This window comes from Tenebrio molitor, chromosome 1 (assembly GCF_963966145.1).
Source record: "Tenebrio molitor chromosome 1, icTenMoli1.1, whole genome shotgun sequence".
NCBI lineage: Eukaryota > Metazoa > Arthropoda > Insecta > Coleoptera > Tenebrionidae > Tenebrio > Tenebrio molitor.
The window spans coordinates 24,418,296-24,544,997 of record NC_091046.1 but is presented as its reverse complement, the minus strand read 5'-3'; the positions used below and the strand labels follow the sequence as shown (position 1 = coordinate 24,544,997).

The 126,702-nt window shown below is 34.9% G+C and overlaps 3 protein-coding genes and 5 long non-coding RNA genes across 13 annotated transcripts; 2 read left to right on the top strand and 6 right to left on the bottom strand.

The window, feature by feature from the left end:
- Window positions 1-5,588: 5,588 nt before the first annotated feature.
- LOC138123445 (uncharacterized) lies at window positions 5,589-7,885 on the bottom strand. The gene is made up of 2 exons (XR_011156790.1): window positions 5,802-7,885; window positions 5,589-5,750 (listed from the first exon to the last, which is right to left on the bottom strand). It is a non-coding gene; the product is annotated as an uncharacterized lncRNA (long non-coding RNA).
- A 14,598-nt stretch (window positions 7,886-22,483) lies between these two features.
- Window positions 22,484-89,200, top strand: LOC138122949 (pleckstrin homology-like domain family B member 1). Of its 4 annotated transcripts, XM_069037400.1 has the most exons (13): window positions 22,484-22,583; window positions 22,651-22,813; window positions 45,281-45,433; window positions 45,916-46,089; window positions 55,090-55,919; window positions 55,981-56,111; window positions 56,160-56,504; window positions 56,554-57,908; window positions 57,966-58,107; window positions 63,951-64,008; window positions 85,334-85,523; window positions 87,332-87,519; window positions 87,579-89,200. In XM_069037400.1, exons 3-13 carry the CDS (start codon window positions 45,283-45,285, stop codon window positions 87,765-87,767), a joined length of 3,753 nt encoding a protein of 1,250 aa, XP_068893501.1. In that variant the 5' UTR covers window positions 22,484-22,583; window positions 22,651-22,813; window positions 45,281-45,282; the 3' UTR covers window positions 87,768-89,200. The 4 variants fall into 4 exon arrangements, with proteins under 4 accessions (XP_068893501.1, XP_068893510.1, XP_068893494.1 ...); XM_069037409.1 differs by having other exon boundaries at window positions 22,540-22,813; window positions 45,281-45,430; XM_069037393.1 differs by having other exon boundaries at window positions 22,540-22,813.
- On the bottom strand, window positions 23,009-25,754 carry LOC138123497 (uncharacterized). Its single transcript, XR_011156816.1, has 3 exons — window positions 25,005-25,754; window positions 23,502-23,604; window positions 23,009-23,279 (listed from the first exon to the last, which is right to left on the bottom strand). It is a non-coding gene; the product is annotated as an uncharacterized lncRNA (long non-coding RNA).
- LOC138123433 (uncharacterized) lies at window positions 74,640-83,811 on the top strand. The gene is made up of 2 exons (XR_011156783.1): window positions 74,640-79,143; window positions 79,194-83,811. It is a non-coding gene; the product is annotated as an uncharacterized lncRNA (long non-coding RNA).
- Window positions 83,803-85,144, bottom strand: LOC138123428 (uncharacterized). The gene is made up of 2 exons (XR_011156782.1): window positions 84,170-85,144; window positions 83,803-83,986 (listed from the first exon to the last, which is right to left on the bottom strand). It is a non-coding gene; the product is annotated as an uncharacterized lncRNA (long non-coding RNA).
- On the bottom strand, window positions 88,199-90,094 carry LOC138123369 (UPF0488 protein CG14286). The gene is made up of 3 exons (XM_069038052.1): window positions 89,730-90,094; window positions 89,539-89,673; window positions 88,199-89,486 (listed from the first exon to the last, which is right to left on the bottom strand). Exons 1-3 carry the CDS (start codon window positions 89,917-89,919, stop codon window positions 89,242-89,244), a joined length of 570 nt encoding a protein of 189 aa, XP_068894153.1. The 5' UTR covers window positions 89,920-90,094; the 3' UTR covers window positions 88,199-89,241.
- Window positions 90,095-101,174: 11,080 nt separating this feature from the next.
- LOC138123515 (uncharacterized) lies at window positions 101,175-101,720 on the bottom strand. Its single transcript, XR_011156824.1, has 2 exons — window positions 101,503-101,720; window positions 101,175-101,451 (listed from the first exon to the last, which is right to left on the bottom strand). It is a non-coding gene; the product is annotated as an uncharacterized lncRNA (long non-coding RNA).
- Window positions 101,721-104,036: 2,316 nt separating this feature from the next.
- LOC138123032 (serologically defined colon cancer antigen 8 homolog) lies at window positions 104,037-114,969 on the bottom strand. Of its 3 annotated transcripts, none has more exons than XM_069037534.1 (12): window positions 114,578-114,969; window positions 113,825-114,133; window positions 113,666-113,774; window positions 113,457-113,609; window positions 113,172-113,398; window positions 112,287-112,503; window positions 112,021-112,237; window positions 111,728-111,966; window positions 111,534-111,669; window positions 111,250-111,367; window positions 110,670-110,755; window positions 104,037-105,289 (listed from the first exon to the last, which is right to left on the bottom strand). In XM_069037534.1, exons 1-12 carry the CDS (start codon window positions 114,712-114,714, stop codon window positions 104,400-104,402), a joined length of 2,838 nt encoding a protein of 945 aa, XP_068893635.1. In that variant the 5' UTR covers window positions 114,715-114,969; the 3' UTR covers window positions 104,037-104,399. The 3 variants fall into 3 exon arrangements, with proteins under 3 accessions (XP_068893635.1, XP_068893646.1, XP_068893654.1); XM_069037545.1 differs by lacking the exon at window positions 114,578-114,969 and adding an exon at window positions 114,210-114,417; XM_069037553.1 differs by lacking the exons at window positions 110,670-110,755; window positions 111,250-111,367 and having other exon boundaries at window positions 114,578-114,967.
- Window positions 114,970-126,702: the final 11,733 nt, after the last annotated feature.

The window sequence follows — 126,702 nt, the reverse complement described above, 5'->3', positions numbered from 1 at the left end:
ACCATCTTTCATAGGCTACCGTTTTAACGCACCATTAGAGTCTTCAACCCGGCACCTCCGCCATTTTCCATATGAGCAAGATCACATGAAGTAGAGAAGAAAACATGAAGGAAATGGAAAATATACTAGAAAAGCTGGAGGAAATGAAAGTGGGAATAAAAGCGGAAATAAAGGAGCTGCGTCAAGAGAACCAAGAAGTCAAGAGAGAAACAGAACGGCTAAGGGAAGAATTTAAGAATAAAGAAAAGAAATGGGAGGAAGAGAAAAACAGCATGGCTGAGAAAGTAGCACGGCTAGAAAGGAAAATGGAAAATGAAGAAAGAAGAAGAAAAAATAACATAGTAATAACAGGATGGAGGGGTGAAGGAAAGAGCAAGCAGCAAACCAAAGAGGACATAGAAAATTTCATAAAAGAAAACATAGAGGAAGCTAAAGTCAAAGATTGGTACAACAGCTGTGCGTTATCAGCATAGTATCATCGGCGTATTGCAAGATGTATAGTTGGCTGTTTAGAATTTTAGATAGTTAGCTTCTTTGTGGCTGAAGTTATAGATGTCGTGGCAGTATATGTTCTACAAGATTGGTGCCAGAGGAGACCCCTGAGGAACCCCCTGCTCTGGCTTGAACTCTTCCGATACATGATTATTTATTCTTACTGATAGAGTTCGGTCTTCTAAGTAGTTCTTTACTATTGACACCAGGTATTTTGGGCAGTTTAATTTGTTTGTATAAGTGCTTATTCACAATGGACATAAGCTTGACATAAGGCATAAGAAATTCATGATACATGCAATGGATATACTATTAATTTTTACGTAACTTATGAGAAGTAACCTTAGTGAACATTATTGTTGTGTACAAAAAGGCATGAAGAATCATATTCGAGTTATATGGACACATAAATTATTTTCCAGTTGCCCAAATTTACAAATTATTCTTACGTATCTCTTAGGTATTTCTTATGTCTTATGTCCATTGTGAATAAGCACTAAGAGACCCTTGTGCCAAATGCTGTCGAAAGCCTTATTTATATCAAGAAACAGAGCCACTGATTTTTTCCCTACTTTCTTATTTTCTTGCACGTTGTTGACTAAAGTAATTAACGGGTGAATGGTTTTCCTTAAACCCAAATTGATAGTTAGGAATATTGTTTGCGGTTACTTCAAACTTCATTTTAATTATTAATTCAAAGTTTTTGAAGTGAAACTTTTTATGGGAGGGTTTTGAAATTCTGATCGGCAACCTTTTTGTGTGACGAAAAGTGGAGGGGGTAAACACTGTCTCGCACAACGGTTGCGCCAATATTTCCATCTCAGTTAAATGTAAGTTACTATACTTCTGTCTTTGTCACACTCACGGCATTTATCGAAAATGTCCTCTCTTTAAATTTGGAGGCTTAAAAATGAACAATGAGTTACGCATTTCGATATTGTTTAGTGTTATCGTTGTTTATAATTTATTTTCTTCATTAAAATATACAATTTTGTTGTGAATATGCCTAAGTTAGGCGCAGAAAGAACAAGAGCGTGGCGTGAGAGAAAAGGTACGAGTGAAGTGACAGTTCAGAATGTGAAAAAAGAAAAAATAGATCTGAAATTGAACGAGATAGTATAGAAAGGAGTAGAATACGTGCTAGTTTGGACGGTGTAAATAATAAAGACAATGAACCAGCAACTAGCACCTCGGCTCAGCCACCTCCTCTTGAACCTATCAGTGATAATTTACAATATTCTGATTTCCCTGTAATACAAAAGTTTCACTTCTATCGTGCGTCTTTACGACACACTCTCTTTTTTTTCCTAACACTGGTAGCAAAGTAGTCGGACGATAGCCAGACGGTTCCTGATGGTTTTGATTTGGTTTGGGAATAACGATGACAATTCCTTTTTTCCATTATTTTGAGAAGTATCTTTCTCGTAGGCAAAAACTGTATATTTTTATTACGTGTTCGTGTATTTTGTCGTAAAGCTTGCGTAGGATATTTTTTGAAACTAAATCGTGTCCTGGCGCTGTACTCTTCCCTCTATGTAGAATATTGTAGTAGTCAGTCGCATCTATTTCTGAAGTGTTGTTGTCCGTAACGCTGTCATTAGCAAAATATCGGTTATATGTACAAATTCGTTACTTTTTGAAAGGTCTGTGTATCAAATTTGGGATTAATTTCTTCACGGAATGCCGTAGTGTAGTAGTCCTTGAATATCCTTGCTTTGTCTGCGTCCGTATCATAGCATCTATTATTTTCTTTGATGGTTTGGATTAAAGTAGAGTTCTTGTACCGTGACAGTCTCTTGACAGTTTCCCAGTAGTTTTTCTCTTTCTTTTCATTAATCGATGCACACATGCTTCTACCCATTTAGAACTTCTGTATTCTTTGATCAATTTCTGGATATTTTTGTTAAGATCGTTGTACTTTCTTTTTATTTCTGGGTATTCATTCTGTCTGAAATCTCTGTACATTTGTCTCTTTAGTCGTATAAGTGAAAGTATGAATGGAGGTAACTGACTTCGATAAAAGTTGATCTTCCTAACTGGTGAGTTCTTTTCCAGTAGAGATGATAGTGTTTCAGAAAATTCTCTTATGCGTTCAGGATTTATTGCTTCGTTTTGCCACTTCATAGGTCTTGTTAACATTTCTTTGTTTACTTCTTCAATCTTGCAGTTTCTGATGTCTATTTTGTGAATTTCTTGATCATCCTGAGGGGAGATTTCCATGGTCATTCTGACTACCATGGCAAGATGATCTGAGCAGAGGTCACTTGTTAGTTGAACATCTTCTATAGAGCTTGTTATGTCTCTTGAATACAGCAAAACATCGGGGGTAGTGCTTGGGTTGTTTTCCATTATAAATGTGGGGAGCGTGGTATGGCGTTTGAAGTTGGAGTTATCAAGAAATGTTTTGAGTTGTCTTTTTTTTTGTTTGTTCAGATTCAAATCACCAATAATTATGCAATATTTATACAAACTTGCTTTTGTGAAGATGTTGTTTTCGATTGGTGCCATTGGATGAATGTAAACTAAAAATATGTGGAGCTTGTCATTCTGGTACGGAATTGTGAAGTGAAGTACCTCATTAAGTGGATTTGTAATGTGCAGTTGATTTTCTTTACCCATTTTTATACTCTGGTGTACCTGGATGAGACTTCCTCCACGGGAGTTTTTGTTGGTAATGTTGCCTTTTTTTTAAATTTTATTCTTTTTCCCCATAATGGCAAAACTGTATTTATGAATACAGAAAGATACGCTTGTTTAAAATTCACACAAAAAATGTATGGGTGCTATTTAAAAAACCAAAGTAGGTTGCCATAGCAGCGAAACAAAAGAAGATAGGAACAAACTAGAAAGACCAGATGATGCAGGATAATACACCAATCAACTTTTATATTAAACATTTTTTCATAAATTGTCAAATTAAAAAGTTACAGCCAATATTTGATACTTTTGTTCCACCCTGTATAAAGTTTTTGTGTGTTATTTCTTTCATTTTGGTAGAAAAATTTCGCCGTTTGTTTTCGTGATTTGGTAGATTTTGCGAACTTATTTGTGGTGAATTTTGATGTGTGGACGGTGTGTAATTGCGAGTAGGTCCATTTGGTCACCCTCGTTTGCGTTTTTTAGGCTTCTTCCAGTCCACGGCAGGACTCTCCTCCAAATCACTATCTTCCATACCCGATTCTGCCATTTTTTAGCTCACAGTGGGTACTTGCTATTCACGCTAAACACAATTTCAATCCCTATTAATTGAAATCAACTGTACGGTCTCGCAACGGACACCGAACTGTAGTAAAAAACAAATAGTCAAAATCTTTTTTAATATTTAAAATAAACGAGATCAAAGCTGCACCTTTTGAGCCCCCATATCTTCAAATCTAAAAGATTATAGAATTTTTTTATTATTTTTCTAATAAATTCTTAACATGAGTTGATATTGTTCCACGAATTTTGGGGCACCCTGTATATACAGTATGTCCCCGGATTGTGTTTATAAGAGGAAAAAATAAATCTCGCCAGAAAGTTTAGACACGAGGCTGCACGGCCGAGTGTTTAAATTTTCAAGTTTTATTTGCCGGTAATCCACAAACGCAGTACAACATTTTATCCACAAGGTATTTTTGATTTTACGCAAGAACTTCAGAAGAATGACATTTTTTGCTTCATTTAAAACCACCATTTGTATTATTAAAATCTCAGTATTGTATTCTTAGATTAACATTTTCTGTTAAAATTTGGACTAATTTTTATGTTATAAAGTTTATTACAGATGTCCAAATTAACAGGTTAAATTTGACAAAACCATTAATATTAAAAATTGAATTATTGTTGCTATCGTTTTCAAAAATTACATGTTTCTGTATCTTAGGAGCTTTGCAATGTTGTAACATTGACGAATTTTCTTTGGACCCAAGAAATGGTACTCTAACATCTTTAATAACGTTGGTTTCGATAGACTTTTTGCATTTTTTACTTAAGAACATTATCAACTCGACCAAAATCTAGACTTCAACAATAAAATTATTAGTAAACGGTTAATCATATAGATTTCTATTGTCTAAAAAGGAAATCTTATATCTTGGCGAAGAGTGGACAAATTTAATTTTGGATTTCGAATTCGTGTTTAGTTAAAAATACTTTATAACGTGCAGGTTAGCACGGGCACTTTTTTTTCATCACCCTGTATAACGGTATTAGGCCGATATGGGTTATATAACAGATGAGGTTGAGATATTGTAAAATCGAGGCGGAGCCGAGACTTTATAATCAACCGAGTCTGTTATATCCATATCGGCCGTATGTTGTTTTATAGTTTTCTTTATACCAATAATACTTAACATTTAACGATGATTTATTTGTAAGACTGACATTTCTCTTTACTTCAAAAATAAAATTTAGTTGTCATTTGTGCCGTAACCGTAGCAACGGCAGCAAAAATAACGGCCTCGGTCTGATAATTTTGAATAACGGCCTATAATTTTGAATAACGGCCTAGTCTGTTATAGGTGTCATATCAATCAAGCATTGAGTACTGATAAATCCTAATAACAGTATGGTATAAAGAAAAATCCTAAATGCGACCAAACCGTGTTTTCTGTTTCATATAATAGGTACAGTTTTCTTGTTTTTTATGTACTATTACGATCATAAAATTTTGGACATCAAACTTCTGTCACATTAAAAAATTTACTCTAAATCATGCTTTATTGAAACTGTCACATGAAAGATGAAATTGTTGTCAATTTGACACCGGTTTAAAATATAATTTTTTTAATATACGAGTACATTTGGGTATTTGTTTTATATTTTTTATTAATTAAAACCTGGTTCTATTCCATTTATCTGATTTTTACAACTTTTTGAATATTTTCTCGGTAAATCTGACATTCACATTTTCAAAATTGACACAATCAAAATTGAGGTTATTAATACATAAAGATCGTTTTAGAATGTATGACAGCACGATGACATTAGTGTCCAAAATTTTTTGATCGCAATAGTACCTATTGATTGCTACATTTGTCAAAGTTGACAAGTGATTATCTTTTCGAAGTAATTTTACTGCAAAATGCCTAGGAATGATAATAAAACAACAACCATTGAATTGTTAATTTTAGCCAAAATATATTTTTTAATAAAATGTTAATTCATTAACTGTTTGAAGTCACATTTAAAACACTGTAACGGGTTAAAGCGCCCCATTTTTGACAAAAAATTCCAAAGTCGTGATTTTTGTGTTGAGGGTTCCTTTGCGCTACATGCTGAAAAACAGTTTTGACTCTGCCTCAGAAACAATTGTTTAAAATACTCACATCCGGTAATTCGATGGATACTTGATATAATTACATCATCAACCTCTTTCATTTCCGCATTTTTCTCTTAAAGTTCCTCATCTTCATCGCCCTGTGGTGAAGGGCTGAAGAATATCGCCACCCTTTGTGATTTAGGGGAAGTAGGAGTCTTCCAAAAGTTAGAACAAAATTTCACCGTCACCTACGGAAACAGCTTTACTAGCAGGGTAGTTTAGCCACCTTGTTCCTTTCAACTTTACCCTGGGGGCCCACACTTGGGCACCGTGAGCCTCAATTTGAGTGCCTTCGTTCCTTCGTGCCGCGAACTAGTCCGTGGGCGAAACTAGTTCAATTTCAATGCCCATTGTCCTCTCCGTGTGACTCAGCGAGCAAAGGTTTGCTGATTTCTCAAATTTCCATCCACAATTTCATTTAACTAAACCTCACTTCTTTGTTTATTTTGGTCTGTCAACTGTCTTCTCTCATTAAAATCCAACACCGTACTTTTCCTGCGACTGCAGCATACGGCAGTACACCATTGGCCCACTCAATTTCACGTGGAGTTAACAAAAACACCGAGTTAATAAAAGGGACAGATACGAGATTTTTAGCTCTCTTCCCGTTTTGCGTGTACACCAAGTTTGTTTACGTTTACGTGGTGAACGTTACCGTCATATTACCGTTAAGTGCCGCAAAAGGGAAGCAGCTACAATCCCGTAGCCGCAGTCGAGAACACCCACGACTGGACATCTCGCTGAACAATTTCCCGAGAAAGGCAAGAGTAAAAAGTCAGGTGAGACCTCCAACCTTCTTATCTTCGGCCTTCCGCCTTTTTTTCTTCAGCTGGGTAATTTTCTAATGTCTTCCCCAGGCCTTTTTTTTATCTCGTCACTCTCGCTTTTTATCTTCGTTCTACCGCTGAATAACGTCTTCGTACCCCGGACTCTCCAGAGGCAAGTCCGTGTTCCTACAGGAACTACCGCCGCATCCTTGAGGCGAGCTACTTTCAACGCTCCGCGCAGGCGCAATCATCACCGCCAAAGCCACCCTCACCGGAGTCCCGGAGTCCAGCTTCCGGCAGCACCGCAGCAACTACGGTCAGAGCTTTTTATTCATAGCGGAAATTTGCCATCAGGAACGGACGATTTGTTCCGTTAATCTGCGCAATCCAAGCTATCTAGCTGACGCGCAAGTTCGCTGAATTTTTATAAACAAACTTGTAATAAACTTTGTGAAGGGTTAGCTACTTGACGCGTGATTGTTCGCTCGTATCACTCAAATATTTTTGAAGTAAATTAACGCCCTGTACGACACGTGGCCACGCGCTCTAATATAGGACAAATTCCCGGGTCAGAAACCGAATCGAAATTTATTTTTACTTTTAAATGGTAGCGGCTTGCTAGAATAGTTCATATTTTATTTTTACAATTTCATTAATCAAACCAAATACTCTTTTTATGTTCATTTTTCAAATTTTTCATCAATACACATTTATTTCAATGCGCTTGTATCATTGAATTGCCGGAATTTTTCTTCTGAGGTTTTCGGATTTGAACCCAGAGTTAAATTTTTAAACTTTTTTTCAACCAAATCCTTGGCGCCCTATTTTTTTCGAAAAGCAACCCCCCAATACACAAATTGCTCTACGACTGATGCCGAGGCAGTGGACCATCCCCTCAGGTAGGTTACAACACAAAAAAAAAGTTGTCCCAGATTTATATTAACAAGTGAAATTGAGAGTTACGTTACAATAGTTGTCCCAGATTTATTTGAACATGACTGTACTTATTTTTTTACTTTACTTTTTAAACTTAGGGTACTTAAAACATTAAGAAAAAATACTTTCATCAAAGAAACAAATTCAAAATTAAAATTTCTTGACCAGTGTAATTAAAATTCTGAAATTTTACAATCAACTTATGACCATCTACACTCTGCGCTTCGTGAAACGCTTCAATTAAAATGAGAAGTTAAAAAATCCCTCTTGAAGTCCAAATGCTCGTAGTGTTTCTAGAATTTACATCTCAATATCTCTAAATATTATCAAAATACACAGAGAGTGGACGTTATTTTGATTAAAAGACACACATACAATAGAAATAATAGATTTATTTGCCCCACTGTTCAAAATTAGCATTTATAAAATGTTCAGGTTTAATTTTCTTTATTGATGGTGGTAAATCCAACCTTTGTTCAAGCTGTTCTGGGTACGACCAAGGAATGTGTACTAAATCCGAATTTTCCTTGCTATGTTTTTCATAATATGTCTGCAGCCATGATTCTATTGTTGGAATTCTAACTTGGTTATTTTGTTCTTTGCTGTCCACTAAAACAATGTAATATAAAAAATAACAAAGTAGGTAGGTACTAAGAAAATTTTGTTACGCGATTTTGTGTTAGTGTTAATGACGATTGTATACCAATTACCACATCTATAATATATTACTTTAACAAAATGTGTAATCTGTAATTAATGTCAATTCAATATGTAAGTATAATACAAATTTTGCTATTTTTTGCAATTTTACTTTCCCATTGTTAATCACCATCATCATATCCCAATCTTAATTTTTCTAGAAGTTTTTATTTACAGATATTGCAACGAATCAATGTATTTGATTTTTGGGTGACTTATATACAGAGTGGCTACGAAAATTGGAGTCACTTTTATTCATATTGCCAAGAGATGTCGCTGTTTTTAGAAAAAAAATTTGGATCAAAAAAATTAATTAAATGGCAACAACGAATTCGATATTTCCTGCAATTATTACTATTTTTAACAATTGTCGATGTCACTACCAATTTAAAATTATAAATTTCAATATTGAGCAGCGAATAAGTAGATATCACAAAATGGTATTATCCTGCTAAAGAAGGTCGCTCTGGCATAACAGCAGCTGTAAGAGTCCAGAATCGTTAGCGTGTAACATATCCTAATCGACTACAACCAACATTTAGCTAAATTTTTTGAAAACATAGTTACGAAAAAAAAATTGTTGCCAGCAATCCCATTTCATTTTTTCTTGTAAACTTCGTCCAGCGAGAGACTGGGAGATTTAAATTGTAGGCTTGTAATGTAACCCAACACTACAAAATGCACTAGAAAATTTAATTAGAGCATAATTTCAGGGTAAAAATGTTACTGCTTGAAGGATTTATTTCAAATTTTACGTGCGCTAGGTACAACTTTCTCTACGTATAATTTAGTGATTGTTATATAAACCAATCTCTCACTGGACATGGCCTACTAAATCTGAACTGCGCTGCGCTTATTACGGCCGTAACAAACTAGCTGAATGATTGATTCGGCTAACCTCAAAAAATCTACCCTTAACTAGCGCCATCTCTTTAAAGATATTAAACTACAAATCAACTAAATTGCCACAATAATTTAAATTTCCTTGAATTTCATCACGGTTGAAGTACTAACAAGGGCAAATAGTGCGTTGCATACGGAGAAAATAACAACAGTTATTTTCAAATTCCCAGAACCTCCAAACCAAATCCGAAATTAATAAAATTATAAAAAAAATAAATGAAACATTTCACTGTGATACATGTCTCTTCTTTATTATCTACAGCAACTCCAGGACCCTTGTTACGATTAGTTTGGCTTCAAGACCGTGGGGTCTGTAAATTTGTGGGGCTTTTAAAAAACTTTGTTAATATTACCACACAAATTTTATCATATTTAATTCCAAAAAATCCTTGTCAGCCACTGGTTACTACTTTGCATCCACATTTAATACAGAATTCCATATTTACCTGTGATAAACACAAAGATAAAATTTGTAAAGTAGTAATTATTTATTAAAATTTAACATAAAATAACATTTTTAATTTACAATGCGAAAATTTCCGATAATAATGCGGAATCTGGAAAAGTGCCCCGAATGCTTGCAGCGTTTCCACGTTGAATGGCAAGGGAAATCCTCTCAAAAAGGAATTTCTTAGATTTTGAATCCCCTGATTCCGCGATAAGTCGGTCTCCGATGACATTAATGAAATCTATTGTTTCTTTGCAAAGTTATTATCCAATTATTAATGAAACCAATTTTAAACATTTGTTTATAAAAAAAAACAGATTACATTAAAACGAAATCCATTCAGAATAAAATCACAAGTAGGAAGGTTTTAAAATTATAAACTTACAAGAAAAGTATTGTCTTCCTGCAGATACATAGTTTTACTTTTAATTTTTCTACTGTGCTCTATCCATTTTCAGATTTTGCAATTCCATTTTATATATAAATATTACGTTTCATAATTTGATTATTGTAATTATTAGGTATTCTTACGTTCATGAAACGTATTCGTGAAAATTTATTTTGCGTCAAAATGACAAAATAGAAAGTGTTAACCTAACAAAATAAACACGTTATGTGATTGTGATTGGATAATTTCAATTCACATTACATTTTTCTTTTCCATTTGGCTAACAGATGGAGTTGGTTAAGGGTACATTTTTTGAGGTTAGCGGAATCAATTGCTCCATTGAAAATCCGAGCTTTGTTACGGCCGTAATAAGCGCAGCGCAGTTCAGATTTAGTAGGCCATGCACTGGACAAACTATAGTTCCATCTTTTGGGCAAATGTGGAAAACTGAATCCAATTTTCGTAGCCAGTCTGTACAGTAAGATAGAGAGTGTAAATTAATTCGATGTTTTTTGTTTGAGCCATTTATTAAAACAATTTCGAAATCAAAATATTTCCTGCTTAGTTAGTGTTTAAAATGTACCTATAACAAATACAGTGCATCAATTGGTAAAAACCTAATAAGAAGAACAATTAAGACCAGAGAGAACGATACCAATTTGCGAACAAGGTGTATATTGCAGCTTTTACAATAATTAAGGTAGAAGGGTTACACATACACTGATTAGGCTCAATATTTAAAATGAGTTTTAATTTGTTTTCAAGTCAAAGTCAAGCATGAGCTACAAGAAAAATTGATCTCTTTACAATAGCGATTGTACCCACACTGACAAAAGTTCTACGGCGAATGTAACACACTGTTATTATTATACAGGGCTAAAAAGTATGGATACAGCTAAATATTTTCAGAACGGTTTAGCAGAACTCATTGAAATTTGGCACACAGAAGATACAAGGCCAACTTGATTTTTTTTTAATGGCACGGGGAGTCAAATTTAATATTTTTGAAGAGTATTTTTTGTGAATTCAGTGATATAACACCTGCCCACATCGTCATTTTGAAAATCTTTGTAGCATAAAAATTATGTATTTCGCGTTCTTTAAAAAAAGACAAAGAATTGGCATCTTTGTGTACGCTTTACCTACATCAACGGTGGCCAACCCGCGGCACGCGTGCCACTACTGGCAGGCGGTCATAATCTAATCATAATACTTACGCGAAGTAAAAACTTTTTTCCTGTTATTCGATTCAGATGACTTAGTAGGGCAGGGGTACATACGCATTATCTTTCAGAAGAATGAAAAAGAAATGAAAAAGGGACACGTCAAATATTTTTAGTCAAATAAAGTGGCACTCAAGAAGAAAAAGGTTGGCCACCGTTGACCTACATAAATATAATATCTGGTAGCCTATGAAACAAAAACAGATTGTTTACTTTTAATTGTCAAATTTTCTTTTGAATAGTCAAATCTGATTTTGAGTTGCAATTATGAATACGCTACCAGACTGGGTACAAAAAAAAGCTCAAAAAGCAACGGAAAGTTTACTACCTTTTAAATCAAAAGATAAATACGAAAAAAAGTACGAAACATTTAGGATATGGCAGTCAAACTATGAAATAACGACTGTAAGTGCGACTGTACAGTTGGCTTAAAAAAAAAACGGGAAATGAAATTTGACCTAATGTGAATTGGAAATTTAATTTGTCAATTTATGTCAATTTGTGTCTGTTTGACAGTAGTATTTCTGTGTAAAATTTTCATTTGGAGTTGGCTTTGAAGGAGTTTTTATTTTTTCTGTTACTTTAGACACACGCAAGAACGAACGACAAATGTCACTCAGTACAATTGAAACATAACCAAATTAAGAGAAAAAACATTTATTGCAATGTCAAACTTGTCAGTGTTTAAGGTGCAAAGCAGTGGCGGCTGGTACAGGAGGGGCAGATGGGCAATGCCCCCCCCAAAACAAATTGTAAAATAAGGATAACAATAAATATAAAAATCGTTATATGTATAGTCTATTCAAATATTTAAATTGTAATAAGTTCGAATCGCCTTTGTAATGTGACAATGGGAATGGGTGCATTTTGTATTTTGCGCGCCGCTCAGCGTCATTTGGATCTTGCGTTACAAAAGCGCCTCGCGGCGTAGGCAAGTACTAGCTTGCCCCGCTTCGTTTATTTTCCCCTACGACGTACGACGCTTCTACAAGTTCTCCGAGAACATCATGTTAAAAAATCCCTATGACGCCGATGCCCATCTCTGTGGGCAAGGGCGACTTTGCCCACAGCGAATAAGAACACATAATTTACCGGACTTCATCGAACGTTGAATTCTTTTTAGCTCGATTGCATCCGAAGTTATGAATTTCAAATTTTAACAAGATTAACGAGATTTCAACTGATTTGCAAGTTCGCAACACTTGTCTAATTCTTAATCAAACGTGTGTTTAATGCTTTTATTTTCTGCTTTCAAGTGTAGTTTTTACTAGCATTCTGCATTAATAATAACATTAGGTTTCAGTCGTGCTATTTAAGAATATTATCATGAATTCCGTTCAATCAATTAAAAATTTAAAAACCGCCGTTGGACTTGGATTTGAAGAGCGGACAGAAATTAAACAGTTAGGTCCACCTCGTCCAAACCTGAAAATTTGTGAACAAAATTTGATCAAGGGTAAAATTTTGGTAAGAAATTTTAACAGAGGTATGTACGAGTACAATAATGCTAGTTGGTTATGTGTTTGCGATGTAAGTAACTCATTTTATTGTTTCGTGTGTTTGGTAATGGGATCCGCTGATTGCGATCTTGCCTGGGTTCAGACCGGTGTTACAGATTTAAAACATTTGGGCCAAAAAGTTAAAAAGCATGCAATAAGCCAAAAACATTTATTTTATTCAGTCGAGTTTGGAATTTTGGGCAACACGGACCTCCGTAACCAGCTGAGTGGGGTATATCGCCTTGAAATTCAAAAACATAATGAAAAAGTGAAACAAAATCGATATATTTTAAGAAAACTTATTGACGCGATAAAATTTTGCGGGGCATTTGAGTTAGCATTACGTGGACATGATGAAGGGGTTGAGAGCAATAACCCAGGCATTTTTCGAGGATTGATAAATTTAATTGCGGAAGTTGACGATATTTTAAAATTACACATAGATCAATCTAAAAACGCCGTGTTCACTGACACTGACATGGATATAAACAGCAATAAAAAAGTATTGGGTACAATCCGAATTGATCCAAGTGTGCCCTCCCTTTCAATTTTGTCACGAGCCGCCACTGGTGCAAAGGAAAACAAAGAATGATCCATAGCCAACTCTAGGTGAAAATTTTAATAGTCACCCGTTAGTAAAGTGAAATAGATATTTATGCATTGAGGGTGACGTGGTTATAAATAAGTTAAGTTAATAAGTCAACCGAGGGGAAAAACATGAATATCTCCCATGGTGCATACAATATTTTATTTTTTGGTGTCTCTATTAAAGGCTAAAACTTTCTTAAAAATATTTTGCAGGGAAGATTGCGTGAATATAATTGATTTCATATAAATGTTCATCAAGTGAGCTGTGCATTTGTAAAATCACCTTTAATTTAGTTACATTACAAAAGTCACATTTATGAAGGTCATGTCCAATAAATCTTTACTTGGTAAAAATACAAAGACAAAAACAAATAAGAATTACTTTAATTTAATCAGTAAAAAGACGTAACATTGCTGTTGAAATCAGCAATGTTAAAATGGACAAAAACTGAAAAATTAGTTAAATCGGGTTCGCGCAGAGCAAGCAAATTTGAAAGTCAAAGTCACTAGCTTTAGCTTTAATACCAACAGAAAATCAGATTTTCATGGCTTGCTTAGATGCACATTTATATGAAATTGAGTATATATGGTTGCTATAGTTTTGTTTTCATGAGTTTGTTGTAAATAATGTGGAGGACGAAAAAATTTGAAATATCCCAAGGGAGTTATGAGTTGTTTTTCATAATGTGTATCTATGATGAAAAGAAACAATATCGTGTTACTAAACAATAAAATAAATACAGCTATTTACACAAATCCATAAGACTTGATATACGTTCTTTTAGTGACACTTTGTACAATACAAACATTCTGCAATTGCAACAATCAAAATCTTTGGTAATTGTTCACTTTAACTACTTCTGGAATTTTCGCGTCTTTTCTGGCTAGACAGCCTCAGGACGTCCTCCTACATCGTTTTCCACCAGTCAAACCTTGTGCAAATGAAAATTTTCCTTACCCTTTAGTTATAATCGTGGTTATACTAAGACTTGGCGCGAGCTTGATGCGACCTTGAAACACAACAAGAGAGAAAAAAAGGCATTTGCACAAGGTTTGAATGGTGGGACACGATTTAGGAGGACGCCCTGAGGTTGTCTATCTAGAAAAAACGCGAAAATTCCAGAAGTAGTTAAAGTGAACAATTACCAAATCTTTCAATGATGATTTCTATTTTGTAATTATCTTATTAAAATATTTACCCTGTAATTTTATTTCCCATAACTGTTCTGGTGTGTAATGTGTATATTTACAAATTCCTGAAAACTGGCAAACACCATTGCTTAAAAATCTTCTACAAGGTGTTTTCTCACATTCCTCTTTCAGTATAGTTCGAGGGTCTGAAAATACAGGTTACAAGGTTTTACAACAATGCATCAGTATGTATATAGTTTTTGTAAATTAATAACATAAATGTAAATTACCTCTATGATGTTCATAATGTAAGTTTCTTAATTTTATGTGATAGGAACTTTGCAAATGTTTTTTTCGAGCGTCCAAATCATCAATGAATGATTTTTCACAGTAATCACAATAATAGCGTCTGCGCATTTTCAGAATTTGTTTCGTCTTCAATAAATTGTTCTCTCAATTTGCCTTCCTAATATTAAAACAAATATTTGTTTTGACTTTGGAAATTGATTAACAGTTAACACATACCACCACAGAACATACCACTGTCTTGCGAATGTGTCAGGTGTCAGTCACAGACTCACAGAGTGTCAGCCAGTCAGTGTTGTCAGCTGTGGTTGTCAGCACAGAACACGTTGTCAGTGTCACAGTGCCTAGCACGTGCCTAGATAAATCACAGTGGTCGAGTGGTCAGCACAGGTCGTCAGTGGCTGCTGGCTGAGTGGCCCCCTAAGTGGCCCATAGATAAAATAAAATACTATAGAATGCAAAGAGTGGATGCATTAATCGTGTCCTTGGTTTGCGTCTTGGATTGTGCGCACCGACTACAAGCCGGAAGAGGACGCTGAAGTTGTTGCCGAACCATAGATGTGCCAAACTTGGTATATTCTTTGTTGCCAAACCACAGAACAGAAACAATCAGAAGGCAAAGTCGGCAAAATCGCCTTTTTGATCTCAGTCAAGGCCCATACACAATGGCGTTAACGTTACGTCGATGTTAAAACGTTAATGTTAACGTTAGATCTAGAAATTCAAAATTACATGTATTTCATAGTGCACCGTTCACAATGACGTTATGATGAAAATTAATGTTGCATGATATTGTTAGCGTTAACGTTAGTTCTAGAAATGTTCTGGATTCTTAACGTTACATTCTAACATTAGCCAACGGAAATAATTTATAAAAAGTATTGAAATACACGTAATTAGATCTAACGTTAACATTAACGTTTTAACATCGACGTAACGTTAACGCCATTGTGAAAGGGCTTAGGGAAAGGGCTGTCAGCCAGCGGCAGGCGGCAGCCATTAGTATAGCGGTATAGCCACAGATTACTCATATAGACTACGTCCACTGATAGAATGCATTTTTTTTAAATATCCTTAGATAACAAAATCCCCAAACCATAACATTAAAATATTAAGAAAGTATCATAGATTGTGTTGGTAATATCTTGAAGCATTCGCGCCACTGATTCTCATTGGTTGTTATGAAACCCACGCGAAAAATAAATTATAGTCATTCCTAAAATCCTGTAATTAAATAGAAACTTCTTTCTACCTGTACTTGCTTTCAATATAAGTAAATTTTAAACTGTGAAAATCTGAATTATTTAACTCCATGATTTATTATTAAGGTGTAAACATCGTTAACTCATTTTTGAAATTATTTGACTTACCTACTTTTTCACGACCGCCGCAGTTTACCTATTCATTTTCAGAATCTAACCTCCAATCGTCTTCCGAATATGATTCTGCGGAAGAGGAATGTCCTCAATTGATAGATTTCCCATCAATTTTTTCCAGTCCTCTCTAATCAGTTCCTCGCAGTGACGAACCCATATATTAAATGAAAATACCTCGAATATGATGTGTGCATCTTTACTGCAATTTAGCATGGTCGGTTTTTCTGTCTGCATTTCTTCACGTAATCTAATCATAGCCAATTTTTCTCGTTGGTTAGATCCTTGTTTTCGGAAACGCATTTAACTTTGTATTTTTATTTAAACGTAATTGCGCCTTCAATAGCGCAAGCGCCTTTACATCAAAATGACTGACATACAGTTGACATTTTACGTTGCCAATCTAATAACTATCAAATAACCAGTGGCTTATACCAACATGACAACACTTTGACAATTGATTTAAAAAAAAATTGGAGTATACGTAGTATTGTTGTAAATGACGATACACCAAACGTTTCTGGAGCTGGGCTTAACATAGGCGGAGATATAATAAACCTTGTGGGAGACATAGACGCAGAAAGAAGTGATAATGAAGATGTTCAAACATATTATTAAATTATCTAAATAACAGAACCAGAGCCAATAACAATGGATGCACCTATATGACACAACAGGTACCAGAGAGACAAAGAAAACGGAAATTGCCTCAAGTGTCCCTGCAAGACAATTTTAATCCAGTTGATCTTATAAAAAGCCAAGAAACATTGGCTTCATCTACGAAAAGTTTACCTGAAGACATCAGTGACTTGGTCGAAGCTATAAAATAAACTATATATCTGTAAACGCATCTCTTTTCCTTTGTCCTTGAAGGAAAAATATATTTGAGCATTATTTACCATAATGGTTTGCGAAGTTGTAAATTCCACCATGTTCTTCTTCATTTATGTCAGGATCAGGCCAAGGAATTCGAAAATGTTGACAGATGTTATGAAGCACTCCGCAACTGTAAATGATTTTGGCTGCTTAATGTAATGTAAAAAGTAATGTAAAGTTCTGTCTTTCAGAAGACATCTAAACCTTCCTTTTAGTCGAGGAGATAATAATTTATAACATGATGTTAAATTTTAAAGGCACATAAGGAGAAGTCGTTAAAATTTTATAATAACAGGACATATTAACAGGGGCTGTCAATTTTTTAACATAACATCGTTTTACAGAATACGATTTGCGATTTTAATGGCCGTTATTTTATAACATCACGTTAAAAAATAACATATTAGTTACAGAATAGGCCTCATTATCCCAAGTGCAAAATTTTTTATCGGAAAATTTTTTGTTAATGAACGAAAACATCCATAAATGAGGTCAGGTCAGGTCAGGTCACGAGGCGTCAGCCAAGTGCTGCAAAACAGGCCGAATACCTGAAAACTGACAGCGCACGAATATTGAATAACATTTTTCGTGTTCGTTTTCGCAGTCGGAAAAATGATAGTTACTCCATACAGATTAAGATAAATTTCTCTTGAAATAAGTTTATGTAAATCGCGGATACTGAATATCCTCAGGAAGTATAAATATCATCCCTACAAGACACAGTGTCATTAACAGATTTTTGCTCTTGATGAAGAAAGTAAGAGTGAAACTTGTTATGAAATGATCGTGGCTTTCTGTCGACAATTTGCTTCACAGACGAATCTACTTTTACACTAAATAACGAACCAAATGTTCAAAACACGCGATATTGGGCTCAAGAAAACCCTCGAGTAAATATTCCTACTAGAACCACAGTACACCTTCTAAGCAGTAGTCTCACTCGACATCGGCACTTTGATGTTTTCTGAAACCGTTGTGCTTTCGCGCAAGTTACTGCGCAATGAATTTAACAGGCGTTTTACATGAAATTAAACGTTACGGACAGGTATTTAAATCGGGCGTATTGGATCTCTTATGCGCAGTAACTAGCGCGGACTTACAACTGAATACAAAGATTTTGCGGAGTGCGACTACTGCTTAGAAGGTATATGTACAGAATGTTCGATAAATAGACGGCCATCTCTTCACTGCTACCTCACAGAGTCCAAAGAAAATATACTGTGTATTTGCTTTTTTGTTTTTTAGTCCAGTCAATATAAACATAAAAAAGGGTCCAAAATTATCGCATCATTTCAAAACTCGTGTTTTTGAGCCAAATTTATTTCCAGTTACAACATTTCGAACTGTAAGGTATTAAAGAAGTAAATTTATAAAAGTAAACACTACAATCATCAGAACACAACAAAGAAATCAAGAAAACAAAAAAATAAAAAAAATCAAATTCGGAGAAAACAAAGAAATTTAACATTTAATAGTGCGTGTTGGCAAACCGTGCCTTTATCACAGCTGCACAACATTGTCTCATGCTTAAAATGAGGTTTTGTATAACTCTTTGCGTAATTTCTTCTCAAACTTGAGTTAGACCCAAAGACAGCTGATGAAGAGTTGTTGGTGGATTTGGTAACCTTCTAACTCTTTTATCTGTAGGATCTCACAATTACTCGATGAGGTTTAGATCTGAACTCCTTGCTGGCCATTGCATTTGCCCAATTTCGACCTCACGGAAATAATGCTGCACTATTCCAGCAACGTGCAGTCGACCATTATCATGCATAAAAATAAAGTCATCCTAATAAATGGTCGGAATGGGACAATATGAGGATCCAGAATATTGGTAATGTACGTCGCCGCATTTTGGTTTCCTCTTTCTAGCACCACCAACTCTGTGCGAGCGTCGAAAGTGACACCTGCTCAAACCATAACGGAACCTCTTCCAAAATTGACTTTCGGGATAATGTTACATTGAGCATATCGCTCGCCTGAGCATCGGTTCACCCGGACACGTCTGTCACTTTGATCCAGGCAAAATCTGGACTCGTCAGAGAACATTACTAACCTCCACTGATCCAATTCCCAATCAACGTGATTTTGGGTAAACAGCAATCGTACTCTTCGGTGAGCCGCTGTTAACTGTGGGCCCCTTGCTGGTATCCTGGGCCTTAAATCGTGTTCAGCAAGTCTTCTTCTAAGAGTATTTGCACTAATTTGGAATTGATATCTTCCTAAAGTCATAACTTGCAAAGCTGGAGCAGTCAGAGTCCTGTGTCTCAACGACTGTAAAAGCAGAAAACGATCCCGTTGAGCTGTTGTTGTTCGTCTGCGTCCTTGTCCAGGTCTTCTAGAGTATTCTCCTGTCTCGTGGAAACGACGCAAAACTGTAGATACCGTTGACTGGTGCAGATCAAGACCATTTGCAATATCTTGTTGATTAATACCGTCTTCGGCTAGTACAACAATGTGTGCACATTGTTCGGCTGTTGTATGTCAACTTAAACGTTCGTAGGGATTCATTTTCGAAATTTATGACTGAAGGAACCAAAACTTCTTACTAACCGTCTCTCAAATCCACAATCAAAATGCTTTACGAAATTGACCAATAACACTAATATAATAAACAACTTTAGAAGTTATCAACATGGCGATTTTTGCTACTAAACAAAAGAAATACGATAAAATAAGAGATTCAGCATAAGGAAATCGCAGAAGTAAAATACAAAAAACTAAGGTTCATTTTTACTTTATGCGATAATTTTGGCGGGCAGTGTATGTTGTTTGGATCTCAGCCAAGAGTAAAACACCAAATTTGCAACTTCAAAAGACTTGTGCGCGCTGCGTGGTAGCCAAAGAACAGCAAAATGTTTGCACTATTTTCAGTTTTTGCTCAATATCTCCTAAGATATGAGTCTCACAGAAAAAGTTGAAGTTACCTTTTTTAAACTAGATTAAATTCGCTACAGTTTGAGGCCCAAGCGAACATTGTGCATGCAGCAGTTTCCGAGATAGAGCTCTTCAAAAATTGGGTATTTTTTCCAAGAAGTGAAATTTTTATGTTTACGTCTCTTACTTTATTAAATATCATCAAAAATACTCGCCCCATGAGAAAAGTCATGGCCAATGAACTTGAAGCGTATTTATTTAGCTTTAAATTGAGATCTGACAGGCAGCTGCAGGTCCAATACTTCTCTCAAAAGTGGCATATAACCGAAAACCTCGAAAGATGGAATTTGGGAAAAATAAATGAAAACAAGTTTTCAGCGCATCAAACATCACGTATAGGGCCTAAACCGATCAAATAAGTTATTTTAACGTAATTTAGTATGTGTGGTTAACAACTTGAAGAGAGTCTGTGAAGTTGGTGGAGAAATACTGCCCTCAGCGCCAGACTTGTTCTGGTTCTGATTGAATGGAAAATCATCGAACACCCCAATAATGCAAATTATGAAAAATTGAATTGGCCATTTTGCACTTCAATTTATTATAAGCCGTGTCAATGTTAAAGATTGTTGGTTCGTTATCATAACAACAAACAATAATCAGGTTCGAAAAAGTTTGCCATGGAAGTTTAAGCACATTTTATCCAGATGCAAAGTTAAGGCTAACTTTATCCGATGTCAAAGTGACAAATGCATCGCGGCTTATGGGATTTTTTATACATGAATTAAGGATGAACTGGAGTAACATTGAAAAATGGCGAAATTTGCTTAAAATTGGTACAATAGTCCTTTCATCCATTCTAAAGTACTGTGACAAATTAAAAAAAAAATTGGTCGAGAAATTTTAAAGTTATTACCTTTTAAAGTTTCGGGATATTTTACACGTGTTCTTATGAGAAATGGAGCAATGGTCGCATAAAAATTGATGAAAAACATATTTCAAAAAGGCCAATTTTTCTTAAATTTTTCACACATAAAGTATCGATATCGTAGAATTTTCTAATGAATTTACAAAAAAAGTTGGTCGAGGATTTTCCTTGTAATCGCTAATTTCATGTGGAAAAACACGGTTTTTGAGGTTATGTATCTGTTTTAATTTCAATAAAAGTGAACAAAATGAATATAATTGACGTCGGTATGCAACATTACACTCATATCGCACGTTTTACTGCAGTTACGTTATAGTATTTTACAGTAGAAGTCCGTTAGGATAGCCTTTACTGCCGAGCCAGAGATTTTGTGAGACGAGCTCGCAGAGCGAGTCGAATAATACTGGCGAGGCTGTAAAGGCCCTAACGGACGTGTACTGTACTATGGCGGACAATAAATTTAGGCCGGCCTGTCATTAGCTTGACATCAAAATGTGAAGCTGGCATTATGTTCAACTAACCCCATTTTCGATTTTTGTCATTCTTGTCATTGTGACAGCGATAATCAAAATTAAAATTGGGAAAAGAAGCGTGTACCAGAGAGAAGTGCATACTACAAATCAGTTCTGGTAGTGCGTCATTATCTGTAAGTTACGAAAAGGGCAAAGGAAACGCCAAACAGCTTGAAAACCTTCAGTTTGACAAACTAACACATCAGTCATAATGACAATAAATGGTCGCTTGCATTGACTTTTTTGAAATGTCAGAAATTTGCCGGCCTAAATTTATTGTCCGCCATAGTACTAATTATTCCAATGTGAATGAAACTTTACTCTCGTGTCAAAAATGGATTACTCCCTAGGATTTAGGGATATTCATTACTAGGTTGCCAATGTTGCCATAAATTTGGTTAGGTTGGAGGCTATGTGGTTTCTGGTGACAAACAAAAGATATCCCAAAAATGTAAGACAGCAAATTAATTGTAACAGTTGCAAATGACTAATTTCTCGCTAAATGATACATGATTTTTCGTTTCACAATCAATTTTGGTTACTGGCGGCATATTTATTTGGATTTAATCTCTCAATTCAAAGTAACCAACCTTAGGCATTCAAAATAACTTTTGAAAATTCTAGTTATACATAACATGAAAAACGTTATTTCCCTAAAAGTTCGAATTCTAGGGAGTAATCCATTTTTGACACGAGAGTAGCTATTTTTTTTAGTTTGTTACGGTCGTAATAAGCGAAGCGCAGTTCAGAGTTAGTAGGCCATAAGTGTCCAATCCTATGGTGTCATCTATCATTGAATGCATTGACCAAAAAAATTTAAAGGCCTCTATGACGTAAGGGTGTATTTTTATTACTTTTACTTACATTAAGGGGTAAAATTTAATTTTAAGTAGTAGGATACGAGAACGGTAACATTTAGGATTAATATTTATAAAAATGAAGCAGAACTGTATCAAAAACGGTTGAAAATAAAATATCAAAAGTATTGCTGGCGTTTTAATTTGTTGTGAAAATTTGCGATGATAAAAAAAATCAAAGGAAAGGTAAACTCATCCAGTAGGCTGTGATTTTGCACCCTCACCAGGATAAGAGATGGCGGTAAACGCTTTGTGCACAAAAAATGTATAGGGAGTTTGCGTTCTATATGTTTTTATTTTATCTATGAGAAGTTATTTAACGTAGCGCTATCTGTCGGATAATCTAAGAACTCATGTAATGTAGGTATCTATAAAAACTAAAACCAGCTATACTATCTTCTGTTCATCTGTTCTCTATCCTCTATCTCATGTTATCATTCATGACAATAGTTTTGAGGTACGGGTACGGCTGTTACGACGGGTACGACACAAAGATCAAAACAAGCATGTAGTTCGAAAACGTTAAATTTTTCTGTTTATGTTCTCAGTTCTAGACCTCAGCTGCAGTACCTATTGGATGTGTGCGATGTGTTTGTTGTGTTTAAATATGATAATTGAAACGTTTAGAAACTTTAACTAAATGCCTTTCACGTCTATTATTCGTTTTTAAGGATTATGAAGTTGTTTGTCGCTTCAGAAGAAACAATTTTGGTATGTAACGTTTGTTTTTTTAACTTCGAAATACTTTTGTTGTTTAGTATTACATGTAGGTAACGTAAATTGTTTGCAGTAGCACTTGATAAGTCCTATCCAAGTTTGCAAAATGTATAATATTTTTAACTTTATTTTATTAATCATCCTGTTATCTGTAATTTTTCTTAAATAAACAAAAAATGTTGCATACCATGTATATATTCATCAGTGTTTAATGTGTGTGTAGTACCAGTAACGAAAGCATTAAAATGCTAAAATATTTGTTAGGTTGAATTTCTTCACAACTTCAGGTGTTTACATTCTGGTTTATAGCTGATAAAAATCCTGTTACGTTTTGTTTATTTACTGAAGCAAATGAGAAAATGCAATGTCGAAAATAACATTTAGGTTTAAAAACAAATTATGTTGTCTTTGTTGATGAGAACTTGATTCCTTCGTCGTACCTAGTCGATTGTGGTGGCTACTGTGAACAAAATGCCATCAATATAAGCAATTTAGTTAAAAAATATTATTATTAAAAGTTTGCCGAAAGTTTGAATTGCTTCAAAATGATTTTGAGATGCTACTAAATACTTTTAAAAATATCGCTTATTTAATCTGTTGATTAAAATTGAGTGAATGATTGAATTGTTATTCAAATAAAGTGTATACATAAAATATGATGCACCAGAAAATGTGTACTTACCACATGCTTCGTCATAGCAGAGACAATTGATATGACGAAAACAGTTTCTTTTTTCTGCTTGCAGTTATAAATAAATGTAGGGTAAGGTGGGGCACAATGTTCTCTAGAAAAAAATGGGTAATTGTTCACTTTAACTACTTCTGGAATTTTCGCGTTTTTTCTGGCTACACAGCCTCAGGGCATCATCCTAGATCGTTTCCCATCAATCAAACCTTGTGAAAATGCCTTTTTTTCTCTCTTGTTGTGTTTCAAGGTCGCGCCAATGACTTAGTATAACTAAAGGGTAAGGAAAATTCATTTGCACAAGGTTTGAATGGTGGGAAACGATCTAGGAGAACGCCCTAAGGTTGCACAAGGTTTTAGTGGTGGAAAACAATGTAGGAGGACGCCCTGAGGCTTTCTAGCCAGAAAAAACGCGAAAATTCCAGAAGTAATATCCGTTCACTTTGTATTGACCGTCAGTGGTGCAAATCGCACACACTTGGCATTAACTTTCATATGAGTTGTCATAGCAACAGGTCAGTCATTTGCACCACTGACGTTCAATACAAAGTGAACAGATTTTAGTTAAAGTGAACAATGACCAAAAAATGTATTTATTTAATCAACTTAAATGTGGCAACAATATTATCTGTAGTTATTCTATTTTATACAGGGTGTTTGAGGTATAAGGTAACAAACTTCTCCTGTGTAAAGAAATAGACAAAATAAAACTTTTATTCTAGTAACATTTTTTTAGTATGTGTTATAATTTTCTAGTAATCATTTTTTCAATTTGAAGAACTACTGTGTAAGATCCACCGGATTTCTAAATTATAAAGGTGGCAGCTAAGGCATTTTCCTTTGTAAATCTTTATTAGCTTGGTATTAATAATTACAGATACGAACAGTGGAAACAGAGTTTAGTCAGTTTAGTTCAGCATAATAAAAAAAGCAAATTAAAAAAAATGTCACTAAGAAAAGTTGTTCATTTAACCTAGCTGTGTATCTTAGAAAAGTTTGTTACCTTAAACACCAAACACCCTGTATTATAATTATTAAACTTGAATTAATATAACAAAAAAACTAATAAAATTGGTACTTTAATGAAGATCAGTCGTTTGTCACAATGTACCCCGTATCAGGCTGGCGCACATTGTTACAGTGCTTAAATCTAAGAGATCTTTGAGTAAATTAATAAATGAAGCACAAGGAATACAATTTCAATTTTCAGTAACTTATGCTAAATTTCCTTAGCCGATTTTCAGGGAATCCGTAGACACCTGCTTGGCGTTTCGACTTTCTTGCAGTAACGTTTGAGATATAAAGCACAATTTCTATGTCCCCTAATCCTATTGGCGCCATATAGAAATAGAAAGTGTTATCTACATTCCACTGCTGGGCAAGTAGCTCAGATCATATTCATCGTCTTCATTGTGACACGTAACATAGTGCCCCGTAACACAGTGTCCCAGGCCGTATGAATAGAAAAAAAATATTTGTTTTTAGGTAATAATCACTTACCTAAATCCACAACTTTAGGAAACAAACGGAAAAGTTGTAATTTTTTATTATTTCCAATGCCGAAATTTGTTTTTTTTGACAAAAATCTACATACTATCCAATGAGAAAGAAAGCCACGTTTATTGTTATTACCATGGATACATAAAATATTTCCGGAAATATTTTTGACAACTAGGTGGAAAGAAAAATATTTCTCCACGACCATTAGTGAATGTAATAATTTCGAAATCATTTTTAATAATAGAAAGTAAAAATTCTCACTCTTGGGATTGGAATATTTATTCTGAAACACTTGCTTCTTATGTGTTTTGCATGTATTTTCATTCCATAACAAGTAACTGAATGAATATTCCATAATTATGCTCAACCAAATACATAGATTGCCATGGATTTCAAAACTGTCAGTGTCAGAAATCAATGCGATGTCCTAATTGTTTTGTGACTTTCTGGTCGTGGAGAAAATACAGTCTGTTACCCGCTAATGCTCGCGCTTGGAATCTTCCATTCGTAAATCGAATTTTCATTCTAACCTCGTTACAGAATATACTAAGGTACCTGTTCCAAATAAGGCCCGCTCGAAAATAAGGCCCACTAATGATATTGACTTAGTTATAGACACCTCCAAATATACGACAACATAAGGGGTTCGTTTAGCATGAGTGCATAAAATTCGTACAGATGACCGTACCAGATATGTTCAAATTTCGCGGTAAAATAACATTGCAAAGTTCACCCACCAGTGTTGTTAAAAAGCGGGAAAAGTAATAGTGTATGTACTCCGGCAAAATTTCCGTGCCGCCTGGTGGTGGAGGGTTAAGAAAAATAATATAATAAACATTTATTTGGGTATTTCATTATTTGTGAACATTTAACGTATCTAATTTATGTTGGTTGATAGCTTAGTTTTTGTTAGTCTTAGTTCAAAGGAAAACAAATAAATTGCTTTCACGCGTTCACCAATTTTAAATGTGGCAAAATTCCGTGTTCTACGTAAAGAAAATTAAACAGCCGTATGTGATTAGACGTCAGTTTAGATATTTTCCCCAATTTAGTATGTGTTAGAATTTTTCGAATGCATAATACGAAGTAATTACCAATATTTACGATATGTCATATTCCTAAAATTCAGGGGTAACAAGTGATTCACTCATCCTACTGGATGCCAAAGTTGTGAATTTCTCTTTGAATGTAAACCTTCAGTAAATACATAATTCAAAATTTCGTGCGAAGATAGTAGAGACGATATAATGTTTTAGTTTCCGACGTAGGAGCTATTTATTAAAATATAGCAGTTTTACTAGATTCATTTCTGTTTAGAAATTTTCAATTTTCCTATACTATTTTAAAAAGTGAATTTAATAGGTATAGAGCTAGAGCTTTGTAATTGTATAAAATTTACTGGCGATTAAGATTGTGCATTAAAAAAACACAGCAGAATTTTCCAATATTAGTTTATTAGTAGTAATTGTTGCTAAAACCTAAAATATAAATGTTTGCATACAAAATAGTGATATTTAATGGCTTCCACATAACAGCCATGGTGAATTAAACACTACATTTATGTCAGCCTGTGGAACCAATTCAGAATTTTCGTGTTCGATTAAAATCTTAAAACTCTGTAATTTTATAAAGTTTTGCTGTTGGCAAGCACATACATCAGTACTAAGCAGAAACGGTCCATATTCAAAGAAGAGAAAATTATAGATATTTATCGATTTTGACAAATACCAGAAGCTTTTTAGATTTATTTAAGGAAAATCGCTCGTATGGGTCGTGATCACAGTGCCATGTTAGCATAGTTAATCCCAAGTAAAAATGTAAGACAAGTTGTCATGGTACAGGTCAGGTCAGGTCAGGTCCCCTTTTTTAGTTCCTTTACGGCTGTAAAGGAACTAAAAAAGGGGACATTGAAAGAAAGAGGCCAGAAGAGATAGTTATCAAAGTTCTAGAGGTGTTTCTTTAGGCACGAATCGTGCATACTTGGGACTTCCTTTTAGTACAGTTAATAAAGAAGCGAGATTAGCTTAAAAGAAGGAGTTTAAGCTCTTGACGATAATTACGAGGTTTTACGGCATCTAGAAGTGTCCAACTGCAATCCTATCCCTCAGAACTTTTTCTAGGATGAAATTTTAATTAAAGTTACATGTAACTAGAACCATACAAAGGTTCTTAAAAAGAACCGTAGGAGAAAAAGAAATCACCTCATTGTAACCTTGAGAATGCAAATACAAGCATAAATGAATTTGTTCATTTCATAGTTTATTTTGGGAGAGATATTTTAAAATATTTCTGCATAATATTTAATGGCAACAATTTACGAGGAAGTTCTTAGAACGTTACAGTAAAACACACATACAGGTATCCTCGAAATGCATGTCAAAAAAAAGTCGGTAGTTGGTGACGATGAATAGAAGTTTTTTTTTTCCAGTAAGTCTTTTTGTTTTTGAGATAAAAAGCATTGAAAATTTGCTCGAAATTTCCAGTACGCTACTGAGTTGAAGTAATTGAGAAAAAACGAAAAAAGGTACTGGAAATTTCAAGCAAATTTTCAATACTTTGTAACTCAAAAACAAAAAGACTTCCTAGAAAAAATGTTTGTATTTAACTTCTATTTATCGTCACCAACTACCGATTTTTTTTTACATGCAATTCGAGGATAGTAGGTAGTAATCACTCTAGTTTGGCTAATAATTTTACTATTGCACCTCCTGCTGATGTTGGAATGAAATATTGTCAGTATTACCTTTAACTGTTAGCCTTTCATAAAATCCAACAAGATGCTGCTGAGATGGTGTTATTTTTGAAACTCTCTAATATTCTATTCTTTTGAAAAGACTAAAAACTAGATTATTTCACAAAAAACTGGGGGCACAACAAAGAATGTCAAATTAATCTTAGAATGTGTTAAGTCATTTTATTTATTGTTAGTAATAATTTCTTGCAGTTTTTAGGAAAAAAATAAAATTTTCTGTACCTGTTTAACTTATTGAACCTAGTTGGAAAGTGCGATGAGAACAAAGTTTGTACGTTCAGTGGTCACATTATCAGTGGTTGAAGTACATAGTTGATGACTTGGCAATAATAAGTAAAATGTTTAATAGGTACCTATTTACAACTTTTTTTAATCCGTTGACGCAACTGAATCGTGTAAATTTCAGGGACTTCTAGGGCTAGTTTACAGAAGCTAAATTAAGTTAATCGTAATCAAATGCGAGATTAACTGAACACGTGATCGAAGTGACCGAATCGAAGTTTCGGATTCATGGGTTAATCGCACATTAAAATTTAACTCGAATTAAATATTTAATTCTCTTTCTATAAACTGGCCCCTAGTGTTGTAGTTAACTTTTTTTTAGTTACTTATCCATGTTCTTATAATAATAATTGGTGAGGAAATATTGATAGCTAAAATACATAATACGAAATACAGGATGTCTCAGCTAAGACTTTCGAGCCTAATATCTCGGTTATTTGCCAACGGATTTTTATGAAATTTAAAATGCAGATATTTTAGACCGTGAAGGTTCAATTAGTAATAATAAAATTACCTCAAGTTAAAAAATGTAATTTTAACACATGTTTCCTTTATCGAAAATTATGCGCGATTATTATTAGATTGTTAAACATTAAAAAATAGGGGCCTACACAAACAATTAAGTATTCACTTGTCTGATTCAACGAAAAGATTAGATTTTGTCGTTAAAAATTTAATGTAAAATTTGAAGGGATTTGAGCAGTTACCTTTTGAAATTGAATTGATGATTAATTGCCAAGCAACATTTTGTACACCGTTTAAAGTATGTCAAAATTGGGCGCGCTTTATTAGAAACGTCAAATTGTGAAAATTTATTGAAAATACTCTAAAAATAGACTACAGCGGCAGAAATTTCAACATTGTTGAAAAAGGAAAAACATTTTGCCTATGGAGAGTGTCGTAAGAACCTCAATGACACAGTTCGTTTTCTCGTGGAACACTGTCCAAATGTAGGCTTTACAAAATGTAAGGTTAAGAGAGTCGTCAATTTATTTGAAGACACAGGAAGCGTATATGAACTAAATTACCTTGCTAAAATATACCGATCGTGTTTTAGTCCTTTATGGAAGAATTAAAGCATCCAGTATAATAAATTACGTCCAAATGTTGTCTTTAACTTTGTAAGTGTTTGTAAGGTTAGCAAGATAAACCTCAAATATGTCACCTGCGCTTCTGCGAAAAGGGATGACCAAAATTCTGCAAAATTGCGCGTTTCTTTCATACGCGTCTTAGTTTTTGCATTTGCAGCCACGTTTAACACAGTTTTTTGCTTTATGTATGAAAAATCACACTTGAAATTGTCAACTCAAGTCAAGGGATTTTTGAATGTTCCCATGGAAAAGTGCGTTGGTAGTTAAAAAATATTCAAATTTTACAATAATGTACTACAGAGACGCCGCAAGTCTTTCTATTTATTATTTTCCAGGTTAAATTGCTCATGATTCATATGGACCGAGACATAACCCAAAACGTGTCTTCTTCATATCGCATCGTTTTCTAAAATTTTAATAACTTGCTTGGGAATTTCAAAATGTTCTAGACCGGCCACAGACTTTCCGGTCAAATTTGGTCCGGTTTATGGTTTAAGAATCCGGTTAATTTCTCAAACCCAAACTTCTTTGCAATATTGCCCGGCACGGGACGGGCATAATGTTCGGTCGGATTGACCAATAATTTTCAGATCGGGAACGGTTAAAGAATCGGTGTGTACAAAAAAATCAATTATTTTTATTATGTATTATTATTAACGGTAATACAATATAAACAAAGATATATTCGTACTATCGCGGCCATCCAAAAGTGAACGTTTTTTTTTTATAGTTTGATATTTACTTTAAATCATAGGCGTCCTAAAATGTCAAAGTTTGACACTAGCGATAAAAAATTTATTGAAACTATTTTTTTTAATGCCACATCTCTCTCCGATTCAGACAGCTAGGGCTATTGCAAAGCTAGAAGAAAATTGGTCGTTGGCTGCTGTGGCGAGAGAATTACATTACAGTAAGACTTGCATCTTCAATATAAAGAGGGGTTGGCAAGAAAACAGGCTTGAGAGGCCAATGCGAATAGGTGTTAGAAAGGTTTCTTTACTAAAGTTTACTTTCACTTTAATAATGTATTAATTACTTCTCAGTCTCATTTTTATTATTACAACTTTTTATTATTAAAATAGTAACGCCTGTTGCACGAACGCCAATGAATACAGCCTGATTTAATCTAACGAAAAATACGGACATTTTCGCAAGCTATCGTTCACTTTTGGATGGCCGCGATTGTACATCATCACCTTGCAATGTTATCGTAGTGGATTTAATAGTAGTTTATTTACACACGAACGAGTTGAATACAACGTTGTTTTGTTCGACGAGCCCCTTAAAGGCTCCAAATCGCTGAAAACCTTTAAAATTAGCTTGACGTTTCGTTTTGACAAGTTGTGACATTTACCAAAATCCGTTCACATAGGAGAAAATTCTCAAATTCTGTCAGTGTCGAACAAAAAAATAATTTTTTCGATTTCCAAAGCTTCTAAATTCTCTATTATGCAGGATTAGATATTGGTAGTGAGTGATCTTGTACTTTGTGATAATATGTACGATTAGACGTAGACAATTTCATACATATATGTATTTCAAAATAATTGACCTGTTAAGTGCCACTTTCAAAGACCGCCAAATCAGCAAATAAGTCCAATAGAATTTTTTTAACATTTTTCTGATGTTTACGGTAATCTCTTCTACACCGTACTGCACCGTTAGTACGCCATTTTTGGGACACCTATCTTTACATTTCGCGACATAAGATCGCGAGATTTGGATATGAATGCTTGACGAAGATTTTGAATCTGAATGACAGCGATGACAGTTAATATTTGATTTACACCACACAAAAATTTGGTGGAAAAAGTAAAAGTTACAAAGCTACTCATGGCTTGCTTGATCGCCTCGACCACTCACCAAGATAAAGAATAGAGTATATACAACGTGTCTCAGAAACAAGTATGTACATTAATTTTAACCAGTGACAGTTCTCGTCAAGAACAACAAAATTTTTTCGAAATACAGGGTCTCAGAATTGGCGGACCAAAATAATACGGTGAAATCATCATCATCAACAGTAAAAATATTTAAAAAAATCCATCCTCATTGGATTTCAAAATAAGAACGTTTTTAATTGACCAACAAATTTGATTGTTGCAAAGACATAATAATTGAATATTATGTCATAATAAATTATTTCTGACAATTACAAAAGTCATTAAAAACGCTTAATGTTTACTTCTTCAGAATATTTTGATATGCCTGTCTTATATGGACAGTTTGATAAGAGTGCCACAGTTGCTGCTCAGGAGTACGCAGTTCGTTTTCCCAATAGGAAACATCCTAGCAGAAATACTATAACCTGAAATATACTGTAACCTAAAAACGTCCGTCATTTCATTACACAAACAATGCGGATACCCAACAATGCATATGCATCATTTGAAATGCATCCATAGTTACAAATAAAGCAGGAAAACTAATTTATAGGTAACTTAACATCAACAATAGGATTGGTCAGTTTAAATTGCTTCTTTCCTAATCACTATTTAAGATAGATTTTTTTGAACATTTTTCCTATTATTCCCAGAAGATGATGAATTCACCGTATTATGTATTTTGGTCCGCCAGTTCTGATAGACCCTGTATAAAGGTAAATTTGGAGAATTTTTTATTTAATCTAGTAGGTAGTCACATTAATTTCAACACCTTGACCTACACTGTAATTTTATTTTCTTTAAATCACCTTAACTTCAGATTTTAGGTCCTTCCAATTAGTTAAATATTTTTTTTCACTACTAGTCTTAGAAGGCGTCATTATTGACTCCCGAACTGAACCCAGAAGTAGAATTTCTGTCCTACTAGTTACTATCCCACCTCCACCCGGCGGCACGGCAATTTTGCCGGAGTACATACACTATTACGGATATTACTATCAAGTAATAGTGCAGTGCTTATCAACATAATAATTTTTCATTATTAACCAGTGGTTAATAATGAACAGCCGTCACCTAGCAACGAAAGATTTTCTTTGATTTCATTGGTTAACGTAGACAGACGATTTTCAATTTTCATAGCAACCGTTGAAAAATGAGAACTCGGATCATCGCATCGGACAAAATAATTTAATTCATAACTTTAACTTTAACGTATCTAGTAGTGAAAAAAATAATATATACACCACGGTAGAGAAGACAATTTTAAGCCTCGCTTCTTTATTCCCCTCGAAGCTTCGCTTCTCGGGGAATAATTATATGTCAGTAATACCTTAGATACGGTAACCATTATGATATGCATAACTCCCTTGGGAAATTATACTAGGGAATTATAAATTCTTAATTCCCTTCAATGTAATATCAGAAGAATTCAACAAAAATAAAGCGACAATTCTCGAATTTACCACTAAAATAGTTTCCCGCATTGCTAAAATTGAACAATTTGCCCATTAAAGTGCTGTTAGTACTCACGATTGTGCTTAAACATGATTTTGATGTCGCACTTTTTTCGTCTGACATGACATGACATTACATGATAGTTCGCTCAATTTAACCTCAACAATTTTTTTTGGATTTAATATTATTAGTGTGGAATAAAATATATTATGAATCGCGTGAATTACAAGGTCAGTAACGACCTCGGGCAACGTTACTTCCCCTCGGCCCCTAAAGGGACCCTTGGCATAGTACTCGTTGCCCTCTGTCGTTATGACCTATGTAATTCCCTTGATGCATAAATAACTATTAATGCTAATTATTTTAAGTAAAGTAAATTTTACAGGTGAAGATTCAGATTTGATGTTGTTTTTCTTAATTTGTAGCTTTCATTCATTCATGTTATTATTGTTCTACATGTTAATATTTAAATGGAATACTGAAATTCTTGTTGCTTTTTAAATATGAACATCGTTTTTACTGTAAAAACAACCACAATTTTTTACGTTATTTGTTACGTTATTATTCTCTACCACAACTGGAGAAAATTTAAATTTCCCAACTACTCCGGGGATAATTTAAAATAACGCTTTTCGTGACTGATTGTCTCCGGGTCCGGCACACATACACCCTAACGTCCCGAGAGCAAGACTGTAGGAAAGTACAAATGCTGATTTATAAACACGGCGTTATACCAGGTGTTGGATAGAAACGCAGATGATAATAATAACTGAGTTTAATCCTCGTTTCTTAGATATACAGTGAGACAAATTAACGAAATAAAGCCAACCTAGATGCCACTGCGGGCGATACACTGTAGTCTAATAAGGAGATATTAGAATTTAACTCAAAATGTTACACTGAAAACTAAATTAAAGCATTGACTCTTACGACAAAAAAATTTTGATTAACAATTCAAAAGGTTCAAAGTAATGGAAAGATGTAAATGAATGGAAATGAAGTCCAAAAGTGATCCAAAATGATACGCTGATGGCGCTTAAACAACTAGTGATATTCACAAAAAGTGCCGGTACTACCAGGCTAAACTTCTAAATTAACAAGTCACAAATTTAAGATCAATAAAAGGATTTTTCAAAACTTCCCTTACACCGGGCCTCGTATTTGGAATCTAAAAGATGAGTCCTGGGAAGAACGGAGCTGGAGGAAGGTCCTCCGAGTCCTTCTTCCGCCGCTGATCAATCACGCCGCCCGTATCCTCGGATAGTCCTCGGGTCCTTCCTCCCCTCGACCCTTCCCAGAGGAAAACGGTGAACAGTAAGGCCTTGGGCCCCGGTGAAAAAGTGAAAAAAACTACAAGACAAAGTGATAAGATGATACAAAAAAAACGTTGAGACCCAGCGAGCGCGTCGTCTCTGGCGAGGTCACTCCCGGTCTGATAACATGTATTAATGTAAAAGAAATGAGCCAAGATGGCGGACTACAGAAAGAAAGACGCTGGAGGACCTTGCCAGATACGTACTGCTCCTGGACTCGGGTTCCTCGGCCAGGGACAGTCCTGAGTGAGGTCCTGCTCTCCGGAGGGGTCCTTGGGGATGACGCCGGTCCAACAGGGTGACGAAATTACTCCGCTTGTGCGTAGGGTCGTTGACCCTCGTGAAGGAAGCCTTTATCCGCCGCGGCGTTTCGGTTGGGATTCTCCTAAGATGCTTTTCCAGCCGATTTGGTCTTCCTCCACGGGTTCGCCAGCTCCTGTTGTACACTAAAACACCCCCTTATCTCCCCCTTCGAACACGACACTCACACACGGATCGGTTTTAACCTCTCCTGCACTAGTCGAGAACCTGTCGAGAACCTTTTCCATGGCGTCGGTTCCACCTTTATATCTTTTTCCCCTCCTCTCGTCGACTCGCCGCGGCCGGTACCGGAAGTCGGGGTCCGAGAGCCCGTTCTGGAATGTTCTAGAACGTTCTCGCCTTTACGATTTACCGCGAAATTTAAATCGTAACACACGACCTCCCCTAAATGATAAAAATTGAGCGGAGCGAAATTTTTATAAAAGCGGTTCTGAGCGAAAGCTGAGCGATGCCCAAACGTAGTAAAGTCGATTGTTCGCATAGTGTTTTTATTATCATTAAAAGTCCAAGCGATGGTTGCGGTTTGGGGTGAAGCCCCAGGTCTCTGGACTCGACCTAGCAGGTTATAGTACCGCCAAACTGATACGATCTGAAGGATCTATTTCTAGGTTGAAATCCCAAACGAAATGAAAAACTGAAAACCCCCCGATGTGCTGCTGCGTAGCCGATGCTACCACAACCGAGCACAAATTTCTGAAACGACACAACGAAAAATTTGAAATGATTGTCAACATCGGTGGGTCAAGTCTGAGAGTCGCTGGAAACCATTCGGCGCGCTTTTCGCTCGCGCTCCACGTCGATGATTGTGCGCTTGTTCCCCCGAGCTACGAAATCCGAAAGAAAACCGGCGACCTCGTCGTCAAAATCCGACTTATTTCCCGGGACGGTACGACATCACGGTGGAAGATCTTCTTTGTCGCGTGGACGGCGCGAAGATCTAGAGCAAGAGCAAGGAACCAAATCCGCATCAACGCGTTCAACCACTTTCGGCCTTCCGTGCGTGAGGTCCTAAATCCGCCGCAGCGCTATGGCGACGAGTTCCCCGACCGTTCAACCTTCGGCCCTCCTGAGGACACTCGACCCTACATGAACCTCACCACGTTTCTCCTTCTTTCGCCCCGGACCGTCCGCGCACCACGTCGACGACCACGCTACCGTCCACCGGGTCCTCAATCTTAACGACACGACGTTCGAAAACGCAATGCTCGCCCCTTGCGAACTAGAAACTCCTCGGGTTCACGAAACGCAACAACCAGACAAAGATGGAAAACGCAAAAACGCAACGACTCACTTGTTGCCCCCCAGATGTTGACTACGCGACCGTTCGCTCTTCAACGGCGAGCCGAAGCGGTGTATACAAAAAAAAAATCGCGAAAGTGACCTGCCGCACTCCCAACCAACCTCCCGATAAAAGTGTAGGATCTCCGATCCGGTAATGAAAATTTTTGAGTGCGACTCCAACACCACTCACTAAAAGAAATGCCCGGACGACGATGCGTCCGCACGAAGCAAAATCTTGCGATTTGATAAAACGAGTCTGTTTGACAATCTGAGATTGTAATTTACAGTCACATCCGAATAAATTTTTGGTTATCTTGTCGCACGTCCTCGACCACGTATCATCGCACACGGGGCGCGTCCATCTTCCGAGTACTTCCACCTACGACGACCGAACGTCTTTGTCAACTACTCTCGTTTCGTACTCTCACGAGAGCAACTCGGGGTAGGAACCGCCCCCGTGGCGTCTCCACTCGTATTGTACACCGAAGTACTTTATCACGTCGCGTCGAGTCGCGTCCAAGATACCACACGTCGCGTCGCGGCGATCACCGTCTTTTGTTTATCTCATTACCGTCGCGCATCGGTATTTTTCTCGTAACCGAATTGGTTGAGATGTGAATTGCGCGTATTGAGACCTGCCTCGCACTCCATCCAACCGCCCTAATAAAATTGAGGGGTCTCCTTTGTAGTCATGGTGTTGGGACAACCCCGTGTGACCAGCCTCTCGCCCTTCCTTCCACCCAATCTGGGCGGGCGAGATATGACACAAAACGAAAAACGAAAACGACAAAACAAACGAAACGAAACATTTCACGGCTTCGACGCACGAAAATTCTGAGACTGAACCAAAATGTGGACCGCGCGTTAGCCGCTCGCTCCGGTGAAATTCCGGTACATCCGCATCCGATGTCTTCTCCCGAGCGCTAACCGTCCCAATAACCAAAACTCCGAAGTCCTAGAACCCGTGAAATCTCCAACAAGAAAACAACAAGAAAACTTCAACTACTGACGAACACTAAAATTCTCGACAAGAGTGCTACGACCGTGTGAACCTCCCGGTACTTCATCTTTTCTCACCCTTTTGGTGCTACCTGTCCCCCCGACGTGAATGTGGCAACTGCGTCACCGGCGCTCGAAGACTTCCCCTAGATCCGCTCGTCTTTGGTACCTCGTCCATCAGGTTCTCCTCCAGGTGGACGAAGACGCCAGTTGTGCTCAGAGGACTCCGCAGTACCGTCCGTGTCTGGGGTTCCAGAATACACCGCAGCGATTCTAGGTCGGGCTCCCGGGTATTGCTCCTCCGGGCAGCGCGCACCTCTCCAAACGAAACCCCATCACGGCCCCCAATGACCCGAGCCATGGCCAACTGCGGCCCTCCACCATGGAGAGAGTCCCAAACGGAACTTCTCCGTAGACGGCAAACTTCGGTTCTCCTCCGGAAACTCCGGGGACAACAGCTCTCCTCATCACGCCGACGGAACGGCAACAACACACCTTCAAATTCTCAAAGCAACACTTTAGTAAGGAATCTTACAAAAGTTCCTTCCAACACCCAGCAACACCGTGATCCCTGTACTCTCGAGTCGTGTAACTACCAAGACCGGAGCCAATCAGTCCAATATACATCCCGGTTGAGCCCCCATGTTACGTTATTATTCTCTACCACAACTGGAGAAAATTTAAATTTCCCAACTACTCCGGGGATAATTTAAAATAACGCTTTTCGTGACTGATTGTCTCCGGGTCCGGCACACATACACCCTAACGTCCCGAGAGCAAGACTGTAGGAAAGTACAAATGCTGATTTATAAACACGGCGTTATACCAGGTGTTGGATAGAAACGCAGATGATAATAATAACTGAGTTTAATCCTCGTTTCTTAGATATACAGTGAGACAAATTAACGAAATAAAGCCAACCTAGATGCCACTGCGGGCGATACACTGTAGTCTAATAAGGAGATATTAGAATTTAACTCAAAATGTTACACTGAAAACTAAATTAAAGCATTGACTCTTACGACAAAAAAATTTTGATTAACAATTCAAAAGGTTCAAAGTAATGGAAAGATGTAAATGAATGGAAATGAAGTCCAAAAGTGATCCAAAATGATACGCTGATGGCGCTTAAACAACTAGTGATATTCACAAAAAGTGCCGGTACTACCAGGCTAAACTTCTAAATTAACAAGTCACAAATTTAAGATCAATAAAAGGATTTTTCAAAACTTCCCTTACACCGGGCCTCGTATTTGGAATCTAAAAGATGAGTCCTGGGAAGAACGGAGCTGGAGGAAGGTCCTCCGAGTCCTTCTTCCGCCGCTGATCAATCACGCCGCCCGTATCCTCGGATAGTCCTCGGGTCCTTCCTCCCCTCGACCCTTCCCAGAGGAAAACGGTGAACAGTAAGGCCTTGGGCCCCGGTGAAAAAGTGAAAAAAACTACAAGACAAAGTGATAAGATGATACAAAAAAAACGTTGAGACCCAGCGAGCGCGTCGTCTCTGGCGAGGTCACTCCCGGTCTGATAACATGTATTAATGTAAAAGAAATGAGCCAAGATGGCGGACTACAGAAAGAAAGACGCTGGAGGACCTTGCCAGATACGTACTGCTCCTGGACTCGGGTTCCTCGGCCAGGGACAGTCCTGAGTGAGGTCCTGCTCTCCGGAGGGGTCCTTGGGGATGACGCCGGTCCAACAGGGTGACGAAATTACTCCGCTTGTGCGTAGGGTCGTTGACCCTCGTGAAGGAAGCCTTTATCCGCCGCGGCGTTTCGGTTGGGATTCTCCTAAGATGCTTTTCCAGCCGATTTGGTCTTCCTCCACGGGTTCGCCAGCTCCTGTTGTACACTAAAACACCCCCTTATCTCCCCCTTCGAACACGACACTCACACACGGATCGGTTTTAACCTCTCCTGCACTAGTCGAGAACCTGTCGAGAACCTTTTCCATGGCGTCGGTTCCACCTTTATATCTTTTTCCCCTCCTCTCGTCGACTCGCCGCGGCCGGTACCGGAAGTCGGGGTCCGAGAGCCCGTTCTGGAATGTTCTAGAACGTTCTCGCCTTTACGATTTACCGCGAAATTTAAATCGTAACAGTATGTATTACAATTTTAACAGCAGTATGTATATTTATGTATTGCGAGTTTTGAGTTTCCGGTGGCAAGTTTGAATCATACGGGTTCGACGTTAATAGGTATACCTACCTTCCTGCATTTTAATTTGTAGTGTATCGTTTATGCAAGTTCAAAGTTATAAAATATGCATGAACATGCATTTCCGTTGTATTAATACAACTATCATTAAACATTTATCAGTTTTTTGCAGAAGTATGTTTCGTGTTAATTTTACTAATTATTATTTCAACTAGTTAATGATATTAGTTTTTAAGATCAAATAAATGTACTTTTTTGTATTTACTCACAAAAGTCGATTATAAAAATAAGACAATAGTAAACAAAGTTCTGTCCTATTTATTAATGTAGCATACATTTTATTTGGACGTAGTAATGCTTTTTTCCTAAAAAATGTTGAATACATTAATTTATACAGAATTTATTCCGAACTTTACGAACCGTAAAGTTCGGAATAAATTCGATAAAATTGTAAGTATTAATTTCTGAGAAAAATCCTCGAAGAGGTCAACTTTGTTTTTAAAAAGTGCATGTTGTACAGTACGTTAGTTAAGTTGACACTCCTCCTAATAATGACGTCATCTATAATTTTTTTAAATGACAACCCTAACTTTTTTCATATTTTTCTGGTAGACCTTCTTAGTACTTACACGACTAATGAAAAAAATTGATGCCTTACATAACAATTTTTTTGAGAAAATGACAAATTTTACTTAAAAAATTTAACTTAATTTTTAATGTAAAAATTTTAATTGACCTCAAACAAATTCAAACAAACATCTCAGGTTAACAATAAAATTTAACGCAAATGTTGAAATTGCCTCCCGCCAACTATTTGGCACCGACACTTTGTACACTGCGCTCAATAATGTTAGGGCTTATTTGTTCCGTTTCAGTGCGAACGTGTCATTTTCTCAAAAAAATTGTTATGTAAGGTGTCAATTTTTTTCATTGATCGTTTAACTAGTACGAAGGCGTACCAGAAAAACAAGAAAAAAATGGGGGTTGTCATTTAAAAAATATATTGATGACGTCACTATTAGGAGATGACAAGCTGTCAATATAAGCAAAGTACTGAACAATATGCACTTTTTAAAAACAAAGTTGACCTATTCAAGGATTTTTCTCAGAAATTAATACTTACAGTTTTATCGAATTTATTCCAAACTTGACGAACGCACTGTATATATACAGGGTCTATCAGAACTGGCGGACCAAAATAATACGGTGAATTCATCATCTTCTGGGAATAATAGGAAAAATGTTCTTAAATAGTGATTAGGAAAGAAGCAATTTAAACTGACCAATCCTGTTGTTGATGTTTAGTTACCTATAAATTAGTTTTCCTGCTTTATTTGTAACTAGGGATGCATTTCAAATGATGCATATCCATTGTTGGGTATCCGCATTGTTTGTGCAATGACGGACGTTTTTAGGTTATAGTATTTCTGCTATGATGTTCCCTATTGGGAAAACGAACTGCGTACTCCTGAGCAGCAACTGTGGCACTCTTATCAAACTGTCCATATAAGACAGGCATATCAAAATATTCTGAAGAAGTAAACATTAAGCGTTTTTAATGACTTTTGTAATTGTCAGAAATAATTTATTATGACATAATATTCAATTTGTAATTGTCAGAAATAATTTATTATGACATAATATTCAATTATTATGTCTTTGCAACAATCAAATTTGTTTCGATAGTTACTAATACCGTGTGAGCAACAAGTACTGATTGAGTTGGCAATAAATTCTGGTGATTTTTGGTGACTTTTATGTCATGTTCCAACGAGAAAACTATTTTATTAATAAACGATTACAAAAACCAAGAGTTTTAAATTTGAAATGTATACCAGCTGTCAATAATGTCAATAAAACAAACCGAAATAGGTACAATTCACAGTCTTGAAAATTTTATGTAAAATTTTTTTTTGCCAACTGCATCAGTTATTGTTGCTCACCCTGTATAATTTTTTAAGGTAATTTTATATCTACACGCGATTCGTCAATTAACAACGTTCTTATTTTAAAATCCAATGAGGATGGATTTTTTTAAATATTTTTCCTATTATTCCCAGAAGATGATGATTTCACCCTATTATTTTGGTCCGGTACAGACCCTGTATATTCTGTATTGATTTAATCAAGTATTTTTACTTTTTATACCTTATATTTAAGAGAGCTAAATGAATATTTAACATTCAGTAATCCAACTTCAATTATAGGCTAAAAAGGCTGTCTAATTTTTATGGTGATTTACTGTTTTTCTGATTTTCGGTGGGACACATTTAGAATTAACAAAATAAAACTGTTGACGGAATTTAATCGGTTTTAGAGAATACTCTCAACAATAATTTGTGATAACGCTTTTTGTTTTGTGTACGTAGTTTGGAGAACAGATGGTACTTAACGGTGATGATGTAATCCAGACAGTGTCGGTATTAAATTAATTCGAATTATCTCTTGTTAAAACCACTTGCCCTGGAACTTGAACACAGAAAAAATAGATATATGTAGTATGATGACGTAGATTTAATGCGTTTTTTAGAAAACCCTTATAGGTATATTGACAACTAACATTTAAGGTATATTTTGAAATAATCCCATTAATTACAACAGTTTTGTATCAACAAATCTAACAAAATATACAGAATAAAATAAAACTAACATGCTAGGTATTGGTGGTGGTGAAAAATAAATGACTTGGGATTTTCGAAAACTTTAAAAAGCCTATAGTTATTACATAATAATTCTATATTTGCGTAGATACATAATGCAATTTATATTTGCGTCTTACGTCTTCTCAATCTACAAATAAATTAGTACCAGTTATACAGGGTGTCCCAAAAATGGCGTACTAACGGTGCACTACGGTGTAGAAGAGACTACCGTAAACGTCAGAAAAATGTTTAAAAAATTCTATTGGACTTAATTGCTGATTTGGCGGTCCTTGAAAGTGGCACTCAACAGGAAAATTATTTTGAAATATATGTATTAAATTGTCATGACAGCTACCTCTAATCGTACATATTATCACAAAGTACAAGAATTCTCACTACCAATATCTAATCCTGCACAATAGTGAATTTAGAAGCTTTGGAAATCGAAAAAAATATTTTAAATCCACTACGGTAACATTGCAAGGTAATGATGTACGAGTACATCTTTGTTTACATTGTATTACCGTTAATAATAAAAATAATAATAATTTATTTTTTTGCCTGAAAAAATTTTTCCATATTTTTTTCGTGTACATTTAAACATCCTGGATACGGTAGTAAGTAGTTAGTACGCCATTTTTGGGACACCCTGTAGATATAATTTGGTATAGATTTGGTAAGTCACTTTCGAATTTAAAAAAAGTATCATAATCATGTAGCAAAATTTGCGCATCGGAGATCGCATTTTCAATGTCATTTATATACAAAAAAAAGGAAAATAGTGGGACCCAAGACAGAGCCTTGCGGAATCCCGTAATTTACCTGAACATAATCAGAACTTTTACCGTGTAAACTAACCACTGGAGTTTTAGGAAATCAATATGACAATATTGAACAAAAACCTTGAAAATCCAAAATAACTACATATTTATGTTTTTCAAAAGCACAAGTAATTTTGAAGGCGGCTGTAGATGTATATTTATTTATTCTTTCTGCAACCGAATTGTACAGAAATTATTTACTTCGAAGTGTTGTACAAGTTGAGCTTGCAACCACTTTTCTATGATTTTGCTCACTACATATTAGGCATTCACGATATTTTTGGGACCGAGTTGGCTATGACCATCTAGTGTTTTTGTTGGCAGTAGTAACGTGCGATCAATTAAAAAAAATCGAGTTACCAAGATTGTGCTATTCTGATGCTTTAATTGGTTTAAACCATCATTTTCGCTTACTCTATTTTTTTTTTATTTGATCGCACGGTACCTGGTAATAACTAACTACCCTAAAGTAAATTGACACTTTTTGTGTTAGGTTAGGTTGTTTTCAGTTGAAGGTTATATTTTCTGAATAGGTACATTGTTGCCGGATCTCTTAAATCTGGTCTATCCTTTTTAAATTTGAAGTAGCATCGTTTAATGAAATTTTTTTGTCGTAACAAAGTTATTTTGGCAATTTTGACTTTTCCTTTGACGGAAATTAAAATTATTTTTACACTTAATAAATCATTTACTTTATTACGATAATTAAAATAATAAATCTGGCAATGCGGTGACAACAAAATGTCAAACAGACAATGACAGAAAAAAAATTGCATCCGTTGCATCACTGAATCAGTTGGTCCAACATGAACAGAAAAAGTCATAGCTAACTCGGTCCCAAAAAGACTTAAGGCTTATATGTACGAGTATAAAATTATTTGATATTACATATTTGACAACTGTTACACGTAAGTTATGGTTGCAGAATGATTAAGTAAGGGTAGATATTCATGACTCAGATTACTCTACATCTACGGATCTGTTAAAAATACTATTTTTTATTAGTTTAAACGTCAGTGTGTTTACTGCATCACATCGTAAGCATTATCTGTTGGTAAATCTGACAAATTTGTTCTTCAGAACATTTTTTCCAGTAGATATGACAGATGCGGGTTACGTCAGAAAATAATGATAATAAAAAAATTAACAATGGCGTTTACATTGTTCCAATAGTGATGATAATAAAAAAATAAACCAATATTTTAGTTGCATACTTTTAACATGAATAACGGCATACTGCTACTTGCTTTCATTCGCATTAATTTATTACCTATCTGTTAAAAACATAACTAATTTATTAATACAAAATAGAATGCAACCTATAAAAAAGTAAGTAACTCGTATCCTATCCAGTCGATAAGTACAATGTGAGTTGGTGAACTTTACGAGTATGTATGTACTTTAAATCAGACCACCGCTTCTAGGAGTGCTAAATAGATCAGCAAAAATAAAAAGTGATTAAAAAAAGTGGAACATTTGGAACAATTATTACGGAACACAATTAATCTAATAAAATTATTAAACTTAGTACACTATTTGTATGCCTATAAAGTATGAACATAAAGTTTGGAACAAAATTCATAAAAGCGTTGTGATGTTTTTGAGAAAATCGCTCGGATAGGTGGATTTTATTTCGAAAAATTCCATCCTGTGACGTGCAATTTGTTTAAATAACGTCGTTGGTTTTCGCGCAATGACATCACCATTTTTTGTCAAATGACATCCCCCACTTTTTTCTACCTCTTCCTGATAGACCTTTCTATCACCTAAATGATGAATAAAAATTTTTGACAAATTTTACTTTGAAAATATAATTCAATTTTAATGTAATTTTTTTCAATGGGGTTATTTAAAATAGAGAGTTTATTTTAATACTACATCAAACAATTTAGAAGATTTACGGCAGAGAATTCGCACTGAAATGGAACACATCAGCCCTGACATTATTGAGCGCAGTGTACAAAATGTGTCGGCGCAATTTCAACATTTACGTTAAATTTTATTGTAAACCTTAAGATGTTTATTTGTTCTTGTTTGAGGTCAATTAAAATTGGATATTCCTAAAAATTAAATTTTTGAGGTAAAATTTGTCATTTTCTCAAAAAAAAATTATGTAAGGTAACAATTTTTTTCATCCATCGTTTAGGTTAGGTACTAGGAAAGAGAAGAAAAAAGTGAGGGTTGTCATTTAAAAAATAAGTGATGACGACATTGCGCAAAAACCAATGACGTCACTTAAACAAATTGCGCGTCACGATATGGAATTTTTCTAAATACAATCGACCTGTACGAGCAATTTTCTTAAAAACATCACATAACGCTATTATGAATTTTGTTCCAAACTTTATGTTCATATTGTATATTGAAGGTATTCAAATATCTCACACCACGTAGAAAAGATTCCGTGAAGGAAGAAAGCGAAAAATTATACTAATTCCAACTAAATTCAGAGATTATCTGCCAAGAAATAGTCTTAACTGTGAAATTAGTTATATCTGCATATTATCCAACAGAATGTAAAAAAGCTTCAAATTTTTGTTACCGTGATAGCCCTGGACCACTTGAAATTACCAATCCTGACTAGAGTATTTGAGACAAAGTAAAAAAGAAAATTTATTTCTTATTATTGTTTGTATTGTTATCTATTATTAAATAGGACACTTACAAAATACAATACAAAACACAAAGTATTCCTAGAGCTACTTGTATAAAGTAGAAAAAAAATACATTTAAAAAATAAGATTACTTAAATCAGAAAATTACATGTTACTAAAGGAATCATAACAGACCTTTCTGCATCAACTTAGAAGTGATGATTCTATTAAGACCAGAGGTAAACTTTACAAAATACTTCTATAAAATAAGCACAACTTTTTTTTAAAGCTGAGAATAACGATTTGCAAAATAATTTATAAATTATTAACATTAAACTAAAAAAACTGGAGAAACATAACTGGTGGTATTCGTCAATTATTGTAAAAAATGTTTCGAAAACGCGTGACTCATAACATGAGTGAGACCAATATCGCCGATATGTGATGCTACCGGTGGTAGTGGAGGTCAGTGTGGAAACCTGTGTACAAGTTTGTCTAACGTTGCGACGCTGGCGCCACAGCCAAATTTTGTGTGGGTTTTCAACACCAACTACGATGGGACAATAATTTATAATGACCTGTTTTAATTATTTTTTTAGTACACATTTTCAATACAATTAATTGTTACATTGCTCATCGATCAGACACAACCCGTTTCTCGGTAGATAAAATGTTAATTTTTGTAGGAATGTCGGGGTCAACGGGAACAGAATCTCCTTCAGAAGTACTGGACAATGGAGCAACAGCCCTAAAATTACAGACTGATACACCACACTTGGTTAACATCGGAGGCGATCGACTTAGTACTTCTGTAACACTTCATCCCATTCCACAAGGTAGTGGTATAACTGTTTATTAATGTGCTTATATTCAGCTAAAACCTATTAGACCTAACAGTGTGATTAATTGACGATTGTACTTATGATGTACCTACATATTATAAAGGTATGACATAAGGATTTTGTAGCTCAAGCTTTATGGTTCTTCAATTTCAAATAATCATGTTAATATTTTCTCCACAGTTAATAAATAAAATTAGTCATAACCACGAGTTGTAACAGAATTGTTTATCCAAATGCTATTACGGTTTCTGTATATAACAGTGTGGGTTATGTTTCTATTTCCGTAGGGTGTTCCGCACGTAGGTAACACATGTTTAAAACGGGAAAATCTGAACATCCGTCGCATCGCCGTTTATTTTAAAAACTAAAAGAAACAAATTCTACCTTGGCATTTGTCGAATGGTCTCTTTAGTTGGGGGCAAAAATATGCATCAATAAATCTGTCTACGAAATTAAGTAATTATTTTTGTCTTTTTTAGGTCGTATTACGTTGGGATGTGGTCCTGGTGTGGATATTCATGTACAAGGAACAGGAGTTCTTCCATTACACTGTCACATAGAAAACAGTGAAGGTGTAGTTACCATCTATCCTCTCTCAGACAATCTTTCCGTAGATGGAGTTCAAATATGTAGACCGACTCGCCTGTCTCAAGGTTAGGCCCTACCAAATCCTTAGTACTACATAATTTGTTATACTTATAGAGACACAACAACATATGTTTAGAGGGATACTACATTTTTATTATCATAATGATGCAATATAAGTATGCGTCACATTTTAAGTGATGTTAATAATTACATCAGTAAAGCTTCTGCATTCAAGTGACCATGTATGTGTTGTACTATTGCTAAAACAAGTGCCTATTTATAAATACATGAAAAGGACATAAATCTAATTTACATGAGGTGAAAATACTCATTTAGTCATTTATAATATTATTTCTATGTAGGTATACTGTGGCTGCTTTCATTAATATATTTTTCTACTTTGGTATCATAAGTATAAGACACCATTTTGTCGCACGGGTTTTTTAGAGCACGACGAGAGCAGCGAGGAGTGCTATAAAGTAAACATGTGCGACAAAATGGGTTTTGAAACGAGTGTAATAATAGTATGTATATTAAAACATGAGTTTTATAAAACTTAAATTAAGACACTTTTATTAAGACTGCCGCAGGCAGGAGTGCCTGTAAATAACGAGTGCTCTTATGTTTTATAAAACGGATTTTTTATACTATTTTTTCTAATTTGCATATTAAGTACATGTTTTTTACAAATAAAATCAATTTTGCTAATTTAGGGAATTTTGTGACAGTTGGTAACACATATATTTGATGGTATATTTAAAGTAAAATTCTAAATTTGAATCTAGACTAAACATAATTGTCATTTTTTGTAAGTGAAATTGCAATTAAAGATGAATTATCCAGAAATGCGGCAAATAGCAGAGAATACCAGAGTCAATTTGCTGCCGGCAATGTGTGTTACCAACTGAAAAAAGTTCCTAGATGTCGGATGTGTTAATAGCTTATTAAAACAGCAAATCAGAAAAAATATTTTTTCTATTTTGCCCCTATTTTAAATTTTAAATTAAAAAAAGTTCAAGAGATAATGCTTTTGGTAGATGTAAAGGGTTGGTAACACTGGTAACTATACGAACAATTGCAGCTTTTGAATTTAAAGTGTCGTGAAGTGCAGTGTTCACCTAGCAACTACTCATTGTGAGTGACTGCCAACATGTGCAAAATTTAAGTAAATGTTCCTGAAACCAGTGTTATACTGACTGTGTTAAAGGTGCAAAATAGAAAAAGGAACTTTTTGTGAAACCGTTTTTTTTTTTTTTTTAATATGTATTACGTTGGTACTGCTGTAATAGCACGCTGACCGGCGTCCGGCATCTCTAGCGAGCTCCTGTTAACAATTAAAACATTTGACATAAATTTCACAGAAATGCCACCATACCTCATGCCACACAAAAGTCCCTGGATTATTTCATAATTAGATTTTTGAGCTTTTATCAAATTAATGCGACCAAAGTAAAAAAATAGTATAATTACATTCGTTTTATACGCACTCGTTCACTCAACTCGTGTCACAATCAAGCGTCTTATAAAACTCGTATAATAATATATGTACTATTTTTCCTTGAAAAAAATTTTTTTAAATCGCTTGTCATATTGTGAAATCATTTTCTTAGTAGCTTATGCATTCTCTAAATAGTATGGAAACCGTTAAACATTTTGAAATTGGGTTATCTAATTTCATTAAGACTTGGTAGGGTTAGGGGAAGTTAAGTTCTGTTACTTTTTAATTTTTTCAATTTCCTATCTTAATTTATTTTTGGGATATAAGGGCAACTTGGTATCCTTCATCAAAAGTTGAAAAAAATTGTTAAGAAAATTCAACTTCAAAAAATATTAGTTGGCTTTGAAAATGTCATTAACGTGGCCTCTGGCCCATTCCCACTAATGTGAAGATTTTTGTAAAATTGGCATATCTTAATGAAAGTTAAATTTCTTATCTTAAGGCAAAACTTTAAACACAAAGGTGGTAATAAATTAAATTAATTAAGATTGACTTCTTGTTTGTTATTGGTGTTTCAAGAAATATAAATCTTTATTTACCATAACCTCACTTTCTTGTTTGACACTTTTTTAACTAGGCCTTGCTTATACTCTGAACACTGGTTATGAATTTGTGTGTGTTGTATTTGTACAATTTGTAACAACATATTAAAAATGGCACTGACAAGACGGATGTCAGCTAAAACAGATCACTCGTATAAAACAGAAACTAAAAAATAATTTGAAATTTTTTTTGTGGTAAATTTAATGTGTGGTACAGTTGTGCTCAAAAACGTGTTGTACAGAATTTGTAATGTGTGAACTTGTACATGATTTCGTACAGTTCAAAAAAGTTTTGTACAGCTTTGTTGCGTGTACGCTTCCTAGCAATACCTAATAATGCTTATTCAACACAAAAATAGAAAAAACAAGTTCCAAACAAGAGAAAGACACATCCATGGTGATGTTTTGATATTGTTTAAATCCGATACAGACAACCCTAAAGTAGCTGTACAACATTTTCATGAACACGACTGTACACTCATTTGTATGCACATTTTTTTCGGATTCTATGAAAAACTGTTAGGAGGTATTAATTAAAACAAGACGTCAAAAAAAATTGTGCAAATTTATACATACCTTTTTATATTCAGTTAAAAAAAGATTTTCTCTTAATAACGTTAGTGCATTTGTTTTGGTGAAAATTAAACAGATTTGCTCAAAACAATCCCTAATTGTCAAGAATTATTTCAGCAATGTTGCTCATTTATTCAAAACAAAAGACAGCAGGATCACTACTTGACTCTGTTTTGAATAAAAACGACAACATTGCCATAATGCACTAACATTATTTAAAAAAAAAATCCTGCTCCAACTGAATATAAAAAGGTACAAATTTGTATTAGGCATTCACGATCTTTTTGGGACCGAGTTGGCCGTGATTTTTTTCTTTTCATGTTGGACTAACTGATTTAATGGTGCAACGTGTGCAACTTTTCTTTTCTGTCAGTGCATTGCCAGATCTATTATTTTAATATTCGTAAGAAAGTAAATGATTTATTAATGCTACTTCCAATTTAAAAAGGATAGACCAAATTTAAAAGATCCGGCAACAATGTACCATTGGGAGCATAAAAAGTGGGACATCAAATTTCTGTCAGTTTTGAAAAATGCGATGTACACTTGCTTTCAAAACTATCGCGTACACATTCAAAATCAAGTAACAACGATTTTGTAAAATTTAAGCAGTGTGAACGGGTAATTTTGAGATTAGGTTAAAGATGACATTGACAGCAACTAAAAAAATTATGATCGGTCTTCTACTCACGGTCCCTTCTTGTTCTCACCTCTTCTTTACTTGAAGAACAGTGCTTTTATTTAGCCCATTATGAATAGCAACCCTTCTTATGGACCACTCCTCTTCTAATTTGGCAAGCATCAAAACTTTGTCTTGATACTTGCTCTGTCAGTCGAGGCATTGTGACTTTTCAAAAATTTAAATGTCAGAGTTGATTAATTACTACCCTGATTTAATACAGCGAAAAATAGGTGTACGGGAAAGTTTTGAAAGCAAGTGGACTAACTTTACAAGCTGTAAATTTTAGGGATAAAAAATGTTTACCAAAACAAACAGAATTATTCCAGCTGCATAAAATTCTTCGATAATGTACAGTCGATGGACAAATAAAACTGGGACAAAAATGACAATCACATAAGTCAAAATTTACAAATTTGCATGGTTTAATTACGGCTTTATCACAAATAGGTTAACTTTGGTATGACATATTACATAGACACTGACAAATATATTGACAATTCAATGGTCTGATTTACATAGATTAAATTTTAAGTGTCCCAGTTTTATTTGTCCACCGACCGTACATGCAAATTTTATATAAAATTTTTCGTGCCTCCGGCTGGAATTTGGTAAATTACAGATCTCGAAATCGTCCAGAAACACATACATTGCTGGCCTAGTCCGGCTAAAAGTAGGGATTTCGAGTTGTCATCGGTTTCGGTTGGCATTTGTTATCAGAATTCTATCAAACTTCAATGTTTGTTCTATGGATGGCTCGTTAAAAATGTTTTTCTATTTATAACAACGTACAAACTACAAAGAAGCAATATTTAACTAAAATTAATTAATTAAAATTACGTTTCGAGCCACTTCTTGAATATGGGCTGGTGTATTTATTACAACAAATGTTTCAGGAAAATGTCAAAAACAAAACAAATTAATTAAATTTAATAAATGTCAGGAAACAAGAGCGATGTTGATTTTAAAATTTAAATGTTTAAATGTAAGTGTTGCCAACACAAAAAAAGTCCCTAATACCAATTATTAAAACAAGTGCTTTAACTTCCATTTAACAAAAATCCGCAGAAGTCGGCATGAAAAATTTTGTGTATCACACGTCCAGAAAGTGTTTTGCGAGCATTCGTACTTACAATACTCGTCTATCGACTCGTACTGCAAACCGTACTCATGCTCGCAAACGTGCAGTTTCTGGCCTAGTGATACAAATAACTATAACCTTGTATCATACAGTCTTCAGATATGCTGCTCTGAATTCGAGTATTTTATGAACTCATATACAAACTTTTTTTTTGAGGCGTTATAATTTACAATTGAAAACTGGTAAATGTTGGAAAAGAGCTAATTGATGAGAATTTATGGACAAACTTTTGCCACCGCCGCCACTGGAACTGCACCTGTACTTTACAGTTTTGTTAAAATAGAAGAAATCCTTACTGACTTTAAATAACGTCTTCGAAGATGTTTTGCTTGTTTTTCGACATTAAAATAAAAAATATATATCAATTCCGTATACTACTTTCTAAGAAATATAATCCCCATTTTTTTATAATTAATATACATAAATTCTGAAAATGTTGCAATTAAAACTTGCACAAAATAAACAAAAAAAATTTGCAATAAATTAAAAAAAAATGACCAATACTAAAGAGAACAAAATAGTGGCAGAGTATTACACACCATTAAAAACAAGACAACAATCTGACCTCCAACAATTTAAAAATAATAGTTACAAATCTTTTACTCGAGATAAAAATCTAAACATACCAAAAATATCAATGAAGTAACTCAAATGAGAAAGACAATTATTAAGGATCTTGCTGTGATTTATTTTCTATCCTAGCTACTTATACCGTCAAAATACTGTTAACTTTAACAAACAAGCTGAGTTTAATGAATTGGTATTATGAAAATAGTTTTATGAAATAAGCTGGATATTTTTTGAGTGGCTGTGATAATCACAATCATAAATACCCAGTGGCATTTCTATCCGAACACTCCCTAGTGTACATTTTTGAAAATTCTTGGATGTAAGTTGCTGTACGTTCTTTTTGGAGGGGAAATCTAGTGAGAAATTACTAGATGACAAGTGCGAAGTCGAATAATAAACAAAATTGAATATAGGTATGCCCTTTTTCCGATAAATGAGATTATTCACTTACTTCTATAAAGTATAAAAAATAGCTGCAGCCAAGTATTGTGTGATTTGGACAACTTTTCTGGATTACGAAACTAGCAAACTGAGAAAGGAAATAACTTACAGTACGAGTCAGCTTTAAGCAGATATATCCTCTGCGATATTTAAAAACCTTTACAAAAACATAAATTCAGGAAATTTCCTAACCTGTACCTAATTTTAGGAGTTTTTGAGTAGTTAGTTTATTATGTTCACTATCCCACATCCACCCGGCGGCACGGCAATTTTGCCGGAGTACATACACTATTACGGATAATACTATCAAGTAATAGTGCAGTGCTTATCAACATAATTACCGGCGTCTCGCCTCCACATTTTGACTTTTTTGTGTTTATTTATTTTATTATCATTATTATGATTACCATTTCCATAGCAACATTAGCAACGTGGGTCCGCAATAACAAGATTTGTACATAAGAATTATGTTTATTGTGAACAGTTCCCCTAAATTACGTATGAATTAATACTATGTATGGCTTATGCAATATGTATTTCTTAGGCTTATGTCCATTGTGAATTGAGAGGTTGTTGTCGATTGTGGGGGCTCTTATTGTCAAGGGGTAATTTCATGCACAACAGACACACGATAGAGAAAAAAGTACAAATCTTTGCAATAATTCTTTGTTCACCCTCTTGAATATTTTCAGCTGATCTTTTTGTTGGTCGTCTACTGGCTTGTTTGCGCAGAACACTACCTGTTTCCAAAAACATGTTTACGCATTTGTAGACTTTCTGGGCAAGTTGTCGGTTAAGTGCCTTGAAAGTCCGGAAACTTTTGTTGAAATTCCTCAAAAACTCGAGGTGTCGAATAGGACCAAGCCTTTCTCCATTGCTGAAGAAACACTGGACAATGAAAAGTTGTTGCTCTAAAGTGAACATATTGTAATAGCAAATTTTAATAGTCAATAATTAATAATGACAATTACCATTGTAATGACATTTGAATTAAATTTTACGTGCTGCCAAATGAAGTGTATTAATCATGGCCATCTCGATTTTTTTTTATTTTCGATCGCACGGTATGACCTCAAATAATTTTTGTTTAAATACTACTTTTTGAAACAAATGACGAGCATCAATCGAGAACCTATCAAAATGCATTGCATTACAATGTAATAAAATAACCAAATTCAATTAGCTGGAAAAACAAATGATAAATCCTAATAACATGTGGGATTGCGCAGAACGCAGTTTTAGCGTAGACGATAGTAGCGTTTTTTTTTTTTTTTTAATTTTTTTGTATGTAAGTGTATACTTGTGATACATTGTTCTTTTTAGAATAAAAATCTATAGTAGAACTACTAACAAAAATTATGTTCCCATTTGAAAAAAAATATTTTGACAGTTTAGCCTTGACGCCCTCGGGGCTACACATAAATTTATTAGGCCTTTTTGTAGCCTATTCGCAACCATTTAATTTGGTGTATAATTAAAATCCTCCGATAAGTAAGGGAGTTATGGACTCGTCTTCTTTTTTGGGGACACCACTTTAAATAGGATCAAACTACAACGTGATCAAGAATGACTGAGTCTGTTGGTAGCAATGAAAATTTGAATGATTTTGGTACCACTGTAATCTAAACCCATTTCCGGTTGTCAGCTTTGACAGAGTTGACAGGAGAATTTGACGTTTACCATCAAAGGGTCATTTTTGTAATAGCATAAACATACCCGACATAACCAAAATTTTTTTAAATGTCGTGTCAAGTTAAAACATCCGGTCAGTGCCAATTACGAAACAGAAAAACACCAATATTTTTCAATTGTTTCATTGCCAACAGACTCAGTCATTGTTGATCACGCTGTAGAATCAACTCCTTTGTTGTCATTATCGCGGAACAAGTCATTGTTATGATTGCAGTACTATTAGGGCCATATCTCACTGGGACGCCATGGAAGCAACGTCGCCAGACATAATACATGGACTTGTATGGTGGGTATCTGACCTGGCAGCGACTTGGCGGCGCTACCACTTTGGCAGCGTCGTCAGTCAAAACGCAACGAGCGTGTGTATTTGGCGACGCTTCTGCATTGGCGACGTCTTCAGGAAAATACAAAGATTACAATGCCGAGTCACTCACTCAGACGCCAGCAGTGTCTCCAGTTCGTCCTTGCATTGTCAATGTGATGGACAATTTCAATACCGAGAGATTTATAATTATTGAAGTGCTAAAGAGACCCTTGCTTTGGGATACCGCCGCGGAATATTTATTTACAATTTGCAGGAATATTTTCTCAAATCACCATATCAATTATAAAATAGTCCACTTTCAAAGCGATCGCCAATGAAAGGATGCACCCACAATTTCTTTATCTTCATTTTGTTTCCACGTCCATTTTGACATTCTACTGTTTGGGGCATTTTCTTGGCGTCTTATCTGGCGACTCTCTTGGCAACTCTGTTGGCAAACGGCAGATTACAAGAGAAGCCATGGCGACGCTGCTGGCGGCGTCCCAGTGAGATATGGCCCTTACAACACAACCAGTTCTAATGGCAATTTCTTATAATGCCTGAGAAGCACAATGTTATCGGCAGGCATGTATAAAAGAGACAATGTATTCCCCTAAATAGCTTTTTAATTTTATCAGAGATTTAAACAAAACATTAAATAATACCCGAATTATGTGTGCAATTAAAGTAATGAGAGCGCAAATCCAACTGAACCACTGACGGGACAACCAACTATAAGTTACCGTTGAGTAGATTTTGTTGAATTGTTTCGTTCTTGAGTATGAGGGTTGTTTGAAATCGACTTCATTGATAAGAGTGTTACTTTAAACTTAGAAAGAAGACAACTATAACTGTTTACCTGTCATCTGTCATAAGAAGAACTACAGGGTCATTATAAATGATTGTCCCATCGCAGTTGGCGTTGAAAACCCACACAAATTTTGAATGTACTGCCAGCCTCGCAACGTTAGACAAACGAGTAGACAGATTTCCACTACCACCGGTAACGCCACCTATCAACGATACTAGTCTCACTCATATTATGAGGCTTGCGGCACATTCATTCAACTACGTCACCAACGCCTACTGCGATGGAACAATGATTTATAATGACCCAGCAGATTAGATATACCAGTCAGATCTGCAACTTCAAACTGAGATATCGTAGGACTTTTTCTAAGATATTTTTAAAAATCATTTGAGCATGAGTCCCGTCATAGCAAAGGTTATCACTTGTTTCTTGAATGAAAAACATAAATAGAACAACAGTTTGGAAAGACAGAAACCGATATAGTCTTTTAAAAATCATTACTGTTGATTAAAGTTGGATTTGGTCGAAAACCAAAAAGTTGATTAAAAGAATTTCACTTTCAAACGATAATTCAAATTTAAAAAAAAAAACCTGTGGGTGACAAAGAAATGTTTCCAGCAAGTGTCTAGCAGGAGTGCTTTGAATAATGGAAAAGATGTTGACAACGGTAGATGACTGTTCACAGAGACCATTTCGAGGGGGTCCATTTTAGTTTAACCATGTGCACGTAATGAGTATAAAATTATGACTTAATGTTAATGTAAGAAATTAAATATGTAGTAGCATTTTTTTCACACACCGTATTTTGTTATAGGTGTTATGTTAACAATAGGAAGATCCAATTACATGAGATTTAATCATCCTGCTGAAGCAAAAATAATGAAGTCTGTTCTACCAAATCCTAGAATCTCGATGGCCCCAATCACCTTTGAACCGGACAATACATTTCAACCTAAATACAATAAAAAACCTCCCGTTGTACCTAAAAAAAATTCTAAAGAATCGCTAATAGACTGTGGCATTGAAGAACCAATTTCTTCAAGTATTATGATGAAAGTTTCAAAATTTGAATATTTGGCACAACAAAATTTCAAAAAAAGCATATCACCAAAAGTGTTTTCATCAAATCTAGTGACTGTAAACACACCAGCAAGAGATGTTCTTGGAAAATCACCTCCAGATCTTCAGAATTTTAGCAAAAGTCTTCCACAAAATGTATTAAATTATTCGGAATTGAATTATAACGAAAAACATCAAAGTAAAACTCCTGAGAGACCAATTTTTGGCAAGAAATCTCCTCAGTATGTCAATGTGAGCGTGAATGAAGCAAAAAATATTAATAATAAGGTTATTATTTACGAAAGTGGATGTATTCCCAAAAATCAGAATGTAAATCTGGATCACAACGAATGGAACAACAAACATTTTAATGTTAATAAAAACATTAATTTAAGCAGAGCGCTCACACCATCTCCAAGTTATAACAGAAATCCTTCACCGTGTTTAAGGAATATGACGCCAAGTCCTGTGTTTAACAATATTAAAACTGAACCTCGAAGAAGTGAGTCAGCAGATGAACTTACTAGTTGTTCAGAAACAGTAACAACACAATACAACAGCGATGCTGAAATAAAACGAAAACAAGTAATGTAGTAAATGATGAGAAAAACAATTGAACTTGCTAATTGTTTAAATTTTTCGACAGGCACAACAAGAAAGAGTTAAGGAACAAGAAATTGAAAAGGCTGAACAAGCAAGGCTTGAAGAAATATTGAATATGTGTGCCGAATATGAAAAACAAGCACAGTGTGAGAAAAACAAAGTAACTCCAAACAGGTCTTTTTATTATATTTTATTTCCCAAATGTTAATTTTTTTTTTCTAGAATAAAGACTAATGGTTCATTACCACGCGATAAACGTCAATATGGACCTTTATCTCCAATATACACGACACCTCCTCCGTCACCAAGAGAAATGGAACTAACTCACATTGAAAATAAAAAGAATAATCAACTTTATGAAAACATTAACATCAATCGAAATACATCGTTAGAGCGAATTAATGTCAATTATGAAAACATCGAACTAAAACATCCAGATCCTGATCACAGAACACCAAAATGTGGCAGTCCATATGAAAATATTCATCTTCAACCAAGTAATACCAATATTTCAACTCATTCACCGAGAACAAGAATTAAAACTATCGCATCTTCTAATCGAGAAGGGTAAGCGCTTTAATTTAATTGCAGCGACATATTAAAAATACTGTTTTAGTAAACCAAAGGATACAGCAGAAATTATAGACAACAAATTTGCAATACTAGACGCTGAACAATATCTACTTCAAAATTTAACTCTAAACGATGAAAAAACTTTGGAAGAAAACAAAGTATCTAAATCAAAAGAAAATCAGCTAAAATTCATTTTTCCTCTGGAAGAAGAAACGTCGTTATTTGTGCCATCGTCTGTCAGTTCAGAAAATATGTCAAATTCTAGTTGTACTAATAATATAAATCCACAAATTAGTAATGCAGAAAATAATTCTCTGGACCTAAGTGAGAAATCTAAAATAGATAAAATAAAAAAAGAAAAAAAAGAAATACTGACTCGCATTTCGTCAATCAAAAGGCAAGTATCTGAAACCGAAATACATGAAGAAGAGTTACACCGAGACATAGAGTTAGAACATGCTCTTATATCTGGTGAACATAAATCCAAACTTTTAGAAGTTGAAAAGCTACAATGTCGAAAGGAGAAACTAATAAATATTGCTAAAAAACTTGAAGAAAACATGTTGCATCGTCAGTCAAAACAAGATGAAGACCAACTAAAATGTAGGGAAAAACTGGAAACTGCTCAAGAAAATATGATTAAAATTGAAGAAAAACTGACAAACACTGTAAAAACTGATCCAAAATACGAAGAAGTTTTTGAAGAATACTTGAAAGCCCAAGAAGTGCTAGATAACGAAAGAAAAACATTTGAAGATTTAGAATTTCATCACTTAGAAGAAGAAGCCGATTGGTTAGCAAGTCGTGAAGAGGTACAAAGGGAAATCCTTGATTTATCCAAAAAAATTGAACTAGTGACAGAACAAGCACAAGAACTCGAACAACAAAAATACAACATTTCGAGGAATAACAACTCTGAAGTTAAGGCAATTAAAAAAAAACGCATGGAATGTCTCATACAGTTAGAAAAATTAACGAATTCATTGAAAACTATTGATAATAAATTGTCAATATTTTCAAATCAAGAATCTGATGCAGAAGAATCAACCGACAGCGACAGTGACAAATCTAAGGATCTGGAAACACAGTTATCGAATTTATCACTTAACGTAATTCATGATCTGAGTTGTTCTGTTATTATCAGCAACACAAGAAGTCCTATTGATCATATATACAATATGTCTCAATCTTTTAATGAAAAACTTCTTCAAGAAAAAACTGTACTTGAATGTGGAATCGCTACCAAATGTCCTAGTCAGGATGATATTGACCGTATTAGCAAAGTTACTTCAGGTGCTCCAATCAATATTAGAGAGGAAGAAGGATCTCTTGGCAGAAAAACAATTGAATCTCTTAAAGATATTGAACGTAAGAGACATATTCATTTATGTCAACAAGGTATTTATATATGTTTACTTACAAATTAAACATATCTTTAATAGAGTCTTTATTTAGGTTCACAGGTTATAGAACAGGAAAGACAAAGGGTGCTAGCATTAAAACAAAGAGTTCAACATGAAGTTCGTACTAAATGGGCTCAAAGTAGACAAGATTCTAATTCTCCAGGTTCTTCAGAATCCGGAGAGAGAAGAGACAGGTATGTTTTTAACAGTTATTATAAAATACTGAGTGACATTAAAAATGGAACACCAAGAAATAATAGTAATTTTAAATTATTCAACGTGGAAACGCTGCAAGCATTCGGGGCACTTTTCGAGTTTCTGCATTATTATCGGAAATTTTTGCATTGTAAATCAAAAATGTTATGTAATTATGTTATTTTAAATTGATTTTTATACAACATATTATTAGTCTTGAGTCAACGTAAAACTAATTAAAATTTCAGCCTCTTACATCAACTAATAATAACAAAAAATTAATCATTTGTTTGGCGATCTCGGTTTTGGATACATTCATTTAACCGCCTGGGCATTCAGGAAATATATGATCAATGTCCTCTTGAGGCACCTGGTCCTAGGTAACTTGAATTTCATGTTCAAGTTGAGCTAGGGTCTGTGGGGGGCGGTGCAAAGTGGTCAGTCTTCTCCCGATCATATCCTAAACATGTTCGATCGGGTTTAGATCGGGAGATCGGGCAGGCCAAGGGAAATGTTGACACCAGCTTCATTTAAGAACTGTAGTGTTCTTCTGCCTATACAGGGTGTAGAATGGATTTTGGTACATAAGCATTTTACGTGCAATAGTGAAAATCCTCTGATATTGGGTTCCCTAATTATTTTCCAACAAAACCTTAAACACAAAAGTTGTAGAGTAAAAAAATTGTACCTAAATCCTTTTCTAATTAATTTCTAACACCTTCTGGTTGTGTTAGACGAGAAAAATTAAATATTAAAAAATCTACCGATAAAATAGTAATAGCCATGACTCCCGACAACAATAACGTTCATTTTTTGACAAACGTAACGAGTTTGCTGATTCCTCAAAGAATGAACTCTCTTAACAAAGAAGAAAAAGTTATCTTCGTAAAATGGTGTTACTCCGGATTGTCTTTTAGAGACATGCAAGCAACATTTTCTATATTCTATCCGGAGCGACCAGTTGCAAGTTTGACATGTCAAATATCATACATTGTCATCTTTGGTTGTCACCTCGGTTACAGCAGGTTACAGTTCCCAGCTATTGCTATTTTGACAAATGCTTTAATTCTTTTTTCCATTATTGTGTCCGGAAGATGTTAAAAAACAAATAAGAATTGGCACCTCCGTCTTGATGATTGACATATTTCACTATACATCTGCCAGGGCGAAGCTTTAGTGCCTGTGATCTCCACGGCGCCACTTTAGGGCGCCTCACAAACAAATGTAATGAATTCAGTGAAGTTCTCAAAGTGCAATGTCAAGAGTCTCACAGTTTAAAAATAACTTTAACAACAAAAATCTTATTAAATTAGTTGATGCTAGTTCTGTTTGGTGTTTCTGGTTTTTAGTATTTTGCTGTTAGTGTTTATGAACTGGCTTTTTTATCATATTGGAACTGATATTGCGGTAAATACAGCAACAACAAGTTCCGCTAGTTGTAAACCTATTTCTGGAATAATATTAAAATTATAATCTCAATCTTGGATTTGTAGTAGGTACATTATTTCCTAAGCGGGTCATCAGATAAAGATGGGTCCATAACAAAACAATTATACAGGGTTATTCTAAATGATTGTAGTCGAAGTAGGCCATGCCCATGTTATTACATTTTTGCCGCTTTCATGTGAACTGTCAGTTTTGTCGCTGTCACTGTCATTTTTTAGGTGAAAAGTGCTGTGATGAGATTTTTATTTATTTTTGTTAAATTAACAATTGAATCCAGAAATATTGAGTTGTTTTGCACCCAATTTAACTCCCGTGTGTACTCACTTATTCACATCCTTTTGATGTTTTTTTATGTGGAGCGGCAACCATAAATTTTACATTGAGTTTTTACGCCTACTTCGACTACAATCATTTAGAATAACCCTGTATTTGCTTAATTAATCCGTGCCATTCTTGGTGGAAATGAGTGGAAAGTATACTTTAAGTTTTGTACAGTTTTGAATGTAATTATATAATTTTGGACAAATTATTCTATGAATATGTACTCGCCACTGACCAAGATATTTTCAAAAAACGCGACGCCGAAATTTTGTCCCTTCCGCACAACCGAACCAGTGCGCAACATCTTGCTTCTGCCAATTTAGCGTATCCAAACTGTAATTACAATTAAAATAAAGTATCATTTATCACTGGACAACTACGCATGACTGCATGCATCATGCAGATACATGTGTGTAGACTGCATGTCTAAATTGTCACGATGCACATGACGTTGTCACACATTTGATAGCATGACAGTTAGTTGCTAACAGCAACCCCCGAAAACATCCCCAAAAGTCAGAATCATGAGAGCAATAGGATTTTTCGGTCTATGCCCAGGCCGCTATAGACACTCTGACTATCTAGCAGGTCGTGAGAATTGGGAACCATTTTTAAAACCCGACAACTTTTGTATTTAAAGGGCCCTATACACCTAGCGTTTTGTTTGCAGTACTTGTATGCGCATTCATGTTTCCAATACATATGATGATTACATACTACAGGATTTGATAAAACACATGTGTACTACTAACATTCTATTCATGCATGCTGTCAAGTGTGTGGCTAATATATGTTCTTGTATACATTATTTTGTATGGAAAGACAACTAGATTTTTTATTAAAATCTCGACCACACACCCAAAGTTAAGCCACACCGCAAAAATATCAAACACGTTTGATAGACTTATACTTGTATGAACATCCATCACGGCCGACAAAAATTGGTCACTCACTGTGATTTTACCAAATTTTGTTTGAGCAAACCGTGTGCTGTCATACAAATTTTCATTCGTGTGTGGACAAGACTTGTATCTCATACGAATTTACGAAAACAAGTTTGACAAACATGCCAGAAAGTGTGTGTTTCTGATAAACTTGTATCACATACTTGCATGCGCAAGCAAATCCTGCAAACAAAACGCTAGGTGTATAGGGCCCTTTAGGGTTTGTTCTAAAATAATTAGGGGAGCCAATATCCGAGGATTTTTACTTTTACACGTAAAATGCGTATGTACCAAAATCCATTCTACACCCGGTATGTGGGCGAGCGTTATCTTGCTGAAATATTGGTTGATAATGGTACTATTGCGATCAAAAAATTTTGGACACTAATGTCATCGTGCTGTCATACATTCTAAAACGACCCTTATGTATTAATAACCTCAATTTTGATTGTGTCAATTTTGAAAATGTGAATGTCAGATTTACCGAGAAAATATTCAAAAAGTTGTAAAAATCAGACAAATGGAATAGAACGAGGTTTTAATTAATAAAAAATATAAAACAAATACCCAAATGTACTCGCATATTAAAAAAATTATATTTTAGACCGGTGTCCAATTGACAACAATTTCATCTTTCATGTGACAGTTTCAATAAAGCATGATTTAGAGTAATTTTTTTAATGTGACAGAAGTTTGATGTCCAAAATTTTATGATCGTAATAACTAGTACTATCGCGGCCAAAATACTTTGGTCGTCAATTTTTGACACTTCAAATGTAAATCAAGTATTAATGTCAATATACATGACAATTTCAAATTATTCTTGTCAAAAATATGGCACTTTCAGTTTTTGATAAATATAGAATCGTCTTACTTGCTTCTGAAGGTTGTCTAAACCGCGACCATGTTGATCTTTTGCTTTTGAACCCTGCCTCCACAGCTGGGATTTACCCCACCCGTATGATACTGATAGATTAAAATAATTTTGACAGTAGTAAAAAATAAGGTTAAACATCCTAAAGTTTGCTTTACAATTGAATGTCATTTATGTCACATTGACGACCAAAGTATTTTGGCCGCGATAGTACTATGCCGGCCAAAAAATTTTGGCCGTCATTATCTGTCAATTCAAAAAAAAAAACTTGTAATCCGTACTTTATTGTCATCATGATTACCGTCTTGATTATGAACGTTATTTTTGGGTGGTAAATTTCAAAACTCAAAATTATTTTGTCATTTCTACTACACAGAACGTTTACCTCAGGTTATCTATGTACGATTGCTCTAATTTTGTTCATTCATGTCGGATTTTTGGAATATCTGAGCTTCAAACAGTTTAAATTAATTGTCAAAATGACAAGAATCGAAAGTGGGGTTACGATTCCTAAAGGTTTATTTACACTTTACTTGAATGTCAAGAATGTTTTTACACGAGTGGTGCGTTCATAGTCGACTCTTCAACACCTACTACGAGGTGAAATTAAAAAAAAACACCCGATACTATAGTTAACAGAAACTTTCATTTCTTCTTATTATTATTTTTTAAATCTGTTCTACACTTTTCTCCAACGGTAGGAATAATTAATTAACAAATTATACACGGTGTTTTATAAGTTGAGGCGTTCCTCTTAACTTGTCATAGAATGCGTTGTTCTAAAGAGTTTTAGCCAAAATCACCTTAGTAAAATGTGTACGGCAATGAAGATACAATAGTCCTGCTCAATACTATCAGAGTTGTCATCTAATTAGTCGGATGGCTTTATCATTACGAAAATATTGAGCTCACAAATATGTTGCTAATGTATGGGCAACGTTATTACGTTATCAGAATGCAGCTGTGGCGTCCAGAGAGTAGGTACGTAGAGCGATTTACAGAAAGACACCATCCTGGACTACGTCAGTTATTAATTTAGTACAGCAGAGAAATAGACAGGACCGGACTTAAAATTTTAGAAAACAATAAATTGTCTCCGTTAATACAAACATTTTACTAACAAGATTTAGGCTAAAATCGTTAAGAATAATGTAACTTCGAAAACACCCTGTACTAATTATTCAAAAAATAAAAATTACGCCAAAACGGCTGGAAATAGAAATACTCAATGTTAATAAAAATTGTCTTAAAATGAAATTTTACATATCTAATATCAGAAATGGTTGTTGCTGTTTAAAAAAAATGAATTTTTCGACATTTTTTTGTTATCAATTTTGAAGAATGTAGTAGGCGTAGGAAACATAAAAAAAAACTTTAGGATTTCAATTAAAAAAATCAATTAATTATTTCCAATGGTTCAGGAGTTTTTTTGCGAAAAAGATGTCATAGGTCATAAATGATGACAGATAAGTGTTGACAAAAGGACGTTCTAAACTCAAAATTTAACGTAAAATCGAAATTTGAAATCAAAATGGGGCATTTAAAAAACAAAGAACTTGAACTTGGAGCAGTCTATTATAGTCGGCTACCAATTTTCATATTAATACGATTTTGGGAAATCAAAAAGTTTCTAACGAACGGGCTGCATGAATCAGCCTGTATGTATTAACATTATCTTATCTATAATTTTGATAAAATATCTGTTTTATCTGTTAAAAGGTAATTTCACTCATTTTGAAATGTATCACTTGTTTATGTTTTTATATTGCTTCTACTTCTAAATTTGCCAGTAAGTAAGTGCAGGTTTTCCTATTTGTAAGTAGTGTGTGGGTGTGTATGTTGCATAGTGCGAAAAGATGGTTGTCAATATTAGTAATACGTCACATGCAATACTATTTTTTATCTACATACTTTTAATATTATGAAAACAGACTTGTATTTTATTTATTTAAAAAACAAACGTAGATATTTATTTTAAATAGCTAACGGAAATAACTTGTAAATTGTGAGATGGAATTGGAACGTTATTTATTTTTCACGGTGAAAAGGAACAATTATTAGTACAACCCTCGTGTTTAATTATTGTCGTGTATTACGCGTTTGGCATAGGTATTTGAAATATATTGTGGAATTCTCAACAAAAATTAAGTTAAAGGTCTCATCTTTATTTTTGATTTGTTATTTTTAACATGAAAAATTAAATCGTTGTTTTCTGGATTTTTAAAAACATTGATAGTAATTATAGGTTTTCTTTCAGCTTGGAACTCAACGAACAGTGTGAAAGGCCATCAAAATCACCGATACTGAATGAGCAGGTAATCATTTTTCGTGCTTTTATTTAACCCAACATTGCGCACGTGGAAAAAATGACATGACAATCCAGGTGGAGTTGGTGACCCCACAAAAAAAAATCCACAACAACACAAAGTAATAATTTAAAAGGTTTACTACAAGTGCATAATGCCAAAAGTTGTATCTTTTGAGACAAAACGCAGTGTGTTGAAGTGCTACACACATTTTAAACAAGATAGGCCCGATCTAAGTAACGATGCGATTATTAACAGATTGATGGACATCTTCAATGTGAGAACAATGAATTTTTATTTGATTAAATACTAAACTGTATACAGTACAACTTCGACAATTTGGACACACTCTGGTTCTCTATTAATTTCTTTTAATACAGTTTCAATCAATTCGTAAAAAAGCAGAACATAAGTATGGCAACATTGTGACTTCAAAATTCCTAACCAAACTTTTCTTCAGATATACAGGATGAAATCTGTCAGATTGTCATGGCCAAGCATCGTTTTTTTTAAAGCTGGAATACATTATACAGTGAGCGGCAAAACTATGGAATAAATTCATTAAAACAAACAAACAAACAAAATTTTTTTCAAAAAAATCTTTGGATGGGTCAAGTTTAGTTTATAAAAATACATGTTTTAGTACCAAACAAAATTCCAACCAGTTTTTTATTTTCGAGTGATGACGTCATCGATATTTTTTAAGTGACAACCCCCTATTTTTTTTCTTGATTCTGATAGCCCTTTTAATTGTCTCAACGACAGTATAAAAATGTTGTTATCTTACATAAGGAAATTTTTGTGAAAGAAAGAAAAAAAGTTGGAAAAAAATGTTTTTATTAACTAACAAAAACAAGTGAAAAACTGTGTTACTAATCACTTAAAATTATGGAATTAAATGTTCGAATTGCCATCCCCCAGCTTGTTGAGAATAAGCAAGGTTTTGAAGAAATTCCTCTTGTTTTAGTTGGGAGTGGGGACTCAATCAAAATTAAAATTTCTATACGTTGCGTTTCTGTTAAATGAATCATTTTCGAAAACGTTTTGTAATAGTTATTTAATAAACTAGTTTGATAATGAAGGCGATTAATAATCGAAACTGTTTAAAGCACGAACAAGTGTAGCGAGTGAGTGCCTTTAATAGTTGAGATTATTAATCGCCGCCCATTAACAAACGAGTTGATTACAAAAAAATTTCGTTGACCGCAAACTTTTTTTTGTGACAAAATTTCAACTTATAGCCAAATCAAAACCAATTTCATCTTTTTCGATAAAGATGAGACCTTATAAAATACCTTCATCCTTTTTTTTTGTCCTCAGGGTAGGCCATTTAAAAAATTTTCAACGCTTTCTATTCACTTTTCCACAAAGAGTGTCAGAAGACGTCAACTCCATTCACATTCAATTTCACGCAAAAATCACGGTTGCTAAGAAAACCTAGTTACCTTTGAAAAATGTGACATGCGAATTATAACCAAAAAGGTCGGCTTTTGAAAAAGTGAATTCGTAATCATGCAGTTATGGAGCTAAATATAAAATATAGAAAACCCTGCTGCACTACCGGTTGCAATGTTGGTAAGTGCAAACAATGCATGTTCGAGGTTGTTTATACATCAAAACGTCAAAATCGCAAAAATCGTTGATTAATGAAAAATAGTGTATTAATGAGGGCCATTAATACACTATATTTTAGTCAAAATAATTAATTAATATTGAAATTAACAAGTGGTCAACGGAAAAACAAATAACACAAGAATGAAATTGACAGTACCATTTGACTGTTTGATTTACCTACTTGATTTTTTGACTTGTTTTTGTTAGTTATACAATTAATTTTGTCCAACTGAAGAGGGTGAATTAACCGAACTCATTGATTTCTCGGCTAAACTAAATACCGAATTGTTTGACATAGATTCTCATTGTAAGGTATTAAAGATCTGGCCCACAAAGAATAACAACAAAATTTTCAAGCAATTGTAGTAATTGACAGATCTTGTCTTTTTGTGGGTTACGATTTCTGTTCTGTGTTTGATGCAATAGAGGTTAAGCGATGTTACAATTGCAACGGCTTCCATAACTCTTCAACTTGCTGCAAAAACAAATTTATCTTGCTCTCGATGCGCCGCGGAACGAATTTATTCCGTTGCGGTTTTGCGTCGGCGCTCTCCACGTTTTGGGGGGGACGTGTTAGCGGGTGATTTTACCGACCGATAACATCGTCACAGTATAGTTGTCCGTTTTCTCTAAGGTTATATTGAGGCCGTAATAGTACTATTGGGGACACGGAAAACTGGGCAGATGTGTGATTCAGTTGTCAAAATTTCTAAACCATACCTTAGCTACTCATAACCAAGTTGACAGTTTTTTTGAAAACATCAATCATAATGACGGTAAAGGTGCATTTACATTGACACTTTTTGAAATGACAATAACAGACTGCCCAGGATTCCATGTCCGTCATTGTATAACATAATTAGCATTAATAGTATATTACATACCGAGGAGGAAAATGTTCCATTCCTGTCGAGAGAACAATAGTTTACCGAGAGGCTTGCCCTTGAGGTGAACTAGTTCTCGAGACACAGGAATGGATTTTCTCCCAGGTTTGTATACTATTTTATTCACAATCAGTCATTTAATAAAACAAGCAACATTATAATAAATAAATAAAAACCAACCTCCTTAATATTATGGTTTATTTCGGCAAAATATTAAAACTTAGTAGGCGCGCACGATTGAGATTGTATTAAATTTTAGTTCACAAAAGTCAAACCAAATTGACATTTGCTCACATTTTTTAACAAACAAAATGTGCTATAGTGAAATAGAGTGTGCCCTCCACAGAATTGCGGGAATTTGCGCACAAATTAACACTCGATCTCTTAAAGTCCTCGTCGAAAAATAGTCAATTTTGACTTAAATTGTAAATCATTTTACAATAGGAGAAAAAATCGTCTTATAACTACCATAAATAATTCCATAAATAAATAGGGGCTGTTATAATTGTCCGTTTACTCTAAGGTTATATTGGGGCCGTAGAATTATCCCATTGTGTAAAAGTTGATTTGTCTACAATAGAAAACATTTTGTGATTGTAAACAGCAGGTAAACCCGGCTGGTTGTTTCGTTCAGGGTGGGACTGAGGCAAATTTGTCAAAATATGAATTCCAATTTATAAATTTTCGTTTTTAGAGATTATGTTGAAAAATAAGCTATGAAGGTCTAGTCACAAGGGGGTGTTCTAATCCTATTGAGGAGACCAGTAAATTAACCAATGTACCATATACTTCGGTTCAGAAAATAATAAAACTAAACATTCTCCCTTAAACCGGACCTTGCTCATCCACCCAACAGCTTTTAAAATTTGATTTATTGCAGGGGCGCGTGGCTTCTGAAACCCACACAAAGGGGCAGCTTATTAGGAGGTAACTACTTTTACGGCCCCAATATAACCTTAGAGTAAACGGACAATTATACTTTACCTGATGTTTGCTCTTCCTTGAGTCGGCACTGCACAACAAAGGGGCAATAAAGTTAGAGGGTATTATGGTAGTTATAAGACGGTTTGCTGTCCTGTTGTAAAATTATTTACAATTTAAGTCAAAATTGACTATTTCTAGACGAGAACTTTACCTTAGAAAAGCAAATTACGATACCAGAAAAACGTACAGAGATTTTCGTGATTGGTGCGACAGTAGCGCCACCACAGGTCAGTTATGGGTTTCATTACTGACCGCTTACGACTCATTACTGACTCCTTTTTCACCATTACTGACCGGTTGATGTGTACACGAGTAATGGGTCACTTTCTAACCTTTAAGAGGTTAGAAAAGCTGCACGTTACTAACCGATTGTGAATAAAAGCTGGCCCTTTTGTGTGGGTTTCAGAAGCTACGCGCCCCTGCATAAATCAAAAAACTCTGAACGAGACAACCACCCGGGTTTGCCTGCTGTTTATAGTCCTCCAAAATAGCTAAGAGCTCATAAAATTTTAGGGGTTTAACGAGCCATTATAAAAATGTTAACTTATATCAAATGATTTATTACGGGATTGACAAACCGCCCAAACAACCGGCAAAACGACCGGCCGGTGAAACAACCCTCCGTGTGCAAGAGGCGTAAAGAGCCGCAGGTAACAAGACCCTTTGCATTAGAAAGTTTTAAATAAATTGTCTTGCGGTCTTGTGTCTTTACTTTGTATCTAGAATTCCCTGTGATAACAGCTTTCGATCTTGTGCGTTTTCGGCGATATTGTTGATAGTTCTAGATGTTTATATTATTGCGTACTAAACCCCATAGAATTGATATGGAGCCAATTAAAGCATGGCGTAAGAAGATCAAATTTCACTCCGGGATTAGGGTCCAGCGTTATAGAATTAATAAGACACTGAACTGCAAAAATTGATTGTGTATTATGGCGCAATTGCGTAAGACACACAATTGACGTAGAAAACAGTTTTCAGTCAAGTCAGCCTTATCCCGAAATTATTATACACCTTAATGAAGAAGACGACAGTGATGATGAATTGAACGATTTATGAGTATATGAATTTAATTAAAATTATACATTTTGCAAAACTGAAACTTGTTATTTATTAAATGGTAATAGATAGGTTGATTTAAAACTTTCTAATTCAAAAGGTCTTTTACCTGCTGCTATTCACTTGGGCGGTTTGTCAATCCCGTAATAAATCATTTGACATAAGTTAACATTTTTATAATGGCTCGTTAAACCCCTAAAATTTTATGAGCTCTTAGCTATTTTGGAGGACTATAAGGACTATACAACCACAAACTGTTTCCTATTGTAGACAAATCAACTTTTACACAATGGGATAATTTTACGGCCCCAATATAACCTTAGAGAAAACTATACCTAATAAAACGCTGTTATTGTTGAAGTATTTGATTGTTGTGTGTTACCTGAAGTGTTGCCTAGGTATTCAGTAATACAGGGTGACTGACGAAAAACCTTTGACGCTGTATAGTTTTCCCATTTATAATTTGGTTTTACTACCAGCCCTGTTGTCAGGGAGTTAAATACCCCGACAATAGGCAACTACCGCCATAAATCCTAGGACTGTAAAAGAAGGTCTGTTGTCTGACCAGGTTACTATTGTTGTTGTTACTATTGCCAAAACCACAACCCCAGCCCCTAATAATTGCAATTGCACTGCCATAAAACTAAATTATAAATGGGAAAACTATACCTTACTTATTCTTTATCCGAATTGAATAAATGACACATCAAATGAAATAGTTCGAAAAACACTTCATTATTATCCTATTCGATATTTTTTCGACATCTATTTTTTGACAAACGATAGCCAACTTTTTTTTTTCAAATTACACTATATATTTTTTTATTCGTTCTTATAAATAATCTTCTTCTGAATATTCTTACATTAAAAGAAAAAACACAAAATGTATTTTAAATGAAAACAATTGAAAATCAAAAATCAAGTAATCAAATTTGTAAACAATACAAAATCTATTCTAGTTGCTCAAAATTTCCTCAATGCTGTTGCAGACACTATCGATACCTTCTAGAAATGCCCACCTTTGCATTCAGTAAAAAATTTCGGGGTTTTTCCTGACATACTCGCACTATCTTTTTTCTTAACTCTTTTTGGATACCTGGTGGGGTCAAATAAACATTGTCTCGAAAGTTTCGAATGAATATAAAGAAATCCAATAGATTCAAATCTCCAAAAATGCCACACCACAGGTTAACGCTAAATCGTCTTTGGAAATTTTCTTCCACAGCAACATTATAATATTATTATTATCAAACTGTTTCGACAAATGAATACTCAGAGCTTACTTAGTCATTTGGAGCATTTAGAACAAACTTTTCTCTTGTTAATTTTGGTCACTTGATTTTTAAATTTTGTACATTTACGGCCGGTTTCATAATGTATTTTAAAAGCGGTTTTAAATTTAAAACCACCTTTAACTAAAAATTGTGTTTCATATTCATTAAAGGCGTCTTTAAATCCTTAAAACCCCCTTTAACTTTAAAAGCTCGTTGTCGGCCTTTTATCTCGTTAAAGGTGGATTTAAATGGGGAACATAACCTCAATTACATGACAAGTGACATTTCGCTAGGCTAGTGCATTGCCACAAATTGCTGCTTTTTTTGTGAATTAGTAGGTACTTACCGAATAATTAAATCAACATTTCGGAAACTTATAGGTATTCAGAAAATAAAGATATTCCATGAATTCATTAGTTTTTATTGCTCAATTGTTTTCTTGCTAATTCAATCTAAGTCTAATAGGTAACAGTTTTTTCCTTTCATGTTCTTCTCTTTCCTCTCTTCTCTTTAAGTGTAGGATCTTATTTTATACAAGTTTTGTTTTAGATTTATAAAATTCCTCCTTCACTTGAAAGGTTGGATTTGGCATTTTTGGTCGCAATCTTTTATTAATCGAATGTTTTAATTTGGCGCTGCTCCACTAGCAAAATGTAAAATGCAGAATGTAAACAAAAATTAAAATACCTACTCGAAATACAATTCAAAGTCCGAGGGAAACAGTTGCGAGTTACCAAAACTTTCAAACGTTTACTGTAAAATTCCCTAGAATTCCCTAGGAAAATGACTACGTACACACGGTGAATGATTCGTTTTCGAAGTAATGCAAATTTTAACTAATGTTTCGATAGTCCGTGTTTGTGAAATGCAGTCTCCTTTATTTTAGATTTAAAGTCGCATTTACCTTAAAGGCGCATTTTATTAAAGGAGACTTTAGGGTCGGATTATGAAACCGGCCGTTACTCTTTAATTTCTTGACTTTTGTTTTATGAATGGGTATAGTTTTTTGCATTTTTATATTCAGAAGACAAATCTCTACAATACTCAATAAAAAAAATTACAGTGCTATTTGAAAAAAAGAAGCTGATGTTCATCTGTCAAAAACTGGACGCAATATATTTTTTTTTATTTAGTTGGTATTGAAGTGAATTCAAAATTATTTCATTTGATGTGTCATTTATTCAAATCGGATAAAAAATAAGCAAGATACAGCATCAAAGGTTTTTCGTCAGTCACCCTGTATAATGATATTAAACTCCATTCAAAAATCAAAAAACCACCACCTGTTGCTTTAGGTTGGTAAAATTTAAAAAACCCTGGGTAGTTATTTTTTCATACTATGTTGGTAACTGTAAATTATGACATTTATTTGATTAAAAATAAAATTCAATTGCTTTGAATTTCGTTCAAATTGTTTAATTATTGCTCAGCATGTTTCATTTATTACTTCTTATTATTTTTACTTAAACATGCCCAGAAACACAAGACACTTAATAAACACTTAACCTCAAAGTTACAATTCTCACAAAATTTTACACCAGACAGCGTTACCGATAGTAATTATCGAGGAAAATGCGACGTTGGTGGTTTTTTGATTTTTGAATGGACTTTACGTATTTCTAGATAGAGGTATGGTTGGCTTAAAAAAACGGGAACTGTCAGAAAAAGTTCTGTCAGATTTTATTAAATTTTTATAGTTTGAAACGACCTTTTAGAATTTAGGTTAAAAAACTGCACTTATATGTCAGAAATACTACTGTCAAACAGACACAAATTGACATAAATTGACAAATTAAATTTCCAATTCACTTTAGGCCAAATTTCATTTCCCGGTTTTTTTTTTGAAGCCAACTGTAATTCTCAGGTTACTTGTCTTTTTTCCTAAATAGAGGGTCAGGATTTTAAAAAATATTTCTCCAACACTACCACATCCTTAAATGGCGTAAATATGCGGTACTTTTGGGACAAAAGTTTTGTTAATTTTACTATAAACCAAAAAACAGCAAACTAATACGTAAAACATGGTAATTATCTGACGTATTAAATTAAGAAATAAGAAAAAAAAAACAATATCACTAGAATGTTTGTTATAGTACTTTATTTAACGAGTTCGTGTGTAACTTGGGCTTTTTTTGGGATGAGTGGGCCAGTTTAAAACTAGAGTGAAACGAGTGCAAAAAAATCCCAATTGACACACGAACGAGTTGAATACAACGTTTTTTTGTTCGACGAGCCCCTTAAAGGCTCCAAATCGCTTAAAATCCTTAAAATTAGCTTGACGTTTCGTTTTGACAAATTGTGACATTTATCAAAATCCGTTCACACAGGAGAAAATTCTAGAATTCTGACAGTGTCGAACAAAGAAACACAGACAATTAAACTCTAGTAAGACACTTCAATCCCTATAATAATGTTGGAATAGCTTCGACAGTGCTGCTCCGCACGCATTTGGCCAAACCCCTCCGTCGTATTTATTCGTAAAATTTCGAGTATTACCGTTGTATTTAAAACAGTCAAAAAATATTTGTCAAATGTGACACTTTTCTGAAAAAAATTAAAAATGTATTAAAGATATTAAACTTTCTATGAATAAAAAGGTAAATAAATAGGAATTAGTGGCATTTATTAAATTTAAGTAATTATAATATCCAACGTTTTCAGTATTGAGAAGTTAATAAGAAAACAATAAAGAAAGGGAAAAAATAAAAAATCTTAACTTTTTGGCAACTTACGTAATTTAGAAGGGTAAAAACATAAGTGGTGAAACTGACTTCTTAATAAAGTTATGCTTTTAGTTTCAAGACAAAAAGAAACCAAACAATATTGTGTGCCCCCGGTAACAAAAAAAGTACAAATATTTGCATACTATGGAGAAAATTGTGAAGACGATCCAACTCATCATTCGGACAATTTGAGGCATTTTTTATCTGTCGGTAAATTAAAAGTGAAATCTAAAGTCCAAGAAAATGAAAACGAATTATTATCTTGCAATGTTTCTGTGGTGGAAAACAATATAACTTTTAACGATAAATTTGACTTGTAGGCAGTGTCATATGTAGGAGGTTTCTTAATTTCTAAATTTAAAAATGATTGTGGTGAATATTCAACATATTCAACATATTTTTACGCTTTCTAAGGAGCATGACAAGTCAAAATTGAAACTAAAATATATAACAGAAGAGTTGTGTGTTTGTGTTGCCAAAATTTACGATCTATAGTTGACTCGAGTTGCAAAAAACCACTTGTCATTTGCAGTAGCATTTTTTCAATATTTTGGAACCAAATAAAGGCACAAAGGGACCAGAAAATCATAGTTTTACAGTTTTTCAGTAATTTCAAATGACTAATGCCATAAAAGTGCTGTTGCAAAGGCAGAGTGGTTTTTTGCAACTTGAGTGATCTAAACTCGGGACAGGTTGCAAAGACACTCTTGTCATTTGCAACAGCGTTTTTTTCATATTTCTGAACCAAATAAAGGCACAAAGGGACCAGAAAATCATAGTTTGGGTTGAATATTTTCCAAATAAGTACAGTTTTAAAGTAATTTCAAATGACTAATGCCATAAAGGTGCTGTTGCAAATGACAAGTGTGTCTGCAACCTGTACCGAGTTTATATATTATTTGAATAAATTTGGAGAAGTAAATTATATTGGAAAAAAATTACGTATCGCCTTAGAACGAAAAATTGTTCGATCCAGCAATCAGTTTGATCATCAAAAACTGTAGGACGTAAGAAGAGAATTTGAAAACAAAATATCGTCAAAGACATATTAGGAAGAAAATGAGAATTTTTCAGAATATTTAATTTTAGTTGGTTCCAAAAATTGGGTAGCAATGAGACGTCTTACTATAGTTTAATTGTCTGTGCAAAGAAAATAATTATAGAAACATTTTCCGAATCGTGGTTTTATAGGTTCCTATAAATTGTATTGGCAGCACATCGCTATAAAATTTTTATATTTTGTTTTAGTTACTACATATATCAATTGCAAGTTCAATTATGTGCGGCTTTTCTCTGTTATGTTAAACAAATTTAATGCTTTCTGGAATGTAATTAAGGCCCACATGAGGATTGATTAACATTGTAAAGTAATCCAACAAAAGAACAACAAACTTAAAAAACAAATAAAGAATTTTTGTTTTTTACTTTAGCTGTGACCCAGTTTATTTTCTCTTGACCTGGTCACAATCACTGTATTATAGCAACAACCATAAAATCAAGTGAAGGAAAGTTTAGCTACAAGTAAAACTATAAGTTACCTGCATTCACCGCACCATACCATGATGTAAATTGTATACTTTAGGAGACCAACACGCACGGAACTGTATATTTTATGAGATTAAAATAAAACTCGCGGTGAGCAAAATATAACAAATATATTTTATTGCAATATATTTTATCTTATAGACAGATCATTTCCTGCAAAACAGGAAATTATATAATAATAACAACGTGCTTTATTGATAAACCACGATCTTTCGATACTAACAAAAATTAGTATTCGTGGTCACACTACCAATACTTAATCGTTAACGTAAAATGCGTGGGCTATTTTGAAAACACATTTAATTTAGTTCAGAATTCAAGCTCACCACGTTCATTCATATCTTCTGATTCATTTAGTACTCACGGTAACTCCGTCGTAGTTCCCTAATTTTCTGAATTTGTAATACGTTTAAGAGTTGAAACTGAAAGAAAATATTTTAGTGTAAAAAAGCTTTTGTTTTTTGTTGACCATGTCGTTGTGGATAACATTTGTTCGACTAGAATTCAGTAATCCAAGAAGGAGACGTCACAAAAAATCTCCACCAAATTATGTAAGTTGAAATGTAATGTTTTAACATTAACACCAAATTAAAACTGTTATTGTTAATGTAAATTCATTAGAATGTCTTTTGTTACATTATTAGATAAAAACCATTTACTACATTTTCAATAAAGACACATCTGCATACCTTAGCCCAACTTCTATTAAGACCAAGTTTTTAATTTAGGCTTTCGTTTTTGAGATTATCGGGTGGAAACAAAAAAGGAGGATATTTAATTATTTTTTTGTTACAATCATGTCATATCGGCCTCTAAAGTTATTTCTGCCCTTAAGAAACTTTACATTTTTGTAATTTCTAAAAATAAAATAAGCCACAGACGTTTCCTCATACCATAATAAATTCGTATTATTATTTTTTTTTACTTAAGTTACCTTAAGGGTGCCCATCAGCCAACTAAAATATGTATTTCGTAACTATACAACCAACCATATGAACTGCTGAACGTTTAATGATACGCAATATAATACCATGCAATACTAATACATAATGAGGGATTAGTATGTATTTGTTACCTCCTAGTGTGAGAGGAGACTGACTACCTGCTACCCTCTGCCCTGTTTCTAAATCCAGAGCCGATTTACGAAATTTCCCTCGGAATTCTATAGTAATAAATGATCCACACAAAACTCCTTTGATTTTGGTATTTTTTTAAATTCTAAATAGTTTCAAAACATAACGCAGTAAATACTAAACTTGGCAAAAGTCAAGTAGATGGTTAATAATTCCTGTTTTAATGAAATTGAATCTAATTTGAAACAGAGTTACAGAGTAATCAGAAAAACAACTTGGTTCAAGCAGTAAAGAAGCTAGTTATAAATAGTGCTGTTCTTAAATTTTATTTAATTATAAAAAATTGAATGTCGAAACCATGTTCTGCGTAATTTTTTCAATAAACTCAAGAGATATGTATATCTAAAACTTCAAAGGCAGACATAAATATTAAAAACTTCTTACGTACAAATATTTAAAAAAATAGAACAGCAATTGTGAGCGCTACCAAACCCCGCAAATGGAAAGACATTTCCCTTCATGAAAAAATTGAAAATTTGAGAAACGATATTTTAAATGCACCAAACCATATCTTGGGAGATCATTCAAAGTGTGCTAAATATTTTTATAATAAAGGCAGTGACCAGTTAAGCGGAATTGTGTATGATTATTTTGTAAACAATACTTTATGTATGTATACAAATGTCTCAAATTTGTGCAAAGTTTAAATAGAGTTGTTCATTTAGCATCAAGTTTGCTGTATGATGTTGATATTAATGCAGCGGAATTTTATAATTCAATTGGAAATAAATTTGTTTGGGGTAAAAGAATTTCTTATGAAAGTAGATGCTGCAGCAATTAGTTATAACGTAACACATACGGTCAATTTATTTCTACAATATCTCAGGAATTAAATAATGATAATATAATAGGAAAGTATACAATGGAATACAGATGGTAAGAAATTAAATAAATTACGTGAAAACAGAAAGGTAAGTAACGTGTCAAAAAAAAAAAATTCAAGAGCAAAATTAAAATCCTGAAAGTATAGCAAACCATCATTTCGTATTACGGCTAGTAAATTTGGAAAGAGAAAGAGAAAATCACTTCAAAATTAAAATATTGTATAATTAAAAAAGACGATTGATTCTGGTTTGAAGTAATGGAAAATCACGTAAATTATTTTTTCATGTTTATAACTTCCAATAGTTCATCAGCATTTTTGATCACATGTTCAAATCTGTCCAATTGTATCATTATTATAGTGAGAATAATCTAAGTACCGAGTGACTATAAATGATTGAAGGAAAATAGTGGATTGGCAACACTGATGCAGTTAGTAGTGCAAGTCTTCTCGTGCATCATCTGTCAATCATTTCTATTTAGGTTAGGTTAAGTCACGAAGTACAGTCGATGGACAAGTAAAACTGGGACAAAAATGACAATCACATAAGTCATAATTTACAAATTTGCATCGTTTATTACGGCTTTATCACAAATAGGTTAACTTTGGAATGACATATTGTATATACACTGACAAATATATTGACAATTCAATGGTCTGATTTACACAGATTAAATTTTAAGTGTCCCAGTTTTATTTGTCCACCGACCGTACATTGTCGATTTAGATTTTTTTGACGTTTGTTTTAATTTTAAAAATTGCGTGTGTCATGCCAACGATGTTGCCAACTAAAGATTCAAATGTGTCACCAACGTAACAAAATAATCATTTATAGTCACTCGATACATTATCCAAGTGAGAATAATTATAGTTCGTATTTTGTTTTAATTTTTCTTTAGTGACAACGTATTTTTCAATTTGACAGTAAGTGTCATCAATTGTTGAAAATAAACGAAAAACGATTCAGTGCGATAATTTCCCCCTTTTCACACATTTATGGGAAAGCTCTCCAGCGATTGTGTTAGTTTGGGGTGTCCAAGACCACAATTTATAAATTTTTTAATGAATCTACCGGGTGATTTTAAATGATTGTGACTTTTTTTCTTAAGTTGGGAACATTTTTCATAAATTATTTTGGCAAACTTGATACCTTCATCAACACATTGGCGTACGTACGTCATTTTGACATTTAATGTATTAATAAATTGTGTCAAATAGTCGAGGACGCCTATGTTTATGTCAACTATCACATTAAAAAGCAGAATAACCAACAATAATATTACCAACCTATGAAAAAAAGTCACATTCATTTAAAATCACCCGGTACATATTAGTTCCCATTGTGAAATGTATTTTTTGTTCGACACTGTCAGAATTTGAGAATTTTCTCCTGTGTGAACGGATTTTGATACCTAATTTTAAAAATTTTAAGCGATTTGGGGCCTTTAAGGGGCTCGTCGAACAAAAAAACGTTGTATTCAACTCGTTCGTGTGTAAATTGGACCTTTTTTGGCACTCGCGTTTTAAACTGGCCCACTCATGCCAAAAAAGACCCAGTTTACACACAAACTCGTTAAATAAACTATAATCTGTTTCAAAATCAAAAATCCACCACCTGTTGAATTATGTTGGCAGAAAAAAGAAATCCCTAGAATAAGTTTCATTTTTTTGGGTTGGCCCTCCCTCCCGCCATAATTTGACATTGAACTGTTGAGTTTATTTACGTAACACAAAATAATTATTATGTACAAAAAGGTGGTAGCTACCATAACATCCCTTTTGAGTGAAATAATAAAATGAGAATAAAAAACACGATGAACTACGACCAAAACGACTCTCCAACAGTTTTCTTTCTAACCCCACTTTTTTCTGACACTTGCAGACACACTAAAAACAAAAGTTGGCGACGTTGTCGGTTGTATTTTCGAGGTAGAATGCAGTGTTGGTGGATTTTTGATTTTGAAACAGATTATACAGGGTTATTGTAAATGATTGTAGTCGAAGTAGGCCATGCCCATGTTAATACGTTTTTGCCGCTTTCATGTGAACTGTCAGTTGTGTCGCTGTCACTGTCATTTTTTAGGTGAAAGGTGCGGTGATGAGGATTTTATTTATTTTTGTTAAATTAACGATTGAATCCAGAAATATTGAGTTGTTCTACAATCACTTTTAAAAATATTGAGTTGTTTTGCATCCAATTTAACACATCATTTTGATGATTTTTTTTTGTGGAGCGGCAACCATAAATTTTACATTCAGTTTTCACGCCTACTTCGACTACAATCATTTAGAATAATGCATTCATTTTTGTAATGACGAACTATCTGGAACTTTTTTTTGTTAATTTTTTTTACAAAATATATGAAAATTCGACAGTTGGCAATGATTTAAAATGTCATATTATTGTCACTGCCAAAATGAATGAATTTCCAAAACGGAGTAAAGCATCAATAAGCAAACAGACGAAGCAGCACATTTTAGAGGCTTTCAACAAAATTAAGAAAGAAATTACTCATGGAGACAATGGAAACGTAAATACGTAAAGTACAAAATTGTAGAAGCAGTGGCGAATGTTTTTTCGGTACCTAAATCCTAATCCCAGAACTCGCGGATCAAATTTAAACTGTATATTCCTTGATGGTAATGAAGGTAAAAAACGTTTAGAAAAATACTCAGGGTGCAACAGCTTTTTAGTTATGAATTAATCAAATTGACCAATAGAGCTCGATCTAATTTTCCCTTTATGAGAAAATTGAGCACCTTCCCTCAATTGCCAAGCAACGTATAATTCGATAAATCATAAAATTATTTTCAATATTTATCTGGTCGACTTGTCGGAGCAGACGTCAAAAGTGACAGCTACTTTTGAAATAACAAAAAATGGGATAATTTCGCCAAAGGCAGGTTAACAAATGTATAGAATCTAAATCAGGGAACACAAGAAGTTTCTTCTTCCGGCTTGCTTCCGGGAATGAATGAAATATGGTTTGTTATGAGTGAAAATTTCCAGAGCAATTGTAACCTTGAGGGGTATGGGAAATTGACGGGAGGGATATGATGAATTTAATTTTGTTGATGGAAGGTAAAATGGCGACGTAGCGTCAAGTGAGTAATATTACTACCTTAAAAATCTTAGTAAAAAGTGAAATATGCAGGGCCTGTGAAGTGAATCGGAGTCACAAGAAATTTATCCTGATTCCTGTGCATCTGCAACGTATTAGCGCAGTTACACGAGCGGGACTCGTCATCGTCGAAATGAAAAGAAAGACTTTTAGGAACATTCTTGACATTCCAAAAAAGCTGGAGTTACACGTAGGTTTTGAACAGTAGATCAAGCATAGTGGCAGTTCTGAAAGAAAGAAGACACAACTGGATTGAACTAACCTATTTATTTTAGCATCATTATTAGTAAAAATTTAAGATCAAATTTTATAACTTAAACGATGTAGAATGCAACAAATGAAATAAAAAACATGCAAAATAAAAAGAATAATTTATAACAAGTGTTCAAAAGGACCACCTTTCATCTGAAGGAATAGGCGAGCTCGTTTTATTAAATTTTCCCTTGCCAGTCTAAGCATATTCGTGAATTTCGTCATTTAGTTCTTCTAAAATATTGATAGGTTCGCGGTAAATATAGTTCTTCAAATGTACTACTTCTACCGTCGTCATCAAAGGACTGAAGAACAGCATCTGGCGTTCTAACTTCTCGCGGGGGACCACCAACTTCTTGTCAAGTAGGCACCAAGGACCCAGTGCCTCGAGCAGGATCCACCAACCGTAGAAATACGTTATACTTAATTTGGATGTGGCAAACGTCGTGGAAAACGTATTGCATCCTCACGTGCATTGCGCCCGCACTCTCCATAAAGTATGAGCATTTCGGCATACTCTGCAGCTGTATTCATGATTTCAATATGAAGTTTGACAATTTCGAATCAAATTATAACTTGACGTCAAAATCTTCACAGTTGCCCAAACATTTACTTGAAATTCCATACCATTCTTACTAGAATTATGTTGCTAGGCAATTCAAACTATTGGTTAAATTTATGTGAAATTCAAATTAACAGTGTCCTTCTGATTGGTCAACTTTAATTATTCATTACAAAGAATCGATTATACCCTGTCCTTTTTTTTAGACGCTATTGCTTTCAGTTATCACCAAGGAAAACGCACTGTAAGTTTGGTCCGCGAGTTCTGGGACACCTGTATATAAAAATGAATCGCCGTTCGTTAAGGGCCCTATACACCTAGCGTTTTGTTTGCAGTACTTGTATGCGCATTCATGTTTCCAATACATATGATGATTACATACTACAGGATTTGATAAAACACATGTGTACTACTAACATTCTATTCATGCATGCTGTCAAGTGTGTGGCTAATATATGTTCTTGTATACATTATTTTGTATGGAAAGACAACTAGATTTTTTATTATTAAAATCTCGACCACACACCCAAAGTTAAGCCACACCGCAAAAATATCAAACACGTTTGATAGACTTATACTTGTATGAACATCCATCACGGCTGACAAAAATTGGTCACTCACTGTGATTTTACCAAATTTTGTTTGAGCAAACCGTGTGCTGTCATACAAATTTTCATTCGTGTGTGGACAAGACTTGTATCTCATACGAATTTACGAAAACAAGTTTGACAAACATGCCAGAAAGTGTGTGTTTCTGATAAACTTGTATCACATACTTGCATGCGCAAGCAAATCCTGCAAACAAAACGCTAGGTGTATAGGGCCCTTTAGTCTCGCTAAAACTCAAAAACGGCTCGACCGATTTGAATAATTATTTTTTTATTTTGTTCGCTTTACTTCAGGGGTGGTTTAAAAAGAAAAAAAAATCGGAAAAGTTGCCCGGAAAATTGGAAAATTCGGGAAAAACTGAAAGTGATTTTTTCTGTGGGAACGGCTGGAACGATTTGGCAATTTTTTTTTTTTTAAATGTTCGTAATAATCCGTATGAGGTTTTTATGTAAAGAAAAACTGGAAAAGTTGCCCGGAAAATTGGAAAATTCGGGAAAAACTGAAAGTGCTTTTTTGTGATGGATATACATTTTTTTTTTTGTTCGTTATAGTCGTGAAAAACTTTTCAGGAAAAAAAAATCGGGACAATTACAAAGGAAAGTCGAAAAATTCGGGCAAACTGCAAAAATTATAATTTTTGTATGCATTCTCGATCATAACTGACGATAGGAACGACATATTTGATTAATTCTTTCTTTTTTGTTCGATATGCCCCGGGATGGAAATAACTCAATTGAAAGTTTTTAATAGAAAAAAAAAATCTGGAAGATTTGGAGAAAAATCTGAAAAACTAAATTAAAATAATTCGGGGAAAACTGAAAGTGCTTTTTTGTATGAACTTAAGACCATAACTCAGAATTCGAACGATGGCTATGCGTAATTCTTTTTTGGTTGTGTTTGTTAGGGTTTTGGATAAGTTTTCGAAAAAAAAAATTCGGGACAATTACAAAGAAAGTCGGAAAATTCGGACAAATTTAAAAAATTATAATTTTTGTATGCACTCTCGATCATAACTGACAATAGGAATAAGTATTTGCTTGATGCTTTTTTTTTTGTTTTCAATTGAAAAAAAACCTGGAAGATTTGAAGGAAAATCTGGAAAAACGCAATCCAGTAAATTAAAATAAAATTACATTTGCTTTTACTTTTGTGTTGTTACGCGATCTGTCCGACAAATGTAGTAGTTGTTTTATTTCTATTCCAATTTATTTGCCTACATGCACAAATGTCATGTGACAGCTGATTGTGAAATTGGGAATCAAACCAATCGGATTGTTTGCTTGAACATCGATCTTGCAATCGAAATCGAAATAAATATTAAATATTGGGTGATTCAAAATAATTGTGGATAAATCTGGCAACTATGTACAAAAATTTATGTGGCAACTGTGTGGGTGGGATAGAGTTGACATTTTTTTGACAGTTCATAGTCGCGCAATTTTGAAAATTGTCAAATCAATGTGTAATGTCAACTCTATCCCATTCACACAGTTGCCACATAAATTTTCGTACATAGTTGCAATACTTATTCATAATCATTTTGAATCACCTAAGAAAACTGCTTGAGATTCATTGTGATTTCAAATGTAATGGAAGAAAATAAATAATTAGTTTGGACATGAAATTCTGACTTAATTAAATTGTGACTTAAATTCTGGAACAAAACCGCATGGTTCCAACTCGATCACATTCCAGGTACATCACACATTTCCAACATTTCAGCAGCGTAAAATACTGCCGATAGAATTCATCTCACATGTAAAATTCCTCATTTTTACTTTGTTTACACATTTCCAATAGGTTTTCACAAATTGACAACACGATCACAAACAAATTTAGGTATTGAAATTTGGACAAGACAACGTCTGTCGGGTCAGCTCTTCGCGATGTTATAACATTGGATTACCCTTCGCATCGACCACTCTTCTTCTAATTTGGAAAGAATGATACCACGTAAACGCCAAATTCGCCTGTCACCTCTGTCAAAGCTGACAACCGGAAATCAGAAATGCGTTTAGATCACAGTGGTACCAATTGTATTTATATTTCATGTACATAAAAGACATCAAATTCATTGGAATTGTAAACAACCGTATAAGATATAGCCAGTACTATTGATCTCAATTAATTGAAGTTGGAAGGTTGATTAGGATTGATTATGGCTAATCAAAATGTTACAAAAAAAAAATTCAAATCGGTGAAGCCGTTTTTGAGTTTTAACGAGACTAACGAACAGCGATTGTGGGTGATACGAGGTTCACCGGGTCAGCTAGTCTAAAATAAAACTCTTCCTAAGTGCTGCACAGGCTTCAGTCCCAGAAGTATGTATAGAATGAAGGACAAGAACCAGGCTTATGGGAAACTAGCATCCATGACATATCCACAAATATTGTTAATTTAGTTGAAGATTCGGATTCGGACTTGGAAAACAGCGACGATGACGAGGATGAGTAGCAAAATGCAAAATTATTTCATTGTTACGTTCAACTGCCTGTTCGTATTTGTGTAGTGCAACTTTGCTTTTTTCTTGAAAATAATGAAACACATTTAGTTTCACTATAATGTACTTTGAATTAGACCAGTTTTAACAGAACAAATGACGTGACCCATAACCTAACTTTTTAAAAGCCCAAATTCGCGGTAAAAAGATGTGTTCACAAGACAAAAGTTACTAAATTTAGTAGTAACTCTAGTGCGTCATTACAAAAGTGAATTGATTATTCGCCATTTCGGATAAGCAACATGACCTCTGGCGGTGGAAAGTCGAATCACCGAAAATTATCGCTTAATACGTAGCTAATGGCAAAAATAACATGATGAACGGTGTAGGGGTCTCAGGTACGGGGGTTAGTGACAAAAAGTGATGTTACAATGGGCAAAAAGAAAGTAGATAAAACCAAGTGTTGTGTCCATGGTTGTCACACACGCAGAGCGAAAGACAGAGAGACCAGCTTTCATTACTTTCCACGCTAAAATAGTTGTAAAGTGCAAATCATAAACCTTTTTGGCGGCAAGGAAAGTATAGACAGAAGAAATGCTTGGGACAAGGTTTTGTTATTGAGAAAACCTTCAAGACGGCATATGCGAGTATGCGGAAAACATTTTTTACGTGAAGATTTTATAATTAATTAATTATATGCATCAAAAATTACAGGCAAAGTAGACTGTAGTGCACTTGACATAATAAGTGAGAAGGTAATTGTATTAAATAAAAAGACATTTAGTTTATTGATGTATTTTTATTGAAAACTTGTTGCTGTAAGTAAAATTTAATTGAAATTTAACGAAAAAAGTCTAAAATTACCTGTACTGCATCCCATCACACTGTACCACACATCGACTGTCAGCAGAAGCCTCCAAGTATTTAAAAATTGTAGCTAACCGAAGAAAAGCCTTCCTGTAACTGAAATATCAGCATATAGTATGTTTTCCACTTTTTAAAAGACTTTCAATGTTTTGAAAACAAAATATTTAATGCACCATAACCTATCTTTACGCCTCTATTTATTTTACGCCTGTTTTACGAAATTACATCATAATCTTTGATGCTTACATTTAAAAATGTTACTTTAAGGAATACACTTACCTTACTGAAAAACACACTGCACACAATTAACAAATAAAAGAGTTTTGGACACAAAAATTAACACGTAAACAAATGGAAAATCTCAAAAGGAGGATTTTCGATCAGCTGATTGTCAGAACAGCAGCGCCCTCGCAGTAGTCGAAATCGCGAATAGTATTATGTTGCGTTTAGACTTCGTCAGGCTCATACTCTTACGTGAAGCACGATGTATAGCTCATTGAAATTATATATTTTTCCGAGGGTTTTTGCAGTTTGCAGTTATTAATACTCATCAACGTTTGCGATCTTTTTTATTCTAGACTCTACAAATGAAAATGCTGATCCAAACGTTTCGACAAAACGCAGCCGGTCTAAATTACAATTTGACGAAAAACAAAAATTCGAAATACGAAAAGTTGTTCATGAAGACAACGATTTTTGCGAGAATATGTACATTTTTTGAAGACGATTACACATACAAACGGTTTGTGTATCTTCACGAAACATGGATATTCGCGAAAGGAAATTTTAAACATTGCTGGGATAACGGCAGCGGCAAATATGCCAAGCGCATTGGTTCTGAAGTCTGAAGGGAAGGGGTATTGTTTTGCATGCGGGATCAAGGAATGGTTTCATAACAGGAGCTGATCTGGTGTTTTCCTCAACAAATAAAAGTAGCGACTACCATGACTCAATGAATGCTGCAAATTTCAAAAAATGGATAGAAACGCAACTTTTGCCACAATTAAAAGTGCGTTCCATAATCATAATGGATAATTTAGCCCCCTACCACTCTGAAGTTGAAAAATTACCCTTTTAAAACGAGCACTGCTAATAGTTGTACCTATGTAAAATGTTGTTTAAAACATTGGTATAATTGCAAGTTGACGCCCTCATTATTCCACGATTAATTAGATATGTCCATTACAGCTAGATCGATAGACATGCTGAAAGCTTTAAGAAACAACGTTGAGACGAACTTTTGCTGCCAGTTCTCCTTAATTTCTCCTTAAGAAACAAATCATACATTTTTAGTTGAAATAAAGGAGAAGAAAGTAGTGATCAAATAAAAATTAAAGTTCTCGATATACAAAAACTTTCAGTTGTAGAATCAGATTATAGATTAATTTCCAATAGCAGACAAACTCATAAATTGTAACTAACGAAGTGGTACACATATTTCAGATGCGATCAGTATCTGATGAAACTGATTCTCCACGCCCGATGTCGGAAATTAGTGAAGTAAGCATGGATTTTGGAAATACAACTGGAAGAAAAAGAGTAAAGGCACATGGTGACAAGCAGAGGCCCCTTACCAGATATTTGCCAATTAAAGATTCCGACCTGGACTTACGGCAACATATTGAATCAGCAGGTAATATAGTTAAATTATATTTCATTAGCATCCATAAAAATTACGATGGAGAAATTTATTACAAAATGTCTCTGTACTAAAAAAAAATAGGGAGCTCACGTTTCAGAAAGAGGCTTTAATAATGGCCTTGATAAATCAATAACTTATGTATAGATAAACATCCAAAAAAGTTGTTGTCTAAAGATTGTCGTCTTGTGCAAAAGGGTATTATTGAAATTTTTCGATTTATGCAATGTATCAAATAGTCGAAGTCCAAATCTTGTTTTAAAAAATAGACTATTTTCGAAATAGCATTGTATATTTCTGTTCGACACTCCCGAAAAATGGATTAATTTTGCCTTATTTTTACGTTTCTCACTCCATTACTCAGAAACTAAGTCTCAAATTAAAAAAATTTAAACACTGAAGACCGATGCTTTCTGTTTGCGACCGTACTTCTGTGCATAATTTTAATGAAATCTCCAAACCCTTCGAGCTGGAAGATCGCGCAATCTCATCGCACCATTTCCACCGCTCGACTGTTGCCCAAGATCTAATTCTTATATTATTACAGTAGATATTAACGCGAAGCAAAACATTGAGAATTCGCCCTATTCGCGAGATCACAGTTGAGTGGGTTTACAACTTACAGTTGAGTTAAGTATAGAATTTACAGCGATAGATTCCAAATTTTTCAAATAACATGAGAACAGAAAAGATCACCAGACAACATAATAATAAGTATGTACTAGCGAATTAGAGAATTAAAAAAAAAACAAATTTCTACTACAAATACCTAACAAAAATATCAGGATGTCTTCATCCTAAGTGCGACACACCCACACAGCGTATATTTTTTATCAGAAATAGTGCAATAATAGAAAATGCATATAAAGACTTTCATTGAGTTTCCATATTACAAATTTGTAAAACAGACGTACCTTTAAGCAACGTTTCATTTTATTAATATTAAAGAAGGTTATTTCTGTACTGTAAGAATTCTCGGTAGATCTGCAACAGCCGAACACGCGGAATAGCGCGGTGTAGGAGGGTGATCGAGGTTTCCAGCTCGAAGGCTTGGAGGTTTTGTAACAGTTTGACGTGCAACTGTTAAGTGCATTGCAAAAAATCATAAGGCCTTTTGGACGAATATAAACAGTGGACACACATGAAACTTGAACAAAATTAATGTTTCAATAAACATTCTTTTTTTATCGTATCACGGTCTAATAAAAGCATCATTACTTAAAACAAAATTACGTGTATGTAGGGTTTAACAGTTCCGCAAAATACATTTCCTGAATAAACCTTAAAAATCAATTGACGGTAATCAGATTTAGAATTTATCGTTACATACGTGCTAAAAGCTGGCATTCAAAATGTATTAGCAAATTCTCATTATTGTAGAAAATATAACAGTGACGAAAGTTTTTCAATATACCGACCAACCACTGTCCACCCTTTTTAGCTGTAAGATGCAAAACTTTCAGTTGCATGTGTGCCCAGAAAGCACAATGATTTTTTGAAAATAGTTTGTTTTTTACAGTCAAACGGTTACAGGGAATATTATGGAACTTTTACCAAAAGAAAGATTTGAACTTCGGCTATCTGATACACGGCATAACACGGAATTTTTTAACAGCGCCATTTTGCACAGGACAGTCTTTGGGCAACTTTTTGTGGAAAATCACCTACACATAAGTTAGCGAATTAGCAATTTTAATCTGTAAAGTCGGAAAATTTAAATGAAAATGTTCATTTACCTTTACCGCTTTGTGTTAAATTTCAGTGAATCATTAAATTTACTGTGTAGATTATTACGATTATAGGTCATCAAGTTGTATTATGTCCACACGTCATTATTAACTCCAGCACTTGCCGAGGATTTTTGCACAAAAAGGGGTCAAAACTAAACGGGTGGTCCAAACGATGGTTTGTCTTTGACAGAAATAAACACACATTGACCTATTTTAACGATAAAAGTGAAAAGAAAGCCCGTGGTGGCGCTTATTTCCAAGTAAGCTTTATTGAGCTTAACCAAATTTATATGGTTTTTCATATTTTTTATTTATGCAGGCAATAGAAGAAGTTTATTTAGATCATCTCAACAGCGTGAAGTCACCAAATCCACAACTGACTTTCATTGTAAAAACACATGAAAAGACTTACTATTTAATGGCGCCTTCTCCTGAAGCCATGAGAATTTGGGTGGATGTTATTTTTACAGGTGCTGAAGGTTACCAAGCATTTGAACATGGAACTTGAAGCGCGAGAGCAAATTTAACAAAAATCATTGTTTTACTCATATTAATTGAAAAATAATCGCAGGCTACAGTATTAATTTAAGTAGACTGCAAGTGTTCACCATTTTTAATAAATAAATAACATACGAATGATACAAAAAATTAAGAGAAATGTAGGTTTACTTGCAAACTTAGGTAACAGTTTTATAGATAAAATATATTTTTTTAAAGAGTTATTGTATCCACAAAGTTATAACGCATTTTACGAATTTGTTAATTTTTATTTTGTCAATTATATTTTCGAATATTTGATGTAAGTATAAAAATTGAAATAGTGTGCCTTTGTAATGAGACTGTTTTATACGTTTATAAATTTTTGCACAAATTTATATATATTTCTGTAGGTATGTTTTAAAAGAGTATGTGATGTTTAGCAAATAAAAATAATAAAAGTATGTATATACATTTTTTTTATTTCAGTTTGTACATTCTTACAGCTCCGAAAATAAATACATAATTGCCCTCATAAGTACATCAAGTCAACAAAAATTTAAAAATCGTCCCAAACGTTTCAACACTTGAATCATTATACAGGTATTAAACTTTTGATTTCTCCATAATTAAACTTACACATATAAAAACAAAACCTGCAACCTAACTTAACTATATATTTAAATCAAAATTTTCAGTTTATGTAGCACTTGCAATGGGGGATGTTTGAGTTTGCTTATATTTTTTTATAATTACATACTTATCTTGTACAACTAAAATCCAAAAACTGACTAATAAAAATATGTAAGTACATTATGGTATAACATGATCAATGTAAGTACGGTCGGTGGACAAATAAAACTGGGACACTTAAAATTTAATCTATGTAAATCAGACCATTGAATTGTCAATATATTTGTCAGTGTCTATATAATATGTCATACCAAAGTTAACCTATTTGTGAGAAAGCCGTAATTAAACCATGCAAATTTGTAAATTTTGACTTATGTGATTGTCATTTTTGTCCCAGTTTTATTTGTCCATCGACTGTACATTATGGTATAACATGCTCATTAACATTTTGCATGGTTATACATTTAACCTTACACGATAATTATTGAACTTTTATACTATACCTGCACAAAAAAATCACTAAAATAACTGCAAAAATTAATGATATTGTATCTTTTTAGTTATGATTACTTTAAAACTAAACAATTTAAAATGCGTACAGTTGCAGAAACGGAATTGCGAGAAGCATTTTTCTGTTACTTCAACAAAATCTTTGTAAACCACCTTTGAGTGTAATTAAATCATCACTTTGATCTGTTCCTTAACCCTTATTACGGCACAAATTACATTTTATGAATGTAAATAAGTCCAAAACATAAACTGAGTAAAAAATTAGGTGATTAACATAAAGGTTGTCTTAAGAGTTTACAATTTCGCAACTGTATACATGTACTAACCATTTTTTTTTTTTTTCAATGAAAACTGAAATAACATTATTTATCATCTACATTAAAATTAAATTTAAATGTGTTATCAGAATTTATAAAATGGAATTGTTGGGAAGCATCCCTATTTGAGTTAATTTCAATTTTAGAAATGTCATCCAATAATTTATCATTAGTATTCTCAACATTAAAGTTGAATTTAAAGTTGCTATCTGAACTGGTTGAAAACAGTGATTTTTTCATAAATTTTGAATGTTTGTTTGGTGATACAGGTTTAATTTTAATATTCAAACCTAAAATAAAAATATAAACAGCATATAGATTAGAAAAATAATAGATATATACCTTTTGGCATTTTCTTGATTTCTTCCATCATTTTAGTCCTATAATCACCAAAAGTTAACCTCATTAACTGTCGCTTTTTTATAAATGGAGTTGAATTATTCATTAACATATTTAAAATTCTTGTATTTTCCTGAACTAAAATAATACATTGTCATAACATGTTTACTTATGTAAGATCAAATACATACTACCTTGTTTCTGATTCAATTTTGATGAATTCAAAGCTCTTTGTAATTGTTGTATGCACCAACAAAGTTCTGTTTCAAACTGTTCCTGTACTTCTGGATTATTAATTGAATTAGAATGTAATGAGTTTGTGCTTGCACTGCAACTTAAGTCGCTTTTGCCTTTAGATTTATATAATTTTGTTTTTGGTGGCATGTTTAACGCTTTATATATTAACTGAATTAATGCACAATATCCACTTCCCGTGGGAAAACACGCTGTTTTAACTCCTTATCGAATATTCGAAGCAAACACACAAGTTTAAAAAATTTACTAATTAGGTTAGGAACTTATCATTCTGTCATTTGTCAATTTGGAAAAGCAAAGTTACTAAATATCTAGTAACTTTGGGAAAACTAAAGTCCCTAGATATATATATCTAGGGACTTTAGGGTTAGGGAAAAAAGCTCAATAGCGCACCAAGCGATTAGAGTATTTACACAGTATAGAGCTAAAGAATCAGTAGTTTCACTCGGCGGCGGCACTTTTATCTTTTTGTCACAAATTGCACTGCGCAACTCACCCACGAGTTGCCAGTGGCGTAGTTAATTCCAAACCATACGGGTAGATGTGAAAGTTAAAACCAGGCCGGAAATGAAAATGACATTAGAGGATGCAAATATTATTTAATATTTTTCGAAGGGAATCAGTGGGAATAAGGGAATACATAATTTAAACAATTTTTATATACAGGTGCGTCTTAAAAAACGCCGTAAGCCATATCTCCGTTATTTATGGCTCAATTTAAATAAAACAAAAACTGGAATAAATCACTTTAAAAACTTTATAAGCATAATATAGACCATTTTTTTCCAAAAAGTCATTCAAGGTCAGATGATAGTTAACATTATTAATTCAAATAGCTTGGTATATTTTTTTATTCCTATTTTGAAAGAGATTATTTTTCTGAATACAACGATATGCCGCATATCAGAATGCGCTTAATAGTAACGGAGAAAATAAATAAAATCGCAAATAGCAGCGGTCTTCCCATTGCGCAGTCACCTGCGAGTTCGTCAGCTGATTCGAGATCTGCGACCATTTGAACCCGCGAGTGAAACTACTGATTCTTTAGCTCTATACTGTGGTATTTATATCTCGATTTATACAGTGTGGAATAAAATGATCACGACCTGCTGTATGTAACTATGTAACCCACAGACAATTAAACAATTAATTAATTCTGTTGATGGTCTGTGATGTAAGCGGCCTGTTCAAAAGTGTAATTTGAGTGATCCCCGCAAAGCGCTATATTATTCATCTTAAGTTTTTGTCACCGAGATATTTTCTCGTTCAAATGATATTCGAATTTAAAATCAAAAATACAAAAATACGATTGTATTCAGTATTGGTTTAGAAAGAAAATATGAACTTACTGTACTCAATCTTAACTCCAGAATCATGTCTAAACATATTTTTCCGCATTTTAATTCTTTAGAAGCGCCCGTACTGTGGCGCCCTCATCGCCGAAAATCGGCTCTTTCTCGGAAACATTTTCGCAATGCTTTTTTAAGGTAACGAACAGGCCGATAGTTCAAAAGTGTAATTTGAGTGATTCCCGCAGAACGCTAGTGTACGGGCGCTTTTTGGGGATATTATTTGTTAGCGCCAAGACGTACCGCATTACGTGTCCAAGTGGTGATTCTGCATAGTAGTGCAGGTCTTGCACATTCTCAAGTGCGGACCGCACCCCAGCAGAAGCAGATTGACCACGCGCCTCGATCAGTGCGGACGCATTATTATTTAAGCTTTTAAGATTAAAAGCTAACATCAGAAGTGGGATTGTGACATATGGTGCCCAATTTAAATTTTTTTCTTTATTTTATTCTTTCCCTGGTGTTAAAACAAAAAAAGTCTCTGTGCCGTGCCCGTGCAAATGGAGAATGAAAACAACTCGAACAGTGTTGATCCTACCTTTGCGGTTGCCACTGGAACGGGGAACACCACGGAAGATAAAACCGCCCGATCCTCCTTGACCATTTTACTTCGTGGTTTGTTGGACCACGTGGATTCTGGACCCACAAATGTGTCTTCTGGATGAGGTTTGAGTGACGGCAATTTTTTTTGGTTAAAGTTTCCGGTTGTGAGGCCGAGACAGGTGAGTGGTTCTCCTGTTGCAGCCCTTTAGATCGTCGCTCGTGGGCCAGCGCAAAAAGAGACCTCTGCGAAAATTTTGCAGGCAGTGCTAATTTTGGCAAGTTACTGCATGATGCAATCTCCTATAATTCTGAGAAATGCCCAACGTATGGGTTTTGTGGCCGCATGAAATTACAAAAATTGAATGTTTTGCGTGTTCCATTTATTCAAGGACACCCTTGTGAGTTTAATCTGTTGCGGTATTAAAGACGATGCTTTGCAGGCACGTCCGTGCCCGATTAGCGCATTTGTCGCGCTCCCAGTCAAAATTTACTTTTAATCGCCGAGATGGCTGAGCTAGTAACGTTGTTGCTACTTTTCAAAAAGCAGATTCATTAAAATGCTTTGGATGTGGCCGATTGGGTCCCCAAAAATCTGTCTGCACCTACACATGACAATGCTCCCGTGCTTAGCTCGTCTTCAACTAATGTTTCGTTAACCTAAAAGTTGTCAGGGGAAGGTGAAATAATTGGCTCGGTATAAGTGTAAAGAATTGACTCTATTCGCAACTTTACACTGTGAGGCTTAATAATTATTGAATGCCTTGTTGGCATGTTGTTTCACTCCTCTAGCAAATTCAGCAATCCTTCGTATAGGGGAATCGAATACGGGATGATGTCATCCGGTGCCCGTAATTTGTGCAATATCGGCTCCTTGACGCCTGGCGAGAGTGCCAGACCACCGATCACGGGGATATCGCCTTACAAACCTGTGAATTTTGTACACAAATATGTCAATCATCAAAACGGCGGTGGTTTTTAGAATATATGCAGTTATATCAGTTTATAACACGCACTTGGTGTGTGTGGCTGTCTCCCTTCAACACATGTGGGGCAGATTCGTAGTTCGTTGCCTCTGCCGCGTTCGCTATTGAGATGTCATTCTGTGCGTCTCACTCTGAACTATACGATTTGAGGAACATGGAACTATTGACGTGCGTCGGTCTCGGCGCAGGCGTAAGATGTCATGATGTCAACCAAACGTCAAAAATTGTCATGAAACAAGGAAAATGTAATTCGATTTAACCAAAGCTTCGGAAATCACTGCAAAAGTGTTGCAGTAAGCCAAACTATTACACAGATGATGTTAACTAACTTGCGTAATGTGCTATCGTGCAGCAACGAGAGGAAATTTAGCTGAACGTATTCTCCAAACAAATTTTTTTTCCATGAATCCAAATAAAGTAGTGTCACCACTGTCATCTGAATTGAAGGGTTGGGAAAACCCACATTTGTTGGGAAGTCCGATGGCATTAATTCAAAACAAATTCAGATTTTGCGTCTTTTTCAATTTCAAGAAAGAATGGTTTTTGTTTTTAATAATTGAAATCCATTTGTCAGTGGTTCCGACCATAATTTATTTCGTACTGATCGTATCTAGGTATAAGGTACGTTGTACTGATAATGATAAAATAGAAATTATTCGATTGTTATTGGAATCGAAACGAAATTCAAAATAAGTGCACAACTACGCATGCGATCATTTATACTTGAAAGATCGAATGATACTTGATCATTTGGATTATTCAAAGCGATTCTTTCGATTCATTCGATCATCAGAATATATCGATTATGCCCAACACAAAAAAATACTATAATTTCTTGACAATAGCGGTAACATAAACAACTCATTATGCCTTGGTGTCAAGTGTCAAAAACGGACGAACGGCATGTCGTGTTCTTGATTCCGGCGTGACGTCACTGCATATATTTCTAAAATGAACCATATTTCCCCCGACTGTTCTTTTCGTAATGTCATGATTAGCCGTGTTAGCGGTTGCTAGCGTGCCGTTGATGCCTGGGTGAGTGTGCTTTCTGGCGGATATCAACTTTGACTGTTGATGCTTGGGCCACTGTGCTGTCTGGCGGATATCAACTTTGGCAGGAATTTAGCTGTGCCGTTGATGCCTGGGTGAGTGTGCTTTCTGGCGGATATCAACTTTGACTGTTGATGCTTGGGCCACTGTGCTGTCTGGCGGATATCAACTTTGGCAGGAATTTAGCTGTGCCGTTGATGCCTGGGTGAGTGTGCTTTCTGGCGGATATCAACTTTGACTGTTGATGCTTGGGCCACTGTGCTGTCTGGCGGATATCAACTTTGGCAGGAATTCAGCTGTGCCGTTGATGCCTGGGTGAGTGTGCTTTCTGGCGGATATCAACTTTGACTGTTGATGCTTGGGCCACTGTGCTGTCTGGCGGATATCAACTTTGGCAGGAATTTAGCTGTGCTGTTGATGCTTGGGTCAGTGTGCTTTCTGGCGGATATCAACTTTGACTGTTGATGCTTGGGCCACTGTGCCTTCTGGCGGATATCAACTTTGGCATGAGTTTGGCTGTGGTAGTTGATGTTTGGGTCTCTTTGCCGCCTGGGAAGTTCCGCACCTCGAACGTGTACATAATCATGGATATTTTGACGCATGTTGTGTTTGTCAGATGCCGAAAGACCCCGATACATCAGTACCAGGACCATCTCATGGAAGTCAGGATGAAACCGAGCCCTGACTTGCGACACGTATACAGTTTCAGTTTATTCTAATAAAGTTCCTGAATTTAGTATTTATTCAATTACAAACGTCAATAGGTACATCTTCAAATTGACTCCGAAATATAAACTGGTTACTATTTTTGGGCCGAGAGCGTCCCAATGTCAGGCTGGCCGTGTTAGCGCCAAGACGTACCGCATTACGTGTCCAAGTGGTGATTCTGCATAGTAGTGCAGGTCTTGCACATTCTCAAGTGCGGACCGCACCCCAGCAGAAGCAGATTGACCACGCGCCTCGATCAGTGCGGACGCATTATTATTTAAGCTTTTAAGATTAAAAGCTAACATTATTCATCTTAAGTTTTTGTCACCGAGAGTTTTTCTTCTTCAAATGACATTCGGATTTACAATCAAAAATACACATGTATTCAGTATTGTTTTAGAAAGAAAATATGAACTTACTGTACTCAATCTTAACTCTAAAATCATATCTAAACCTATTTTTCCACATTTTTATTCTTTAGAAGCGCCCGTACTGTGACGCCCTCATCGGCGAAAATTTTGCTCTTTCTCGGAAACATTTTCGCAATGCTTTTTTGATGAAATGAACAGGCCGGTTATTATACAGCAGGTCGTGACCTACCTTTTCCACAGAATAAGTAACAATTGTTAGTTATTCTGTGTTTTTACTGTTCCTAAGAGGGCGCCACTATACATTTGTGTACAGTCATGGATTTATTAGTACTGGATACGGCGTACAGCCATCATAGTTGCACAAGACGTACCATCTATTTCTGTCGCTCTCAACGCATTATCTGGGTATTAGCACTATCCTTTAGCGAGTCCCCCGACTCTGATTGGTTTAAATTCTCAATCTATCAATTATTTATTACTCTCCTGTCATTCGTGTCATCTTTTTTCTAATCTGTTTCTCTGAAGTTTGCATAGTTCGAGAGTATTTGAACCGTCAACTCTATCAAGTATTATTGTTTTAGAACTTGAACATATTAAGAATGACTAATTCGTCTAAAGCCAGGTATTTTTCACTCTAATGTGAAACACTGACAATGCTGTTGGTAAAGATTTCACAAAAGGAAATCCAGGTTTGGACTACAAAGGTGAAGAGAGTTGTCTGCCTTCAACAACTACCTATATTTTTGTGAATCACTTAACTTTAATTTGTGCGTAAATTCAAACTCACAAGTATCGATGAAACTTACAAAAAAACACCAAAATAAATATCAGTCGTAATAGATTCTTATATTTATTCATTATTAAATAATACAACTTTGTTAAGTTTACTTCTTATCTTGTTTTTGTTTAGAGCTTTCGCAGTTTTCTTACATTCGTAGTGTATTTCCCTTTGCTCGTCAACATGTTGGATCATATTTACATGTCGTTTTGCTTTTCGAGGGCTACTAAAATGCTCTACTGTTACATCTGCATTATATCTCGAATCTACTGATTGAATAGCCGTAGTTTTATTTTCTAACAATTTTTAAAAATAGGTAAGTAAGTTATGAAAGAGAAATTAAATATTTAAGTTTTATACGCTCTACCTTTGTTGCCACTACAATGTTATTCTGCGAAATTGAGATTAAAGGGGGCATTAGGTGTGGTAGGAAAATTCAGGTATTGTGAAGATACTTATACAAACCCTTTTTAAAATTTTGCATGGTTTTTACATTCATCCTATTCAGAATTCCGAAAATGTTTTGAACAAATAACCGCATTGTTTGCAACTTTGATTGTCTCTTCCACACTTATATCCATTTGTTTCTTAAGAAGGTTTCTTTTGGAAAACTGAAATCATTTTTTCACCAGGTCTTCAGTATTTGTAAAGAATCATCTATTTTAGGTACATACCAGTGAAAAGATAAGTCTTGTCTTGAAGAACTATAAGGAGTAGAACAAATTTTGCAGGTTTTCATTATTGCAATTATTCTATTTTACGAATTCAGGAAGTTTTATGACAGTTCAGACCACAGGTTCAGACTTTTGAATTAATTGCAAACTTCAAAATTGACATTTGCGAAACATCAAAACGACATACGTATTGTAATAACAGAGAGAAACATATTTTAATACAGGTTAGAATGAAATGGGGGAAGGTACCGAAGTCTGTGATATGTTTTTTCAAAGTCGACATACGTTTATAGGGTATTGCCGTATCCAGTACTAATAAATCCATGTGTACAGTTGATTTAAAAAAAAACGGGAAATGAAATTTGACCTAATGTGAATTGGAAATTTAATTTGTCAATTTATGTCAATTTGTATCTGTTTGACAGTAGTATTTCTGACACATAAACGCAGTTTTTTGACCTAAATTCTAAAAAGCCGTTTCAAACTATAAAAATTTAATAAAATATGACAGAACTTTTTCTGACAGTTCCCGTTTTTTTTTGAAGCCAACCGTATTTGGCTGCTTAACCGCGTACAAATCTCATTTTAAAAAGAATCGTAATTTGTATGTTACATACACTACTTCAAAAAGTAGATTATTGATAGAAAAAAAACATTAATACGATTTTTCATTAATTTAATTTAGATAATTTTCGTTTTTTGGTAGAGGGCGCTACTATACTTTTGCTTTTGAAGGAACAGACAGTTCAAGGAACTCGACCAGCTGTATTAGAGGCTTCGACTCTTATTAATCTAGGAAGCCGTGGTTCGTCCGCCCCTTCGATCATATATACAGTATATACTACATGGATGCTTTATTACCTTGTCTACCTCGTGTTCCAAAAAAAGCGACACAATGTGTACCGGAATGTTGCATTCTACGCAGGCGCATGTATTCAGTGATTATCTTTATTTTTACACACGTAACAAAACTTCATTTTTCAGTTTTCACAAAAACTAGAGAAAAAACGAGAGAAAAACAAAAGAAAAACAAGAGAAAAACAAGAACTGATAATGTCAATCACAATCACAGATTCACAGATTTACAGATGTCAATTGTCAAAGCGTTGACCATTGATCATGCGCAGACCGAACTTGTGCAAGTAGTGTAGCTATTTCTCTTAGACTTATGCGTTTGTGTCTATTTATCTCTTTTCAAATTTTTGGAACATCAAATGTGTCTCACCAACTCGTTGCATTACGCATCCACGTAGTATATATGATCGAAGGTCCGCCCTATACTTGGGCCAACCAACAGATATAGTAATAAAACCGCCCCCTAGTGCCCGCGTATTTTAAATAGCAGCTTCCAATTGGCTTATTCAAAACGTGGGCAGATTTTCGAAAGCCTGATGTACAATCCACAAAAATTACTTGACGGCATCCGGCATCTCATTCGTTTTAACCTCGCTTCGGGAGTTTGACCACTGTTTATTTTTGTTTGTTTTTCTTGGCATTTTTCGATTTGTATTACAAAATAGTTTTTTTTCAAGACTTATAAGAATGACAAATGGCAAAGAGCCTGCTTCATTGTGAAACAGGCTTCGGCGTATATCGTTCTACGCAACTAGGCCACATCCCCCTTTTTTTATTACTATATCTGTTGGTTGGCCCAAGTATAGATGCGCTTTTTCGACACCTCATGCGCTGCGATCGAATTAGTTTCCCCCACCAAGTACTTCGCAACCTGCGAATAGTTGACTCAAGTTGCAAAAATCCACTTGTCATTTGCAACAGCATTTTTTCAATGTTTTTGAACCAAATAAAGGCACAAAGGGACCAGAAAATCATAGTTTGGATTGAATATTTTCCATATAAGTACCTACAGTTTTAAAGTAATTTCAAATGATTAATGCCATAAAAGTGCTGTTGCAAAGGCAAAATGGTTGTTTGCAACTTCAGTCAACTTTATTTAAAATGGTTTTTACAATAGGTAAGATATTTTCCTTGGAATGGCATATTTTAGAAGCGGGATTTACAATCCAAGTACCTACTGGTTGCCAGGGCAGATCACAAAACGGAAACCGTAGCTTGATATTTGGGAAATGGATGCGCAGTGAAATTGTGGGAAGTAGTGGGGAGAGACCCTCTGCAAACGAAACCGTGGGAAGATTTTCGGTATTTCTTGCAAGCTGGATTTCTCATTCTATCTGGGCATCTCAAGTATAATCTGGTGTACCTACCTATATAAAAGTTTACTAAGAGTAGGACAAACGCGTATATTTGACAACAATTTTTGATCCAAATTTATGTCAAATGTATGTCATTAGGTCAGTAGCGTCACAAGAGTTTCTTTTAACGGATCAGAATAAATAAAGAAATGAAAAATACTGGAAAACCAAACCAAACAATATTTTATTGAACAAAAAAAAAACATTCATTTAAATATCCCTCATGGCATGACTCTTGCTGGACCATTTAATTTTTTGGCGGATTCTGATTTTCCTTTTTAATTTCGCAGTATAAATTTTTAAACAATAAACCATCAATTTTAGTGCAAACTTTGATTTTATGTTACAACAACGTCGAAATTTGATTGCCTGAAAATCAGGATCGGCAAAAACTCCATCCTTTAGAATTTTCAATATATTTCCGCTGTAGCTATTTTTCTTTAAATATTTTTTTAAATTGGAAAATGCTTTTTCTAGTTACTAAAACTGCAGTCTGAAATGTCTTGTCCGTCACATAAAACCTGCTTTGTATTCCATTAGAGCTATAGTTGACTCAAGTTGCAAAAAACCACTTTGCATTTGCAACAGCACTTTTATGGCATTCGTCATTTGAAATTACTTTAAAATTGTACTTATATGAAAAATATCCAATCCAAACTATGCTTTTATGGTCCCTTTGTGCCTTTATTTGGTTCAAAAATATGAAAAAAATGCTGTTGCAAATGACAAGTGGTTTTTTGCAACTTGAGTTAACTTTACAAATTTAGAATAAGGTCTAATAGTAATTCGTTTAGTTTTTGATCCTAAAGCCAACATACAATCCTGACAAATTTTTTGTTTCCTCATTGTTTTTATCACATATCCAGCACAATTATACAAAGCATTTTTTTCTCTTAAAGAAAGTTCATTTTGATGTTTATTCCAATCGGACGGTAATATCAAGTTTCTTTCTGTTTCCTTATCATTATAATTTTTTTTATCTTGATTCATTCTAATATAATTTAAAAAAACCTGTCAATGGTGCTCCTTCATCATTGTTGTTATTTGACGAACGGCAATGAATGTCACAATGACGTATATTTTAATAAAATAAATAAATAGGCTGTGAAAAAAGTGATCCACCAATCAAATTGGATCACGCTGTTTGCCCTACTCTTAGTAAACTTTTATATAGTACCTAGTAACTTTTCAGTTGCTAGGTTATTGATAGGGAATTTTAGATAACACTAAATCCAGTCGCAGTTGACAACTCTCGGAGGCGCCATTTTGACAGAAACGTCACGCTCACAGAAGACAGAACGGAGAACGACTTGCGCAAACGTTTTTCGACGTACACTGTGCGCATATCAATAAAATTGAGTTTTGGTACAAAATTTTAGAATTCAAAAAGAAAATGCCACGTCGTCTTCTCAAAGTTGGGACCAAACGGTTAATATTGATTTGTTTCCAGACATTTATTGAAGCCAACGGGAAAACAACTCACAAAGACGAACATCACCAATAAAGTTAACTCTATTTGTGCTTTTTTGTTGTACATTTTGGCTAGTAAGTGTTGTAGTTTGATACCTTCTGCCTTTTCATCCCCTGTAAATCTTTTTTTTTTAACTTTCTGTCTGATTAGTTTTTATCTGAAAATATTTGTATTAATCAATGCTAATTGAAAGTTCTGAATACCTTTAGTAGGTAATCCCCAGGCATTTTTCGCGTTTGTCTTACTACCAAATGACTATTTCCTTCGTTCTTCATTAATATCGAGAATTGCATGAGGTGATTTCGAAGTTTTTACGTTAAATAATCTGTACCTGGATATAACCCCACTTTTGAACAGACGTGATCACCAAATCAGACAGACGTTTTTAGTTTCCCCTACTTCTGATTTCCCTTATTAATATTGATAATTTAATTCATGTATAAAAAATCCCATAAGCCGCGATGCATTTGTCACTTTGACATCGGATAAAGTTAGCCCTAACTTTGCATCTGGATAAAATGTGCTTAAACTTCCATGGCAAACTTTTTCGAACCTGATTATTGTTTGTTGTTATGATAACGAACCAACATTCTTAAACATTGACACAGCTTGTAATAAATTGACGTACAAAATGGCGAATTCAATTTTTCATAATTACCTACCTATCATTATTCATTAAATTATCTCATCGAATTACGCTCGAGGTTTTTTTCGTCCAGGATAAAATTTCATTTTTTAAACTCTAATTTGGTTTCTTTTTGGTAAATTGACTCCACAAACCACCAGATAAAAAAACTCGTCCTTCGGACTCGTTTTTTTATCGGGTGGTTTGTGTCGTCAATTTACCAAGCAACCAAATTATCGTAAAAAAATTCAATTTTATCCGGACAAAAAAAGACCTCTCGTGTAATTACAGTCGATAAATACATTAAAATCATTGCTTTACTACCATGCTCAAGTTTTGACAATTCTGACATTTTCACATCATGTTCACACCACACAAATATTTAGTGTAAAACTTATGCAGCACACAGCTAAACAGCGCCTACTATGTTCTTCGTTGTGGTCACAATCAAAGTGAATAGATATTACGTTTTGCGATCTGTACTTTCTAACAGCAATATACAATCAGTTTCGGGAAATGTTTCCAGAAATTTTGGTTACTTTAAGTGTATTTCAACAACATTGCATGCGAGTGGTTGAACGGTAGAAAAATATGTACAGGGAATGTAATGAAACAAAAGACAGCTGGTGGACGCTCTACTTTAAATAAGGAAGTTGTCAAGGATATCAGAACTCGCATGCAAAGAAGCCCTCGCACATCCATAAGAAAGCTCTCCCTTCAAGGTTTGCTCCTTGTCCTTCCTATTCCATCAATTTCGATACTTATCCATAATACTCCAGATTTTTCATATTGTTCCAGTTCAAGCTTTTACAGATTTATCATATGGATCTTGCTCCACAGTGCATAAAAAAAAGATTAAGATGCCACCTTTACAGAATGTTCTACCTCTTATTCTTATTCTGCAACTGGTTTAATGGGGTAATCAGCAATAATGGTATACTAAACAATACCTTTTTTTCTGATGAAGGCTGGTTACCCCCTGACAGTTATGTGAACAAACAGAATTACAGAATTTGCTCAGGTCAAAATCCTCATGCCATCAGAAATGCACCTTTGCACCTGGTCGGCATTCAGCTTGCAGTTTTAAGGCAACTGGTGTGTGGATTAGTCTTTTTTTACTCCGCAAGAACCCATATGGCTCGTCCTAAAATGCCATATTTATGACAGAGTGATTAGTGACTGGCCAACTAGGTCACCAGAGCTTACCCCACTAGATTTTTCTTTATTGAGGGTGTGGCGACCTCTATCGACGCACCACAACACGTACGTATAGACACCAGGGGGAGCCAAACCGAAGGGATAAAAGACGTCGCATCCCTTAGACTCGCTCTCTCGCCGATCAACTTCAACCACGGCACCACCAATCACGCCGTTCACCATTTTGTCATTCATTGTTATCTTTTGTTATCGTTATTTGTTATTGTTGTTACATTAAACTCAAATCACGCATCAAGCCGCCTCATTCATTCCGGACCAACAAAGTACTCCACAATTGGTGACCCCGACGATCCGGAAGACCACGAGGCAACAACTTCCACCCCCGACAATCCGGAAGACCACGAGGCAACAAACTTCTGACCCCCGACGATCCGGAGCAAACAATCAGCACCACGTGCACCCCACAAGTTGGTGAGTACAACATCAGACAATGGCACCGGTCGGCGAAGAGCAAACCAACACGTGCGACCGCTGGAGACGGCTTCCACTCGACCACGAGCCCTCATCGTGGCAGTGAACTCCACGTTTCGGTGAGTCGGAAGTGGAGTACCCGAGTCACCGAATCTCAACAAACAGGATGCAAGCCTCCGCCAGACAAATCGCTACGACCACCACAGCGACGGGAACGACATCGTCGACCTCACCGACCATCGTACCCACCGCTCATCACAAACGGCAGAGCACGCGCTCGCCACCACAATCAGCACGAGCCACGCGCTCGCTATCACAAACGGCTCGAGCAACGCGCTCGCCAACACATTCAGCACGAGCAACGCGCTCGCCAACACATGCAGCACGAGCAACGCGCTCGCCATCACAAACGGCACGAGCAACAAGCTCGCCAACACATTCGGCACGAGCCACGTGCTAGCCAAACCAAGCAACCATCGCCTCGGCATATCAACTGCAACCCACATGGACGCCGACATCAAGCTGTGTCTACGACCGCGAGCACCACGCTGTGTACACCGCGACCAGACACCTTCATCTTCCCCACATGCTGGAATCCAGTCCATCGCAGACGCCAGGTACAAACGCACCAAACTCTGAGAACGCTCCCGCTGACGCCGTGTCATGCTCCGGAAACATCTCCTTGGCCATCGACTTTCGCGCCCGCAACATCGAGCAAGAAGCCGACGACCGAGTCATCGCCAACGACAACACAACCTCATCCACGCATTCGCGCCATTACTAAGTTTGTTTCAGATCGCTTCATATGGCCGAATCACAGCAACATCGACGCAACCTCCGTCGCATCAACCTTGACAGCTCGCTGCATCTCCGGGTTCGGCACGTCCCTCCGCTTCGTCAACGACCAGGGCCTGAACCATTTCGCAGACGCCTGCCAACAAAACCATCAACACCTGGTTCGGCACGTCCCTCCGTCTCGCAACAAGCAGGGCCTGAACCACTTCGCACACGCGGGTTCGGCATGTCCCTCAGCTTCGTCAACGACCAGGGCCTGAACCACTTCGCACAGCCCTGCCAACGAAATCCTCAATCTGCTTTCGTGGCTGCGTTCCCTCACGATGCAGCCGTCGCGACGCTCAACTTCAAAATTGCGAGAGAACGCAACCACTGAGGGGGGAGTACTGTGGCGACCTCTATCGACGCACCACAACACGTACGTGTAGACACCAGGGGGAGCCAAACCGAAGGGATAAAAGACGTCGCATCCCTTAGACTCGCTCTCTCGCCGATCAACTTCAACCACGGCACCACCAATCACGCCGTTCACCATTTTGTCATTCATTGTTATCTTTTGTTATCGTTATTTGTTATTGTTGTTACATTAAACTCAAATCACGCATCAAGCCGCCTCATTCATTCCGGACCAACAAAGTACTCCACAAGGGCATTCAGGGTCTTGAAAGACAAGATCTTCGCAAATGTATTAGGTACATATCATGGAAGAGCTTTAGGCAGCTGTTGTTCAAGAAGTGAGAAACTTTACTCCCAACATGCTGATGAATCTGTTCGAGAGTCTAAAAAGAAGAGTTAATTTATGTTTAGAGCAAAATGGGGGCGCATCGAGCTTTTCCTTTAGTTAATTTTTAGATGTTATCGTTAATTTTTAGGTACTCTATCATTTTGTCACTGTTAATGTTACCGCATATCATACATAAAAAGCCGAATAAAAAATGTATTCTTAATTGGATTGTCAACTGAAACAGTCCTTCCTGATCTTGAATCTATTAAGAATTTGTTTAAAAATATTTCTCATTTTTTGTCGTTTTTTTTTTCATTTTTAGTAAAAAAGACCACACGAGTATACATTGTTTTATTTTTTTTCCTCTTACTTCACCACTATGCAACACATTAAATAGATATGAAAAATATAAACAACTCATCTGATAAAGAGACAATAAAATTTATTACAAAAAAAAAAAAAACAAATAAACTACCTACTATTACAAGTTTGCTATCAATTAAAAAATAGCAGCTAAAATTTACATGAAATTACTTCAAAAATGCATTTACAATGTGCACTGTTATAAATTTGCAGATTTTATATCTAATTGTAAGTTAACAGTGAAAATAAAATGAAAATATTTTGATAGGTACATGAAAATTTATGCTTGACGTGATTATATCAACCTGTTCTTTTTAATTAGTTAAAAAAAAAAAATTAATACTGATGCTGACGGTCATTGTAGTGATCATTAGGATTCGCAGAATATTGGACATTTGATGATTCCGTTTCATATTGTTGATTCGGACCGGTTTCATACTGTAAATTTGGATCTGTTGTGTAGTGCTGATTAACGTCTGCTGTATATTGCTGATTAGGATCGGTAGCGTACTGCTGATTAGGATCGGTAGTATACTGTTGATCAAGATTAGTACTATATTGTTGATTAGGATCTGTAGTAAACTGTTGATTCGGATCTGAAATGTATTGTTGATCAGGATCTGTAATATATTGTTGATCAGGATCTGTGATGTATTGTTGGTTAGGATCTGCATCATATTCCTGAACAGGATCTGCGATATATTGCTGATCAGAATTTGTTATATATTGTTGATCAAGATCTGTCATGTACTGTTGATCAGGATTCGCTGTATATTGTTGATCAGGATTTGTTGTATATTGTTCACCTTCGTTATACTGATGCAACGAATCGGAATACATTTGGTTGTTTGTAACAGAATTTTGATCATGTTGATTCTGTGCAAGATTTGTTTGATCCTCCATATTGGCAAACGATTGATCATAAGAATCATTTAGGGCATGTCCTTGTTTCATTTCAGTTCCGACGCCATCGTTATTAGGAAAATCAACGAGTTGGGGATTTGTAGTTTTATTTGGTGAAGTTTCTTCAACATCCTGGTTAAATTGTTGAAGAGATGTTGACGGGGTTTTTTCTTCACTTACTTTTTTGATTAATGTATTTTCTGGTTGAATAGAAGGTTTACTATTTGTGCGACTCAAATTTTTTGCCTGAGCAGGATCATATTTGTTTGCCAAGTCTTGTGGTTGTGCAGGTTTTTGTTTACTAACTGAGCTATAATCCTCATCTGTTAAAAAAAAAGCAGAATTATTCACAGTAGGTATTTATAAAAACCATAATTTCCTGCTTCAAAGTAGGTAAGTTAATTTAGAACTCAGTTTCGTGTTAAGTGCTTAATAAATGTCTATAATTTTTTTAAATAATATTTACCTAAAATGTATGTACCGGGTGTTATGGAAGTCCACGTAATACATTTAACCACTAATAGTGTCACCGGACAAACAAAAAACATTGCATTTTCATTTTAACACATACCCTAAATAAAGAACATCCTATATTCCTCGACGTCATCTTCAGAGTTCTAACCCCTGTACAGTGACAAAGGACTCGTTAAAATTTTGTTTGGTAATTGTTCACTTTAACTACTTCTGGAATTTTCGCGTTTTTTCTGGCTAGACAGCCTCAGGACGTCCTCCTACATCGTTTCCCACCAGTTGTGCAAATAAAAATTTTCCTTACCCTTTAGTTATACTAAGACTTGGCGCGACCTTGAAACATAACAAGAGAGAAAAAAAAGGCATTTGCACAAGGTTTGAATGGTGGGACACAATCTAGGAGGACGCTCTGAGGCTGTCTAGCCAGAAAAAACGCGAAAATTCCAGAAGTAGTTAAAGTGAACAATTACCTTTTGTTTTTTTGTTATTTATCATTTTTTCCGCAAATTCTTCAAAACAGGGTAGCTTGAGCTGTGAGAGCCAGATGTGCAGTGGTCTAACAGCCCCTCCACTAATTCTGTCGCATTTCTTTACTGCTTCCAATCTCTCAATCACTCAATCATCGGACCTTTTTATATCAACTTTGCGCATCCCTCACAGCTCAAGCTACAATAATGGGCAAGCTGTAAATATAATTTGAACCTTAAAATTCACACCCGCTCACGTGTTTACACATCTATTGATAACGAAGCAGGAAAAAAATAGAAAAACATTAAAAAGATATTCGATTAAAAAAAGATCAATATAAGTACTGTTACGAGGTCTAATGTACGACCCCATTATGACCATCGTACGACGGTTGGTGAGGGCAAATGACGGGTCAGCGTGGGGGAGAGAGAGATTTTGTCACTCGGACACTGTCGGCACAAGTAACACCAACGGTAGACCCGCCGCGACTTAGTGTGCCAGGATAATCGTGACAAATCCGGGAAAAAGGTTTGCGTCACCGCCGTCGTGCGGATCAACCCTGGGACACCCGTAGTGTATATCGCCGTTGAGCGGATCAAGGGGGGTCACCAGATCGAAAGAGTAAGTTGAAACTCCTTATCTCCCCGAAAGTAACAACCACGCCATTTTGTGGCGAGCAGGCTTCACCGTCAGCAGTACCACCACCGGGGACGAGAAACACCGTTTCCTCCTCCAGGTCCACCTGGACCCATCACCCAGCAACAATCAAAGCCACCGGGCCACATCACCCAGCCCCGACATCAACCCTAGCCGGAGACTGCTCCGGGCGAGCACGGAGCTGCCCACCTGCGACCCAGCACCGGAAGCCCAGCGATCCCCAGTGTGAACCATGCCATAGACAAACCAGTTGACCAATATACCAGTTAAAAATCAAGCATATGTGTAATACCATTTCCCCCCCTGCGGAGTTACACAGCGTCATGTACTTATTAAACATGTTTATTTTAAAGAGTTCTATTGGCGATTAACTGATTAAATTTATTACGTGGCCTTTCTAACACCCTGTAGGTATAATATGTATGTAAATATAAACAGCGATCAAATTAATTTGTAATCGAGTTATCCATGAATCCGAAATCGTATGTCGTTACTTGAACTCCACACTCTAATAAACACAGCTTGAAACACAGGGTATAGGTACCTACTATCGTGTCAAAAATAAATTAATCCCTATGATTTAGGGATATTCGTTACTAGGTTGCCATAAATTTGGTTAGGTTGGAGGTTATGTGGTTTCTGGTGACAAACAAAATATATCTCAAAAATGGAAGGCAGCAAATTCATTGTTGCAAATGACTAATTTCTCGATAAGTAAATGATTTTTCGTTTCACCATCAATTTTGATTTCTGGCGGCATATTTAAATAGTTGGACTTAATCTTTCAATTCATGGTAACCAACCTTAGGCAATCAAAATTACTTTTGACAATTCTAGTTACACATAACATGAAAAACATTATTTCCCTAAAAGTTTGAAATATAAGGAGTAATTTATTTTTGAAACGATAGTATCGTGTGTTCCACAAAAAACTCACTCGCAGCAAGCCATGATGAAAGTGAAGTATGTCTTAGTACCAGATGTGAAATGAACTACTAAAGTAAATTTATAAGTTATCTGTCACAACTCACTCTCACTTTGATGAAAATTTGTAAGTAACAAATTAACTACTTCCAATGATCCTAAAATCGACATGCCCAGTCTGTCTATCTCTATAGTCATGGCTTACTGCGAGTGAGTTTTTATTGGAACACACGATAGATCTGGACATATCAATCGCAAAAGATATAAAGGTGTTTTTTTAAATTTGGCGTCGAAGTAAGCGTTGGAGAGTCGATTGAGATCGCACCACTCGTGTAAAAGCGTAAGATTTAAACAGCTGATCGTGATCCGTAACGTGCATAGTGCGTTCACAATCGACAGTTCAATGCCTACTTCGACGCCAAATTTAAAAAAACACCCGTTATTATATAGCCCGTGCCAAACCCAAATAACCACCACCTGTTGAATTCAGTTGGTGAAAACAAAATTACACTAAATGTGTAATAGCAATTTTGATATTACTAGGATGCTAGACCACTCAAATCTAAGTACACAACGTTGCCGGTTGATTTTCTGGATAGAATACAGTGTTGGTGGTTATTTGGTTTTGGCAAGGACTATATCCATGGACTATAAGTAGGTACGGATTCAAATCCATGGATGACTCGATTACAAATTAATTTGATCGCTCGATATATACTTATAAATAAGTACCTACAATTAAACCAACTTGAAACATTTTTTATGCTATCAAGAATTTGAAAACCAATACCTATGTTGTAGGTACAGTGTGGAATAAAATGATTTACATCTAGTTACCTTTGCATTACCCTTGTAAAAATACGAAATGCCGCTCTACAAAAAAAAAGAAAGCCTAACCTCAAAATATTCCAAAATTCCAAATGTGATTTATTGCGAAGGGATGATATGAATGCAAAGTAGAGATTGAAATTAAAAAGGAGCTACCAAAAGCAAGTCACAGCTAGTGTTGAAAGTGGCCACCAACGTTTGTTAATTCAATTTAGTAAATTGTAACAATTGTCAATTCGATTGATGACATTTATTGACAGAACTAATAGTTCGGCACTTCAAAAAAAAAAGTAGAGCGGTACAGGAAAATTTACATGTGCAAAAATTCCAAAGGTAATTAGATGTAAATCATTTTATTCCACACTGTACTATCGAATTCATGAAAAACTAGTACAGCAAAACGTCATAGATTTGTCAACTTTTCAAAAATGTTGTAGTGTAATCATTAATGTCCAACATGTCAAGTAGATAACCTAAACACGTTTGACGTTGGGTTGACCATATTAAATTCGAACTGTCATAATGACAGACGTTTATATTTGACATTTTCATGTAGCCCAATTTACTCCAACAAAATTTTGCTGTACTAGTTTTTCATGAATTCGATAGTACTTTTAAGGAAATTGTAAAACAAATTGCTATAATTCCTCAAATAATAACACTAAACATTTTGTTATTCTATCACCATCAAAAACTATGTAAAGAAGATCATCCACTGCATTAAAATTATGCAGGCTGATTCACGTAGCTCGTTCATTAGAAACTTTCTGATTTTCCCAAATCATATTAATATGAAAATTGGTAGTTGACTATAATCGACTACTCCAAGTTCAAATGAAATATTTTCAAAATGGTGGCACTTCCGGAAATACCGGAAATCGACGCCATCTTTATTTTTTTAAATGGAAAGGCCTCATTTTGACTTCACATTTCGATTCTACCTGAAATTTTGAGTTTAACGTCTTTTTGTCAACACTTATTTGTTTGTCATCGTTTTTGACCTATGTCATCTTTTTTGCAAAAACGCGAGGTTGCAGGGCTTCATTAACAAATTTATAATTTATATTCAGATATTGTTATACCTAAACACGATTCATACGTTTTGATTATTTATTATTTAATTACCGGATTAGTAACTAACATGTTTTCCAGTTATTTGGTTTTCATTAATTGCAACTGTTAATGAAACAAGACTATAATATTTATAAAAAGCCAAAAATTACTCTAAAAGCACTCCTTTTAATAAGGTACTCGGTACTGCATATCTAAAGTGTCTAATTTTATGTATATACCTGCATATACAGAAAGTGTCAAGAATATATAGACCAACAAGAGAAATATAGAGAATAAAGAAATGAATGTGCTCAAGAAACAAATATTTTAAACATCTCTCATTTATTTCAAGAATTCACAAAATTTAAAACGTTCGAAAAAATTAAAAGTATAGTCGGCACGGAGATATACCTAGTGATAATGTATTCAGTCCCCATAACGAGGACGCTGGCAACGTCTAAGTAGTTTATTAGGGATAAGTGCTTGGACAAGATATTTTGCCTGTAAAGACTGCCTGAAGAACGCCAGGTAGTGCTGACCGTCTAAAGCGGTTCCTTTGTAATGGTTATAAACGAAATCCGCTAACAGTGACAATCGTTATTGAAGATAAGTACGGGACTGAATACATTATCACTATATCTCCATGCCGACTATACCTTGCTACACAAATATTATTTATCAAAAATCAATCAAAATTTGCTGAAAAAAATGAAAAATGAAAAATATAAAAGAAATCAAATTAATTAATTAGAGTTCTATGTATTATAGTTTTTCAAATAGGTACATATAATTAAATGAATTATTAATTTTGGTCAATCGTTTTATTTTTCATTTTAAGTAAAGAAATATTTCAAATTCCAGTAAGTATCTTTAAGAATATTGTTTTCTTAATCTCAGAGTATATCAACTAACATTTAACTGTACTAAATTTGTTATAACCGTAGAAGCTATACCTACTTGCGTACTATTCTAGATTAAAACTGAAAATTCAAGTTTTATTTTTGACACAGTCTGCATAACAAAAAATAGGCAAATGTGCTTTGTGGTTTGCAAAATTTTCTAATAGATTGTCATTTATATCATTTACTAATGTTTGTTATTTCTACAGGCTAAAATGTATTCTAAGTAGGTACTAATATGAAAATATATTTTGTATAGATGTTAAAAGTGCTGATAAGATAAAAGGACAAAAATCAATACTGGCTAATATGTAGAATTAGGTACTTTATCACAAATTAACACTAATGTTACTTATTTTCCAAAAAACTACTGTGACTATTATTTCAGTTATTATATAGGTACCTTTGACACTGGAGGCGGTAATTTGTGATTGATTTAACCTACTATTTAAACGATTTAGGTTAGTTTGTAGCTCCCGTATTTCCTCCCTATAAACAATTATAAGATATTAATATAAAATATAAAAAATTACCTGTTATGTGTCAACTTGTTTATTTTCTTCAACAAATTGCTTCAAGCAGTCCCATACATTTCCTAATCTAGTCAAAAGTTCGTAATTTTTTGTCCGTAAATTTGCTCTCTCAAGTCTAAGTAATAAAATCATAATAAATAAAGTGTTTTAAAATTATTATTAATATAAGATCTTATGCTATAAATAAGGACTAACCTTACGAGGTTTGGGTACCACTTTAACACTGATATCTACTTTAATGGGTTCCTTGCGTTTGGTTGGTCGGACTGTCAGCGAATCGAACTCGTTTTTGGTACTTGCCTGATCCGTCCCTACCAAACACAAGCCATTAGTCATAAAAATATAATATTTTTGGCGAAAACGTGAAAAACACAAATGGATTTTGCAACTTTTCATAAAAATTTGTACCAGTCTTGTTCATTTTATCATTACAAAAGAAACAAGTCTTACTTGTGCCTCGTGCTGGCGTCTTCCAGTTTCTGAGTTAATGAATAACATTCGACTGACAGTTTATCCATGAGTTGATTTTGGGAAAGGATCATGCCTTCAAGTTCGGCTACAGTAGCCGCTGCAACAACATTACGAATTAACATCTCCACAACCAAGTGCGATAAATGAAAATAAATTATAGATAAATTCCCGAATCAACTCATGGCATAAAAAGACCCTTGCCCCGTTATCCAGGGGGTTTTCAATAACAAAATACGATACAAAATATATTTTTTTTAACTTACCGTGTTTAGATTCCATGTCATCTATGAGCGAAGACAGCTGTTTCTCTTGCTGTTCTTTCGGAGGTGGTAAAGCTAAAATTTCTCCACTACTCGCCTGTTTGCTCTTTTCTTCATTTAATGCAGAATTAAGCTTAATCTTAAAAAATAAAAATAAAAAACAACTCCAAAGAATATCTATCAATAAAATTATATACTTCTTTTTCCAAAGAGGCCACTTGTTCACTGAACCGAATATTTTCTCTGCGACTATGGATAAGGTCTGCATCTGCTCTATCCAATCTCTGCCTTAAAGACTGCATTTCGGCCTGTAAACGAGTAACTTCTTGTTTTGCCTGCCTTTCATTTCTCTCGTTGGTCATTTGCAGAGTTGCAATTTGTTGTTCTAAAGCACCTTTTTCAGCACCGTTAACACCTATATCGGACTGTAAACTCACTGAAAAAAAGACATATGTCAAGGTTCCTAACAGATAGGTTTTTTAAACTTTACTGATTTTATTTTGCATATCCTTCTTCATACCGTCAAGAAGTGCTTCTTTTTGTGCCAATTCTCGTCGTAAGTCAGCATTTTCTCTTCGTTGTTTATCTAATTCCAATTGCAGTTTATTTGTAGTTTCCCACTGCACTCCCAGTTCAGTTGTCAGCTGTTCAATTTGTTGTGTATACCTTCTTTCAACTGCACTTCGCTCGTCTGATATTCGTCGACTCTACAGTTTAACCCATTAAACATTTACTAACATCATACAGTAAAATAACCTGGTCTGCAATAGCATCTCTTAGTTTAGAATGTTGTCTGTCTAATTCATCCTTTAATCTTCGAATTTCTAATTCCGCAGCATTTTTTTCGTATTGAGCTTGTTCAGCAACATCTAAGCTTCGTTTAACTTGATCGCAAGTATCATTTTCTTTATCTTTGATTTTAGATAAAGCGTTTTGAAGTTTAAATACAGTATCTTGTAAAACATCTTTTTCCCTTAAAATAACAAAACAATGTGTGTTTTTTTTAAAGAAGTTGATTTATGTATATAGATTAATTCGAACTGGCTGATATATTCATAGTTCGTTAAAAGTTACGAAGTAAGGCAAAGGCGTTAGTTTTTACAAAATAACTACATTTTGTACATAGAGCTGGCCACGACCTGCTGTCTCTGCTGCTGTATTATAACCGGCCTGTTCAAAAGTGTAATTTGAGTGATCCCCGCAGAGCGCTAGTGCACGGGCGCTTTTTGGGGATATTATTCATCTTAAGTTTTTGTCACCGAGAGTTTTTCTTCTTCAAATAACATTCGAATTTAAAATCAAAAATACACTTGTATTCAGTATTGTTTTAGAAAGAAAATATGAACTTACTGTACTCAATCTTAACTCTAAAATCATATCTAAACCTATTTTTCCGCATTTTTATTCTTTAGAAGCGCTCGTAATGTGGCGCCCTCATCGGCGAAAATTGGCTCTTTCTCGGAAACATTTTCGCAATGCTTTTCTAATGAAACGAACAGACCGGTTATTATACAGCAGGTCGTGGAACTGGCATTGGCATTATGATCATAGGTAACTTATAATTTACAATGTTTTTTTTTTTGAAAATATGCTAAACATTTATAAATTATTTTAAATTTTGAATTAAAAAGTCAATAATACCTTTGGACACTTTCAATTTGTTTTTTGTAATGATCAAATCCCAGCCCATCAATAAAGCTTCCATCTGCAACTTTTTTTTTGTAGTTGGCATTTTCTTCTAAAGCTTTTCTAAGATCGATTTTTGCTTGAGTTAATTGCGCTTCTAATTCAGAAATTCTTGATTCAAAAACTATTGTCGGCCCTTCTAGAGGTTTTGATTTTTTCGATTTCTTAGGCGACAAAGAAATCTGTTTGGATCAGAATGTTTTTTTAATATCCTACATAAAATTGATACCTACACTTTACCTTTTGAGATAAATCAATTTCAGTTTCTGTTTCAGTTTCTGTTTCTAAATGGTTAAAAACTGACTTCATAATGTTGGATTTTTGTTTTTCATGTAAATTTTCATTTTCACTTATTACATCCTTGACTTTACTTAACAGAGAAGAAAGTTCCTCCTGCAATTATTATTTGTAACTTAATTAGGAATCATCCATTATTGCATCGTACTCACTCTGCAAAATCTAGATTCTTTTTCAAGTTGTTCGATGTAGTCTTCTTGTTTTTCAATAAATGACATTAATTCTGGTGGCGCTGAAGTGTTGTCATATTTTGGACCAGTACTAAAAGTTGAAATTAGTGGCACTTATTTGGTTTAACTTGTCAAGCTTACGCAACATTCTTTTCAGGATCAGTTGCTGGAACACTTGGCCTGATCAGTGGATAGTAATTATAACGCTTTGGGAGCACGTTAAGGTAATGGTAGTACGGTCGACTTATAAATTTTGAACTTCTGCTGTTGGCACTCACTAATGATTGGTTATCAGTGTCTTCTCCAGCGCTATCCAATTCTCTCAAAGGTCTTTTAAATGGAGTATAAGTTTCAGCAAGCAAGATGCGAAGTCTGCCGACTGCTTCACGATACGCAGTATCTGCATAATCCGGTTTTTTTCTAAATTCCATTTTAGCTCCACCGGACTTCCTACAACAACATCTTGTTAGCACTTATTGAAAAAAACATAATCACATGCATTAAAAATGGATGTGCTTCTTCTTACCACACTTAGTTTACGTGGATGGAATCTTAAATAACTTATTAATTAATGTACGTCAGCAATACAATACAAAAACGAACGAAAACAAAACCATTGACTAATTAATTGAAAACTGAATATTAGTTTAATTAAAATAATACACGACAACCTGTTAAAACGGGACTATTGGTAGGTACAGTGTGTACATATGTCTGTGTACCTATACAGAATATTTGTATGTTTGTATTCTACGGGAACTAAAAATCGATAGTGTCTACCTAATTTACAATACGTTTCTGTTAAGTATACTATCAGTAAATTTATTATTCATTTTTAAATCAAAGTCAAAATAGATTATGCACATTTTTTTTAATGTAAGTGATAATACTTACTTAAATTTCTTTTTTTTGTCCTGACCGTAAGCCGACATGGGTTTAGAAGAAAAAATACTTTTTGCGGGACCCAATCTTGGTCTGACCAAGTAACTAGTTGTGGGTCTTTGTTTTCTGTTTGTAGGACTACTGTACATGATGCACAACTTATTAGCAATGCAAGGAACCGTTCTTTGTGATGCTTCTTTATATAACCTTCCACGATCAATTGTTGTTTAGTCGAAATATCCTGTGAAAATATCATGGCAACGGCTTTAGCCATACATTATTCGACATGCATTTGTAGACTTTGGAATATTTAAACCAACATTTTACTACAAATATATCTTTCTCAATAGAAAAAGAGATACGAGTATTTTGTTCTATTAATAAACTTTTGGGTGATATGAGAATCAGTTAGTTAGTTCCCTTTTTAACTAATAATAAATAATGAATACATTGTCATCGTTTTGTTAATTTTTATAAGGTAAAATGTTAAAAAAATTGTCTACTAAATCAGACTATACTGTTCAAATAGAATAATATAATTTTTATAAATACGTAATAAAAAAGAAGAAACTGACCAGTGAGTCAATAAGTCATACATTCAAGTCCGTTTCTTTTTGATGTTGTCTTTGTAAGATTATTATAGATTTTTCAAACATTCAATGTTGTTGGTACAACGTTGTACCATGCGTGCAAGATTTTATTAATTTAATGAGTTCATGACTCACGGCACGATATCTCCAGAAACAGAAAACACGGTAATGAATCAAAAGTTGAATCTCACCACTAACACATGAAAGTTATCGTACTATTCAGGGTGATTCAAATTTTATTCGAAACATTTTAGGGAGGTATTCACGATTAGAAAGAAGTTGATCACAAGAAAAGAATTTAGATAAAATATTAATAGAATGTGGGTAATAGTATATTAAAACATGCGTTTTATAAAACTTATATTAAGACACGAGTCACATTTGCAGCACGACTGCTGCAAGCAGGAGTGCCTGTAAATGACGAGTGCTCTTAAGTTTTATAAAACAAATTTTTTATGCTATATGACAGTTGGTGACATGTTTTGTGACCAAAAGTTGGCCAGTGACAGCTCCGGGCTCCCAGGGGGTTTTTCGGGGCAGAGGGCGTGGGTTCGGATTTTTAAAAAAATGGGCGCCAGGCAGCTATTGTCTTGAGCTGGTTGTTGCTTGTCCAGCTGCCGGGACAAGTGCTCAGATCTTACTCGTCGAAGGTAAGTAAAAGCAAACGCTTTCTGATCGTTAAACAAATTTTGGTTTATTCGGTTACTGCAAAATTATCCACAGAACAGTATTTGGTGGTTCGGTACTGGTTCACACGAATGCGATAATGGTTCGCTTGTAACTACTAGATGAAAATTGAAAGATGCGGAACCAGTACTTTTTGGTGGCCTTAATATCTACTTTGGTCGTAACCAGAAAAGCTTTTCTTTCACATGTGACCGAATCTTAAACTAAACATGATATTCTTCGACGAAATAAAAGATGTTTTGATTCCTGATGAGGAACCTCCCGAACTTAGACTTCCTTCTGATCGAGCTAATTATTAAATGTAAACTTAATGAAACCCAAGGTCAAGATTGGGGTGTCACCTTGACAAAAAATTAAAATTGATCCTGATAGGAAAGTTTAAATCGGTGAAGTTCCGAAACGTTAAATTTGACTGAAATTTCTTTAAGTTGACACTGGAGATTGAATGAAAAGGTTCTTACAAAAAAATTCTAAACATTTGCAAAGTTTCAAAAAAATTTAGTGAACATACAAAAATTATGAAAGCGAGAAGCGAGAAATTCGAGGCGTTCCTAAATTTTGCAATGCCGCGGTAAAAAAATATGGCGACTTAGCTTTATGACGGGTCTGTTGTCTCCTCGAATAGCGTCCTTTTGACTTGCGGTGTGACCTTGGCGATACGGTGCTCAAAATAAACGATCGCCTCTGCGAACGATGTTCTCCAAAATGGTCGCCTCTGCGAACGATCTGGCTACGAATCGCCCTGCGAACGATCTGGCTACGAATCGCCCTGCGAACGATCTGGCTACGAATCGCCCTGCGAACGATCTGGCTACGAATCGCCCTGCGAACGATCCCTTTCAGCGAAAAAGGGGGTTCTTGGCGCTAAATCGAAGTCCTTCCGGCACTCCTTTACTCAAAAATTTTCGGTACTCTAAAGTTGCGATACGGTACTGGATCAATTCATCCAAACGGGATTGACTCTAAACTGGATCGAACCACCCCTAATACATGGTCTTAGTGAAATGAATTCAAAATTGAACGATAATTACCTCTATAGTGCGAGGGGTCACTCGACCACGAACTCTAAAAGGCGCTTCGCTGGCGTCGCTTCGACGGCTCTCGACGAAGTGTCCGACTTCCGCATTTTTAATCTCGGTACCGCAGTCCCATAAATCGCGAAAATCGTCACGCGCGCGATTCTCGACCTTATTCAGTTGTGCTATAAGGCGGGCTGCGCTTGCGTGGTACTGCGCAATCAAAAATGTGCATTTCCGGTGGTACTACACGTGCGCGTGTCATGACAGGTGGACCGTCATGGCGTCGGTTTGTTTACCTCGAAATTATACCGAGCGGGAGAATTCAGATTTTGGACGGTATTGTGTCGGTAAGTCGTGCACGTCTATCCTGATGTTAATTGCCGTAACTCGCAGGTCAAAAAAAGGGACAGGAAGAAAGATGGGGTTGAAAAGAAGGAGATGACTTTCCGGCAAGTTACTAAAGAGGAAAAGGGACCCAACATTGCCGTACGGTCACCTATCGCTGAGAAGAGAAGAAGAGAAAGTGAAGAGAAAGAGAAAGTGAAAGTGGGGTTCTGAAAGATAGGTTGCAGCTCGCCAACCTAGAGGCGTGAGGCCACCTCAGCCTGACATTTGCGGGGGTAACATGTGTTCTTCCAGCCCCCCCGTGGTGGCTGGCACAAATGACTCTAAATTGAAACTTTCCGCTTCCGGAATGAGCGACGTAAAAAACTTGAAGGCAGGGTGGGCGCGTCGCGTTGCCAAATGCCGTGCGTTAACTGCTAGTTCCGGGTCTTCGAACTGCGATCTATTAGCCCCGCGAGCATAAGTAGGACCTCGTGGCCTCCTACTCCGGCCAATCGCCATTGTGGCGTTTCGTAACGCTACAGTTTATTTCATGGTTAACATTTAAAGTAAAATTCTAAATTTGAATCTAGACTAAACATAATTGTCATTTTTCGCAAGTGAAATTCCAATTAAAGATGAATTATCTCGAAATGCGGCAAATAGCAGAGAATACCAGAGTCAATTTGCTGCCGGCAATGTGTGTTACCAACTGAAAATAGTTCTTAGATCTCGGATGTGTTAACAGCTTATTAACGCATTCAAAACGAATGAGTTAACAAACAACAGCAAATTAGAAAAACTAATGAAAATACGTCGGCGGAGCAAAATAATTAATCAAGTTTCATTACATTGTATTTGACGGGGCCATTGTGACAGTAGGGACCGATAACATATCTACTCATAAACCGTACATTTGTAATAATTCTACAAGTTAGAAATCATTCTCATCAAACTACAAGTCGTGCTGAATTTGGTAACACAACAAAATTTCATTGAATTGTAAGAATATGTGTTTTTTTATAACATGGATTTTTTTAATTCATCATTTAGGTCGTAGGAAGGTCTATCAGAAAGAGAAGAAAAAAGTGGGGGTAGTCATTTAAAAAAATGGTGATGACGTCATAGCTCAAAAATAGATGACGTCATGAACAAGTGGAGTAACTTAAAATAAACATTATCAGAAATAAATCGACCTGTTTCAGTTTAGTTATTAGTTTTGAAATTACTGAATTCATTCTATAAGTAGTTTCCACACTGTATTAGGTATATGATATAAACTGATTGTGTAACAAAATTAGACAGTTGGTAGCTTAATTTCGGATACGGATACATACACAGTATGGTTGCCAAATTTCGGACACAATATTTCAAAGTATTAATACAGGGTCATTATAAATGATTGCCCCATCGTAGGTGGCTGTGCGCTATGCTTTAGGTGCGCCGCTACGCCCACAAACGTTTACAAACGTTTACAAACATTTATAATGACCCCATATAAAATAAAGAACAGTCAAATTAATTTGTAATCGAGTTATCCATGAATCCGAAATCGTATGTCGTTACTTGAACTCTGCATTCCAATAAACACAGCTTGAAACACAGGTTAGATCTCGACATATCAATCGCAATCGCAAAAGGCATATGGATTCAAATCCATGGATGACTCGATTAAAAATAAATTTTATTTATGTCACCCTCCACTATACAGGGTGTTCGTGTTTTTAAATGCTAGTACAAAAAAAGATTGGTAATAAGTGAGGATGAGTAGAATTCATACACAAAAAAATTGTCTAATAAAAGTTTTTTCGTTTTCGAGATAAAAATAAATTAAATTTTGGTTAAAATTGTCAGTACGCTACTGAATTAAAGGTAATTAAAAACGTAATTGGGGTTGTCAAGCAACAATAATAATTTTGTTGTATTTTTGTTCATAGCATTGTCGGGTTGTTATGGTTTAACATATTGTTTACTAGTTATTATTGTGTCTGTGGCGTGCAATGTGCATGGACAGGGTTAGTTTATCCTATGTTGTATGACATTAATTGACAATGATAAATTAATTTTTTGACACTTTGTTGACGTGGGCATAATCAGGCAGGGAATTTTTTTAATTTGTGACAATCTAACCAAATTTGACGACCAGAATTTTTTGCTCGCGACAGTACAACTAGTGAGCACAATTTTGGCTAGATTTTCATATTGTAAATTTATCTTTTAATTGTTGTTACTTAGAAACCTGTAACTAAAAATGTGCTGATAGCTGGATTTTATCGATGTACTATTGCGGACACGGAATCTTGGCCACAACTGACATTTCACTGACAAATATGTGTGAACTGGCCTTTATTGAATATAGCCCAACTTTTGACTCGATAATGCCATTTCCCTGCTTTTTTGATGTCAGACGAAAAACTTCAAAGTGACTTTTAATAATTGTCACTTAAATGACACTAAGGATTGGTTTACATATTTTTTTTAGAAATGTCTAAAAAATTTTGGCCAAGATTCCGTGTCCGGAATAGTATAATACTATGGCGGCCAAAAAATTTTGGCCGTCACTTTCTTGACATTCAAGTAAAGTGTAAATAAACCTTTAGGAATCGTAACCCTACTTTCGATTCTTGTCATTTTGACAATCAATTTGAACAGTTTGAAGCTCAGATATTCCAAAAATCCGACATGAATAAACAAAATTAGAGCAATCGTATATAGATAACCTGAAGTAAACGTTCTGTGTAGTAGAAATGACAAAATAATTTTGAGTTTTGAAATTTACTACCCAAAAAATAACATTCATAATCAAGACGGTAATCATGATGACAATAAAGTACCGATTACAATTTTTTTTTTTTTGAATTGACAGACAATGACAGTACATATTTTTCAGAGATTTTAATGTGTACATTTTTTGCCTTATTTATTAGGTAAACATTGCCAATAATTACTACAAACACAACTCAAATCTTTATTCATAAATTAATAGAAAAAGGCAACTCTCAACAGTCAAACAAGAACAATTTAAATAAACATAACTAATATTTGGTCATCGCGCCGTTTTTTGCCATCACTTCATTTAATCAACGGGGCATTTAGTGAACACGTGCCTGAGCATAAATTTCATCATCCGCTAAACTTTCCCATGTATTTTCCACAATTTCCCATAAGTCATCTGCAGTACGAGGCCTGACATTCAGCTTCAACATTTCTTTTGCCATACGGCCCCAGACGTTTTTTATCCAGTTGAGATCGGGACTTTTGGCAGGTGATGGTAGCGTCTCTATATTATTTCTCAGCCACTGGGTAACCACGTGGGCTGTATGCACAGGACAATAATCCTGCTGATAGATAAAATTATTGGGATATATCTGGCGGACCGAAGGCAACATTACATATTCAAGTATATTTTGAGCGTTGAATCTATTCTGAATGCGTCAACATGTTCCTAGACCGTGGTAACTAATCCATGCCCATGTATTAATCGAAAATCTTCCACTTCTTTCAAGGGCTTTGATATACCTAGTTCTCATCAAATCTAGTTCCGCGTGGTCGTTAAACACGAACATGTCCGTCATTAGTACTTTGGAACATTTTTTCGTCGCTAAAGACCATATTTTCCCAAAATTGTAAAGCAAACAACAGACGAGATTGTTTATTTTCTTCGGTAACTTTTCTCTTTTTCGCGGGCACATAGTTATTTATATCTGATTTTTTTACTCTTCGACATACCGTAGGTTGTGATCCCGGAAAATTTGTGTTAACAATGGCATCTCTGGCAGTATGAAACAGATTTTCCCGAAAATAATTTATCAGCTGAGTGTCTTCGACATCGGTGGAAATTTTTTGGCGACCAGAACCTGCTTTCCTTTGCACAGTGCCCTCCAGTTCCCAACGCTTTTTCATCTTTAAAACACTGCTTTTATTTAAGTGGAATGTGTCAGCCGCTGCCCTTATAGACCACCCTTCTTCTAACTTAGTAATGATCCGCGCTTTCGTTACTGGTGTGGTATGTCGCGGCATGATTAAATTATAAAATCACTTTCACTTCAGACTGATGTACCGTTAGAAAAAACCTGAACTTCTATTCACGCAAAATCACAACACTTTAAGAACTTCGACGAGGTGATTCTGAGAGGCGCTTAGAATACTGCAATTGGTTTTTGAACAATTTGAATGATGACAGGTTCCTAATAATGAATTTGAATTAAACAATTTAATTTTTTAACTTTGCTTGCAGATTATTATTAGACATCAGTTTTTTTTTTGACGAAGCACAAAACTATAGAATATGGAGTTGGAGGAAAATCCACATGCATTTGTAGAAATCCGATTTCATCTTCTAAAGGTTGACAATGTTATTATTGACATATCAATTTTTTGTTGAATGTGCTCAACGATGACATGGGTGACATGAGTTCATGATATAACGCTTACACTATAAAATATTAGAAATATCCAGTAAACTCGATTAGGTCGGTGTTTCCAAATATTCAAATTAATGACCGCCACTGTACCTGCATTTAAATGTCCATCAAATGAGGAAATGAAGCCAATTTGGAAAGATATTTTAAAAATCGAAGAGCGAAGAATTCGCAAAAGCAGCCATGCTTGTGCTAAAGATTTTTTTCTACTGGAGTTTGGACAACTTTAACATTGTAATACTAATTTGAGTTAGGAAAAGTGAAAAATTTCCTACTAAGGGCGGAATAGTAGATTACATACCGAGGTGGGAAGTGTTTCATTCCTGTCGAGAGCTAAGATAGTTTACCAAGGCGTAGCCGAGGTGAACTAATACTCGAGACAGGAATGAAACACATTCCCACCGAGGTCTGTATACTATTTTATTCGGAATCATTAAATTTTTAGCAAATAAACAATTAATTTGATGCAGTTTCATTTCTACTGTTTTTCGACTTTCAGTAAGTACGCCCCTGGAAAAACCTCATAACAGGGCGGAAAGTGGCCTATTACTGATCAAGAAAAGGAAGTAAAGATAAAAAGGAATAGTTAACTTTCCGCCCTCGTATAAGGTTACTCTCGTGTCAAAAATAAATTACTCCCTAGGATTTAGGAATATTCGTTACTAGGTTGCCATAAATTTGGTCAAGTTGGAGGCTATGTGGTTTCTGGTGACAAACAAAAGATATCCCAAAAATGTAAGGCAGCAAGTTAATTGTAACAGTTGCAAATGACTAATTTCTCTCTAAGTGATAGATGATTTTTCGTTTCACAATCAATTTTGGTTACTGGTGGCATATTTATTTGGATTTAATCTCTCAATTCAAAGTAACCAACCTTAGGCATTCAAAATTACTTTTGAAAATTCTAGTTATACACAACATGAAAAACGTTATTTCCCCAAAAGTTCGAATTCTAGGGAGTAATTTATTTTTGACACGAGAGTAGGAATGTGCATATTACAATAGATTCCGAATAATAGCTATTTATGTAACCAGTTAGGAAATGCGTTATTTTGTGTAACGAGTGGAAGATTTGCGGGACGAGCGCAGCGAGATCCCGCAAAATCACACGAGTTACACAAAATTGCATTTCCAAACGTGTTACATACAGGATTTTTTCTAAATTTGACAAACAAAAAGTTTCTTCAAACGTTAAACGAAATAATGAATTTCATTAATAATAAATTATTATTGTGTTAAAATATCAAGTAGGTAAGTAAGCACGGTTATTTTGCTTAAAAACAAAAAATATGACAGTGTCAACTTGTGATACAATAAATTTTTCCTAACCAGTTAGGAAAGATTTTACTTTTCATAACCAGTTAGGAAAAGTGTGACGTCTCCAAACGTCAATTAATTTTGAAAAGTGTCACTTTATATGTCAAAATTAGAAAAATAATATTTCAACACTGAAAGTTCAATTTTGGTCGTTTCCTGGGATACGTAACGTAAAAAATGATATTTAATTGAGAGAAAAGCTTAAACGCCTTCATTAATAAATTGTTTCTCTATGGTAACGAAAGGAGAACAATTTTGATTTCGTTTTTTAATTTAGAAATAATTAATAGAATATTAATTTTAATGTATTTTCCAAACTCCAGTAGAAAAAATAATGTGTGCAATACGTAGGAAATCCATTTTTTCAGTACACGGCATGTGCCTAATACCATTGTCTAAGTAGAACTACTTAGACAATGCTAATACGAAAAAAAAATTGAATTTCCTAATTTATTGCACAAATAGCTATAGGGGAACAGATATCAATGGGGACAAAATGAAGCGACTTGTGCCAAACGCAGTGTCAATAATTTCTAATTACGAAGAAATTACACTTTGATATTACATTTTGAAATGTTCAGCGGTAAAGAGTTGGATTCACACCACGACATTATTTTATCTAAGTTATTTTGTAATCTTACCCAATCTATCAATGAATTGATTTTTGTGAAGATTTTAATGTCATCAGCATATAAGAGTACTTCACAGCTGAAATCATCAACCACATCATTTATAAACAAATTAAAGAGCAGGGGACCACAAACCGACCCTGAGGCACACCAGACGTCATATAAATATCCTTAGAATACTGTCCGTTACAGTCGCCTTCCTTCAAGATAGGATTTGAAGAATTGTATGAAATGAGGTGTGAAACCGATTGAATCTAGTTTTGAAAGAAGAACGCCATGACCCATCTTGTCAAAGGCTTTGGAGAAATCTAAGTAGGTACTATTCCGGACACGGAATCTTGGCCACAAGTGACATTTAACTGACAAATATGTGTGAACTGGCCTTTATTGCATATAACCCAACTTTTGACTCGATAATGCCATTTCCCTGCTTTTTTGATGTCATAAGAAAAACTTCAAAGTGATTTTTAATAACTGTCATTTATTAATGACACTAAAGATTGGTTTACATAATTTTTTTTAGAAATGTCTAAAAAATGTAGGCCAAGATTCCGTGTCCGGAATAGTAAGGGGTGTTTTTTTAAATTTGGCGTCGAAGTAGGCGTTGAATTGTCGATTGTGAACGCACTATACAGGTTACGGATCACGGATAAGCTGTTTAAATCTTACGCTTTTACACGAGTGGTGCGTTCTCAATCGACTCTCCAACGCCTACTTCGACGCCAAATTTAAAAAAAACACCCTTTATATGTCATCGGTTTGAAAATTGGAATCAACAGTGTGAGCAACAGACTGAGTTACTGCCAGGAGATTTGTTAAAGTAGATCTTCCACGTACGAAACCACGTTGATGTTCCGAAATGATGTTTTTTGTTCGACACTGTCAGAATTTGAGAATTTTCTCGTATGTGAACGGATTTTGATAAATGTCACAACTTGTCAAAACGAAACGTCAAGCTAATTTTAAAGGTTTTAAGTGATTTGGAGCCTTTAAGGGGCTCGTCGAACAAAAAAACGTTGTATTCAACTCGTTCATGTGTAAATTGGGCCTCTTTTGGCCCACGCGTGCCAAAAAAGGCCCAATTTACACACAAACTCGTCAAATAAACTACTATTTTTATCTGAAAATTAAGACGATTGACTAGCACCAACTCAAAAATCTTCGAAGTAATTTAGAAGTGCCACTGGTCTATAATTCTCAATTGCCGCTCGATCTCCTTTTTTGAATACAATAATAATTTTCGCAATTTTCCAGGAATCGGGAAACGTACCGGATTTCAGCGCCAAGTTGAAGATGTAGAACAGAGGTAACGAAAACTCCTGGGCAAAATCCTTTAAAAAGAAGGATGGAATTCTATCGGGTGCATTAGTACTTTTTGAATCTAAGGCTTTAAGAGGATCTAATATTTCCTCTTCTGTAATATCTGTGATATTTACATTTACAGTCTGACCCGCTGATGCCAGCGAAGTGTTATTATTATTACTCACAGGATTATTGTAAACGGATTGGAAGTAATCTGCAAAACAGTTAAGTATTTGTTCGCATCTATAGGTTTGTGATCCATTAAAAGTCATGTGTAGTGGTAATTCACTAGTGATTCTGTTGAGCTTTACGTAACGCCAGAAATTTTTTGGATTGGCTTGTAGGTATATCTGATTCAATGTTAGACTTCCATTTTTTGTGCAACTGTCAATCCGTATTTTAATTCGTTTTCTTAATTCTTTAAAAGCAAAGTAGGCATTAATATCTTTGTCCATTTTGTATTGTTTCAGTAAGTACAAGAAATGGGATGGGATTTAGGCAATGGGAAGAACTATAGTAGCTTATTTAACGAGTTCGTGTGTAATTTGGGCTTTTTTTGGCATGAGTGGACCACTTTAAAACTCGAGTGAAACGAGAGTTTTAAAGGTTCACGAGTGCCAAAAAAAGCCCAAATTACACAAGGACGAGTTGAATACAACGTTTTTTTGTTCGACGAGCCCCCCAAAGGCTCCAAATCGCTGAACATCTTTAAAATTAGCTTGACGTTTCGTTTTGACAAGTTGTCAACTTTATCAAAATCCGTTCACACAGGAGAAAATTCTCAAATTCAGACAGTGTCGAACAAAAAAATTATAGGGAGTCCATACTTACTTGGCCATTGTAAAAAAATCTGTTATTTTTGTTATTAACCTTAAAGCAATATCTTATTTTTTTGTTAAGTTCAGCAATATCATTCTGTCACACAGATCTTTCCTTTTCTGTATTTATTTTAAGAAAAACTTCAAAGTGATTTTTAATAATTGTCATTTATTAATGACACTAATGATTGGTTTACATCCTTTTCTTTTAGAAATGTCTAAAATATGTTGGCTAAGATTTCGTGTCCGGAATAATAGGTAGGTACATCATAAAAGTTAAGAGCACTAAATTTTCCAATTTTTAATACATGTAAATTAGGCTTTTCTGATTTTTAATGACATGCTTTTTTAAATAGGTTATGTCTGACACAAGGAAAGTCAATGGGCCGTATGATTTTCCTTTCATTAAAGCCGTTAAATTGTTTTGTCTCTGTCTAACATAGTGCTTGGCATATACTCTCACTTTGTCTAATCAATTATTTAGCTAATGAAAGGCTTAACGAATGGGAAATCATACGACCCATTATGTCTGACGTAAAAAATGAAAAGTTTTGATATTTTGCTCGTTTCGGTAATATCAAAATTGACAACAAGAAGGATGAATTAAACTAAGTATAGAAAGTTTGATGCAATCGATTGTATTTTTTTTTTAGTAATTCTGATAGAGATTTTTATTCTGAAGACAACAATGTATCACAAGTACAGGGTTATTTCTAAATGATTGTAGTCGAAGTAGGCCATGCCCATGCAATTACATTTTTTCCGCTTTCATGTGAACCGTCAGTTTTGTCATTTTTTAGGTGAAAAGTGCGGTGATGAGATTTTTATTTATTTTGGTGAATTAACGATTGAATCCAGAAATATTGAGTTGTTTTGCAATCAATTTTAAAAATATTGAGTTGTTTTGCACCCAATTTAACTCCCGTGTGTGAACGGTGTGTACTCACTTATTCACATCATTTTGATGTTTTTTTTTGTGAAGCGACAACCATAAATTTTACATTCAGGTTTCACGCCTACTTCGACTACA

Coding starts and splice junctions, on each gene's coding strand:
- LOC138123369 (XM_069038052.1), bottom strand. CDS start 89,919: ATGCCACCAAAAACAAAATTATATAAATCTAAAGGCAAAAGCGACTTA. Junction 89,674..89,729: donor AAAATTGAATCAGAAACAAG/GTAGTATGTATT, acceptor GTATTATTTTAG/TTCAGGAAAATACAAGAATT. Junction 89,487..89,538: donor AATCAAGAAAATGCCAAAAG/GTATATATCTAT, acceptor TTTTTATTTTAG/GTTTGAATATTAAAATTAAA.
- LOC138123032 (XM_069037534.1), bottom strand. CDS start 114,714: ATGTACAGTAGTCCTACAAACAGAAAACAAAGACCCACAACTAGTTAC. Junction 111,670..111,727: donor TGGCCTCTTTGGAAAAAGAA/GTATATAATTTT, acceptor TTATTTTTTAAG/ATTAAGCTTAATTCTGCATT. Junction 105,290..110,669: donor TACCGCCTCCAGTGTCAAAG/GTACCTATATAA, acceptor TTTTTTTAACAG/ATGAGGATTATAGCTCAGTT.
- LOC138122949 (XM_069037400.1), top strand. CDS start 45,283: ATGTCGGGGTCAACGGGAACAGAATCTCCTTCAGAAGTACTGGACAAT. Junction 45,434..45,915: donor TCATCCCATTCCACAAGGTA/GTGGTATAACTG, acceptor TGTCTTTTTTAG/GTCGTATTACGTTGGGATGT. Junction 64,009..85,333: donor CACCGATACTGAATGAGCAG/GTAATCATTTTT, acceptor CACATATTTCAG/ATGCGATCAGTATCTGATGA.